This window comes from Muscardinus avellanarius (genome assembly GCF_963383645.1).
Source record: "Muscardinus avellanarius genome assembly, chromosome: 16".
In the NCBI taxonomy this organism is placed as follows: domain Eukaryota; kingdom Metazoa; phylum Chordata; class Mammalia; order Rodentia; family Gliridae; genus Muscardinus; species Muscardinus avellanarius.
The window spans coordinates 49,082,855-49,227,033 of record NC_137802.1 but is presented as its reverse complement, the minus strand read 5'-3'; the positions used below and the strand labels follow the sequence as shown (position 1 = coordinate 49,227,033).

Genomic DNA, 144,179 nt, shown 5'->3' with positions numbered 1-144,179 from the left:
TGGGAGGCAAGAGCTGAATTCTGCTGTGTGGTCCAACCATCTTCTGGTAGTGGGGTGGGAGAGAAAGGTTGGGGCTTTGAAGGTTGGCAGCACACACTTGTAATCTCAGTACTGGGGAGACTGCGACAAGAGGATCGGAGGTTCGTAGCTAGCCTCAGCAACTTGGTGAAACTAAATAAATTAAATAAATAAATAATAAAGTAAGGATAGTGTAGAACATCTCTGAGTTCTATCCACAGTACCACAGAGAGAGAGAGAGAGAGAGAGAGAGAGAGAGAGAGAGAGAGAGAGAGAGAGAGGGAGAGAGAAGTTGGTCACTGTCCCCGAGTTAATGCTTTTTCACGTTAAGTCAGGCTGACAACATCGGTCCTGAAGTATGAGCTGGACGCGGCTCATAGGACATTTCATCTGGACCACACCAATGGTTCCTTACTGGTTTTCCTGCCTCCAGCCTCACCCTGCTCCGGTCTCACCTCGATACCTGCCAGAATTCCTTTCCTAAAACTCTACCCGCTGCCAAAAATCCTCCACAGCTCCCCGCTGTCTAGCAGGACGCAGCCGCGCAATGCGTAAGGGCTCAGGCTCCCTGTGTCAGACCTGGGGTTGGAGCCTGGTTCTCTCCCTGTTTAGCTGTGTCCCCTGGGCCAACTTACTTAACACTTTTGAGCCTTGGACTACTTCTGGGAAAGTGGAATAACAGTGCCTGCTTCATGGGTATTGCAATGCAGAAAGCAGGCAATCGACATAGAGCCTTTGGCACTGTGTGGGTGATGCTAGCTATATTTACTACTACTATTATTATTGTTGTTGTTGTTATTGTGGTGCTGTGGATCAAACCCAGGGCCTTGTGCATGCTAGGCCAGTACGCTACCACAGAGACACACTCCAGCACTAAACCTATTACTAGACATCAGGATAAAGCTATGGCTTCTGAGCATGACTTGCAAAGCTCTGTAGCAGTAGAAAACAGGAAGGACTTCCCAACTTCTAAAGCACGAGTGTCAGAGCACAGCACCTGGCCTGCCCAGCCAACCTTGTTTCCTGCAGTCTTCCACACGAAGAGGGCAACAGTGCGTCAACAGCGCGTTACTCACCGGCTCCGTGCTGAGACTTCTTCCCGTGCCTGTGTGCGTGCTGTTCTCCCTGCCCAGAATGCTCCTCTCTCCTTACCCACCTGCCAAACTCCTACTCATTAGTTGAGACCTGATTCAAATCGCCCTGTGCCTCAGCATCCTTTGGGTTCAGACCCACGGGCCTTAGACAAACCAGGCTGCCTGCATTGGAATCCTAGCTCTGCGGCTCCCTAGCTGGGTGTCCTCGGTAAAGGTAGGTCACCTCTCAGAGCCTCAGTTTCCTGATATGGAAAACAGGTGTGATGGTTATAGCATCAACCTTATAAGGTTGTTGCGAGGATTAAATGAGTTACTATGTGTAAAGAATTTTCCCCCTCATTTGGCATGGTAAACCCCTGGGAAAGGTAAAGCGCCGTAATTATGTCAGCCTCTTGCTATCCAGAGCAGGACTCTGTCTCTCCCACTGGGCAGTGAGCTCCTTGGGCCAGGGCTCCACACAAGGCTGGCACAGAGGGGACACTTAGCCCTCTGCCTGGAGGGAGAGTCCTGAAAGCGTTCTTTATCAAGAGCTTCTGGGTGGGCCAGGCTCCGTGCTCAGCCCTGATGGAAACCACCTCATCTGTTCCTGGGGTAATCCTGGCAGCTGGGTTCTAATTTCCTTCCCCTTTTTTCGTTCTTCCTTTCCTTTCTTTCTTTCTTTCTTTCTTTCTTTCTTTCTCTTTTTTGTGGAACTGGGGATTGAACCCAGGAACATTCTACCTCCGAGCTAACCTCCAGCCCAATTTTTACTCTTTATTTCTTTTATTTTTGGTGATACTGGGGTTCCTGGAAACCCTTCTACTTCCGGGCTACACTCTCAGACCTATTTTTATACTTTTTTTTTTGGAAACATGGTCTCTTAAGCCAGCATGGCTGGCTTCGAACCTGCGTGATCCTCCTGTCTCCGCCTCCCAAGCACGGGGATTACAAGCGTGCGCCACCACGCCTGGCATTTTACTCTTTATTTTGAAACAGCATCTCACTAAGTTGTGGGGGGCCTCACTAAGTAGCTGACACTAGTCACTAATCTGCAATCCTCCTGTCTCAGCCTCTCAAGTACTGGTATTACAAGTGTGCGCCACCACACCCAGTTACGCCAGCCCTATTTTTTATTCTTTATTTTTTTGTGGTACTAGGGATTGAACCCAGGGGCATTCTACCTCTGAGCTATACCCCCAGCCCTATTTTTTATTCTTTTATTTATCTAGTGGTACTGGGATGGAACCAAGGGGCTTTCTACCTCTGGCCTACACTTCCAGACCTATTTTATATTTTATTTAGAAACGGGGTCTCACTAAGTAGCTGAGGCTGGCTTTGAAACTGCGTGATCCTCCTATCTCAGCCTCCCAAGTACTGGGATTACAAGCATGTATCATCACACCTGGCTTATTCTTTTATTTTGAAACAGAGTCTCACTAAATTGCTGAGGCTACCCATGAACCTACAATCCTCCTGTCTCAGTTATTCTTTATTTTGAAACAGGGTCTCGCTGAATTACGGAGGGCCTCACAAGTCACTGAGGCTGGCTTTGAACCTCAGTCTCAGCTTCCTAGGTATTGGGATTATAAGCGTGCACCACCACGCCCAGCTCTTCTCTTTCTCATTTTACAGATGGGGGAATTGAGGCCAGAGGTCACTGTCATAGGACCCTATTATGCACGTACGTAGTGGAGCCATGGTCCTGCCTGGGGGCCAGCTGACCTCAACCAACCCCTCTGAGCCTCACTTTCCTCTTGTCTAAAATGGGATGATGGCTGTTCTTCCCACCTCTCTGGTTTACTGTGTAAATTAATGTATGTAAACAGGAGCGACCTCAAGAGTGGGTTATGTGTCCCCTTTATGAACTGGGTAATGCTTTGTTTAAGATAAAAACCCCTTTTCTGGGGTGAAACTGAGGAGTAGCTGAGACTCAAATGGCCGAGTGCCCCAATTCACCTCTCTCCCTAGGGTCTGTCTGGAGCCCGGGGCCAATTCAGTAACCTTCCCGTGCCTGGGCCCAATGCCAGCCTCCACCCCTTCCCCCCACCATCACCACCGAAGACAATGGTGGGCAGGCCCGGCCTTTGTGAGAGGGGTCAGGCCAGTTAATCTCGGCCAGGCTGGGGAGAGGCATGTAGGGGGACCGGCAAGGGAGTGGGGGCTGCCTGTGGCGGAACCAGCAGCGATGGAGGGCTGGGGAGAGTCGGAGGACGTTGGAGGCAGGGGGCCTGAGAAGTAAAAGCCTGAAACAGGCTTTGGGGAGCATTTCCTCCGAATGTAGATTTGAGCTCCTATTAAACTTGCCAAAAATTTGTGTTAGCTAATGGATTCTTAATTCTGTCTAAAATGAGAGAGGGAAAATTATGCCATTCATCTTGTATTGGTTTGAAATTACATCTGACACCTAATCGATCATACTGTGGAACATTAACTCTTTGGAAGAGACCCAACTTCTTCTCTCTCCCTGGCTTTCCAGGGCTCTGGAGCCACCCCCCACTCCTGATTTCTTCTTTTGTATTTCATTAACTAAGCAAAGCTCTGGCTGTCTCTGGGGGTAAGGGGGTGGGGACTTGGTGGAAGGGTTCCTCTGAATGGAGCAAGATAATGGGGCCCCATCCAGAGCCCCCATAACCAGAGCCCCCACTTCCAACCTTCAAGTGACCTCCTCTCATCCTGCTCTTCCCATGCATTCTGAGATGTGCACACACAGAGGAGAAGGCATCGGGGTGTGGGGCGACCTCAGATCCACCTTGGGGGCACCAGGGGGAGGCGGGGAGCCAGGCGAAGCTGAGCTGGCACCTGGGGCTGGGGCAGGGGCCTTGCGGGGGGCTCACCTGCGACTTGCCTGGCAGATGGGTGAGGAGGAGGAGGGCAGATGACAATAGATTTGCCTCTGGGGATCCTGATGGGCTCTGACTGAAAACCCCAACCCCAGACCTGCTTTTCCAGGAGGAGGACGTTTTGGCAGCAGGAAGGACCCACTGGAGGCCGCCAGGCCTGGGCTGGGAGCCTGGCTTCCCTCCTGACAAGCTGTGTGACCTTGGGCAAGTTATATAATGCCTGTGAGTCTCAGTTTCCTTCTCTGTCAGAGCTGAATAACAACAGGGCAGCACAGGGCTGCGGTGAGGTCTGGATGACATAACCGAGGTGAAACTGGGACACAGCCCATCCCCGGGCACACAGTAGGTGCCCAATAGAGGTGACAGGTGAGAAGCCAGATCTCCTGCTCCCTCCTCTGCTTCCCCTTTCTAGTTCTCACTTCCAACCCCCCCAACCCGCCCCGCCCCAGGGCAGATGGAGGGCTGGCCAGTGCTTCCTCCCAGGAGGGCATTCAGAGGAGACTGGTCCTCTTCCTTCCTGGAGATCCTGTCTCCTCCCAAAATTGTAGGGGTGCTTCTTGCATGGAGAACTCTCTCAGCACCTCCTACCCCGTCTGGAAGGCGGAGTTCTTGAAGAAGGGGAGATCTTGGAGGCAGAGCCAGGAGGGGACACTCCAGGGAGAAGAGAGCTGCTTGCTTTTCCTTGGGCACCTCTGACCCCTGCCTGTGGGTTCCAAGGGGTTCTGGTCATGATTTAGGCACCTCATAACTTTACTGGGGAGGGGAGGGATGGTGGCAAGGGGATTGGGCTTGGTTCCTGGAGAGCAACGGGAGGAAAGGGGGCCTAGGACTCAGAAAGGGGGAGTGTACTAGGCTGGGACCATAGGTCAGGAGGGGGTGAGAAAGGGGAGAGGGCAGTCCATTATCTCCATTCCTATAGCCTGGGAGATACATAGCTTCTCCCCTTGGCTTGGCTTTGGACACTGCAGGAAGAGGTCCAAGGACCCTCCAGCTCCTCATAAAGAGGTAATCAATGAAGCAACTTGGGCACACAGCTGGCCTCTGGTGCAGGACAGCGCTGGGAGCTGAGGTGCCTCGTGTGTGTGTGTGTGTGTGTGTGTGTGTGTGTGTGTGTTACTGAGGATTGAACCCAGGGATGCTCTAACTCTGACTTGTACCCCTAGATCTATTTTATTTTTATTTATAGTGTGTGTGTGTGTGTGTGTGTGTGTGTGTGTGGTACTGGGGATGGAACCCAGGGGCATCCTATCTCTGAGCTACACCCCCAGCCCTATTTTTTTATTCTTTATTTTGAAACAGGGTTTGACTTTCAAAGGGCCTAAGTCACTAAGTAGGTAAGGCTGACCGTGAACCACGATCCTCCTGCCTCAGCCTCCTGAATGCTGGGATTACAAGCATGTGCCACCACACCTGGCTTTTATTTGTATTTTGAAACAAGAGCTTGCTAAATTGCTGAGCTGGCCTCAAACATGCAATCTGCCCATCTCAACCTCCCAAGTACTTGGATTACAGGTATGCACCTTCATGCCTGGCTTGAGGTGCCTCCCATGGGAATTCAAGTAACCACTGGACCTTTTTGGTATAAATGTCACTCTCAAAAAGCACCCACAAGCTGGGTGTGGGGGCACATATCTGTAATCCTAGTATTTGGGAGGCTGAGACAGAGGGATTGCAGGCTCCTGGCTAGCCACAGCAACTTAGTGAGCTCCTCCACAATTTAGTGAGACCCTATTTTGAAGTAAAAAATAGAGCTGGGATATAGCTCAGAGGTAGATGCCCCTGAGTTCAATCCCCAGTATGACAAAATCAAAACAAGCACCCGCAAATATCCAGATGGGCAAAAGGGCCCAGCTGGTTTAAGCAACCAGTCAAGGTCATACCAGGAATCATGAGCTTCTATCAGGTATCTGTCCCAAGTGCTGGGAAGGACGCCTAGAATGCCGGGATGGTATTATTGGGGCTGTGGAGGAGCCCAATTCAGGGACTAATGGTGGGAAAAATCTCACCCAGTACCCACATTTCACAAAGGAAGAACTCAGAACTCAGAAAAGGAGTCAAATAGGCCGGATCACAGGTGAGGCCAAGTCTGAGCCCAGGCCTCTTTCCTCCACACATGTCATACATCTGTAGGGACATTTTCTAGGCCACTTTCCGGTCCCAGCAAAGCCTTCGAGGGGCAGGAGCCCGGGAGCCAGTGAAGAGAGCTGTGGAGAGAGGCTTCCCCTGAGGAGACAAGAGCTCAGGGCTGGGAGGTTTCTCAGCTCCCTCCCCAATGCACAGACAAACACACAAAGGTAGGAATTTTATTTCCAAATGTCCCTTCTCCAGGGAGCTGTTTCCCAGGAGACGCCTGGTAGAGAAGCCCCTTCCTGCCAGACTCCCTGGCAGCCACTAGGCGGCTGTGGGTTCCTCTTCTGCGGGAGATGCCACAGCCAGGGTCCCACGTGACTTGTATTAATAGGACATGGAGCTGAGGGATACAGGCTCTGAGGACTGGGCAGGCCAGCCCGAACGAAGCAGGTGGGCAGGTAGGCCAGTGGGGAGACTGAGGCAGCTGCACACACGGCCACACATGTCCTGATCTGCCAGGGGGTTATCAGAGGAGAAACTCCCTGACATCTCTTTGCCCAAACTGGGAATGTTTTTATTGTTTTTTTTTTTCCCCTTGAAAAGTCATACATAAAAGCAATACATGATTGTTGTAAAAAAAAAATAGGTAATCTCGACAAAAAGGCATGAACAAAAGCTCCTCACTCAAATTTTAGGATCTTTTTTTCTATTACAAGGTAGTCAGCCTCTGGCTTAAAAGTCCAGCGCAAGAAGGCCAGATCCGGAGGAAGCATCCCGACACCGCACAATGTTCTAGAATCTAGGAGGTCCCCCTGCAGCAAAACACTCTGGTATCGGAGAGGCTGCTGTGTACATCTGGCTGCTACCCACGGGAGGTCAGTGGTGTCAGAATGGAGTTCTTCCCACGCCATCTGTGTTTGTTCCCACACTCCCACCTGCTGGGTGCACCTTGCTGCCTCAGTGTGCTCACCCAGTAAATAAAGGTTGGAAGAGCCGGGCGTGGTGGCACAGTTTGTAATCCCAGCATTTGGGAGGCTGAGACAGGAGGATCCAGGTTCATGGACAGCCTCAGCTACTTAGCGAGGCCCTTTGCAACTCAGTGAGACCCTGTTTCAAAATAAATAATAAAACTATAGGGTTGGGGGTGTAGCTCGGAGGTAGAATGCCCCTGGGTTCCAATCCCAGTACTGCACACACACACACACACACACACACACACACACACACACACACACACAAAGGTTGGAAGAATAAATGAATGGCAGGGAGCAGTGGCTCGTTCCTATAATACCAATACTTGCTGAGACAGGAGGATGGAAAGTTTAAGACCAGCCTCAGCAAATTCCTGAGATCCTCAGCCACTTAACAAGACACTGTTTCAAAAGTTAAAAAAAGGGGGAGGCTAGGAGTGTAGCTCAGGTAGAATGCCATGGGTTCAATCCCCAGTACCAAAATAAACAAACAGAAGAGGAACCATACCTAGAAATACACTTGAGTTGAAAGTGTCCTCAATCATATTCACAAACAAAAAATGCCACAGGTCTGGAAAAAATGGACTCAAATTCTCCATCAACTTCCTCTTCCCCAGGGCTGAAGGGGATTAAACTTTGGAGTTTCCTTATAAGAATTTTCTGGGTCTGGCCCTTGGACAAGATAGGACGGAGGCACTAGGTGGAGACTGGTCCCAAAGGAGAGAGGGACTGGAGTGGTGAAGAGTCTTAGATGTGAATTTAGATACCAAATCCGTGCCAAGCCAGTAAGATGGAGAAACAGTTTTACCACTCTACTCTGATAAGGGGGCAGCTTTGGCTTGAAAGTTCAAGGTCATCTTCCAGTTAAGAAGGGACTTAAGCATAGGGATGAGATGCCTCCCTCAAAGGATCCACTCAAAACAGCCCTGGGATGGGAGCCCCGCAGCTCACTTTCTTGCCAGAGAACTTAGGTAGGGTGCTGCCATCAACACATGTTATTCCAGCTAGGTGTGGTGGTGCAGGCTTGTAATCCCAGTACTTGGAAGGCTGAGACATGAGGATTGCAGGTCCCTGCCAGCCTCAGCTATTTAGTGAGGTCCTCTGAAACTCCTTGAGACCCTGTTTCCAAATAAAGAATAATAGTAAAAAAAAAAAAAAAAAAAATGGGGCTGGGGGTGTAGCTTGGAGGCAGAATGCACTAGATTCAATCCCCAGGACTGCAAAAAACAAAAAACACATTATTCCATTTAACCACTCATATGTGAGAGGTCTTAACCCCATTGTACAGATGATTAAACAAGGCTTTTAAAAAAGGTAAAGTGACTTGCCCCAAGACGCAAACCAAGTGGCAGACCTAAAAAGGCATTCCAATCCGGGCATGATCGTAATCTCAGTACTTAGGAGGCTGAGACAGGAGGATCACAGGTTCAAGAACAGTCTCCGAAATTTAGGGAGACCCTATTTCATTTTAAAAAGGGGGGTGTTTTGGATGTATCTCAGAGGTAGAATATCCTGGGTTCAATCCCCAGTACCAAAAAGAAAAGAAAAAAAGACACTCCAGTCTCAGGCCTGACTTCTGACGCTTCTACACAGGGTCTTGGCCCTTGGTCGGGGTGAGTGCCCCCACCCCCACTAGGTTCTGGGGACCGGTGCTCTCCCTCACCGAGGCCCCTGGCCTCCATCTGAGCTCAGTCAGATCCATGCCAGGTGTCCGGCGTGGTTGGGGGCAGACCTTACCCTGCCTCCCCTGGGAAGGTGTCCTGGAAGGACCGTGATAGACACGTGCCATTCAGCCTTGGCTCCGTGACAGATGCGCCACGGAGATGGCCCTCTCCCACTCTGCCAGGACTCGTCTGTCCTTCGCCGCGCTGCTGCCCGCCCGACCCCTCCACGGCCCCCGGGAGGAGGCGCCAAACCTTCGCTGCTCCGGCCCCTCGGCGGGCGCGCTCGGTCCTCCCGGGGACCCTCCCGCCACCGCGGGGCGGCCCGGGCCCTCCCTCCCGGCCGCGCCCCGGAGCCGGAGCCCGAGCCGAGCCGCGGGCCCGCAGATGCCGCTCCGCCCCTTCCTCGGCCGGGCCCCCGCGGTGTCGGCGAGCAGGAGGAATCAATCAGGATAATGAAGCCGCAGCCTGCCACGCGCGGCGGGGGCGCTCAGGCGCGGGGGCCGGTGCCAAGTCCGCCAGACGGTTCGGAGGAGCCGAGCCCGGCGCGGCCCGGCGGCGGCGGCGGCGGAAACCCGGAGCCCGCGCGCAGACCGGACGCTCCGCCGGGCCCCTGGCAACCGCGCCTGGCAACCGGACGCCCAGACGGCTCTTAAAGCGGCAGCGCCTCCTTTCCTCGCCGCTGCCGGGCGCGGCCTGGACCCCGGGGGAAAGGGCGCTCCCGAGGAGGGTGGGTGGTGGGAGTCGGGACTTGAGGGCCTGGCTCCTAACCTCCCTCCTTTATTTATCAAATGCCTATTGAGCCTGTGTGCCCAAGCACGGGCTAGACACTGGGGAGGACGACGGGCGGTGATTAAAAAATGAACAAGATCCTGCCAAGAGGAGTTCACCGTCTAGCGCGCCAGGCGGACCAGACTGGCCGAGGTGAACAGGAGCCTGTGTTATCCAGGATGAAGGGGCTTTGCCTGGGGGCTGAGGGGCTATTACAGAATATTCCTGCAGCGCCCGCCGTGCTCCCAGCCGCGGGTCAGACGTGTTTTTCCCGGGCTGTTATTCCCCCAGCGGTCCTGTGAGATGAGCACTCTCATTATCATCTTTATCCATCCTGCTTTAAAGATGAAGAATGAGAGGCCCGGGAAGGTGAGGGGAATTAGTCGAAAATCTCGTTTGGTCTTGTGGAGAATCCAGGACTAGGTCATAGGACTTCTGACTCTAGCCAGCTTTCCTCACGCATGTCCAGAAGGTTACACCTGAGGGAGGACTTCCCTGCCTTCTCCCTGAGAGGAAGGGGTGACCAAAGGAAGAGATGGCTCCTTCTCCCTCCTGCTGTCCACCAGCCTGACCCTGCCCGTCTCTGTCCTTGTGAGCAGGCCTGGATGTGGGCAGAGGGCTGGAGGTGACCTCCAGATGTCCCTCTGGTTCTGTGATTTGATAGCTCCTGCCTGAAGTCCAGGCACCGTGCCACCCTTCTGGGCAGCAGTCGTTGGCAGGGGGCTGCAAACTGTGGGGGATTCCAGGCTTCTGAAAAAAAAAAGGGGGTCAAGGTTGGCAGGGAGGATTAGAGGGGCGGGAAGGGGGCTTTGGCAAAATAAAGCTTGAATCAGTACCACTAGGAAGGCTGCACCTCATCTTCTCTTCGCTTGTCTACCTTTCTCTTTTTGCATGTCCATTCAGCCAAGAAATCTGTGCCAGGACCTGGGGTAGGCTCAGAGGCTGCTGGTGAGCCAAGAAACATGCTGTCTTTGGAGCCAAGTGCTGTCTTATACCAGCTGTGTGGTCTTGGGTACCAGGTGACTCAGTCTCCCTGAGCCTCAGTTTCCTCATCTGTATAATGGAGATATTAGCATCTACCTTTCAGGGCTATTGTGAAACTTTAGGGTGAGAAAATGTATGTACCATGTTTGGCGTATGGTAGATACTTCATAACTGGTGAGTTTTAAAATGTCCTTGTTCATTTTGATAGTCTGATCATAATCCCAAAGATTTGTCTGCATCCCAATCTCCAGAATTTGTGAATGTTACCTTATCTGGAAAAAGGGTCTTTGCAGACGTGATTAGGAATCTTGAGATGGGGAAGCTGCGAGTGCTGCCGCACACCTGTAACCCCAGTACTTGGGAGGAGAATCATAGATTCAAAACCACCCGTAGCAACTTAGTGAGACTCTCGGCAACTTAGAAAGACCCTGTTTCAAAGCAAAAAATAAGGCGGGCGTAGTGACACACACTTATAATCCTTGGGAGGCAAGGATTGCAGACAAAAGTGTTGAAGGTTCAAAGCCATCCTCAGCAGCTTAGTGAGACCCTGTCTCGAAAGTAAAAAATAAAATAGGGCTGGAGGTGAGCTTGGAGGTAGATTGTCCCTGGGTTCAATCTCCATATCACACACACACACACACACACACACACACACACACACACGAATCTTGAGATGATGAGATTATTATGGGTTATGGGGGGGCTGTAAATGCTACCACAGGTGTCCTTATAAGAGAGAGACAAAAGAACAAAGGCATATTATACACATAGAGAAGACTAAAAGATGATGTGAAGCTCGAGGCAGAAATTGGCGTGATGGGCCCACAACCAAAGGGAAGCTAGCGGCCACTGGAAGCTAAAAGAGGCAAAGGACAAATTCTCCCCTACAGACTCCAGAAAGAGCACAGTCCTGTTGACGTTTTGATGTTGGCCGAGAGAAACTGATGTTGAACCCTTGGCCTCTGGCAATGGAGAAAACAGAGTTCTGTTCTAAGTTACCAAGTTTGTAGTAAGCAGCCTCGGAAAACTGATATACTCACACTGAAGATTCAGTCTTGAACAACACCCAGGAATCCGTGGTCTGGTGGGAGAAGAGAGAAGCAAACAGCATAGAAGCAGCCAGGAGGGAGGTAACTTTCGACAAGCCAGAGAGGGGAGGAGCAGTTGGTCAGGCTGTTGGAGTTTAGCCAGGTGGGGGGCCTAGAGCAGGAAGGACACTCCAGGCCGGGGAAAGAATGTGGGAAAAGGCCTGGGCGGGGCAAACACTGCCTTCAGGAAGCTGCCTGAGTGTGCAGTGGCAGGTGCGTGGGGGCGTGGGGGGCGGCATGACAGAACGGAGGTGGGCGGCAGGGGCAAGAAAGCCAAGGGCCTTGGCTTCCACCCCAGAGTAGAATCAACCCCTCCGCCCTGCACTGGCGCTGGGCCCCAGATCAGAGAACCCCAGACTGTTAGCACTGTGAAGAAGCCTTAGACACCATCCATAGAGTCTTGCCATTTCACACTTAGGGAAACTGAGGCCCACAGAAAGTGAGCCTGTCCAGGTGATAAGCTAAAACCAGATGGCCACACTCGGGCTTCTCTCTTGAGCCTGGGTCTAGGGGTATCATACCTTGTCTAGGGGTATCAGAGATGCTACCTGGAGGCCCCTTTGCAATCCACTTCCAAAAAGCACAGGCCCTGTGGTCTCTAAACAAAGATGGTGTTATTTGCATATTATTTGCATGTTGCTAATTAGATGAGAGAGGCAGATTCATTCAGCCCTTCCCCTTCACGTCACCCCATCCTATCTCACAGGGAGTTGTTTTTCTTCGTATATTTCCTGACCTCAACAAGTTCTAGCCCAGGCCTCACCTCTCAGGTTGCCGTACCTGGCCCCAGCTCAAGCTCTTGGGTAGTAAGAGTTTGGTCCTGCCTGAAACGTTGCCTGGTGGTTTTTAGTGGATCTAGTCTGGGTGGAGATCCTTGGGGCAGCTTACAATGGGAAGGGAAGTGATAGGCTTTCTAGCTGGAAGTTTTTGCAGGGAAAGGGACTAGAGTTCTCTCTTCCTACAGCCCCGCAGCCATCTGAATGGGGCTTTGGGAGCAGGGAGGAGGGTGCTCCTTGGAGATCTGGTGGGCAGGTGCCAGCTGCATGCCCCAGGCCTGCCCCAAGCCTCTTGGCTGGCAGCCACACTAGCCCCTGGAGGAGCTAGGTCTTTCTTTGAGGGAGGAGAAATCTTGGGGAAGGTCTGGGAGCATCTCTTGGCCTGGAAGCCTAGGGTCAGGTTGAGGTCACCATGTGAGTTACCGTGGCTCCTCTAGCAGGATAGCGTCTCGAGATTCTTGAGGCTGCCATCAACCTAGGAAATTGTGAAGCATTATGCTAAAGCAACCATGGTATCTCCTGGAGAGTAAGCACTCGATAAATGTTTTCTGATAATAAGGGCCACTTGTTTCCTGGAAACAAGTGAGAGGAGATCACAGAGAGGTAAAGATTCTGCCTCTCTCACCTCCCATTAGCCTCCTCTTCCCTTTGAAACTAAGGCTGTACTCGGCGCCTCTCCCAGGTGAGATGTCTGAGCTGTCATCTGGTGGTCACCAGAGCAGGCACCACACTGTGGCCAAGACAGGTGCAAAGGATGACCTCAAGTGCCCCCTGTCCCTGTCCTGGCAGAGAAGCTGCGGGGCTCCATCACCACGGCTGACTCAAGTTAGCTGCCAGGAGCTGGGAAATTAGGATCCACAGAAAAACCCAGGGCACGGTTCAGGCTAACAATTTGCAGAAGCCAGCTTGCTCCGCATTAGGATAGTGGCCTGGAGGTGGGAGGAGAGACTGCCCCGAGTGTGAATAATTCCTCTCATGCATGAGTGATGTGTGAGCTATGTGCACACTCTGCAGGCATCCCAGCCAACCTGCACACACAGCTGTATGCACATCTGAGTGTGCATAAGTGTATGCAGTGTCTGTCTTCGTTCTACCTTCCCTCTTCTTTGCCAAGCAAGCCTTTCTCATCTAGTTTCCTGGTAAAATGGGAAGTGAGGACTCTCCTTGGTTTCACCACCCCCAGCCCTGCTCTCTGGTGAAGAGGGTCTCTGCCTCCATTTGCCATGGCAGTCAACAGTGGGTCCCTGATTGATCCTGAGTGGGGGATCCCAGGTCCTTTCTGGTCTGCATGACCCCAGTTTGCATCAATTACTCTGTCCTGGTAGTTCCCTTTCGCCTACTTTGTCTAGTGTCCAAATCAAAGGAAAGGTGGGCGGAAGTTGGGGTGATACGGTCGGTAGGTGTGGGAGAAGGAAGTGTGGGTCAGACACTGTTCCATTTTGCCTGGGTCCCCTCGGAGCACTGCTGCTCATTTAAAATTCCGATTTAAAGCTGAGCGGCTCTTTAAATTTCCACATTAGCATGCCGACCTGATGCCAGGCCAAGATGTTGGGATGGATTTGGCAGGAACGCCTCCAACAGCAGCAAGCAGCAGCATTTGCCAGCAATAAAACAACGCATGAATAAAAGAAGGCCGCTTGGCAGCAGCAGCAGCCCAGGTAGCTGGGTAAGCCCAGGAGGGGAACTCGTGTGTGGGGGCTCAGAGGCCTGAAGGCCTGTGCAGGGGCACATGTGAGTGTCGGCCCGGGTGGCTGTCTGGGCCCTTACCCCCAGTTGATGTCTGCAGTGGAATCTGGGGTGAGGGCCCAGGCAAGAAAGGGGTTTCTCCCTTGTGCCTGTCTCCCCTCCTCCCCCCAGGGTTATCTTCTTAGAGGGGACAGATGTTGCTTTTGATGAGGACACAAGGACTTGGCCTGCAGCCTGTGTTGTCCTGCTTTATTAGGGGCCCAGAGAACAGGAGGGGTCAGAGAGAGCAACATTGTCCAGAATGAGTTCCAGATCCCTGACCTCAGATACCCAGGTGCTCAGGGGGACTGGACAAGAAACTGCTGTGAGAACTGGGTAATGGCACCAAGCTGGGACAGGTGCTCTGGGCTGAGCCGTTGTGATTGTCTGACTGTCTGTAGGCTTGTACGAGGTTAGGAATGGGGAGTGGCCAAGGAGAGCAAGGAGCTACTAGACTTGACCTACCTTGAACTCCCCACAGCCTTGAGAATGCTGTTTGAGGCCAGTCAGCAAAAACAGCAAAGGAGTCAGCCGGGTGTGGTAGTGCATGCCTGTAATCCCAGTACTTGTGTGACTGGGACAAAACGATTGCAGGTTCCAGGCCATCCTCAGCAGTTTAGCGAGGCCCTCAGCAACTTAGCGAGACCCTGTTTCCAAATAAGAAATAAAATAAGCCTGATGTGGTGGCGCACGCTTGTAATCCCAGCATTTGGGAGGCTGAGACAGGAGGATCACGGTTCACGGCCAGCCTCAGCTACTTAGTGAGGCCCTCTGCAACTCAGTGAGACCCTGTTTCAAAATAAAGAACAAAAAATAGGGCTGGGGGTGTTGCTTGGAGGTAGAATGCCCCTGGGTTCCACCCCCAGTACTAAAAATAAATAAATAAAATAAAATAGGGCTGGGGGTATAGAGGTAGAGTGCCTCTGGGTTCAGTTCCCAGTAAAAAAAACTATCTCTCTCTCTCTCTCTCTCTCTCTCTCTCTCTCTCTCTCTCTCTCTCTCTCTCTCTCCTCTCTCTCTGCCTTGGCCAGAGGCTGGACACCTCCTAAAGAGCATTTGAGGTACCCCCTGTTCCCAGTCTAGAGAGTTGCCCCCAAAGGACCTGAATCTGGTGCTTCTGGGCTCCACTCTGTGCCGAGGCTCAGCACTCAACTCCCCAGGCATTTCAAGGAGCAAGCATCCTGCTCTGCTTGGGGTAAACTGGCTAGCCCTACTGCTTGATCTTCTCCTTCCCTCAAGTCCAGGAAAAGATAGAAGCAAACAGAAGGGTGGTAGCCAATGGGCTCTGCAGTCTCAGCTAAGGCAGAAAGGAGGGACTTTTTTTTTTTTTTTTTTCAGTACTGGGGATGGAACCTAGGGGCATTCTACCTCTAGGCTATACTCCCAGCCCTATTTTTTGTTCTTTATTTTAAAAGTGTCTCACTGAGTTGCAAAGGGCCTCACTAAGTAGTAGCTGAGGCTGTCCATGAACTGCGATCCTCCTGTCTCAGCCTCCTGCAGGCTAAGATTACAAGCGTGTGCCACCATGTCTGGCTAGAAAAGAGGTATTTTCTTCAGAGCACTCTTCTCTGATGGAACTCCCCTCCCTTCCAGCTCAAATGAGTGATTTCAGTTCTATGGGGAGAAATTGTTGGAACTTTGAATTCTCTCAGTCCCTAGAGAAGCTGGAAAGCAGACCGGCAGGGCTAGACCTTCCCAGAACAGGGCCCCATATCCTGGAACTAGGGCCGGTCTTGTCCTGACAGCTTTGCCCAGGGAGGACGAGATGGTCTGAACTCTCAGGTACTCTGTCTCTTGGTCCACACACTGGAGTGGGTCAGCTCTGGGGTGCCGGGTGACTGAGAAGCTGTACACTCTAGAGAGGTGTCCCTTCATCATTTACTTATTCAACCAAAATCTACCCAACAACTGCTTTATGGTAGGCACTGCTGGGCCCTGGAAGCACATGGGTGAACACAGACAGATGTGATCACTGCCCTCCTGCAACTTCCCACCCAAGCAAACAAAGACCATCTTCAAATGACAGCACAATCAAGTGTGAAATAACTGCTAAGAGCTTAGGAAGGATTGGCTGTGGTGGCACATGCCTGTAATCCCAGTACTTGGGAGGCTGAGACTGGAGGATCATAGGTTAGAAGCCAGCCTCTGGAGAAATTTAGCGAAGCTCTCAGCAACTTATGTTTTTTTTTTTTTTGTTGTTGTTGTTGTTGTTGTTTCTGGGTGGTACTTGAGTTTCTGGAAACCCTTCTGCCTTGGGCTATACTCCCAGACCTATTTTTTATACTTTTTTATTTGGAAACAGGGTCTCATAAGCCAGCACGGCTGGCTTTGAACCTGCGTGATCCTCCTGTCTCTGCCTCCCAAGCACGGGGATTACAAGCGTGTGCCACCATGCACACTTATGTTTTATTTTATTTTATTTTATTTTATTTTATTTTTGCGGGTCTGGGGATGGAACCCAGGGGCATTTGACCTCCGAACTACACCCCTTGCCCTATTTTTTATTCTTTATTTTAAAACTGGGTTTCACTAAGTTGTGGAGGGCTTCACTAAGTAGATAAGGCTGTCCGCGAACTGTGATCCTCTGATCTCAGCCTCCCAAATGCTGGGATTACAAGCGTGTGCCACCATGCCCGGCTAGCAACCTATGTTTTAAATAAAAAATAAAGTAGGGCTGGAGGTGTAACTTGAAAGCAGAAGGTCCCTGGGTTCAATCCCTGGCACCGCAAAAAAAAAAAAAAAAAAAAAAGATTACCATGGAAATATATAACGGGGGACCTGACTGAGGTTAAAGAGCAGAGGATGAGTTTGCAAAGGAGACAGAGAAGGAATGGCCTGAGGGCAGGAGGACTGGAAGTGACATCACCAATCAAAGGAGGGGGTGCTCAGCTGTTCGCCCGCCCGCCCGGCTCCTCAGACACCTTTTTGCCCTGACCTCTCAACTCTTGGTGGTGAGTACAGGTATGGAAAGGCTCTGGCATTGTGCCTGCTCACAGTTTGGTGCTCTGTAACGGTAGCTCCCTTTCTCCTCCCTCCAGGGACCCCAGATTGCTGGAACAAAAGAGCTGCCCAGACTTTGCCTCCTCTGTCAGCCCACACCCACGGGGCCCAGCCGTCCCGTCCAGTGAAGGCCCAGGCCTCTCCCTGCCTCTCCACACGTGTCACATGGAGCCCTATGTTAGTTACCTAAATTACTTCCTACTTTGCATTGCTCCTCCATGAAGAGGGCCAGGGTCTGGGTCTCGGGAAAGATGCCATTCAGGCTGGAAAGAGAGTTGGAATCCTCAGCAGCTCCCAGGGCTGCCTGGGGTGAATCTGAGTGTCTTAGGTGCGGAGAGGGAGCAGTGGGGGGGGGCTGCCCACCAAGGCGGCGTAGAGCCCAGAGCCTTTTCCATTGCAGACACCCCATCTGTCTCCCACAGAAGGCTCGGGTTGGAAGAGGTTTGGAGAAGGGGGGTGTGGTGGGTGAAACTGTACGTGTGTGAGCTAGCACAATGGCAGCGCAGGTGCTGGCCAGGGGAGGGGTAGAGGTTCGACGGGGTGGGTGGGTGGGTGGGTGGGTGTCAGCATGGCTGCTGTCTTGACTGCTGGGGACGAGAGGTTGGAACTGGGAGTGAGGAGGGTGGTGGGGACACTGCCATATAACTCTCCCGAGATAGCTTCGTGTTTGATTTGGATTTACAATGCCTAGCCCCGCCTAACAGAGGGCAAAGAGTCGCCCCCCCCCCCCACTGCCTACAAAGTGAGGGAAGCTAGGTGGGGGGACAGCTGTGGAAATGGTTGTTCCTCAATCCAGGGCTGGCTCAATTCATTAGACCTCCCCTTTTCTAGACCTCCTTTATCCTAGTGCTCTGACCCTTTTCAGATCTTAAAATTAGAGTCAAATCCAGGTGTTCAGGGTATTTGTTTTTCCTCCTTCTGTGTGTGGGTCAGTGGGGGGAGAGCACTGGGCATTGAACCCTGGGCCTGGCACATGCCAAGCAGGTGCTCTACCTCTTAGCTACATCCCCAGCCCTTTTTATGATTTTTAAAATTTTGAGACAGGGCCCTGCTAAATTGCCTAAACTGGCCTTGAACCTGTGAACTTCCCACCTCAGCCTCCCAAGTAGCTGGGATTACAGGCATGCACCACCATGCCCAGCCAGAGTATTTTCTTTCACATATTACTTTAATAGATCCTGCTAAAGTCCAGCAAAGTAAACATTATTGCTATGTTTGGTTTACAGATTTATCAACAAGGGGTCTGGAGGGTGGGTGTTATAAGATTAAGTAGAGTTGCGAATTAATTGAAGATTAAGTAGAGTCCCTAATTAGGGAGAACCCAGGAAATCAAGAACAGGGAGTCCAGACTCAGGTCTCTGCCTCAGCTTCTAGGTTCCAGGCTAACCCAAGGCCTTTTTGCTCTTCATTTTTGGTCCTATTGTACAGCCCACTGCCAAATCAGGTGAGAGCTTTTCTGATGGAGAGTTCAGAATTCCTTTCTAGTGACCAAAAATCTTTGGGAGATACCCAGGCCTTGGGGGACCTACTTGAGCTCAGCCTCCCCCTTTGTACCAAAATCCAGGCATTGCACCAGGCATGGTGGCACTTATAATCCCAGTACTTGGAGCCGCACATGGTGGCACACGCTTGTAATCCCAGCGTTGGGTAGGCTAAGACAGGAGGATCACAGTTCTCAGGCAGCCTCAGCTACTTAGGCCCTTTGCAACTCAGTGAGACCCTGTTTCAAAATAAAGAATAAGGCCGGGCGTGGTGGTGCACGCTTGTAATCCCAGCATTTGGGAGGTGGAGACCAAAGGATTGGGGTTCTTGGACAGCTTCAGCTACTTAGGCCCTTCGCAACTCAGTGAGAACCTGTTTCAATAAATAAATAAATAATAAATAAATAATTTAAAAAATAGGGCTGGGGGTGTAGCTCAGAGGTAGAATGTTCCTGGGTCCCATGCCCAGCACGTACCCACCCCCACATCACACACACACACACACACACACACACACACACACACACACACACTCCAGACACTGAGAAGTGTGAGAGAGAATGGCCTGGGAGTGGTCAGGTAGCAGGGGCAGGGGACCGTGGGCAGTGGGGAGTGCCAGGGTGAGAGGCAGATGTTAGGCTCCACTCCAGGTCCCGGACCTGCCCCAGGAGGCCCTGTGGACTCCTTCCTGCATGGCACATTCTAAACGCTTCTTTCCCCTCTCTACATCTGCTTAAGAGAATATGATCCCACAGCTTCCCGCGGACCCCCACTGACTCCAGTCATCTCCCCCTCTTCTCTCTTCAGAGGTTCTTACAGCCGGGCATCCCAGGATCTAGGAGGCTGAAGCAGGAGGATCCAAGCTTTGAAGTCAGCCTTAGCAACTTAAAGAGACCTTCTGTAACTTAGTGAGAACCTGTTTCAAAAAAGGAAGGAAGGAAGGAAGGAAGGAAGGAAGGAAGGAAGGAAGGAAGGAAAGAAAGAAAGAAAGAAAGAAAGGAAGAAAGAAAGAAAGAAATAGGGCCGGGCATGGTGGTGCACGCTTGTAATCCCGGTGCTTGGGAGGCTGAGACAGGAGGATCGCACAGGTTCGAAGCCAGCCTCAGCTACTTAGTTAAAAATAAATAAATAAATAAATAAATAGGGCTGGGAGTATAATTCAGAGGTAGAATGCCTCTGGTTTCAATCCCTAGTACTGCAAATAAATAAATAATAAGTAAGTAAACAAATAAAAAGGGCTGGCATTATAGTTCAGAGGTAGGATTTAATCTCTAGCACCAAAAAAATAAAAGTTCTTCCTTAAGTGTAACCTTTTTTCAGGCTGCAGATTAGTCCTTTTAAGAGCTCTTTATTTTATTTTATTTTACTTTTATTTTTATTTTTTTGGTGGTACTGGGGTTCCTGGAAGCCCTTCTACCTCTGGGCTACACTCCCAGACCTATTTTATATTGTTATTTGAAAACAGGGTCTCTTAAGCCAGCGCGGCTGGCTTTCACGCCTGGCGCTAAGAGCTCTTTAAAACAGGTGCCAAGACGGGCGTGGTGGCGCACGCTTGTAATCCCCACGCTTGGGAGGCTGAGACAGGAGGATCGCGCAGGTTCGAAGCCAGCCTCAGCTACTTAGTGAGGCTCTCAGCAACTTAGTGAGACCCTGTTTCCAAATAAAAGTAGGTCTGGGAGTATAGCCCGGAGCTAGAAAGCCTCTGAGTTCCACCCCTAGTACCACAAAAAAAAAAAAAAAAAAAAAAAACAAACAAACAACAAAAAAAAAAAAACGTGCCAAGGGAACCCAAGACAGGGCTTTGGTTATTAAATATAAATAGACAGAGGAAGGGAACTGAATATAAAGACAGATATTATCTCTCTCAGTCCCTGTGAGTTATTAGGAAGAAGGCACTAGTGGTTGCTAAGCAACAGGTTTCCACAGAGGCCAGGGCCCTGAGGAGAGAGCCTCCTTTGGGGTGGAAGGGTCGAGGAGGTGGGGTCAAAGGGCTCTGGGCTGGCAGGGTGGGCTCTGGAGATAGTTGTTCTCCAAGACCAGCCCCTTCCCCGGCTTCAGCAAGCTCCGCCTGTACAACCTTCAGGATTGGTGGAAGAAGGAAGGCCTCAGGCACTCCTCCCTTCCTGCCTGAGGAAACCTGGTTTCCATAGCAACCCAGAAACAATCCCGGCCTCATTTTTTGCTGAGGGCATCTTGTAGCCTCTCCTCCCCCTTGGAGCACCAGCTACCACAGACCCTCTTCTCTGACCCCCAACTTCTGATTGAAGTGGAGAGCTCATAGATTAGGGGTGGGGGTGCCACAGAGTTGGCTTCACTTGGCCCACAAGTGACCAGTTAGGACTCTAAGGGGGAGGGTGTGGTGGCTTTTAGGGGAAAGCGCTCCATGTGTCCTCTGACCTCTGCATCCCCCCTAAGCTGCTGAAGAATGCAGGGCCAAATGGGCTGCAGGCTGGGCCCGACCTGCTTTCAAGAGGTGGGTAGGAGGCCAGGTGAGAATGGGGGACAGGCTCTTTTGTGCTCCGTGGCCACCCAGAGTCCACCATCATCGAGACCCGAGAATGGAGATATAGAACATTAACGTACGTCAAGTATAAGTGAGTGGCACCGAGGGGCATAATCTGTTTTTCTAATATGACCACAAGCAGAGTGTTAGAAGAATTAGGCCGACAGCTGCTGGTTTTTCCCCCTTACTCTCCCCCCTCCTCACTCTCCCTCTCCCTTCCTCCTCGGCGTTTGCACACACCAATGGCAGCCGAGCCCTGCTCGCGATTTCTCTTAATCTTCCTCCGCCATCCTGCGCTCTTTCCGCAGGCGGTGCTGCGAAGCCGGCAGAGCCCCGCGTCACACCTTACTGCTCTCTGAGATTGCTCCACAGAGAGCTCAAGGAGATGGCAATTCGTCGCTGATGCCGGCTGGCAGCAGTTGGGAGAGGGGAAGGAGAGCGAGGGAGGAGGGGAGGGGGAAAAGTTGGCACAGATACCAAGTTTTTCCCTCGAGAGATATGGAGGGGGAGCAACAGAAGAGAGAAAATTACACAGAAAGAAGGAAAAAGAGGAAGAGAGGGAGGGAAACAGAACAAGAGATAGAGATAGAGATAGATAGATAGATAGATAGAGAGAGAGAGAGAGAATATGAATGAGAATGAAGTTCTCTCAAACATCCATCCACATGTGGGCATGCCAGTCCAAGCCCACCTGACTCATGACCCTCTAAAGATCACACCCCAGCTGGGGCTCCCACCTACCCCGCTCCGCTCCTTCACACACACACACACACACACACACACACACACACACACACACAGCCGACCTGGAAGTCACGAGCAGCCCAGGCATGTAGTGTGTATTCCTGTGTGTGTGTGTGTGTGTGTGTGTGTGTGTGTGTGCCTGTATGTTGTCTCTGTTTTGGATCGCAGTAGAATGCAGTATGTAAATGAGATGGTTATTACCGCAATGTTCATCAAGCTGAGCCGAGAAGACATTAATAGCCTGATGAATATGCATGTGAATTTGTTAATTAAGTTAATTATTCTGCTGAAAATGCATTCGTCTTCCAAGGACATTTTCCCAATGATTTTTACATGCTCTAGCCATTAGTCATGCTATATTTTATCAGGGAAATGAGTTTGCTTAAGTTGTAAAAAAAAAAAAAAAGGAGGAAAAAGAAAAGAAAAAAGATGGAGAGAAAGGAGGGAAGAAATGAAGGCAGAAAATGCACTGAAGTTGAGAGGGGGAAGGCATCTAAGGCTGGCCTGAAGTTGGAGGCCCAGCTGGGCTTTTGAAGCCTGCCCTCGATTTTTATGGGTACCTCACTCTACAATTTTTTGCCCTTTTTTTGATGACAAACTTTTTTTTTCCAGTGCCAAATTTCCAACACATTAATTAATTGTTGTAGCCAATTAACTGTAGTTGTGCAAATGAGTTTAGCACTAATTACCATGCAGTGCCTGTAATCACATAAAAAACTTGCTGAGAGAGAGAGAGAAGAGAAAGGAGGAATGGAAAGGGAGTGGTGCCAGGAGAGGAGGGGTCCTGGACTGGAGAAGTGGCCAAGAAGGGGGAACAAGAGGGGCCCCGAGAGCTTACCGTTAGGAGCCGTCCTGGCTAGTAGGAGGGGCTGCCTTTCCAGACTTCAGAAAGTCAGGATCCTCAGTGCAGAGAGGAAAGAGTGGTCTCCCTTTGTGTAGGAACTTCCACCCCAAAGACAAAGGCTCAGGGTGAGCATCTCTAGCAGTTTCAACGATGCAGTGTGATCCCTATATAGTCTCTATAATCCCCACCTCCGGTGTCAGCCTCGGCGTTTGTCCACCCCATGGCTAGAATGACTAGGTAGGGAGGGGTGCCACTGAGATCTGCTGCTCCTGATGGGCCAAAGGAGATAGAGCAGAGGGATATGTAATCTCTGCCTGGTTCTGAAGCTGTTGGGGAGTAGAGAAAACCATTACGGGTCCACAGCTACCGGAACAGGCCAAGGGAGCAAAGGTAACATCAGCTACAAAAGAGCCATCCCCAGCAGGGAGTGGGAGGTGGCAGTCTTTGGCCAGACAGAGCTCCCAGGAGAGGAGCCAAACCTCCCCTCCTGCAAGCTGGCATCTCTACCATCCATCACGTCTGGGCCAACTCTAGGCTTCCACCTGTCAGCTTCAACCTGTGCCCAGGGGCTGAGGGACAGAGCAAACAATTTCTCCAGTTTCTCTGGACCTAGGTGTCCATGATGTGAGTTGGAGGGAAAGATCAAAAGTAAAGTCAGGACTGAGTATGGGACTGACATTTCTGCTTCCCCTCCACTCATACCCAGAACTGACCTACCCGCGGTATGCTTGTGTGTGCATGTGTGTGAAGAAACTATAGCTCCATCATCGAAACCAACAGTGACGTGCTCTATCTCCCTTGCCCCTCTGGAACAGGGCCTCAGTTTCTTCAGACCTCAGAGACAACTTCATATTATTTCCAAGGAAGACTTTTATCACTCATCCTCTGACAGTCATCCAAGGGCTGGATCCTTTCCAATCCCTGTTCCAGGGCTCAGGTGTGTAGGGAGATTTATTTTATTTTATTTTTGCAGTGCTGGGGATTGAACCCAGGGACATTCCACCTTTGAGCTACATCCCCATTGACACAGGGTCTCACTAAGTTGTGGAGGGCCTCACTAAGCAGCTGAGGCTGGCCACAAACCTGCGATCCTCCTGTTTCAGCCTCCCAAGTACTAGGATTACAAGTGTGTACCACCACGCCTGGCTTTGGTAAGGAGATTTTTTTTTTTTTTTTTTTTTTTTTTTTTTTTTTTAGTGGTACTGGGGTTCCTGGAAGCCCTTCTACCTCCAGGCTACACTCCCAGACCTATTTTATTTTTGGAAACAGGGTTTTTAAAGCCAGCGTAGCCGGCTTTGAACCTGCGCCATCCTCCTGTCTCTGCCTCCCAAGCGCGGGGATTACGAGCATGTGCCACCACGCCCGGCAAGGAGATTTTTAAAATTAACTTAATTTTTTTTTTTTTTTGGTGGTACTGGAAATTGAACCCAGAGGCATTCTACCTTTGAGCTACACACCCAGCCCGATTTTATTTATGTGGAAACAGGGTCTTGCTAAGTTGATGAGTCTCCACTACTTGCTGAGGCTGTCCTCAAACCTCCCGAGTACTTGTCTCAGCCTCCCAAGTACTGGGATTACAGGTGTAAACCACCGTGTCTTGCCGTAAGGAGATTGTTTAAGGGCTGTAGTCACTTCAGCCTTGTTCTGTACCAAAGGAGAAATGATAGCAATAGCACAGACCATAATGTCTCCTGCCCTGGGACAAGTGCTGGTGAAGATTGAACCCAGGCACATTCTACCTTTGAATTACCCACCACCAGGCCTATTTTCTTTTTATTTTGAAACAGGGTCTTGCTAGGTTAATGAGAGTCTCACTACTTGCTGAGGCTGTCCTTGAATCCAGGATCCTCCTGTCTCAGCCTCCCAGTACTGGGATTATAAGCAGGTACCACCTCACCCTGCTTGCTGCTATTTATTTATGGTACTGGGGATTGGACTCAAGGGCATTCTACCTCTGAGCTACATCCCCAGCCCTATTTTTTATTCTTTATTTTTGAAACAGGTCTCACTGAGTCGCAGAGGGCTTCACTAAGTAGCTGAGGCTGGCTGCAAACCTGCAATCCTCCTATCTCAGCCTCCCAAGTACTGGAACTACGAGGGTGCACCACCACGCCTGGCTGAAAATTAGCTATTTAATTCATTGCTCCTGAGTACAAAGTGAGAGAACTTTGCCAGTGGGCAACTTGGTAATATTAGTGTCTACATTCACACAAAATCAGTACATGAATGTTCATAGTGGCTTTATTTGTAACAGTTAAAAAGTGGAATCAGCCCACATGTCCTTCAACAGGTAAATGGTTAAACAAACTGGTACATCCAAACCATGTGATAAGTGAAAGAAATGAACTGTTGACACATACAAACTCAGACAAATCTCCAGAGAATTATGATGTACGGAAAGAGCCCATCAAGTTACATACTCTATGATTCCAATTTTTCTTTTTCTTCCTTCCTTCCTTCCTTCCTTCCTTCCTTCCTTCCTTTCTTTCTTCCTTCCTTTCTTTCTTTTTTTTTTTTGTTGTTGTACTGGGGATTGAACCCAGGGGCATTCTACCTCTGAGCTACACTCCCAACCCTATTATTTTATTTTGCCAATATTTGTTTTATTTTATTTATTTATTTATTTATTTATTATTTTTGTGGTACTGGGGGTGGAACCCAGGGGCTTTTCTACCTCTGGCCTATACTCCCAGTCCTATTTTTTTTAAATACTTCATTTAGAAACAGGGTCTCACTAAGTTGCTGAGAGCCTCACTAAGTAGCTGAGGCTGGCTTCAAACCTGTGCGATCCTCCTCTCTCAGCCTCCCAAGCACGGGGATTACAAGTGTGTGCTACCACACCTAACTCCTATTTTTTATTTTGAAATAAGGTCTTATTAAGTTGCTGAGGGCCTCACTAAGTAGCTGAGGCTGGCCACAAACCTGAGATCCTCCTGTCTCAGCCTCCCAGTACTGGGGTTACAACTGTGCCACCACACTTGGCTCTGGGATTCCATGTTTGAAATGACAAAATTTTAGAAGGACAAATTAGTGATGCCAAAGGTTAAGGAGAGGGTAAGGCAGGTGGTAGGGAGGTAGGTGTGATTATAAAACAACATGAGTGCTGCACGTGGTGGTGCACGCTTGTAGTCCCAGCATTTGGGACGCTGAGACCAGAAGACGGCGGTTTGCAGATAGCCTCAGATATTTAGGCCCTCCGCAACTTAGTGTGACCTGTTTCAAAAAAATAAAGAATAAAAAATAGGGCAGAGGGTGTAGCTTGGAGGTAGAAAGCCTCTGGGTTCCACCCCCAGTACTACAAAAACAAACAAACAAACAAATAAATAAATAAAACATGAGGTGTTGAAACTGTTGAGCATCTAGACTTTAGTGGTGGATATATGTACTTATATCGGTAATAAAATTGTATAGCACTTAATATACACATGTACACACACAAGAATAAAACTAGAGAAATACAAGACTGATGGATTGTATCAATGTCAATATTCTGGTTGTGATATTATACTATGGTTTTATAAAATGTTTCTGTTCAGCCAAAGTGAACAAAATGTTCAAGGAGTCTCTTTGTATGTGTTTTCTTTTCTTTCTTGGTGCTGCGGATTGAATCCAGGACCATCTATCTAGAAGTTGTGCCCTCAGCCCTTTTTATTTTATTAATTAATTAATTTATTGATTGATTGATTTTGTGGTACTGGGGACAGAACCCAAGGACATTCTACCTCCAAGCTACACCCCAGCCCTATTTTTTATTCTTTATTTTGAAACAAGGTCTCACTAAGTAGCTGAGGCTGTCTGAGAATCCTCCAGTCTCAGGCTCTTGAATGCTGGGATTATAAGCATGAGCCACCATGCCCATTTTCCTTTTTATTTTTTATTTGAAACAGAGTCTCACTGATTTGCGGGAGGTTGGCCTAGAACCTGTGATTCCCCTGTCTCAGCTTCTCCAAAGTATTGGGATTACAGGTGTGCATTACCATGCCTGGCTCTTTGTATTCTTTCTTTTTTTTTTTTTTTTTGGTGGTACTGGGGTTCCTGGAAGCCCTTCTACCTCCGGGCTACACTCCCAGACCTATTTTTACATTTTTATTTGGAAACAGGGTCTCCTAAGCCAGCGCACGCGGCTGGCTTCGAACCTGCGCGATCCTCCTGTCTCTGCCTCCCAAGTGCGGGGATTACAAGCGTGTGCCACCACGCCCAGCCCTTTGTATTATTTCTTATGACTACATATGAATCTACAATTATCTCTTTTTTTTAGAAAGCTATGATAAATTATTAATATCTCTGTTGGATATAGGAGGCAGAAGGGGCTGCCCTTGGGTTCCCATTGTGGAATTCCAAAGAGGAAGATTACTAAATATTATTCTCATTAGGGTACATCAATAAAATGATCATAACCATGGGGGGTGGGCTATTTGTATCTGTTGACCCAGTAATTCCACTTCTTGCAATTTACTATTAAAAATGCACGAAGTGCTGGGTGTAGTGGCATATGCCTGTAATCCCAGTTCTTGGGAGGCTAAGACAAGAAGATCGTAGGTTCAAGGCTCTCAGAAACTCAGTGAGACCCTGTTTCAAAATTATAAAAAGAAAAATAGGACTGACAGTGTAGCTTAGAGGTAAAACACCCCTGAGTTCAGTTTTCAGTACCCAATAAGTAAAAACAAAAACCAAAACTGCATAAGTTTCTTGTGAGGCTGAGACAGGAGGATTCAAGTAAAGGCCATCCTTGAAAATCTAGTGAGACCCCAAATAAAATATAAAAAGTGCTGGAAGTGTAGCTCAGTGGCAGAGTGCCTCTGGTTTCAATTCCCAGTACCCCCAAAACAAACAAATGCATAAAGTTATACATGTTCAGATATTGACTTTTTTTTTTTTTTTGCGATACTGGGGATGGAACTCAGGGGCATTGTATCTCTGAGTTATACCCCCATCCCTATTTTTTTTTTATTCTTTATTTTCAAAAAGGTCTAAGTTGCAGAGGGCCTCACTAGGTAGCTGAGACTATCCGCGAACCTGCAATCCTCCTGTCTCAGCTTCTCAAGTACTGGGGTTACAAGCATGTACACCAAGCCCTGCCAGATACTGACTTTGTTTCTTTTGTTGTTTTTTTGTTTTGGTTTTGGTGGTACTGGGGATGGAACCCTTCTACCTCCAGGCTACACTCCCAGACCTATTTTATATTTTATTTGGAAACAGGGTCTCTGAGGCCAGCGAGGCTGGCTTCGAACCTGCGGGATCCTCCTGTCTCAGCCTCCCAAGCGTGGGGATTACAAGCGTGTGCCACCATGCCTGGTGTCAGATACTGACTTTGATATTATTTATCTTTTTTTTGTGGTACTAGGGATGGAACCCAGTGGTCTTCTACCTCCGAGGTACGCCCCCAGAACTATTTTATATTTAATTTGAAACAGGGTCTCACTAAGTTGCTCTGAGCCTCACTAAGCTGCTGAGGCTGGCCTAGAACCTGTGGTCCTCCTGTCTCAGTCTCCCAAGTACTGAGATTACAAGCGTGCACCACCACGCCCAGCTGACTTTGATATTATTTATAATGGTAAAAATATCTAAATGAAGCTAGGTGTGGTGGTGCATACTTGTAATCCTTGTACTTGGGAGACTGAGACAGGAGGATCAGACAGGTTCAAAGCCAACCTCAGCTACTTAGTGAGGCTCTCAGCAACTTAGTGAGACCTTGTTTCCAAATAAAATAGAAAATAGGTCTGGGAGTGTAGCCGAGAGGTAGAAAGCCCCTGGGTTCCACCCCCAGTGAGCATTATAAATCACAGCTTATGTAAGTGATAATATATTCTGTAACTTTTAAAATACTTAAAAAAAAACCCATAGTGCGGGGCATGGTGGTACGTGCTTATAATCCCAGCACTTGGGAAGCTAACACAGGAGGAGTGCAGGTTTGAGAATAGCCTCAGCCAGTAGTGAGACTCACATCAATCTAGCAAGACCCTGTTTCAACATAAAAATAAAATAGAGCTGGTGTAGCTCAGTGGTAGAATGCCCCCTAGGTTCAATCCCCAGTGCCACCCAAAACAAAACAAAACAAAACACACCCAACCAGGCATCATGGTGCAAGCTGTAATCCCAGGACTTGGGAGGCTGAGACAGGAGGATCACAGCAGGCGCTCAATAAATGGGGTTCTCGTTTCTTTTCTGGATTGTTCTGGGTATCAGAAGAGTCAATACAGGTACATGTACTTGGCAAACAGTGAACTGCCTGACAAATGCTAACTGTTGCTGTTCTTCTAAGGGTCAAGCTAAACTTCTAGGCAGAACAGTGACTAATATGTGACATGGGACAGTAGCTTCTCTTCTGACAGGAGGTGTGAGAATGGGGAAACTGATTTCTTGAGGTGTCTGAGTCAAGGAACTTTCTTTTTAGGAGAGTTCCGACCCTCCTTCACATCATGAAGAGAACTATGGACACCCTCCCAGCATATGGATAGACACACACATTCGGTGTCACCTCAGGGGAATCATGGCGCCTCTGCAGTGGGGTCAGCCCTAATGACTCACTCCATAGAGGTGACAGGTTCTCCAGCACCAAGCACTGCTCACTGAGCACCTGCTCAGTGCAAGGCACTAGGAGGGCCTAGTTGCCTTACACATATTACTTGGCGAAATTCTCAAAACAACATTAAAAAACAACATTAAGGGGTAGATGTTTACCTGCGCTTCACAGACAAGGAAATAGGGCTCAAGGAGATGAAGCAGCTTACCAAAGTAGCTGGCAAGTGGCAGAGCTGGCACTGGAACCTAAGGCTTCCTGCCTCTGAATGTGTGCTCCTCTAACCTGCACGCATACTGGCTTTCAAAGGACGGAGGAGGGGGGCACTGTGGAAATTGTGCTGTCTGGAGGAGGCCTGAAAAGAAACCATTTTCTCCCCAAATGTTCCTTGGGTAAGTAGACTTAAACTCATCACAGACAGAAGGAAAAACATCTCTGAAGAGAAACAGGCCCATCCTGAAGTCTTTCATTCTATGAGTAAGTTTTTCCATATGTTTAACCTGCTTCCTTTCTGCTGAAATCCAATCCTTTTCCTCTCTTGTTTCCAGTGAGTAAGGTGAATAGATGACATGGTGCTTCTCCATGAGAGGTCCCAGGTTAGGCAGAGATAGAGGGGTCTTCTCTCTTCTCAGCTCTGCTGAGGCCATGGCTAGGAGGCTTCGGTCTCCTTGGACTTTTGGACCTGCTCCAAGGTATCACACTAAAAGGCATGCAGGTGAAAATGGACCAGAAAGGACAAGTAGAAAGGAGCAGCCCAACCAGACCAAGAAAGCCAGCTTGGAGATGGCCCAGGAGTCTCTTGGCCCGCGTGCTGGGCTCAGGGAGAAGTTAGGGCAGGCAGTTTTCCCTCCAGGCTCAGCAGCAGGCTTCGTGCCTGACATCTACGCATGTGTGGAGGTCTGGCTGGCATCTCTCAAGCCAGGGCCTCTCGTTGGTCTTGATGTGACACCTCTACAGAGACCTTTCTCGCAGACAGAAAAGAAGGGCCTGGGGATTCTGCCACTATGTATTTCCCATCTAATTCAATACCACCTTGCTATATTTGCTCGGGTCCAGGCAACCCAACTGGAGACTTAGAGATGTCTAGGGAAGAGAACAATTTTTTAAGGAGGATGCCAGGAACCCAAGGCTAGGCCCAAAGGAGCTCTTCTAGGATCTCAAGGCCAGGTTCAAAGCTTTTTCATTTTTTTTCCCTCTACATAAGTGCCAGGAGGGCAACTGAGGCCTGAGCCTGGGCACAAAGAATGGAGGGATGTGTGCCATTCCTCCCTCTCTTCTCTGTAAGATTCTACTCTGCTGGGACCCAAGCATTCCCACTACTTACTTGGGCGTCCCTTGGCCCATCTACCCTATGGACAGGAGAGGGTTAAAGGCATGGTATGGGCAAGCTATAAATTTCCCATCAGTGTAGGGAGAGCAGGATTGTTGGCAGGGAGGGGGCTGGGCTGGGGGGGAGGGGGAGCTGGGAAAAAGCCAGGAGGTTGTCTCTAGGTAACAATAAACACTGCAAGCAAGGAGCAGCTGTTACACTTACTCTCTCTGCATCACAATGCTGAAATAACACTAATAAACCAGTGTGCCCAATGCACAGGCAGACACGCATTCAGGGCCAGGGCCCCAGTGCACTAGGCAAGGCCCTTGATGCCAGTGGACATATTGGTCTTGGCCTGGGTATACTTGTAGGAAGGATGAGGATGGATGAGTCCTTCCCATCCCAATGGTGTTCCTAGGAACAGAGGAGGGCGGCAGAGGCTGGGGATCCTGGGTTCAGATCCTGGTAGCACTCACTGGTGGAAAGAATTCAAATGCAGGAGTTCTCAGTTGAGAGCTGGGAAGAGAGGAAGAACGTAAGAGAGAAAAGTGCAGGGAACAGACAACTACTTCCTCCTCTCAGTCTGGAGGGGATGAGGTGGTCAGGAGTGGAGTTAGCTAATAGGAGGTGGAAAAAAAGGGGAAAGAGAAAGAGATTTGAGAAAGAGGAGGATCAGGCAGCATGTGGTATACAGAGTGATTCTTCTGTCTCCCCTGGGGCTGAACTCCCCACACCTGCCTACACCCCACCTGGTGCTCCCAGGCTCCCCCCTCACGTGCTGCTTTTATACCCAGGGCCAGGTGATGTGTTGGCTCCGTTCAGAACTGAGCTTTATTATGGGGTCCCTGGGTTTGTGATGCCAGAGAGGGGGAGTAGAGCTGTCCCATCTCTCTGCCCAAAGAGCAGTTAGTCTGTCTCTTTTTCCAAAGCCACCTCTGAATCACCAGGAGCAGCTGGGCAGAGAGCCATCACCCTAGCTGGAAATCAGAGCTACCAGTAATGAACAGAAACAGGCAAATGAGACCTCAAGAAGCTCGGAGCCCAAACTTTTCTGAGGTCAGAGGGATTATTACATGTCTGGGTGCACCAGCATCCAAGATCCCTAGTGTTTCCTTTTGCCAGTTCTAGTCACAGGCCCCTGGGATTATCATGAGAGGCATGGTTTCTCCTGGTCCACCTTCTGGTCTCTCTCCTAGTATGACCTCCAACACAGTATCCTATCACCCCTTCCCCATTAAGAAAGGATGCAAAAGCCGGGCGTGGTGGCGCACGCTTGTAATCCCTGCGCTTGGGAGGCAGAGACAGGAGGATCGCGCAGGTTCGAAGCCAGCCACGCGTGCTGGTTTAGGAGACCCTGTTTCCAAATAAAAACCTAAAAATAGGTCTGGGAGTGTAGCCCGGAGGTAGAAGGGCTTCCAGGAACCCCAGTACCACCAAAAAAAAAAAAAAAAAAAAAAGAAAGGATGCAAAAGATGTGTACTGCCCACCTGCCAGTGAGGGAGGAGCAACATCAGCGCTTCTAAAGGTCTGAGGTTCTATACCCACTGCCCCGCCTGTATCAAAAGCTGGTTCACCAACCTAAGACTCCTAGCTACTCCTGTCTGGTCCCACTAGGCAGGAGAGTGCTGAGAGCAGGTGGTAACCCTTGTAGGTTCTGGTCTTGTAGTGTTGCTATTTTTTAATAACCTCTAAAGATTTGTGTCAGCTGGGTATCCAGAGTTCACAAGTGAGGCAGGGGAAGTGAGAGCAGGGAAAGGTATCTGTGTCCACTTGAGAAGCCCTCTTCTGGAAGGAGCCCTGGGATACTGGGCTGCCCGGTACGCCCTGTGTAATCCATGGAGACAGAGGCAAACAGACTGGCCTCTCCCAGCCTTTCTCAGCGGACGCCTCCCCAGGACGCCCAGCCTCTCCTGCTCGCTGCTCTCCCATCTCCCTCGCTTTTCATAGCTGGGGCCTCCCAAATCTAGATGAGAGGCTTCTGTCCAAGACCTCAGAGAGGGAAGAACTGGAGCAAAATAGAGCAGGGACAGGCCCACACCCGCTTCCCTTTTTCTTTCTTTCTTTCTTTTTTTTTTTTTTGTGGTACTGGGAATGGAACCCAGGGGCATTTCACCTCTGAGGCACACCCCCAGCTGACTTTTAATTCTTTATTTTGAAATAGGGTCTCACTGAGTTGCAAAGGGCCTCACTAAGTAGCTGAGGCTGTCTGCAAACCACAATCCTCCTGTCTCAGCCTCCCAAATGCTAGGATTACAAGTGTGCACCACCATGCTTGGCTCCCTCTGTGTGTGTGTGTGTGTGTGTGTGTGTGTGTGTGTGTGTGTGTGTGTGTTACTGGAGATGGAACCTCCGAGCTACACTCCCAGACCTATTTTATACTTTATTTGGAAATAGGGTCTCACTAAGTTGCTGAGAGCCTCACTAAGTAGCTGAGGCTGGCTTCAAACCTGTGCGATCCTCCTGTCTCAGCCTCCTAAGTGCTGGGATTACAAGCGTGCGCCACCACGCTGGGCTCCTCTGTTGTTTTAATGAGCCCCATTCCCCACTGGGTGAGCCACCAGAACCTCACACACTGAGCTCCCTCTTCCTCCTCAGTGAGGCAGACACACACCCACAGCACCAGAGTGTACTGCCTTCCTACCACGGCCACAGCTCCTCTCATCCTTAGTAATGTGCAGCACAGAAACATGGAGATGAGCGAGCAAAGGAGTGTGAGCAACCCCAGCGCGTGCTCTGAGCTGGAGCAGAGAGCTGGCTGCCCACATGGTGGAGCAGGACCGCGAGCCAGAAGAGCTGGCAGCCCAGGCACACAGCCTCGTCGGCATGAGGATGGGGTGAGGATGCTGCTTAGGGCCAGGCTTCTCCTCCTGGCTTCCTCTCTGGCTTTTCCTTGGGTTCAATGGACATAGCCACCTCTGTCTACACCTTTCTCTGCCTTCCCTCTCCTCCTCCACACCATTGGAGCTACACAGAGGGGACTTTTTTTTTTTTGGTTCTGGGAATGGAACCCATGGGCATTCGACCTCTGAGCTACATCCCCAGCCCTAATTTATTCTTTATTTTGAAACAGCATCTCACTAAGTTGCAAAGGGCCTCAGTAAGTCGGTGAGGCTGTCCTAGAACCTGCGATCTTGCTGTTTCGCCCTCCCAAGTGCTGGGATTACAAGCATGTGTTCCCAAGTCCAGCTGAGGGGACTTTTATAACAGCCTTCCAGCTGTTAAGGTGAAAGGATCAGAGATCCATATTTCTCCCCAGCCAGTGGGAAAAACTGAGGGAAGGGGCCAGGGAGAAGGAGGAAAGGGGTCCCATTAGAGCCAAAGCTACACCATAGGCCAATGCAGAGCACCTTGACTAGTCCCTTTCCTCCAGAAGGCAGAAGATTCTGGATGCTATTTCTGCCTTCCACATATTTCATATATTTCATATTTTTGCCTCCTCCTTCTCTCCCTTCCTCCTCTTCCTTCTTTTTCTTTTCTTTTTTGGTATTAGGAGTTGAACCCAGGGGAATTCTACCTCTGAGCTACCATTCTATCCCTAGTCAGCCCTAATTGCTTGTTTGTTTGTTTGTTTGTTTGTTTGTTTATTTTGGTACCATGGATTAAATCTAAGGGCTTTCTACCTCTGAGCTATATTCCCAACCCCTTTTTATTTTGAAACAGGGTCTTACTAGGTTGCTGAAAGCCTTGCTACATTGCTGAGGCTATCCTTGAACCTATGATCCTCTTGTCTCAGTCTCCCAAGCACTGGGATTGCAGGCATGTGCTACTGTGCCCAGCAGCTCTGGTTTTCTTCTGCACTCCAGAGCAGGTGCTAGACTCAGACTTCAGGCTGTAGACCTGGCACCATTGGCTAAGCCCTGGGGACATGAGGCAGGCCTGGTAAGGTTAGAGGAAGAGAAGCTCCATTCCTTAGAAAAAAGCCCGGAATCTTGAGTAAATGCTTGCCCCTAGTATACCCCAAAATGTTGAAGTAGGCATGGACAAAGGGTCACCAAAGGTAAGAGAGAGGGTGGACGGCATTTTTAGAGAAAGCCAGCACTCTCTCTCCTCCTTTGTTGATGTTCTCTACATTGCTCTGCATTGCAGAGTAGAAACAAAAGCTCTATAAACAGAAGCCATCCAATAAATCCCCAAGCAATACCACAAGGGTCTTGCCTTACATTCAGCGGCCATCCCCAGCTGGGACTGCAGGTCTCAGTTCCCAAATGCCACTCGTATCTTCCCTCCGCTTGCAGGCTTCTCCTCATCTCCTGACAGGAGAACCTTCCTTCCCAGCCTTGGGATAGTCACTCCACCCAAGAGCCCCGAGGCCCTCGGAAGCAGGACCCTTGTTCCAGAACACTGTTTTCAGACTGTCTGGGGGTGGGGGGGAAGGGATATGAAGGCCTTCTTATCCTGCCCATAGTGGAGAAGGAAAAGGTCAGACAGCCAAGGGGCAGACTCAGGGTCTACAGGCAGGAGGGTGAGGCTGGGGGCACTTCAACAGCCAGATCCTACTCTTTCCCAGGACCAGAGGGTGTAGAATGGGCACTAAGATAGAGAATCTGGGTGTGGTAGTGCATGACTGTAATCCCAGTCCTTGGAAGGCTGAAACAAGAATCACAGGTTGGAGGCCAGCCCTCAGCAATTTAGCAGGACACCAACATGGTGAGACCCTGTTTCAAAAATAAACTTAACTAACTAACTAACTAAAGATATTGCTTGGAGGCAAAATGCCTCTAGGTTCAATCAATTCCCACTACCAAAAAAAAAAAAAAAAAAGACAATTCTAGGGGTGGAAGAACGATGTGGAGGCTGGAGAGTGTGACCAAGTTCCCACTGGCACTACCTTCCAGGCTCTTTCTTGTCCTTGCCCTCTAAGACTTAGCCTATGAAGCACAAAGCATGTTGAATATTTGGAGGGAAGAAAAGGGTGCCAAGAAATGCCATCTTTGGTGACCTAGTGGGAAGCCCCTTCTCGCCTTCATCCTTCCTTCCTTAGTTCATAAACAGTGAAGGGAGCAAGGGGGTGGGGGGTCCCTCTCTCAAGGGTATATCAACACTACATGAGTCCAGAGAAAACTAAGGGGCCTAGGGCCACAGCACTACATGAATTTAGGGGCATTTATTTTTTTGTGGCACTGGGGATTGAACCAGGGGCATTCTACCTCCAAGCTACACCCCCAGCTCTATTTTTTATTCTTTATTTTGAAAAAGGATCTCACCAAGTTGCGGAGGGCCTCACTAAACAGCTGAGGCTGTCCATGAACCTGCGATCCTCCTGTCTCCACCTCCCAAATACTGAGATTACAAGAGTGTACCACCATGCCTGGCTTAGAGCCTTGAATTTGAACTCTGTCTCTGTTCTACAACTTAAGACATGGGATAAGAGATATAACAACTACTCCTCACTTGGGGTGTGGTGGCATACTCCTGTAATCCCACTACTTGAGAGGCTGAGATAGGAGGATCACAGGTTTAAGGCCAGCCTCAGCAATTTAGCAAGACCTTGTTTCAAACTAAAAAATAAAATAGGAGCTGGGCATGATGGCATATGCTTGTAATCCCAGCATTCGGGAGGCTGAAACAGGAGGATTGCAGGTTCACAGCCAGCCTCAGCTACTTAGTGAGACCCTCCACAACTTAGTGAGACCCTTGTTTCAAAATAAAGAATAATAAATAGGGCTAGGGGTGTAGCTCAGAGGGAAAATGCCCCTAGGTTCAATCTCCAGTACCACTAAATAAATAAATAAATAAATAGGGCTGGGGGTGTAGCTCAGAGGTTGAATGATCCTAAGAGTTCAATCCCTAGTAAGACACACACACACACACACACACACACACACACACACACACACACACTGCACCTTTTGGCATAACTCCAGTGACTTATAACAAGGAAACTTGTGGTAAGATTTCAAAAAAAAGTTCAATATTTAGTCTTGACTGGAGGATTTATTTCTTGGTAAAGGAATTGTGGTAATTGATGCATTTCCTTCCCTGTAGACCTTAGAAGACAGGGTAAGCCAGGCATGGTGATACACACCTGTAATCCCAGTGCCTAGGAAGCTGAGACAGGAGGCTCACAGGCTCACAGCCAGCCTCAGCAACTTAACAAGACCTTGCTTCCAAATAAAAAATAAAAACAGGGCTGGGGAGCCGGGCGTGGTGGCACACACTTGTAATCCCAGTATTTGGGAGGCAGAGACAGGACCATCACACAGGTTTGAAGCTAGCCTCAGCTACTTAGTGAGGCTCTCAGCAACTTAGTGAGACCCTGTTTCCAAATAAATTATAAAATAGGGCTAGGGGTGTAGTGCAGAGGTAGAATGCCTCTGAGTTCCATCTTCAGTACAAAAAAAAAAAAAAAAAAAGGGCTGGGGGTGTAGCTCAGAGGTAGAATGCCCTGGGTTCAATTTCTAGCACCACACACACACACACACACACACACACACACACAAAAAAAAAAAAAAAAAAAAAAAAGCCAGGCATGGTGGCTTATGCTTGTAATCCCAGCATTTGGAAGGCTGAGACAGAAGTATCACGGTTCACGGACAGCCTCAGCTACTTAGTGAGGCCCTTTGCAACTCAGTGAGACCCTATTTCAAAATAAAGAATAAAAAATAGGGCTGGGGGGTTTAGGTAGAATGCCTCTGGGTTCCATCCCCAGTACTGCAAAATAAATAAATAAATAAATAAATAAATAAATAAATAAATAAATAAATACATGGTAAAACTCCGAGGAGTGGGGGCTATACAAAATCTGTCTGCTTGGAAGCAAAAAAAGGAATGAGATGACCTCCGGAACAGACTGTACACAAGATATGTTCCCCAATGATGCTCCATAGAAGACACATCTGCCTGACTCCCCTGAGTTGCTCCCAAGACTCGAGACAAAGAAATGAAGCTTCAGGCACAGGAGAATAACGTTCTGCTTTCTCTCTTCATTTGACTTTCCTCCCTCCATACCTACCTTCATTTCCTTCCCCTATCTTCCCAGAAACTCTCCAAATCCAGGAATGCAAAGTAACTCCAGGACAAGATTCAACTGAATCCCCCTCTTCATTTTCCACACCTGTAAAAGGAAGGGGCGAGGCAAGATGAGCTCCCGGTTCCCTTCCTTGCAACAGCTAGGTTCTGTGATTCAGCCCCAAAGGCACCAGATCTCATTTGCATGGCATTTTGCATGTAACCTCCATTGCACTTCTTTCTTTTTCTTTTTCTTTTTCTTTTTTTTTTTTTTGGTGGTACTGGGGGTGGAACCCAGAGGCTTTCTACCTCCGGGCTACACTCCCAGACCTATTTTATATTTTATTTGGAAACAGGGTCTCACTAAGTTGCTGAGAGCCTCACTAAGTAGCTGAGGCTGGCTTTGAACCTGTGCGATCCTCCTGTCTCAGCCTCCCAAGCGCGGGGATTACAAGCGTGCGCCACCATGCCCGGCTCCATGGCACTTATTTCAAGTCAAAACATACAGAAAGGCCAGGGCTGTTGTAGTTCAGTGGTAATGCTCTTGCCTGGCCTATGCGAGGCCCTAGGTTCAACCCCAAGGGCCACAAAACAAAACAAAATAAACCAAAACCAAAGAAGAAAATGTTTAGAAATAGAATTCTGGCCTTCTATCTCACTAATCTCTGGTTCCATGGACCCTAGCTCATGTCCTTTCTTCAGGGACCTCAAACCTCTGCCCCACATTCCTTTCACAATTTTACAGCACTCTCCAGGATAAGCCCAACTTGACAGAACCCCAAGATCAAGAAAACAGTCTTACCTACTATTCTGGCTGTAATTTTGGGCTCCAGACTTGAGACAACCAGCACAGTCCCATCCCTTTTGGAGGTCCTGGCAGTTTGGGGGAAATCCTGGCACTTCTCCCCAGTGCTTCCCCTCCTCCTCCACCTCGCTATTCTCCATGCCAGAACGCAAAGTGGCCAGTGATTGATGGGCCTGGGTTCTCGGTAACCGCACCCAGTGGCCCAATCCTCCTCCCTTACCCAATCCCTCCCCTGTCCCTATTCAGAGATCAGATTGTCTCATGTGGGTCCCTGAGGTCCCATTAATTAAAAATACATCCAATTAAATGGCAGGTGAAAACGTGCTATTGGAGCTCTACACCCCCTGCCCCAGCTTGGTCCTCCCTCCCCCCGCCCCCCGCTTTAAGGCTCAGCTGTGCTTTGAGCTAAGGAGAGAGAGAGAGAGAGAGAGAGAGAGAGAGAGAGAGAGAGAGAGGGAGAGAGAGAGAGAAGAAAAAGGGAGAGAGTAGAGGAAGACATGGGGTGGGGCATGATGGGGGGGGCACTTGAACCTCTGCCAGGGTAGCATGTGCCAGCCTGGGAGGGTGGCACTGTGCCCTGGTGTCTAATTTCTGGAGGTGTGAGTAGGTTCAGTCAGCTGGGTAGCCACCTCCTTTTCCCTTAAAGGGGCAGAGGGCAGTCGGAGGGTGTTGCTAGCTGTGCTGCCCTGTTCCTGGGCTTGGTGGGTGAGGGCAGAGAGTAAATGGTTGAGGAGCCTTCAGATGGGGTGTGTTGTTCAGAGGTTGGGAGGGTCTGAGACCTCCATTCTTGGCATATCTCTGCTCTTCCCCAAACTGGGAAGAAGATAACAAGGAGCCAGCTGGGACCCAGGTGGCAGGGCATGGTGATGCTCCCGAGCCTGGCTGTGCCTACCCCTTTCTGCAGGAAGCTGAGAGAAAGATGGAGGGAGGCAGGGAGGAAAGAGCCAGCCATAATATGAGTGGGGAAAGATGGGTCAGATAAGATAAAATACATAGAGATGGGTGTTCATGCGGGTACCATGTCCCTGAGCACTTGTATAGGAAAAAGAGCTTGAAAGGACCTCTCCTGTTTGACCTTTCTCTAGGCAAAAAGCAGCAGCAGTCCCGTGAAGTCACCTTGGCTGGATGTCAGGCGGGCTGAGGAGGCCTCTCCTTGATGAGCACTGAACGCGTTCATGCTCCGGCATACTTACAGTGCCTAGCATTTTGCCAGGTAAGGAACCTGCCCTCTGCCCCGACTAAAGCCCCGTGGCCCCAAAAGATCCCAGTGGACACTGAGCACTGTTGGAAGGAGCTAGCAAAGAAGGGGTGACTGAGAGTGGCACTCAGAATCCAGGAGTGAGGGTGCCGACCAGGGCCCCGCCTGGCCTCCTTGGCAGGCTCAGCACCTCCTCACTTCACTTTAACGCTAATTGGAGATTTTAATCTGCGCTGCTGCTCTGCTCGGGGTGCTGGGGGGAGCGCCAGCTGTGCAGTAATTCCAGCAGCACCGACTGTTTAATCAAGCTGTCCTCCTGGGGAGGGGCCCTCAGGCATGGGGGTAGGAGGAGGAGGAGGACCTCTGTCATCTCTCTGAGCTTGTTCAGTCTGGAAGAGTTTCATGGAGACTGAGGGTCAACTGTGGGGTCCTTGCTCCTGTAGAAGCTTGGTGGCCATGTGGCATCCCCAGCAGAGTTATGACACAGCATAGGGTGGGTATAAGGCTCCTGTGCCAAAGCAGAGCCACCCCCCCTTTCTGACACATTTTTTTGGCTCAGAGCCCTGGGGTGTCCGGGTGTACGCTAGCCGCTCAGGCTGCAAACATCTACTAGACTGTCCTGAGCTCTCCAGGTTTGTGCTAAGGGAGGTGATGGGGTGACTCATAGTCCTCTCCACACTTTCTCACTAACAAAGACACTTAGAACACTTGTAGGGGATTTTTCCCCCTGAAAACCACCGACGCCCCTCCCAGTGGGGTGCTTTAAAACCACTGTCATGGACACGAGCGGGCAGCGGGGTGGACAGCTGGAGTTTGCTAAGCCCCGAGGGAGAGGGCACCTGTGCACATGCTCAGAACTTGGGGCTAGGGCACGCTGAGGCGGCAAGCCACTAGAGCAGTGTTCAAGGTCTCAGGCCATTCTAAAGGAAGAACAATCGGTGCCAGTTATTTATCTGGCTTCTTGGGCACTGACTCTGGGGGAGTTTCTGACCTCTGTCAAGGGGAAAGGGTGCCCTTACCCAAACTGTCTGCTAAAGGGGATGAGTTTTAATTGGTCAGCAGTGCCCTCGTGTGGCAGACACCAAGACTGCAGCTGCCCAACAGGCGGGGCTGCTTTGAGGAATCAGACATCCTGGTTGACAGGTTTAAGTTAAAAACTTTATGCACTCAAAGTAGCCCATGCATATGTACTACTCAACTACTTCTAGGACGTTTTATACTTTTTAACATGTTTTATCCCTCCTACCCATCCTACTTCACCTGCTCCGTTTCTAACTCAAAGCACCTGTCCCAGGAGAGGCAACCCCTGCCCTCAGATCAGGCACTTATTTGGAGTCTGCTGCTGGTGCTATCTGGGCTGCAGGAGTGGGAGGAACACTGCTGAGAGAAGCCCGGGGGTCAAGAGGTGAGGTGGGGTCACCTCTAATGACCAGAGGGCAGGGAGATGCTCTGACCCCGTGAGGCCCAAAGGAGAACTGACACCTCAACTCCAGAAGGGTAACACTGAGTAGCAGATTCTGCCCTATACTTACCTATTCTCCATTCCTTGGGGGGAGTCTGGAAATGAGTAGCAACAGACAGACTCTCAGAGCCCATGGGGAATGGACACCAGGTAAAACACCTTTCCCTTAAAAGATCTAGGTGCTCTCCCAGTATGCACAACTAGGGCTTCAGATTTCTGGCTCCCCAAAAAAAGAGTGGCCTGTCATTAGACCCCTCCTCTCTAGTATCATTTGTTTACTGGTCCCTTACCATAACCATGAAAAAATGGGGAAAATGGTTCTGAAATACAGAAAAGGGTGATGGGCATTTGATAGTCGTAGGGATTCCCTGAAGAGGAGTTATCAAGACAAAAAGTTGAGTCACCAAGGCCTTCCCTTTGTTGTAGATAGTAAACAGCAGAAATACTTCCAGAGAAGCCAGGCACAGTGGTGCGTGTCTTTAGCCCAGGCCAATTGAGGGGCTGAGAAAAGAGGATCACTTGAGCCCAGGGGTTCGGGGCCAGTCTGGATAATATAGTGAGACCTAGTTAAAAAAAAAAAAAAACCTGCAGGGTGGTGGTACACACTTATAATCCCAATAATAGGGAGGCTGAGACGAGAGAAAAACAGGTTTGAGAACAGCCTCAGCAAATAGTGAGACTCTCATCAACCTAGTGAGGCTCTTTCAAAAACAAAAATAAGCTAGGTGAGGTGGCACACGCTTGTAATCCCAGCATTCCGGAGGCCTCATGAGACAGGAGGATTGAGGGTCGTGGACAGCCTCAGCTACTTAGTGAGGCCCTTTGCAACTCAGTGAGACCCTGTTTCAAAATAAAGAATATAAAATAGGGTTGGGGGTGTAGCTCAGAGGTAAGATGCCCTTGGGTTCCATCAGCAGTAGAGAGAGGGAGAAAGAGAGAGAGAGAGAAAGAGGGAGAGAGAGAGAGGGAGATGGAGAGGGAGAGGGAGAGAGAGAGAGATATCATCTCACTGCTCGGGGTTGGGGGAAGGATAGGGGGAGTAGCACACCTACCATCAGGCAAAGGAAGGTGAGGGTAGGCAATGGAGGCAGGTGACCTGCCCACTCTGGGCACTGTGGATGAAGGAAGCAGGCTGCAGGCTTTTATTTCTAGTATTTCATGAAATATTTGGACAGGTGGAATCTCCCACTGAACCTAGAAGGGAGGTAGAGAAGCTGGTTAGAGACATAAGAGAAAGACTGGCTTATCTTGACTTGAAGAAAGGGATAGACTATAGCTTTTTGGGACAGAAGTTTTTTTTGTGTGTGTGTCTGGTACTGTGAATGGAACCCAGAGGCTTTCTACCTCCGGGCTATACTCCCAGACCTATTTTTATATTTTATTTGGAAACAGGGTCTCACTAAGTTGGTGAAAACCTCACTAAGTAGCTGAGGCTCGTTTTGAAACTGCGCAATCCTCCTGTCTCAGCCTCCCAGGTATTGGGATTACAAGCGTGCGCCACCATGCCAAACAGAAGTATTTTGTATATTAATGGGGTGGTGGGTGAGTGAGGCAGCAGTCTTAGAGGAGAGGGCTGAAAGTAACTGAGTAACCAGGTCAACACCCCACCATGAAGGAACATCCATTAATGCAGCTGGCCAAGAGGAAACAACAGGAATGAGATGACTGCTCTTGCCAAGAAAGGAAGTCACCTACTCTGGTGGAAGGGAGAACCTATTAACCAGAAGTTAGGACGCCAGAATAAGGTCAAATAAAAAACAAAGGCAACCAAGCCAGGCGTGGTGGCGCACGCTTGTAATCCCCGCGCTTGGGAGGCTGAGAGAGGAGGATCGCGCAGGTTCGAAGCCAACCTCAGCTGGCTTAAGAGACCCTGTTTCCAAATAAAAAATATAAAATAGGTCTAAGAGTGTAGCCCAGAGGTAGAAGGCCTCTGGGTTCCATCCCCAGTACCAACCAACCAACTAATAAACAAAACAATATAAAACAAAACAAAACAAAAACAAAGGCAACTCCTCTGGAGATTTCTGGTAATGAAAAATTTCCCTGGGTAGCCAGGCGTGGTGGAGCACGCTTGTAATCCCAGTACTTGGGAGGCTGTGACAAGAGGATTGCAGGTTCATGGCCAACCTCAGCTATTTAGTGAGGCCCTCTGCAACTTAGTGAGACCCTGTTTCAAAATAAAGAATAAAAAAAAAGGGCTGGGGGTGTAGCTTGGAGGTAGAATGCTCCTGGGTTCAATCCTTAGTACCAAAACCAAAACCAAACCAAACCAAACTCCATCCCCCCCCCCAAAAAAAAAAAAAAAGGTCGGGCATGTTGGTGCACGCTTGTAATCCCAGTACTTGGGAAACTAAGACAGGAGTATCACACAGGTTTGAAGCCAGCCTCAGCTACTTAGTGAGGCTCTCAGCAACTTAGTGAGACCCTGTTTCCAAACAAATAGGTCTGGGAGTGTAGCCTAGAGGTAGAAGGTCCCTGGGTTCTATTCCCATTACCAATAAACAAACAAATAAAAACAAAAACTTCCCTGTGACCAGGGGTGGGTGGAGGTGGGCTTATCCCATTCAGCAGCAGGCAGTGGCTTCTGATTGGCCTTAGGTTCCTACCTGGCATTAAGTTCTGTGCAAGAGACTAAATTTGCCAGGCTCTGGATGCAAGGTGTCTGATGGACATCACCAAATTCTTCAGGGGCCATCTCTGCTACTGCCACCTGTAAAGGTAAATGAGAGGTTATGTTAAATCTGAGACAAGAGACTAGATACTGAAGAGGGCCTTTAGTCTTTCACCCAGGGAGCACAATGTCAGCAGGTGACAGCAAGAGTGATGGCTGCTATTCTTCCAGTTCTCTTGGACCTGAATTCCTCACAGGTTTCAGAAGAACCTTAGGTATGCTCCCAGAGAGTTATGACTGTTCTAGATTCCTGTCTGCAAGGAACTAGCTCCCAGACTGATAAACACAAAACCATGTTCCCTACCTTCAGAGATGTTAGGAAATTCAACGGAAATAGAAACCGTGAAACTCAGAATTATGAAGGGCAATGAAGGTTAATGGTTAATATAGAGTGAACACCAGAAGGTAACCTGGAGACCACCTAACATTAGATCGAATCACCAGATTGGATTTGAGGCTCTCTTGTCCATCACATCTTCTTCAAGAAAGATTCTAATGCACAGAAGTGTCCTGACTTTGAAATGGGAAGGTTTGCAGGACAACAGACGTGATGCAAGTAGATGTATTATACATTCCTTAGAGACAAATTTGCATGGTAAACCAACTCCACATTCTCCTTATGCTATCTATTAGGTGTCATGGACAAAATGTAAAGGCTATGTATTGGGATCTGTCATCCGCAGACGATGTTCCTTTTGCAGGTCCCCTGTCCCCCTCACCTAGATCCACTCCAAACTGCCCAGCGTGCCTCTCTTCCTTTAGCATTCTCCTCTCTGTTCATCAGTGGCTCCCAATTTCATAGGCTCAGAGAAAGCAGGCAATGGAAGGGACTATAGACACCCGGGAGAGGTTCAAAGAGGGGAAGGGGATCTCAGCACCTGTGTGAGTTGGTTTATAGAACCTGCCCAGCAGATCAGCCAACGGGTCATACTATTTGGGGTTTACTTTCCCGTGCAGCATCACTTTCCAAACAATTCAAAGTTTAAAATAAGGAAAGAAGAGGGGTAGAATTCCCACCCATCCCCAACAACTTTCCTGTAATCTTAATATTTTATTTTGCTTTGAGTTTTATAACCCACTCTCTCACTCAGAGGCCTCTTCCTGCTTTAGCAGATGAAATATGTTTTCTTCCTCCCTTCTTTTTCTTTTTAACATAGCCATACTGTAATGCAAAGGAGCCCAAGCTGAGATTTAGGGTAAATTCCTCAAACTGCCTCTGAAAATCTTTTAGAGATGGTGGCTAAGTACTCTTTAAAACTTGGAGTAACTGCCAGGCATGGTGGCGCGTGCTTGTAATCCCAGTACTTGGGAGGTTGAAACAGGAGAATCAAAATTAATTATTTCAAAATTAAAAAAAATAATAATAAGGCTAGGAGAGTAGGTCAGAGGTAGAATGCTCCTGGGTCAATCCCCAGTACGCACGCAGGGCGTGCATGTGCGCACACATAGACACAAAATTTGGAGTAACTATGAGGGCAACAGGGACTTTGGCTGCCGCTTGCTTCCCAATGAGGTAGGGCGTTTTGATTTAAATAAAAATTACTTTTACAATTTGTATGTCAATGAGTGGTTACTATTTAAGGTAAAAATATATAACCTCAGTTTTTCTACTAATAACTTTTTTTTTTTTTTTTGCAGGTTTGGGGATGGAACCAGGGGCATTTGACCTCAAGCTACACCCCCTGCCCTATTTTTTATTCTTTATTTTGAAACAGGGTCTCACTGAGTTGCAGAGGGCCTCACTAAGTAGCTGAGGCTGTCCACAAACTGTGATCCTCCAGTCTCAGCCTCCTGAATGCTGGGATTACAAACGTGCACCACCACACCCGGCTATTACTTTACCTCAAAATCTTATGGTCCTTTTTTTTTTTTGTGGTACTGGAGATTGAACCCAGGGGCATTCTATCTCCAAGCTAAACCCCAGCCCTATGTTTTATTCTTTATTTTGAAACAGAGTCTTATCGAAGAGGGCCTCACTAAGTAACTGAGGCTGGCCTTCAACCTTCGATCCTCCTGTTTCAGCCTCCCAAGTCCTGGGATTCCAAGTGTCACTACCATGCCCGGATCAGCCCTTTCTTTTCTGAGGAAGCTCGGGCCTTTTAATAATATGTGATCTTAAAGTTGGAGGTTCTAGCCAGAAGTTGTGACATATGCCTGTAATCTCAGGTACTCAGGAGGCTGAGGCAGGAGGATCCCAAGTTTGAAGCCACTCTCAGCAACTCAGTGAGAACCTGTCTCAAAATAAAAAAGGCTGGGGTGTAACTCAATGGTAGAGTGTCCTGGGTTCCACCCCAGCATCTATCTCTCTCTCTCTCCCTCTCTCTCCCTCTCTCTCCCTCTCTCTCTCTCACACACACACACACACACACACACACACACACACACACACACACACACACACACGTTGGGGACACTGTACTCACATAGGTTAAGATTCTAGCCTCTGGATCTAGTCCTGGCTGGCTGTGCTTACTCTCTGTGACACTGTAGGTGAGGCACTAGCCTTCATCAAACTTGTTTCCTGTTCTAAACTGAGAGGCTGGATATATAACCTCTTTTCTGCCTCTGGCAATCTAGGACTCTATAAGGGAGAAGCTACAAAGTGTCCTTCCATTAGGAAGGGAGATATGCCTGCCCTTCACACCTTTCTGTAGGGAGAAGCTCCTCTGTAGCTTCCTGATTTTTTCCACAGGCTTGTCTAGGGACAAGTGAATCCTAGTTAGGAGGCCCTCTTTTAAGTGCCAAATCCTTCCAGTAAGAAGAAAAAATTAAGTTAAGGAAGGGACCCAACTCTAATCCTGAATCTTATAAAGCCGGCAAGAGAATGAAGGAATGTACGGGGCAAGAAGTATGAGAAACATGCACCCCGCCCCGGACTGAGCACACACTTGGCTTTTCCTAGGGAGCCCCATGTAAATAGTGGCTGCTAACGAACACAACTGTGTGTAGATGGGAAAAAGAAGCAAGGATGTGTAAATATATCCACAACATTGACATAAATGTCCAATCAATACCCAAGCACTCACTCCCGTTTCTCCTCCTCTAGGCCTCTATGTGCTTGTTAAGAAGTCATGGTGGGAGTGGATACAACATCCATATCTTCTTCCTCCCCAAAGTCGGAAAGGAAGACAGTGAGACAGGAGCTACTTGGCTTCCTATAAATTGTTTTGTCCTTCCTCACAGCTGCAATCAGAAGCTAAGGGCTCCCGCAGGCCTTGTTCTGATCTGCTGCAGGCAATGGAGGGTTTTTGAAACGGAGAGGACTTGGCTGCAGCCCCGTTTCAGCTGCCGTTGGGGCTGGCTAATGGGCTCATTCGGGAAGACCCCCGCCTGCCGCACTAAAGAGTCCCCCGCCGACCCCCTCCCCAGTCCCAACCCAATTAATAAATGGGGGATCCCACTTTATGGCTTTAGGAACAGGAACCAGAGATACAAATGACCCCCAGGGAGGGACAGAAAAAGGCCTTCCAAGAATCAAGCCAGAGAATTGTGCATCCACAGGCACATGCTGCCACAGGCTAGTCATATCCCATTTTCAAAGCATTAAAGGGGAAGAAACTGGCAAAAAGCAAAGAAAAAAAAAAAGGAAAATAAAAAACTGACACTGTATTTTCTTTCCCAGAAGCCTCTGAGTTCTTGAAGTTGGTGGGTATGCCCCAGTAACAAAGTCTCTTGCCTGGTTCTCTGACCTGAAAAGGGCAGAGTGTAGGTCACCATCTGGACACATAGCGTCCCCACTGTTCTCCAGGGATAGGGCCCCCTCCAGACTCTGCAATACCAATCACAGGCACATTGCATCAATGGGTTAATAAACACTCCCTCCTTCTCGAGAACAAAGCGGCCACCTCTCACCAAGTTTTCATCACCATCATCAGCGCAAATGTGTCCTGAAGCATCTAGAGGCCATCTTTAGCCCTCCCCTCACATCTACAGTATGAGGCCCTTCCTTTTTTCTGATTCCTCGGTCCTACTCTAGTGCAGGACCTTATTGCCTCACGTCTGGGGGCAAGAACAACAGCATCCTAGAGAATTTCTCTCTTTCCTGGCTCAGTATGGTTGCAAAAGTCCTCAGCATCATTTTAATTTCACTGTTCGGGCCAACAAGATCGCTCCTCTAACTCTGTTTCCCAACATTCCTTTTCTGTTAGTCAGTTCACGGCCCTTGCACAAAACACACTGCATGAGTCTCCTCTGTTCACTTTCCTCTCTCTTGTGTCCCCCCATCTTGACTTTCAAAGAATCATTTCTAAAGACTGCTTTGTCTGATTATTTCTTTGCTTTGGCTTCCTCTTGTCAGAGTACTCAGCCTTAATGTGCTGACTTTTTAAATACAGATTTCCCATTCCCCACCCAAGAATAAGATACATCTCTCACTAGACCCAGAAGCTTCCTAAAAGTGGGACCCTTCCTCAATGTCCCCTGTCCCCAGAGACTGTCTCATACAATGACTCTGCTCATGATACTATGACTCCCCGCTGAAACAGCTCAATCGTTACAACTCTTGGGATGTCAAGTCAAACAACTATGAAGAATACAATCTTATTCTCAGACTTCCACCTGCCCCCAAATTGACAAGTCTTTCCAAAATCACAAATTCAGTTTCATGACTTCAAAGTTTAACAAAGCAAAAATCAGTTTAACACAATAAAACAACAAAACAAACATATCAAAGGAATTTATTTCCTTGATTCATAATATATAAACACTATTTTCTTTGAGGATACCTTAGGACAAGCAGTATTATTTTGGTCTCTGTTTCTAAGATTAATTCTATATTCTTGGGTAATGACCTGCTTTTCTAGAATGAAAATCAATCCCAGTGCCAAGAGTAATCTTGCTCCCCCACCAGACCTGGCTCTGATCACCATTTCAGGAGGTGTCTAGGAATGGACACCTTATCCACCTTCCAATTGTCTGGTGAGTACTTCCTTAGGTTAACCTTACTTTCAAGTGTTTAGGTTCAGCCCGTGTGGTTTAGGGAGGAAAAGGTGGCTTACCACTCCCATTTATCTCCTAAATATTGCTCAGTATGATAAAAGGGATTTGCCTTTTTATTTTCTCTGGCCCTTAGCCTCAAGGTGCCTAAGAATCAAGATACTAAAAGCAAGGCACTGAGTGCCTGAGACAGCTGGTACTTAATGTCCATTCCCCTTCTCTCTTCTTCCTCTAATACCATAGGTTTCTCCACCTTTGGGGCCTGTTTTTTTCACTGGTACTGAGATAAACAAACTAATGTCCTTCTGTAGCTCAAACATTTTGTGAATTCACAAATTCTGGTCTGCCCGCTTTTCTAAGCACTGCCTTCATTTGGATCTAAAACAAGGGGTAAAAGGATTAATATTAACTTCTAGGTCAAAACCACGTGCAGGAGAGATTTATTTATTTAGTTAGTTACTTTTTGGTGCTGGAGGTTGAACCCAGAGGCATTCTACTTCTGAGCTACACCTCCAGCTCTATTTTATTCTTTATTTGGAAGCAGGGTCTCACTAAGTTGCTGAGGGTATCACTAAATTGCTGAGGCTGTCATTGAACTTGCAATCCTTCTGTCTCAGTTTCCCAAGTACTGGGATTGGGATTACAAGCATGCACCATCACACCCAGCTGCAGCAGAGTTTTAAAACTTAAAAAATATGAGGCTGAGACAGGAGGATCACAGGTTTAAGGCAGGTAAGCAGTAACTTAGCAAGACCCTGTTTCAAAAACAGAAAGAAAAAAAAAAGGACTAGGGGATATAGCTCAGGGGCAGAATGTCTCTGGGTTCAAGTCCCAGCACCACAAAAACAAATAAATCAACCAAACAAAAACCCTTAAAAATAAAAAAATTAACACAATGTCATTTCCTCCTTATTCCTAAATTACTCTCTTGAACTATGATAACAGTGCTAAGCAAATATCCTGTATAAGTGTTTGCTTAATATTTTTGCTTATATTCTCTAGCTTCCATAGAGAAACTATGTCTTCATACTCTCCTCCAACTTAAGGGTTTGGGGCCCATCTTCCAACCCTAAATAAAGGTCACACTACTGTGGACCAAGGGGACTCTACTCACAGAAATGCTTTCATGGGGCATCCCTGAAATAAATCGTGAACCTCTAAGGCAGTCATTCCCTGTATTTCACTAGCCCAACCAGTTTTTCTTTCCATCCCATACCCCTATCCCTTTCTGCAGTCTAGCTTCCAGACTACTCTCGATCATCTGTTTTCCCACTCCTTAAATTCTTTCATTTTACAAGAGAACTTTGGTCTCCTAATTGAAATTGCAAATATTAATACAAAGTCAAACTTCTAAGATGCTCAATGACTTTTTGGGAACAGGCCCATACTTTTTCTAAATCTTTGAATTTAGCCTGTTTTCTCCAGGGTAGAAAGTATTCAATACTGCGTTAGCCTGTTGCAAGGGTTTTGTCTACAAGCTGATTCTAAGGGTATCCCTCATTATTGTTGAAGTTGAGATACAGAAGGAAGAATTCCTTTCAGAGAGCCATCGGATAAGCTTCTCAGATAGAAAAAAAGACGCCCTCTATGACCATGGTTCTTCACTTAGCTTTGACTGCTAAATTGTGGCCTTTTTAGGGGTTTCTTCCTAAAGGGATAGATGGTTTAGCCTGTATAAAATGTTCTTTATTGCTTTAGAACTCTCAACACTTAGTTTACAACTATGCCAGTGCAAAACATCAAAAATCCAACTACTAGTTGGGTGTGGTGACACACACGACTATAATCCTAGTACTTGGGAGGCTGAGATGGAAGAATTGCAGGTTCAAGGCCAGCCTCAGAAACTTAGCAAAGTCCTGTTTCCAAATAAAAAATAAAATAGAGCTGGGGTGTTGCTCAGAGGTAGAGAGTCCCTGGGTTCAATCTCCAGTACAAAACATTTATTTCCAGATTCTACAGAACCTCTATCTAAATGAACTTACTTCATGACTATCTCCTTTTATTCCAGAAAAGTATGCGATAGCTGAGGACTGTAATGAGAAAGCTTCATTAACAATTACCTTCTAGAAGATGTTAAAGGCTAACTTCACATTAGCCTCTTTCTAGCAACCTTGGGCTACTAATTTTTGGGATAGGATATATAATGAAAGCAATCTAGTGGCCAAAGCTTTCTGGCATCCAAGTGATTAATTACTAGGGCATCAAAGCAGCCTGTAGCTTTTTCCTGGATACCAGAACCCTCTTTTCACCAAGCTTTACTCCCACAGACACCATCTGCAGCTGAACTTAGAAATGTCACCAACAGAACCAATAATCTCAGGATAAAGAAGAGAATGATGAAGGTTGAGAGAGGAAGGAATATTGAAAGATGATCCCCTGCCTTTCTTAGAGAAAGAACCTGTTGTACCCCACATGGAATTAAAAGCTCCTTTCATTCCTCTTAGCAATAAAAAAAGTATGGTTTACTTTGCTCTTCTTCACCTCCCATCCTGTAAGTTGAAATTCCAGATAGACATTTGCTTTCTGAATTACCTCTAAAGATCCTTCAAAACTATGAGACAAGCTGGGAATGGTGGCACATTCCTATAATCTCAACAATTTAGGAGACTAAGGCAGCAAGATCTCAAGTTTGAGGCCAGCCTTAACATAGCAGAGGCCGTCTCAAAAACAAAACAAAAAATTGGGCTGGAGATATAGCTCAATGATAAAGCTTCCCTGACTTTAGTCCCCAACACCTACCACCACCAAAACAAACAAACAAACCACCAACAAAAAACTATGAGACAGCAATAACTTGAGATACCCAGCAGTGTTAAGCAATCAATACCTAAGGCAGACCTAAATTATTCTAGTCAGATGACAAGTGTGTGGGGAGGATAAGGTGATAGAGAAGATGGCTACCCAAAATGAGGAGTGGGGGAGTACCACCAGTCACTCCTTGAAGTGTTGGACTACCCCAAAGTCTTGCCACCCTGGCTGGAGCCATCTCCCCCTTATCTAGAGTGTTCTATAGAAACACTAAATGCCACACCTGGACAATAACAATAAGCGTCTCCAGGAACGCTCACCTTGCCTCTCAGGACAACCAGAAGACTTGGCAGCCTACCTCTTTCTTAGAATGGTGGAGCACTTCCTCATTGAGGAACTCCTCATCCCCCTTCCACTTAACCCTCCCAAATGACCAAGCTGTGAAAAGAAGTCATTCAATAGCTATAAAAAGGTCAAGTTATAGAGTAATCTTTAATAACAAATCCCAGTTTAACACAAGAGCATTAACTGTTTAGTTCCTTGAGGCATTAGCCTTACCAAACTAAGGATGTTTGTGTGGGAAACCAGTGCCCAAGAGATTACTGAACAGTATGGTTTCCCAGTTAGTAATGGTTTTGGGTATGATAGAGAAAAAGTCCAGGCTAGTTATTATCACCTTTAGGCCCAGAGTTGAAAAAGACAGCCAGTGCTATTATGTGGAAGAAAATTCTGTAAGTTGAATAGGCTCGCACCCCTAGTCATGAACTCAGTGAATTTCTACTGTGGAAACAATATTCTCCAATAGGTTTACACCCCTGGTCATGAACTTACAATATATACTTAAAATGAATTCCTTTTCCATGGAGACTCACTAGGAACACCTGATTCCAGGAACTGGCACATTTCTGAGCTCTCCATTCTCCCTCTAGGTAAAGAGGACATGACATAGCCCAAAGGGAAGGGAACATCAAAAACTGAAGACTCAAAAACAGGCTGGCAACCCTCATCATTAGCAGTTTTTAAACTCAACTCCCCAGTATCCCTGTTCTGGTGTACCCCTTTACCTTTGTACAACTTGCTCACCCAACTTAAAATTTCTAGACACCTACCTCCCCTCTTCTTTCCTTTCTCCTGATGTATTTTATCTGTCCTCTGCTTACTTGTTATAACTAGGAGGACTGGAACACATACTACAAGGGAAATTTATCCTCGGTGTTCTAAGCCATGAAAGGAAAGGGAAAACAGTTCTCTCCAGGTAGAGATAGAAAATATTTTAGATAAAATAGGAACTTGAACCTTTAAACTTTTATTGGCAGTGCATTAGGAAATCTCAACAAAGCACTAGTACACTAATCCCCATGCTACTCTGCTCTATAACATTGTGGGAACTGGTTGGAGGGGATGTCAGGGGGCCTGACTTAAAAGACTTTCCTTTGGATCTAAACAATTTCTTACCAAATTCCCTCGATGATTGTTGAGCTCAAACCCACTTACCTCTCCTGTCAGGAGGAGTTGGGGTACAAGAAGCTCAATTCTTTTGATGGCTTGGTACCACCATTATTTGTGTAACTGTTTTCTACTTTAAAAAAAAAAAAATCACATTTTATGGATTCCTCTAGCTCATTTTTATTTTCTAGTTTCTAGTCTAGTGTTTTCAAGCACCTCTTGAAACCCTGAGAAATTTTTGGTAGTTTGAGTCTATAGTGATTCTGCGACAGAGAACCCCTAAGAGAAAGTGGAGGAAAAATGTCCTTTATACATAATTAGATATGCTCAGAGGGTATAGAAATTAGAAGTAAATGCAATGGAGCAAAAGTGGTATAGTAACAGGAAATATTTAATTTTCCAATCTCCACTTTCCATTTTTATAAACTGAAAGAAAAAATTTAATATATTACAAAATATCTGTACATAGACAAAGTACACCCGATGGGGGGGCAAAAACAAGAGAGAGAGAGATAGGAATACAGTGTCAGTAACCTATAAATCAGGGAGAATGAGGTGGCAACTGACACTTTTTTGATGCAGCATTCTCTCTCAAAACCTGCTGGTAACCATTTTAGCACTGTTAACTATATATGCATTTTGTATATACACACACATACAAGTGGTTGGGTGGTGCCTGTGGCATAAGCTAACAGAAGTCCTACTTACAAGTTTGTGCTAACTGCCCTGCTTTATACATACAGATCTGGTGTTATTTTCAAATCCCTATGGAGAGTTGAAGAAAAAATTAAGAAAACTGGGCCAAGCAAGGCTGTTTTTGAAACCATAAAAATTATCAAGGCCAAACCAGTTTTGCCTCATTCATGAACAGAATCAGATTTCTCATCTATTCAAATTATGTATTTAATGGACTCAGTATCTCCCATGATACAAATTAAGACAAAACCAAAACCACTACTGAATGTAATTGGATTTATAATTCCAATTGTCAAGGTGAAATTCAACAAAACCTTTACTCCCATCATGTTTATGGATAACGTAAGCTGAAAAATTACCAAGTACCTTTTCTTCCTCCATAGATTCCAGGATATTTAAATGAGTTTTTTTTCCTCTCCTTTTAGAAATAGCCAAAATTACCAATTTTTTTTTTTCAATTTTAAAGGTTAGCCAAAATGGGCTTGGGGGTGAGATGGGTATCATACATACACATACACACATTCACGCACACACCCACCCCCTTCCCTAGAAGGGACAGAAAATGAAAACTTATATATTTAAAATATTTGGCATAATTAAAATAAGGGGTGGAAGAGGGGGAGGGGAAAACATTATTGGTGACTGCTAATAACCAAAATACAATGAAAATAGAATTTTATTCATATTTGATGGGAGAACAATTCTTGTTTACTGAACAGATACTTTTCAAAGTATCCCAGACTCAGTTTCTTTAATAAAAAAAAAAAGGGGGAGTTGGGGCCCAATATCTCAAATTCAAATATTCTAAAATACAAAGGCCAGTGTCTGAGGACTAAGACGTCAACAGACAAAAAGTTTAACTTTAATGCAATTTACTAATAGCATGTTGGTGTGCCTAGCCAATCTAATTTGGCACATTGGTATAAAATCCATCAAAGCCAAAATGGCTAGAATGTTCTCTTATTAATCAGTTTGGTCCTGAGGGCAAGGCCAAACCAAAACCAGAGAAAAGAAGGAAATATACACACTAGTATCTACTACCTATTTCAGTAATGGGAGAAGATAGTCTTCATGTATGTATATGAAAAAGGTTCGTTTCTTTAAATTTTTTAAATTAATGCACCTTTCTCTTAGAAGTTTTTTTTTTTTTTTAATATAAGAACTTGGCTTTGAAATGTAAAACTTGAGTTTTGAAAACTATTTTCCAGGGTCCTAAAGCATGTTTGCCTTTTCTTTGCAAAAGGGTATAACCTACATTTCACAAAGGTCTAAGTCTGTGCAGATAAATTATATGACATGTATCAAGTTTTAAAACACTCAATATGCTGGTATACTCACAAAAATGAAAGCCAGAATGAGAAGCCCCAAGTTAACCCACCTGAAAGCCTTTCTCGTTCCCATTTCCTTCCTGTTTATGATAAGGCAGTTCTTGCCAGGAAGTCATGCTTTAATCCCTTTACCAAAACCAAAACCAAATTTCTCTGGAGGAAAATCCCTAAATAATTAGCAGGATATACATGCTGAGATGTGTACATGTCAATACTGTTCTTTCTCACGATATGCTGTTTTTAAATTATTTTTTTTTAAAGGTTACCTGGTATTGATATATCTTCAAAAAAATATGCATCCTTAAACTAGGTTACATTTCCATGTATTTTTAGGATTTTTTCTTCCTTTGACAAAATCACAATGCTTTTTGAAAGTTTTTTTGTTGTTTGACATAAAAATATATGTGTAAACAATATGCTAACTGCTCTGATTGGCCCTCTAGAAATATCGAGGCATCATTTCTAACTAGAGCTCACAGCAATGTCCTAGGCTGTTCACATATACCAGTCAACTTCCCCATCAGAACATGGTTTTAAAAAAACAAAACAGTTTAGAATTGAAGAGTTACAGAGAACAATATAAGAGTTTGATTTTCCTTTCCTTTATTAAAAAAAAAAAAAAAAGGTAAAGAACTAGTTCAGGTTTTGAGGCATCTCGACGGTTAATTTTTTTCCAAACAAATGCCTCAAAAACAGAGATGGAGAAAGGGAGAGGGAGATAGGAAGAGGAGGGAAAAGGGAGAGAAGGAGGGGCCAGAGGAGAGATGGAGGGGGAGAAAATGGGCAAAAAGAAAAGACTGGGTTAAGTCTACCAACTTGCCCAAGAATGCCTTTCTACAACCTGCTTTATGTGCAGGGAGAGGGGCATATCTTTTGTCAATGAAGAGCAAATTTTAAGGATGAGTAACTTATTTGGAAAAAAAAGGTATGTTCAAGATGCTCAATAGGGGAGGGGGTGTTCACTTAAAAGCAAAAAATGTGAGATGGTGGAGAGGAAGGAAACATTTATTTAAATCAGCCAGGCCACTGTGTGTTTCCCTTCTAGCCCAAAAACCTAAGAGCAGCTCAAATTTTATGAACACTATTCTCTTTCAAAGGGGGGTGAGATCTAAATTAAAATTCAAAAGAAAGAAACCATTAAAAAAAATAAAAAACAAAACTCCAAAAACTTTAAAAACCAAAGAGAGCCTCTCCGGAGCCATCTCAAAACAGAAACTTCTTTCTTCTGCTCAAGAAGTGCAGGCAATAAGCTAATACAACATTTACTTTTCAATTTAATGACCCTCTCCATATTCTCTATTTATCTCCTAGGTAGAGTTGAAGTAAATGTTCTGGCTATAGCCCATCCAAGGGGAACTGGTGCCGACATCATTTTGTAAGTCGCCTGCTAATAGCAAGTGAGCAAGGAATACAACGGACAGCTTTGCAGTAGCCAAATGCAGATGATTACCTCGCTCTGGCAAGTGATTTCATTAAAGGTTCAGAGGACTGGATGGAAAGATGGACAGGGAAGGAATCTTTCAGGACACTGAAGTCTCTGGGTTAGTAAGGAACTCCTCTCCCTCTTCCCCCTCTTGGTGGGACTCTTGTAGGCCCCCGATAGAGTTTTCCATAAGCAGAAGTTTGAGCTGGGGCCCCCCAGTGAAGGCTTGCTCCTGAGCTGCTGGCCCCAGTGGTTCCTGGCCCGGGATCCCCATAGTTTTGCAACTTGGTCTCTGTGTGTACCACAGAGTTGCTGCTTCCCTCAGCCTTCAGGAATGGTTGCCCAACCACTGAGTGTAAAGCTACGGGAACCCTGGCAAAACGAAGATCCTGATCCCCTGGGAACTGCACTGACCCTGTGCCCTGGTAACTGCTGGACTCCCCAACGTGGCTCACAGAGCCTGAGAAGGTCCTGTTCTTCACCAGGGTCTGGACCAAGGATTCTGTCAAGGCTGGACCAGAGTTGCGCTCATCAGTGTCAGTGGCACTGAACCCTGTTTCAGGCCCATCCGTGTTTCCGTAAGTCCTGTTTGGATGGGGTCGGGTGGAGTACTCCATTGGTCTCAAGGCCTGGTGCTCATGTGGCAGGTGGCCAGGAGGCTCTGCTTCAGGCTGGGATAAAAGTTGCAGCAAGGCGGCTGTCACGGCGGGGTTCAACTCCTGGGGGGCGCTGGAAAGATCGCCTTCAACCAGAGGGGGTGGAGGTGGCGGCGGTGGAGGTCCAGGGGGCTCAGGGGGCCTCTTCTCTGGTGGAAGAATGTGAGGAGGACATGCTGTGGAAGGGTTACTTCTTTTAAACACCATCTTAAAAATCACATGTGATTATAAACACAAACATAAACACACACACACACACACACACACACACACTCTCACATACACACAAGCACGCTGCCCAACATAAACAAATATCAAAATAAGTAACCAGATACATAAAGAATAAAATCTTGGGATCAGGAAATTGCAATTTATAAATAAAATCAGGTGATTAAAACAGTTGCATGCTGGATATAACAGCTGGTATAAAAAGATAATATGTTTCAAATGACTATTCTGGTTTTTGTCTGCGATTTCCTCCATCTCCTTCCTTAAAGAACTGTTCTAATATGTAGAATGTTGGCAGCTTCCCCGGCCCTTTTTGCTGTTAGATCAAAACATTATTGAAAATATGGCAGAAAGTAAGAAGATGAAAGGGAACAATATACATGCTGTGGTCACATTTCTAAAACATAATCTTGCTGCACAACAGAGACCTTGCATGGACGTGGCCAACAATTTACAGAACATTTGATGATATAAGGTTAACCTGAAATAGAACTTAAAGAATATACAGGAGAGATGAAATAAAGTAAAAACTTATTACTATCATGTATAAAAAATACTTAGTTACCTCTCTCAATAACCATACATTTTCTGAAGGCTAGTCACAACCACACTGCCATTTAGCTTCTTATGTCATAATAAAGACTAAAAGTACTCTTCTATAATGATTTTGTTTTGTTATTTTACCTTCTACATTTCTTCCATGCTATGAAACAAAAACCACTATAGCAGTATCATGCAGAATGGGTTGCTGTTGCTGATAAACATGTTTATCCTGGAGAGTGTCAAAAACTTAGTATTTAGAAATGTACTGAACTCATACTACACACAATCTTTACAACAATCTTTGTCTTTCTCAAATCACTTGCCCAGACTTTTTCCACTGGTTTCTATATTTGCCTAAGCATAGCAATTATTTGTCTGATAATGAACTCCTGCCCAGGCAGGAGAGGAGAGATGTAAGATGGTTTGAATTTGAGGAAATACAAAGTCACTAAGACATATAATTGGGAGACACTCTGCTAAAGAAAAGGTTTAATATTTTGGATATCTTCCAAATGAATAATTTTTCTTCTCTCCATGGAAGCATATTTTAAAATATCCATAGAATTATTCTTTCATTATCAGAACTAGTGATTTAAAGTCCTTATGTAGACAAGCCAAAGTGAGTTTTTAGTCATAGAAGATATTTTGATAACATTTACCTTGATTATATTTTGCAAAAACAATTAGGAAATAAGTCTGTATTCCCTAAGTATGCAGATGAAAGCACTCTGAAAATGCTACAAAATTCTAAGGTTGTGAAGTATATGATCAGGTCCTATAATGTAACATACAAGAAGGGTGACCAAGAGTCCCAATTTCCCTGGGACTGAGATGGTTCCCACGTTGCCAACTTGAAGTTCTAAAATCAGACGGGCCGGGCATGGTGGCACATGCTTGTAATTCCAGTACTTAGGAGGCTAAGACAGGAGGATCACAGGTTCGCGACCAGCCTCGGCTACATAGTGAGTCCCTCTGCAACTTAGTGAGCCCAAAGAATAATAATAATAATAATAATAAAAAATAGGGCTGGGGTTGTAGATAGGAGGTAGAATGCCCCTCGGTCTAATCACCAGTTCTGTAAATAAATAAATAAAACCAGACAGGGTAGTCCAAGGATGAGCTAATTATCCTATATGTAGTACCTACCAAGTTATTTGTTGACTGGCTGGCTGCTTGGCTGAGTAGCAGGGGAAAGTTAATCTAAGGAAAAAAATTAGCCATGGAAAATTCACAAATTGGACAGCAGGTATCGGCTAAATGGAGTACAAGCATCTATGATTTCATAGCTTTCTGCTATGAACACAATACTACATAGCTCTATATATGAACATCAAAAAACTGTCATTTTTGGGGGGTAGTGGAGTTAAACCCAGTAGGGATCTATATCCACATCTTTTTTTGAGAGAGACTCAATAAATTGCCTTGTCTGGCCTAGAACTTCTGATTCTCCTGCCTCCAACTCCCAAGTAGTTGGAATTATAGGTGTGTGCCACCTCGCCTGGCAGTTGCAGTCTTTACATGTATGTTGGGAGGTGGGGACTGGGGGACATTCTATATTATACTCCTAACTCTTTTGTGTGTGTAACCCAGGGGCCTTCTACCTCTGAGCTTTACCTCTAGCCCTATTTTTTTACTTGGAAACAGGGTCTCATCAAGTTGCTGAGAACCTAAATTGGTGAGGTTGACTTCAAACCTGCAATCCACCTGTCTTAGCCTCCTAAATACTGGAATTACAGGCCACCATGTTCAGCTCTTTTTTTTGTTGTTGTTGTTGAAAGAGTGTCTTGCTAAGTTGCTGAGGCTGGTCTTGAATGTGCAATCCTGATTCAGCCTCCAAAGTACTAGGATTAAAAGTGTGCACCACCACGACCGGCTTTAAGCATTTTTAAAAGTATTTCGGGACTGTACAACAAATGGAACATTAGGGTTTTTTTGGTAGTACTAGGGATTGAACCCAGAGGTGTTCTACCTCTACCAGCCCTATTTGATTTTAAAATAGTAATCTCACTAAAGTTGCTGAGACTGGCCTTGAGCCTGTATTCCCATCTCAGCCTCCCGAGTACTGAGAATATAGTATGTGCCACAGTACCTAGCTGAACATTAGGTTTTCAAAGACTAAGGAGAAATAATTATAAAAAATATATAACTCCAAAAGTGGAAAAATCTAAACTTACATTCTCCCAGCTATACCACTTTTCATATTTAAACTTCTCATTTTATAAAAATGAACTAATTGTGTTTCAACAGAACTAATTCTTGGGTTCAAATTCTTTTTCATGTATAAAATGAAAATTCTTTTTCAATAAAGTTTAGTAAAGCAGATGGATTTTTTTTTTTTTTTTTTTTTTGGTGGTACTGGGGTTCCTGGAAGCCCTTCTACCTCCAGGCTACACTCCCAGACATATTTTTACATTTTCATTTTGGAAACAGGATCTCCTAAGCCAGTGCGTGCGGCTGGCTTCGAACCTGCGCGATCCTCCTGTCTCTGCCTCCCAAGCGCAGGGATTACAAGCGTGCGCCACCACGCCTGGCTAAAGCAGATGGATTGTAAAGAACCATTAAAGTTAATAAAACTTCTTAGAGGAATTAAGAATAAATTATGAATTATAAATCATACAGTTTTTTTTTTTTTTTTTTTTTTGGTAGTACTGGGGGTAGAATCCAGGAGCTACCTCTGGGCTTTACTCCAGATCTATTTTATTTTTTTATTTTTATTTTTTCTGCGGGTCTGGTGATGGAACCCAGGGGCATCTGACTTCCGAGCTACACCCCCTGCCCTATTTTTTATTATTTATTTGGAAACAGGGTCTCACTAAGTTGCCAAGAGCCTAAGTAGCTGAGGCTGGCTTCGAACCTGTGTGATCCTCCTGTCTCAGCCTCCCAAGTACTGGGATGACAAGAGTGTGCCACCACACCCGGCCTGTATTTTATATTTTATTTGGAAACAGGGTCTAAGTTGCTGAGAGCCTCACTAACTGAGGCTGGCTTTGAACCTGTGCAATCCTCCTGTCTCAGTCTCCCAAGTGTGGGGATTACAAGTGTGCACCACCACACATGGCTAAATCATAGTTTTAATGTTGCCAATCCCTAACAGTTCTATACTGAAGAGAGGTATTAAGTACATATAAAAATAACTTTTTTTTTGGTACAGGGGATTGAAACAAGGGGCATTCTACCTCTGAGCTGGTCCACTAGCTCCTTTTTTTTTATTTGAAATAAGGTCTTGCTAAGTTGCTGAAGTTGCACTCAAATTTGTGATCCTCCTGTCTCATCCTCCTAAGTACGGGGATCACAGGTATATGCCACTTCACCTGCATTTGACTTTTTTCTTTTTTTGGTGGTTGGTACTGGGGTTCCTGGAAGCCCTTCTACCTCCAGGCTACACTCCCAGATGTATTTTATATTTTAATTTGGAAACAGGGTTTCTTAAGCCAGCAAGGCTGGCTCCGAACCAGTACGATCCTCCTGTCTCTGCCTCCCAAGCGTGGGGATTACAAGCGTGTGCCACCACGTCCGGTTTGCATTTGACTTTGACTGTCACCCTTTCCTAACAAGTTCAGAATAACCAAACGTAGCCAAAATGATACAGGTTGTCACCTTCTCAGGTTTATACAGTCTGCCCTCTGGTGGAAGTCTAATGAACAGCAAAAAGGTCAAGTAAGATATCAAGGGAGAAACTGGAACAGGGGAGACATCATACAGACATCAACTGGATAATCCAGGGGTGACCACAATAATTAGTTGTGGCAATTTTATACTCCTCTCTAAAAAGCAAAAACAACAACTACTGGCCAGAGTTCAGGCTTTAATTTTAGTGTAAGTTCATCATGTAGCTGATATAGGCAGATTTATTTATTATTTTGTGGTACTAGGGATTAAACTCAGGGTTATTCTAGCTCTGAGCTACTCTCTCAGCCCTACTTTATCTTCTGCTTTGAAACAGTCTCATTAAAGTTGTGGAGAGCTTTCACTTGGTTGCTGGGGCTGGCTATGAACCTGCAATCTTCCTGTGTCAGCCTCCCAAGTACTAGGATTACAAGTGCACACCACCACACCCAGATCTAGGCAGATTTATTTAAACTCTCTTAACTATAGTAAATTCCTATGTATAAAAGGGGTTAATTTTATTGTCTCCCAGTTTGAGAAATCTCTACATATAAAAAATAGCTTATGCATTTGACCCCATACCAATGAAAATAAATCATATACTTTCTACACCATTCCATATAAAATGTGAATGCAGGACCCTAAAATTGAAGATTAGTACATCTCTTAAGACTTTGTGCCTCTTCTTAGTCCCCAATTCATGGGGTCTTCATGGACAGTGAAAATTTCCAAGGACTTGAAAACACTTCCACAGAAGATTTTGAAAACAAATTGTGAATCAGATTTGACTAGAGAATTTAAACTTCTTTTCCCTCTAATAAATTGCATTCCATGTTCATTTGAGATCAAGGTATAACATTTTCCTCCCTCCCCCCCCCCTTTTTTTTTGATAATGCTCATTTTCTGATCTGGGTTCATTTCATTGTCTCTTTCAGCAACACAGATTTAAAGGAATCACTTTATGTGCTATTATTTTTTGGAAAGAAAATGTATGGTTTTAATGATCTACTTAGAACTATTCTCAAATTGTTCTTTAGGAAATTTAAATGGTGTTATATTAGGGTTTTCTTGACTGTATCCTCCAGGTAAGACTTGAATCCAGCATCCACTCCACCAGAAGTAAAGAAGTACAATATGATAATGTTTGTCTGGAAGTCAGATTTTCTAGGAACTGCTGGCCACCACACACATTAGTTCAAGATGTATCACTAGCTATGGCTGTGTTTTCCTTGAATGAACAGAGGAGCTTTACTTACCTATATATCCCAGGAAATAGGAAAAAAATCAGTTTATGAAAGGTGCTTTGGGAAGCTTGAGAATTAAATAAAAGAAGATGAGTAAGAGATAAATTACATGATGATAATTTCTCCTGTAGATTAGGTTACAGAAAAAAAATGAAACTGAGGGTTTTGATGTGAAAAAAAAAATTGTTAAAAGAGATTTTTAAGAGGACCAACAGCACCTGAACTCAATGAGATTCATGACCGGTCTGTTTACCTGCTGCCTCCTCCTGTGGCATTGTGGGAGTTCTTCGAGGCCCCTGTGGCCCACTATTCTTGTCACTGTTGTTTTCCTCCAGGTTGCCTGTTGGCTCCTGGGTTTTCACCAGCTGACTCAAGAGAACTGCCAATACATTCTGCATGTCAGCTGGTGCACTTGAAGTTTCAGGGGTTGTCTGCTCTGCTGAAGGGAGGACTACTGGAGCAGGAGGTGCCTCCTTCACAGACTCCTCAGGGGCTACGGGTTCTGAGTCCTGTTGCTGGGAAGTGGCTTCTGTCAGGGCACTGATGGATTGGTTCAGGGCTTCCAGCTGCTGTTGCATCTCTGGGTTAGAGTGGATGTTAAGCAGCTGTGCCATTTGAGGGATGCTCAGGTCAGTTTGGCTCTGCAGCAGGTTCAGTAACACTGCTAATTCACTTTGATTCAGCTGCTGGGTGATGTCACCAAGGCCTGTGGGGAAGAGAGTGGAGCCAGTGTAAGAGGACAGGCAGGGCAAGGGCCCTTTTCCTTTCTCAACTGGCAATAGCAGCTTATAATATTCAAAGAATAAGGTTTTATTATGAATTTCTCATTTTTCATGCCTCAAATTGTCATGTCACGGTTTGTTATTCTTCACACTGCTTAAAAATACATTATCTTTGCATTTTGTGTAAAAAGTTATTTTAAGGGCTGGGAATGTGGCTGAGTGGTAGCATACTTGCCTAGCATGTGTAAGGCCCTGAGTTTAATCCCCAGTACCACCAAAATTTAAAAAAAAGAAAAAAAAGCCGGGTGTGGTGGCGCACGCTTGTAATCCCCGCGCTTGGGAGGCAGAGACAGGAGGATCGCGCAGGTTTGAAGCCAGCCGCGCGCGCTGGCTTAGGAGACCCTGTTTCCAAATAAAAATGTAAAAATAGGTCTGGGAGTGTAGCCCAGAGGTAGAAGAGCTTCCAGGAACCCCAGTACCACCACAAAAAAAAAAAAAAAAAAAAAAAAAAACCACATTTCATTTTATCTGTATTATGTTCAAGGCCAGTAATTTTCTTTTCTTTTTTGCCATACTGGGGATAGAACCCAGGGGCATTCTACCTCCAAGCTACACCCCCAGCCCTAATATTTATTCTTTTTTTGAAACAAGGTCTCACTAAGTTGTGGAGGTCCTCACATGTTGCTAAGGCTGGCCACAAACCTGCAATCCTCCTGTCTCAGCCTCTCAAGTACTGGAATTACAAGTGTGTGCCACAACACCTGGCTTATATTAGTAATTTTCAATCCAATTATACATAAGAATTACTAGCAGATAGTTTGAACCCAAAGGCAATATACCTCCAAGCTACGCCCCAGCCTGATTTTATTTCTTATTTGGAAACAGGGTCTCACTAAGAGCCTCACTAAATTTCTGAGGCTGGCGTTAAACTTGCAATCCTCCGGTCTAAGCCTTCCAAGTACTGAGATTACAAGCATGTGCCACCACGCCTGGCACTAGCAGATTCTAAAATTCAGACACCGTTCAAGAATGTTCATGAATTCTGGACTTTATACATTCATGCTTCATCCCTAGAGATCTGGCAAGTTCTATTTATTTATAAAGCTATTTATTTTTAAAGTTTCCTAGGTGGTTCTAATGGGTAGTCACTGTTGAGAATCACAGTTGTAGATGGACAGGGAAGGAAAAGTCAATCAGAAAAAGATCTATAGTTCAGGAAAAGTGGTGGTACCACAAGAGAACTATTTTGCTGTAGTAGTCCACTATGACAGTTTTAGATATATTTAGATCAAATAACAGTCTACAAAATGAAATACATCTAACAACTATAACATGATTAGATTCTAAGGTCTTAGCAAATCTAACAATAGGGCTCTAAATTATGTGTTAGAAAGCCATGGGTAAACTTTACATTAAAATTTGCATACCTAATTAACTGACTTATATCAAACAGCTAATTGAGATATAGTATTCCTTTTTTTGTTGTTGTTGTTGCAGGTCTGGGGATGAAATCCAGGGGCATTCGACCTCCAAGCTACACCCCTGCCCTATTTTTTATTCTTTATTTTGAAACAAGGTCTCACTAAGTTGTGAAGGGCCTCACTAAGTAGCTGAGGCTGGCCTGCAAACCACGATCCTCTGGTCTCGGCCTCTCAAATGCTGGGATTATAAGCTTGCACCACCATGCCTGGCTAGTATTCTTTATTTCAAGGGGAAAAACCCATCTATTGTAGACTTCCTGAACGATATGTACAAAACATGGTTCATCTTCTCCCCTAAAACGAGGACATCAGTTTCTTTTCTATTGCCTTACTGGACAAAACTAAAAGACACACACACATACTCCTTGCAGATGACCTTCAAAATTTGCCCCAATGTGCTTAATAAAAGCACAAAGATCTGATTTCAGCACTGACCTACTGCATCCCCAGCCCCAGGCTCCACTTTGCTAGGAGCAGGCTGAGGTGGTGCTGGGCTACTGTTCTTCACAGGCTCAGCACTTGTCCCTGAGGTAGTTTCTTTTCGAGAGGCTTTGGATGGAGGTGGCTCTTCTACCACAATACCACTTTGTCGTTGCCTTCGCCGCTTCTTACTCCACAGTTCATGGCAATCCTGCCAGTGAGGGAGGCTGGAAAAAGACAAAGCAAAGGGTAATGCAATAATGAATGAATAAAGAAATAAGGAATTTAAAGAGAGAAAGCAAGAAACATGGGAAATGGAAATAATAAGGAAAACATAAAAATTAGTAAATAGTATCAATATATAAGAAATCACGGCAACTGAGTATGGTGGTGCATGCCTGTAATCCTAGTACTTGGGATGCTATAGGAGATTGGAGGTTCAAGGCCAGCCGCAGCAACTTAGTGAGGCTCTTAGCAACTTAGTGAGACCCTGTTTCAAAAACTAAAATAGGTTTGGGGTATAGCTCAGAGGTAGAATGCCCCTGGGTTCAACTCCCATTACCACAGAGGCAAAAATAAAGAACCATGGCATCTGGGTACAATGGTACATGTCCATAATTCTAGTTACTTGGGGAGTGTGAGACACAAAGATCACAAGTTTGAGGCCAGTCTTGGCAATTTAATGAGATACTGTCTCAAAATAAAATTCAAAAAAAGGGCTGGGGGTGTAGCTCAGTAATAGAACAAATCTAAGTTCATTCTTCAATACCATGAAAAACTGAAAGAATATGAATGAATCATGGCAGATAATAGACTGAAGAAATAAATGCCCAAAAGGTTTATACAGTGAGAAATGAGGATTCTGCTAATATTAGGGCCATATCTGCTATATAAACTTCCATATTCTGGTCAAATTTTGTTCTTCCTTAATATAACAGAAATAAAGGAGAACTTTATTGGTCAAATTTAAGGTGGCAAAAAATAGGCAGAAGCAGAGCGTGGTGGCACATGCTTGTAATCCCAGCATTTGGGAGGCTGAGACAGGAGGATCCAGGTTCAAGGACAGCCTCAGCTACTTAGTGAGGCCCTTTGCAACTCAGTGAGACCCTGTTTACAAATAAAGAATAAAAAACAGGGCTGAGGGTGTAGCTGAGAGGTAGAATGTCTCTGGGTTTCATCTTTAGTACCGCAAAAAAAAAAAAAAGAAAGAAAAAAAAGAAAAAGAAAAAAAAAACGGCAGAGATTACTGGCTTGTTAAAAACTACAAAAAGTTGAGCCAGAGCTGGGCATGGTGGTGCACGCTTGTAATTCTAGCATTTGGGAGGCTGAGACTGGAGGATCACGGTTCACGGACAGCCTCAGCTACTTAGTAAGGCCCTTTCCAACTCAGTGAGACTGTTTCAAAATAAAGAAGAAAAAAAAGGGCTGGGGCTGTAGCTCAGAGGTAGAATGCCCCTGGGTTCCATCCCTAGTACTGCAAGAAAAAAACAAAAAAAGGAGCCAGTGTGGTGGTACACGCTTTTAATTCCAATACTTGGGAGGCTGAAACAGGAAGATCACAGGTTCAAAGCTACTTAGTGAGATCCTGTTTCAAAATAAAAAATAAAAAATAGGGCAGGGGTTATTGCTTGGAGGTAGAATGCTTCTGAGTTAAATCTCCAGTACTGGGGGGGGGGGTAAGAAAACTACAAAATGTTTAGGAAAACCTGGTGTGGAGGGCACACCTGTAACCCCAGTACTTGGGAGGCTGAGAAAGGAGGATCACAGGTTCTAGGCCAGCCTCAGCAATAAAGCGAGACCCTGTTTCAAAGTAAAAAAATAAAAATTAAAATGAGTTGGAGTTATAGCTCAGAGGTAGACTGTCTTAGGTTTAATGCCCAGTACCAGAAGAAAAAAGTAAAAAGTTGTGGGAAGACGGTGATTTAAGTCTTAGAACCAGTCTTGGGGATATAGCTCAATGGAAGAGAACTTGCCTAACATTCATAAAGCCCTGGGTTCAATCCCCAGCACCTAAATTAAAGAATTTTAAATATTGGAACCATATAAATATGTGATTAAATGACCTCAGTGAAAAATCAGTTTATGTGTTATTTGATTGATGAAGCCCGAAGACTGGTTCTTTCCTCTTTCTGCCTACTGAGTTTCCATGACTGCGTGTCAACTTTTTCATGTGTTTAATACTCTGTATTATCTGACACATTTCCAGACTTCCCCATACTCAATAATTTACAGTACAAGTAGGTCAAATATTACTACAAAATCTCTATAACAGGAATTCTCAAATTTTGGTAAAAACCTTATGCCTTTCAAGCCACATTCAGTGTATCAAAATTTTAGTGCAACAGATGATTCTGGACATTTCTTTGGAGTAGTCAGAATTAGTTACTACCTACTTATATACTAACATCCTATCCATCATTTCGTTAAAACATTCACTTTTTCTTGGGGGCTTGCAGGGGGGACAGGGGATTGATCCTAAAGCATTCTACCTCTGAGCTATACCCCCAGCCCTTTTTATTTATTTATTTTATTATATTATTATTTTTTTGGCAGGTCTGGTAATGGAACCCAGGGCATTCAACCTCCAAGCTACACCCCCTGCCCTATTTTTTATTCTTTATTTTGAAACAGGGTCTCACTAAGTTTTGGAGGGCCTCACTAAGTAGCTGAAGCTGTCCGTGAACTGCAATCCTCTGGTCTCAGCCTCCCGAATGCTAGGATTACAAGCGTGCATCACCACGCCCAGCTTTTATTTATTTTGAAATAGGGTCCTGCCTAGTTGCTGAGGCTAGCCTCGAACCTGTGATCCCTCTGTCTCAGCCTCCCAAGTACTGAGGTTGTAAGTGTATACTACCATGCTGGCCAGTCCTTACGGTAAGAAAATGCCTAAAAATATATGACAAAAAGCTAATACTGTCAATAGATAAATTCAAAGATAAAAGCCCCCTCCCCAACCCTGGTGCTAGTGAAACAAGCCAGGGCCTTGCACAGAGAAGGCAAGTTCTCTATCACAGAACTACTTCCTCAGGTTCAATAAAAGACATTTTATAGCCAGGTATGGTGGCGCACATTTGTAATCCCATTATTTAGGTGGCTGAGACAGAAGGATAGCAGGTTTGTGGCCAGCTTCAGCAGCAACTTAGTGAAATCCTGTTAAAAAAAAATAGAGCTGGGGGTATAGTTCAGAGGCCCCGAATTTAATCCCCAGGAGCATGAAAGCGCGCACGCGCGCGCGCACACACACACACACACATAGTTTATGTGCCAGAATGTGGGATATGACCATAAAACCTCTGAAGAGCCTATAGAATATAGGAAGTTCATAAGGTTATGACAAAAGAGAGAAAAACTTTTTTTGTGTGTGTGGTACTAGGGATGGAACTCAGGGGCATTTTACCTCTGAGCTACACCCCCAGCCCTATTTTTTATTCTTTATTTTGAAACAGGGTCTCACTGAGTTGGAGAGGGCCTCACTAAGTAGCTGAGGCTGGCCTCGAACTGCAATCCTCCCGTCTCAGCCTTTCAAATGCTGGGATTACAAGTGTGCGCCACCACAACCGGCCACAAAAAACTTATTTTTTATATCAAAATTCAATGGCCCAGCTGGGCATCATGTCTCAAACAAGTAATTCCATTATCTGGGAGGCTGAGACAGGAAGATAACAGATTTGAGGACAATCTCAGCAATATTGAGGCTCTCAGCAACATAGCAAGACCCTGTTTCAAAATAACAAAATAGGCTTGGGGTATAGTTCAAAGTTGGACTCAATTGCCAGTACCACAAAAAATGCTGGGCATGGTAGTGCACGCTTATAATCCAGTGTTTGGGAGGCTGAGACAGGAGATTCACAAGTTCATGACCAGCCTCAACAATTAATGAGGCCTTTCACAATAGAGTGAGACTCTGCTTCAAAATAAAGAATAAAACAGTTCTGGGGGTGTAGCTCACAGGTAGAATGCCCCTAGTTCCTAGAATCCCCAGTACCACATTAAAAAAAAAAAATTAAGCTGGGCGTGATGGCACACACTTGTAATCCCAGCATTTGGGAGGCTGACACAGGAGGATTGTGGTTCGAGGACAGCCTCAGCTACTTAGTGAGGCCCTTTGTAACTTGGTGAGACCCTGTTTCAAAATAAAGAATAAAAAATAGGGCTGAGGGTATAGCTCAGAGGTAGAATGCACAGGTTCCATCCCCAGTAGCCCCCCCTATACACACACAAACAAAAATAAAGCCAGGCATGGTGGTGCATACTTGTAATTCCAGCATTTGGAAGGTGGAGACCAGAGGATTGCGGTTCACTAACAGCCTCAGCTACTTATTGAGGCCTTTCGCAACTCAGTGAGATCCTGTTTCCCAAAAAAAAGACTAAAAATTAAGGCTGGGTGTGTAGCTCGGAGGCACAATGCCCCTGGGTTCCATCCCGGGTACCATTAAAAAAAAAAGAAAAAACAATGACCTGGCAGTGATGTACACTATTTAAAATCAGGAATGTCCTTGCAAGTGTGAGAAATATATGGTCATCACAGATTCAGGTGATTTGAACAGATGTAATGGTTAAGGGTAAAAACTAAACAAAATACTTCTTTGCTGTTGTTAGGGATCCAAGAAAAAAGAAGATTGCTTGCACTGAATTAGAACAAATATCATAGCTAAATCTATCCTACACTTAAACCAATAAAACAAACTTCTTCATTAACCATAAAACTCAAGGACACCAATCTATTTGGGGTTTATTTAGCCATATGCAGTTCTTTATCTTATTTTATTTTTATCAGTATTAAGGACTTAAACCTTAATTTGAGACATCCCAACCTGGTTGTTTTAGGGGGCCCATAAGAGATGGAACTGTGTTTAACACCCCCAGCTCTTTTTATTTTGACACAGTGTCTCACTAAATTGCTAAGGCTGTCAACAAATCTGTGATTCTCCTGCCTTAGCCTTCCCAGTGGCTGAGATTGCAGGTGTGCAACACCACATCCAGCCGCTGTTCTTCTTAACCTACTATTTTGTGTTCCTCATCTCCAGATATCTGGGGAATTTTAGGCCAAAGCTATCAGCACTTACTCTGGAGGAGCCATTTTGCTAAGTTCCACATCCTTAAGAAAGTCACTCTGTAGGGTCTGTTCAGCTGTACAACGCTTGCTAGGATCTAGTGTCAGCATATGGTCCAATAAATCAAGTGCTGCTGTAGGAATGCTGTGGAAAGGAAGAGAGAAAGGATAAGTTCACAATTATCCTACAGTTCTCAAACCTGTAACTTATGTCAAATGATCTCTAAAGTTCAAGCTTCATATGTAAAACTAAGGAAAGGAACCGGAAATTGACTAGCAAACAAGCAGAATTCCTCTCACCCAGGATTTAGGAAATGCTACAATACAGGTAAAAACCATCAAGACAATAGTTCTATTCTCTCGTTTCCTTGAAGGTCAAAAGGACTAAGAGGAAATTCATATATAGTTAAAAATAAAGTGATTTTCTATTGTCTGAAGCTCTAGAAGAAAGGATCACAAAAGGGCTATAATGAAATTCATATTCATATAGAATTCAAAAACAAAATGTTGCTATAGTAAATTAGGACAACAGTAACTCCCAGGACAGGAATGAGTCAAGTCACAACACAAACTAGACCAGATATAAGATGTACATTTTTGGCAAACTCACAAAGAGAATTCTTCTCGTAGACGCCTTCTATATTGCTTCTTCGGTTTCATAGTGTTAAAGTAGGGCAGCTTGATAACATCAGGCCACACAGCTGGACAAGGGCTTCCACAGAGACGGCTGGAAACAGAGCAAATAGCAAGAGCAAGGAATTAAGTGAGTCAGCATCATGAATGCTGAAGATTCTACAAACAGAAATTGTTATCTCCCGATGTTTGGGGAATCTTTGCTTATAATATCAGAGTATATAGAAAGGTAAAATATGACCTTACTTCTTTAAGGAAAGAAACAATAGGACAGAAAGAATTTGCTACGAGACAGCAGGAGAAAATATTGGCATAAGAAAGAACAAAAAATAGCGCCGGGCGTGGTGGCGCACGCTTGTAATCCCCACACTTGGGAGGCAGAGACAGGAGGATCACGCAGGTTCAAAGCCAGCCATACTGGCTTAAGAGACCCTATCCTGTTTCCAAATGAAAATATAAAATAGGTCTGGAAGTATAACCCGGAGATAGAAGGGTTTCCAGGAACCCCAGTACCACCAAAAAAATAAAACTAAAAATAATCCACACATTTGGTTTTATAAAACATGTTTTAAAATCACCTAAACAAGCCAGGAGTATGGCGCACTCTTGCAATCCCCGTGCTTGGGAGGCAGAGACAGGAGGATTGCGCAGGTTTGTAGTCAGCCTTGCTGGCTTAAGAGACCGTTTCCAAATAAATAAAAAATATAAAATTGGTCTGGGAGTGTAGCCTGGAGGTAGAAGGGCTTCCAGGAACCCCAGTACTACCAAAAAAACCACAAAACTTAAAGAAAAAAATCACCTATACAGGTTTTCATTACCAATTTTCTTATATTCAGTTAGTATTACTTTCAAATACTGAAAATAATAGGAGTTGGTTTTATAGAGTTCCTAGAGGGAAAAGTTACAGAAGAGAGACTGAGACTGGAAATTCTGTTAAATAATTAGGAGTTTGCTGTGCAACAAAAATGAACTATATATTACCTTTTAAAATGTCTATATTGCACCAGGCGTGGTGGCGCACGCTTGTAATACCAGCATTTGGGAGGCTGAGACAGAAGGATCGCGGTTAGAGGACAGCCTCAGTCGGCTACTACTTAGTGAGGCCCTTTGCAACTCAGTGAAGAACCTGATTCAAAATAATGAATAAGCCGGGCGTGGTGGTGCACGCTTGTAATCCCTCCCTTGGGAGGTGGAGACAGGAGGATCATGCAGGTTCGAAACCAGCCTCGCTGGCTTAAGAGACTCTGTTTTCAAATAAAAAAAATACATAAAATAGGTCTGGGAGTGTAGCCCAGAGGTAAAAGTGTTCCATCCCCAGTACCACCAAAAAAACCCCACAAAACCAAAAACAAAACGCTAGGGGTATAGCTCGGAGGTAGAATGCCCCTGGGTTCCATCCTCAGTACTACAAAAATAAATAAATAAATAAATAAATGAATACAAAAAAGTCTAAATTGGGCATGGTGGCACATGCCTATAATCCTAGTACTTGGGAGGCTCAGAAAGGAGGCTCACAGGTTCAAAGATAGCCTCAGCAAGCAGTGAGACTCTCATCGACTTAGTGAGACCTTGTTTCAAAATAAGAAATAAAAATTGGGCTAGGGGTGTAGCTTGGAGATAGAATACCTCTAGGTTCAATCCTTAGTACCAAAAAACAAACAAAACAGTCTAGCTGGGTGTGACATGCCTATAATCCTGGTACTTGGGAAGCTGAGACAAAGGATCACAGGATCAAGGCAAGCACACATCAATTTAACAAGACCCTGTTTTCTAATAAAAAATACAATAGGGCTAGAGTTGTAGCTCAGAGGTAGAATGCCCTTAGGTTCAGAAGTCCCCAGTAACACACATTCATACTGAAAAATACCACCACCACCATAAAAAAAAAAAATCTATCTATTCATACACTGTATACCTTATTAAACTGACTTTTTTTTTTTGTGTGTGTGTGTGTGTGTGTGTGTGTGTGTGTGTGTGTGTGTGTGGTGCTGGGGGTGGAACCCAGGGGCTTTTCTAGCTCCAGGCTATACTCCCAGACCTATTTTTATATTTTATTTGGAAACAGGCTCTCACTAAGCTGCTGAGAGCCTCACAAGTAGCTGAGGCTGGCTTCGAACTTGTGCGGGCCTCCTGTCTCAGCCTTCCAAGCCGGCCTCTGGTTTTTTTTGGGTAGTACTAGGGTTAAGACACACACCTCTTTTACCTCTGGGCTATATCCCCAACCCTATTTTATTTTTTAGTTGGAAACAGGGTCTTGCTAGGTTCCTGAGAACCTCACTGAGTTGCTTGGAGCTGATTTCAAACCTGTGATCCTCTTGTCACAGTCTCCTAAGTACTGGGATTACAGGAGTACACTACACCCGACCTTTTGTGTGTGTGTGCGTGTTTGTGTATAGTACTGGAGATTGAATCCAGGGGCATTCTACTTCTGAGCTACATCCCCAGCCCTATTTTATTTTTTATGTTTTGAAACAGAGTCTTAAACTGAGGAAGGCCTGAGGCTTGATGCGAACCTGCAATTCTCCTCTTAGCCTCCCAAGTACTGGGATTACGAGCGTGCACCACCACCTCCAGCTATAAATTTAATATTACTCTAACCTCAGAATGAAACAAACCTCCTGAAAACGGTATGTTCCTTTTGTTCCGTTTTGTTTGTTTGTTTGTTTTGTGGTTTTTTTTGGGTGGTACTGGGGTTCCTGGAAGCCCTTCTAACTCTGGGCTACACTCCCATGGGCGACACTCCCAGACCTATTTTATACTTTTTTATGTGGAAACAGGGTCTCTTAAGCCAGCGCGCTGGCTTCGAACCTGCGTGATCCTCCTGTTTCCGCCTCCCAAGCGCGGGGATTACAAGTGTGCGCCACCACGCCTGGCTGCGTTTTGTTTTTTGAGACAGAATCTTGTTATGTTACCCATGTTGCCTTGAACTTTTGGGGCTCAAGTGATCTTCAAATCTCAGACTGCTAACTAGCTGGAACTATATATACCTGGCTGTGGCATAATTTTATAGGAACTAATAAATATGCAATGTAAAAATTACAAAGGAAAAATTGTGTATTTTTTTTTCTGTACCTCTGAGCATTTTACCTCTGAGCAACACCCCTGACCCTCATTTTTTATTCTTTATTTTTCAAGCAGAGTCTGAGTTGCAAAGGGCCTCACTAAGTAGCTGAGGCTGTCCGTGAACAACAATCCTCTAGTCTCCACATCCTGAATGCTGAGATTACAAGCGTGTGCCACAATGCCCAGCCTGGAGTACAGTTTTTTTAATATACACAGCCTATGACAAAATATAAAGTAAGCCTGACTAAGTAAAGAGAAACTTACTTGTATAATCATTTAATAGAATGACTGAAAAGTGTTAGGAATTGAAGGATTAGATTACCCATCACACCTTGGCAATCAAGAGTACATGCACAGCTGTACCTGATCAGTTCTAGCTGAGCCAGTTCCAGATTGGCTTGAAAAATAGGCTTCTTTGTGAACAATTCCCCAAGGATGCATCTAGGAGAAATAAAATTGAAAGGTTAGAAGAGAAATCTATGGAGCCTTTTAAAAATGTGTCTCAACAAACTTTTATAGTATAGTAGGCTGCATCCAATATATTATGTTGTAAACAAGCCCAGAATTTCAGTGTCTGGGCTTAATTTCAGAAAACATTTCTTCCAGTGAAAATATATAGTATAAATTATTCAAATGTGTCAGAAAATTAAATTTTTCTACCTGTAAAGAACAGTCTATAAGCAGAGAAGGAAGTCAAGAGTCTTTCATTTCTACTAAGCTACTGTAAATTAAATATATCATGTATTATAGCCCTTTTGGCACTGTATTTGCAAAACAAAAAAAAAACAAAAAAAAACAAAAAAACTACTAGCCATGATCAGTTTCAATAGGACTCTAAATAAATTATGCTTAAACTGCTTAATCTTTGCCATTTTGAAAAGAGATTTAAAAACTATATGAACATATTTAAATAGTACCAAGGCATCTTTCCCCAAATCACTTATTAATTGCAAAAGGAAAACCAGTAAGCTTTTTTTCTTGTAGCACTGGGAATTGAAACCAGGGGTCCTCTAATACTTAGCTACATCCCCAACCCTTACAAAGTTGGTGAGGCTGGCCTTGAACCTTTCCTGTGTGTGGTAATAAGAGCGGAACCCACCAGGCAGTGCACGCTTGTAATCCTAGTACTTGGGAGGCTGAGATGGGAGAATTGCAGGTTCAAGACCAGCCTTAGCTACTTAGTGAGGCCTTCCACAACTTAATGAAATCCCGTTTCAAATAAATAAATAAATAAATAAATAAATAAATAAATAAATAAATAAATAAAGTAGGGCTGGTGTGTAGATCAGAGGTAGAATGCTAGAATGCCCTTGGTTTCCATCCCCAGTACACACACACACACACACACACACACACACACACACACACACACACACACACTTGAACCTAAGGATGTTCTTCCTATGAGCTACACTCCAGACCTATTTTATTTCTTGGTTTGAAAAGAGTCTTAATAAGTTACTGCAGGCCATGCGTGGTGGCATGTGCTTGTAAACCCAGTGCTTGGGGGCTGAGATAGGAGGCCCGCACAGGTTCGAAGCCAGCCTCAGCTATTCAGACCTTGTTTCCAAATAAAGTATAAAAATAAGTCTAGGAGTATAGCCCAGAGGTAGAAAAGCCCCTGGGTTCCACACTCAGTACCACATTAAAAAAAAAAAAAGTTTCTGCTGCTGGCCTTGAAGCTATGATTCTGTCTCAGGACTGAGCACACCTTAAACAAATGACCAAAAATAAATTAAAGGGCAAACAAAATCTATAAAAGTAATGACACAATACTCTAAGAGAAAAGCTGGGCATGGTGGCGCACGCTTGTAATCCCAGCTGAGACCAGAGGATCACGGTTCGCGGACAGCCTCAATTATTTAGTGAGGCCCTCCGCAACTTAGTGAGACCCTGTTTCAAAATAAAGAATACAAAATAGGGCAGGGGTGTAAGTCAGAGGTCAAATGCCCCTGGGTTCCATCCCCAGACCCGCAAAAAAAAAAAAAAAAAAAAAAAAAAAAAAAAAAAATCCCCTAAGGGAAGCATTACTCTGCTTATGGAATATTACAGCCCCAAATGCATATTCTAAGCTGAGCATGGTGGCACACACCTGTAATCCCAGTAATTTGGAGGCTGAGACAGAAGAAACGACAGGTTCAAAACCAGCCTCAGCAATTTAGACCTGTTTCAAAATAAAAAATAATTTAAAGCCAGCATTTGTAATCCCAGCATTTGGGAGGCTTATGAGACAGGAGGATCACAGGTTCACGGCCAGCCTCAGCTGCTTAGTGAGGCTCTTTGCAACTCAGTGAGACCCTGTTTCAAAATAAAGAATATAAAATAGGGCTGGGGATGTCGCTCAGAGGTAGAATGCCCCTGGATTCTATCCCAGTACTAAAAAAAAAAAAAAAAAAAAAAAAAAAAATTAAAAAGGGGATTAAGCCAGGCATGGTGGTGCATACTTGTAATGATAGTACTAGGGAGGCTGAGACAAGAGAATCACAGGTTCGAAGACAGCCTCAACAAGTAGTAAGACTCATCAACCTACTGAGACCTTGTTTCCATGTAAAAATAAAACAGGGCTAGGGGTGTAGCTCAGAGGAGGATGCCTTTGGGTTCACTGTCCAGTGCCAAAAAAGGGTGAGGGGCTAAGGGTATAGCTTAGAGGTAAAATGTCCTTGAGTTCAATCCCAAGTACCACATAAATAAGTAAATTTTAAAAAATGTCAAAAAAGACAAAGGCTAAAACTGTTTGCAAAGTAAAGATAAACAAAAAGTAACTATCCAGGGGTGGTGGTACAAACCTGTAGTCTTTGCTACTTGAGAAGCTAAGGTGGAAGGATCACTTGGGTCCATGTTTTTTTTTTTTTTTGGGGGGGGTGGTACTGGGGTTCCTGGAAGCCCTTCTACCTCTGGGCTACACTCCCAGACCTACCTTTATACTTTTTTATTTGGAAATAGGGTCTCTTAAGCCAGCGCGGCTGGCTTCGAACCTGCGCAATCCTGTCTCCACCTCCCAAGCACAGGGATTACAAGCGTGCGCCACCATGCCCGGCTGGGTCCATGAGTTTGAAATGAGTCTGAGCAACATAGCAAGATCCCATTAAAAAAAAAAAAAAAAAAAAAAAAAAAAGCCAGGCAAGGTGACAAGTCTATAATCCCACCACATGCAAGGCTGAGACAGGAAGATCACAAGGTCCAAATGCCAGCACATGGTAATTTAGTGGGAGCCTGGTTAAAAATAAAAGATAAAAATTGGCCAGGCATGGAGATGCACGTTTGTAACCCCAGCATTTGGAGGATGGAGGCTGAGACAGGAGGATCGCGGTTTGCGGTGAGGCCTTCTGCAACTTAGCGAGACCTTGTTTCAAAATAAAAAATAAAAAAAATAGAGCAGGGGGTGTAGCTTGGAGGTAGAATGCCCCTGGGTTCCATCCCCAGACCAGAAATTAAAAAGAAAAAGAAAAAAAGAAAAGAAAAAGATGAGATGCCTCATGGGTCAATCCATAGAAATATTCACACACACGCACGCACCCATGCGCACAAACATACCCATACCCAAGTGCAATACATGATCCTGAACTGGTATATTCCCCTCTCATTCCTCTCTATCCAGGGCTGCAAGCACTATAGGCAAATATTCTACCACCAAGCTACACTGCCAGCACTCTTGATTGGGGGCTATTGTTTCTAGGAGATGATTAAGGTAATAATAAAACTGAAATATGGATCTTGTTATATAAAAATAGTCAATGTTAAATTTCTGAATTTGATTAGTCTTGTTCTTATGGGCTATATGTTAAATATTAAGAGAGAAAGACATTATAAGCAACTACTAGAACAGTTCTGAAAAATACTGAGTATATATAAACACATTTTATGTGTATGTGTTATATATATAATATACAATACAAGCCGGGTGTGGTGGCACATGCTTATAATTCCAGTACTTGGGAGGCTGAGATAGGAGGATTGCAGGTTCATGGCCAGCCTCAGCTACTTAGTGAGGCCCTCTGCAACTTAGTGAGACCCTGTTTCAAAATAAAAAATAAAACAAAATAGGAGCCGGGTGTGGTGGCGCACACTTGTAATCTCAGCATTTGGGAGGCTGAGACAGGAGAATCATGGTTTGAGGACAGCCTCAGCTACTATTTAGTGAAGTCCTTTGCAACTCAGTGAGACCCTGTTTTAAAATAAAGAATAAAACAAAAATAGGGCTGGGGGTGTAGCTCAGAGGTAGAATGCCCTGGGTTCCATTCCCAGTACTACAAACAAAACAAAACAAATCACACACCCCCCCAAAAAAATTAGGACTAAGAATGTAGCTCAGAGGTAGAATGCCACTGCTTTCAATCCCCACCACCACTGGGGATTTTTGTGGTACAGGGGCATTCTACTTCAGAGCTACACCTCCAGCCCTATTTTATTTTTTTATTTTGAAACAGAGTTTCACTAAGTCGCTGAAGCTGGCCTTATTATCCTGTATGAGCCTCATACTGAGATTGTAGGCATGCATCACTAAGCCCAGCTCACTAATTTTAGTGACTCTAATATGGAATCCCAGCATTCAGGAGGCTGACACAGGAGATCACAGGTTCAAGACCAAGCTCAGAACTTGGTGAGACTCTCAGCAATCTAGTGAGACACTGTTATGGAAAAAAACCAAACAAACAAAAGGGCTGGGAGTATAGCTCAGAGGTAGAACACCCCTGGGTTTAATCCCTAATATTATATATATATCCTCTGAGCTATTTATATAAGATCATTTACATAAAACACTACTTTTCCCTTCTACCCCATAAAACTTTAGAAATGAAAATTAATATGTAGTAATAGAAAGCATAATAGTGGTTTGCCTGGGAACAGAATGGTGTAGGAAGAGAAAGATTACAAAGGGGTACATGGAAACTTTTAGAGATTATTATTATCTTGGTTGTAGTGATCATTATCTTGGTTTCACTGTGTGATATATTATACCAAACTTTTCAAATTATATACTTTTTTTTTGCGGGTCTGGGGATGGAACCCAGGGGCATTCGACCTCTGAGCTACACTCCCTGCCCTATTTTTTATTCTTTATTTTGAAACAGGGTTTCACTAAGTAGCTGAGGCTGTCCACAAACAGCGATCCTCCAGTCTCAGCCTCCTGAATGTTGGGATTACAAGCGTGCACCACCACGTCTGGCTTATATACTTTATTTTTAAATTTTTTTAATTTTTTGCAGTACTGGGGACAGAACCCAGGGGCATTCTACTTCCGAGTTATACCCCCAGCCCTATTTTTTATCCTTCCTTCCTTTCTTCCTTCCTTCCTTTTTCTTTTTTTCTTTCTTTCCCTCCTTTTCTTTTCTTTCTTTCTTTCTTTCTTTCTTTCTTTCTTTCTTTCTTTCTTTCTTTCTTTCTTTCTTTTTCTTGGTGTTTTTTGGTAGTACTGAGGGTGGAACCCAGGGGCTTTTCTACCTCTAGGCTATACTTCCAGACCTATTTTATATTTTATTTGGAAACAGGGTCTCACTAAGTTGCTGAGAGCCTCACTACATAGCTGAGGCTGGCTTTGAGCCTATGTGATCCTCCTGTCTCAGCCTCCAAAGCACGGGAATTACAAGCGTGTACCACCACGCCTGGCTTATTCTTTCTTTTGAACAGGGTCTGTCTCATGAATGCTGGGATTACAAAAGAGTGCCACCACACCCAGTTTATATATATGCAGTTTAGCCAGGCATGGTGGTGCATAAAATATTTAATGAAATGGGGATGTAGTTTAGTGATGGAGTGCTTGTTTAGCCTACAAGAGGCCCTGGGTTTAATACTTGGTACTGAAAAAAAAAAAAGCAATGAGATGATAGTAGCAGCGCACACTAGTAATCCCAGTACTTAGGACACTTAGACAAGAGGATCGCAGGTTTAAGACCAACCTGAGCAACTCAGTGAGATCTTGTTTCAAAACAAAAATCTAAAAAAGGGCTGGGAGTATAGCTGAAAGGCAAAATAGCTTCTGGGTTCAATTCCTGGAACCACAAAAATAAATAAATAAACAAACAGAAAAAAGAAAAGAGGTGACAAGAGGTGACTCTAGTTAAAGATTAAAGTTTTATGTACTTCTTTCAACTTTTCCTAAGTTGGAAATTATTTCAAAATCAATTTAATGAAAAAAATTGCAATCCCTAGTACCAAAAAAATAGTGTTTAAAGAAAAAATGGCAAATGAATCTCTGAGTCTCTAACTTGGGCTTTTTTAGGGAAGGCATACTGTGATTGAACCAGAGCGCATTCTACCACTAAGCTCCATATGTTTCTTTTCTTTTCTTTCTTTTTTTTTTGGGGGGGGGGTGTGAGGAGGGGCAGTGCAGAGGAAAGGACTGGAAACTGAAAGCAGAGACATTCTATCCCTCCAGCCTCAGCTATTTAGTAAGGCCCTCTGTAACTTAGTGATACCCTGTTCCAAGTTAGAGTCCTTGGGTTCCACCCTCAGTACCACCAAAAAAAAACAATAAATAAATAAATAAATAAATAAAATAACAAAACAGAAACACTTTAGGTTGATGAGTCTCAATATCTGTTGAGACTCAATATCTGATATTGAGTTTCAATATCGATGAGGCTGTCATCGAACATGTGATCCTCCTGTCTCAACCTCCCAAGTACTGGGATTATGTCTGCACCACTATACCTGACAGCTTGGCTTAATTTAAGAAAGCACATTCGACCCGACTTTTCAAAAAATTAACTCATTTTTTTTTGTGGTGGTATTAAAGATTCAACCTAGGAGTATTCTACCTCCGAGCTATACCCCCCCAAGCCCTTTTTATTTTTTGTTTTGAAACAGGGTCTTGTTGAATTGCTGAGGGTTTCACTAAATTCCTGAGGCTAACCTTGAATTTTCAATCCTCCTGTCTCAGCCTTCAAAATACTGAGATCATAGGCTAGGCATGTACAACCACACTGGGCTAGAATTAGCACCTTGTTACTAACATTTATAAATCTCGAACAAAAAGACATATTCTCACTTCTAACCTTCTCTCAAACCTTAATCAGAGATGGATAAAGTAAAATTTAATTCAACTTTCATAATTAACTACCAAATCAAGTTCCAAATACAGTGTAACAACTTGCAAAATAAAGAGGAAAAACAACCCCATTAAAAATAGCTGTTTTTCAGACTTAACATATAATTTGTTATATTAGTCTTTCTAGTTTATCTTCTGCTTTGCACACTTAACTGCTCCAGTAATTTTCTGTAAGAAACATTCTATTTAACCATCACCAGAGACACTACCTCGAATCACTAAAGTAGTAAGTTCCATCAAAAATTTAAAGAGCCGGGCGTGGTGGCGCATACTTGTAATCCCTGCGCTTGGGAGGTGGAGACAGGAGGATTGCGCTGGTTCGAAGCCTTGCTGGCTTAAGAGACCCTGTTTCCAAATAAAAATATAAAATAGGTCTGGGAGTGTAGCCTGGAGGAAGAAGGGTTTCCAGGAACCCCAGTACCCCCCCACACACACACACTAAATAATAAAAAATAAAAAAATTTAAAAGAGCCAGGTATGGTGGCACACACCTGTAATGCCAGTACTTGTGAGGCTGAGACAGGAGGACTGCAGGTTCAAAGCAAGCCTCAGCAACTTAGTGAGGCTCTCAGCAATGTAACAAGACCCTGTTTCCATATAAAATAGAGCTGGCGGTATGGTCTGGAGGTAGAAGGCCCCAGTGACCACACAAACAGAGTTAAACAAGACCTCATAAGTCTATAAACATTCAACAGCAGCTAGTCTCCTACAGTTTCAATCTCCATTTGTGTTTCTGTGTATTCTTTTATTTGGTGTCTAGCATCCTGAACTGGAAGCCATATTTGATATGACATCAACACTTTGCCCCTGGACTCAGGTGGCAGGCTGCAGAGAGTCAAATTACATCAACAGAAGAAAAGTACCAATAGAGCTATGATGTTTCCCCATGCTTAGTGGAGCGTTAACTTTAGAGTCTAGTTGTGACAATTTAAGAAGTAATACTGGCCAGGCGTGGTGGTGCAAGTCTGTAATTCCAGTATTTGGGGAAGCTAAAACAGGAGGATCGCGGTTCACGGACAGCCTCAGCTACTTAGCAATGCAATTTGCAACTCAAGTGAGACCCTGTGTCAAAAATAAAAAGCCTGAGCCGGGCGTGGTGGTGCACGCTTGTAATCCCAGCACTCAGGAGGCTGAGGCTGGAGGATCGTGGTTCGCAGACAGCCTCAGCTACTTAGTGAGGTCCTCTGCAACTCAGTGAGACCCGGTTTCAAAATAAAGAATAAAAAATAGGGCAGGGGGTGTAGCTCGGAGGTTGAATGCCCTTGGGTTCCATCCCCAGAACCAAACACACAAAAAATAATAATAATAAAAATAAAAAGCCTAAAAAATAGGGCTGAGGGTGTAACTCAGAGGTACAATAGCAGCTCCTTCATTCCATTCCCAGTACCGCAATAAATAAATAAATAAATAAATAAATATAAAAAGTTGCTTTAAACAGATGAATAAAATAAAAGCTGATATATCTCTATTTTTTTTTTTTTTGCAGTACTAGAAGTGGAAACCAAGGATATTCTACCTCTGAGCTACACCTCCAGCCCTATTTTTTATTTATTATTTTGAAACAGGGTCCCACTAAATTGTGGAGGGCCTCACTAAGTAGCTGAGGCCAGCCGCGAACCTGGATCCTCCAATCTCAGCCTTGTAATCCCAAATACTGGGATTACAAGCGTCCACCAACATGACTGTCTCCCTAATTTTTTATTCTTTAATTTGAAAGTGTCTAAGTTGCAGAGAACCTCACTAAGTATTTGAGGTTGAATGTGAACCTGCGATCTTCCCATCTCAGCCTCCCAAGCACTGGGACTACAAATGTGTACCACCATGTCCAGCTCACTAGTCATCTTTGAAAGACAGTAGGAAATTGCATCATTACTTTGAAAAGCTGCGAGGGTCTCACTAAGTAGCTGAGGCTGGCCATGAAACTGCACTCTTCCTGTCTCAGTCTCCTAAATCCTGGGATTACAAGAGTGTGTCACCATGCCCAGTTTATCATCCTAATTTTTCTAAATGGTTTGTACCTGGTATCCCAGTAAGAAATAATATAATGAAAATATTACCATTACAAAACAACCACAAATGAATTAAGGGATGTGGGCAATGATTATCAGTAGCTGATGATATCTCAAAAAGAGGTAAGCCAGTCACAGTAGCCCACACCTGTGATCCCAGTACTTGGGAAGCTGAGACTGGAGGATTGTAGGTTCAAGGCCAGCCTCACCAACTTAGCAAGATCTAGTTTCAAAATAAGAAAGGCTGGAGTGTAGCTTGTAAGGATAAATGTTTTATCTCTATAATACCATAATAAAAACCTACTCATTTGTAGTGGATTATTTTATTGTATTTAAATTCTCCACAAATAACATTCATTTACTGCCTGTACTCTGGTCAAAGGCTCCTACTACTTTCTATCCTCAAAATTTGATGTACCACTGATTACATGGTTTCTGTTACTCAAAGAAATTAGTAACATAGCTTAATGATAAACGGGAGGTTAAAAACCAACCCTGAATCTACCTACAATTTATAGAAAATAATAGGAATAAAGAACCATGATATCTCAGTACTCAGGGGCTGAGAAAGGATGATCAGAATTTCCAAGCCAGCCTCAGGAACTTAGAGAGATCAAGTTTGAAAATAAAAAATAAAGCCAGGTGTGGTAGCACAGGCCAAGACAGGAGAATTATAGGTTCAAGGGCAGACTGAGAAATTTAGCAAGGCCCTCAGTCACTTACTGCGACCTGATTAAAAATAAAATAGGGCTGGAATGTAACTCAGAGGTAGAATACCCCAGGTTCAATCCTCAGTACCACACACAAAAAAGAGAAAATGTTAAGCTGGGTATGGTGGCGCATGCTTGTAATCCCAGCATTCGAGAGGCTGAGACTGGAGGATTGCGGTTTGCAGACAGCCTCAGCTACTTAGTGAAGCTCTCTGCAACTTAGTGAGACCCTGTTTCAAAATAAAGAATAAAAAATAGGGAAGAGGATATAGCTTGGAGGTCAACTACCTCTGGGTTCCAGACCCAGACCCGCAAAGAAAAAAAAAAAAAAAAAAAGAGAAAATGTAGCTGGATATGGTAGCACACACTTGTATTCTCAGTACTTAGGAGGCTGAGACAGGAGGATCAGAGGTTTGAGGACAGCATTGGAAAGTAGTGATACTCTCAATCTAGTGAGACCCTGTTTCAAAATGAAAATGAAAATAAAATAGGGCTGGGTATAGCTCAAAGGTAGAATGGACCTATAGATTCAATTCTGGGTATCCCCCCAAAAAAGAGAAAGAAAATGTTTAAACGGTGTGTCAATATTAATATCTAGCAGAAAAAAAAAGGTTTTCCATCCTTCTGAACTTAAGAACTACAGAAAGTCAATTTAGAGAGAAATTAAGTACAAATCAATAATTTGCGAGTTACAGTCAAAAGAAAAAGGGAATCTTACCCACAGCTCCAAACATCTATAGCTGGTGTGTAACGTTCCTCTCCCAGCAGCAGTTCCGGAGGTCTGTACCACAGAGTAATGACTTTGTTTGTGTAAGGGCGACTGAAATGCAAAACATCATCATGTAAATTTACATTGTATTAATATTATTATTATTGGTAGTACTGGGGATAGAACCCAGAGGCTTTCTACTTCTGGGCTACACTCCCAGACATATTTTATATCTTATTTAGTTTTTTATTTTTTATTTATTTTTTTGGTGGTACTGGGGATGGAACCCTTCTACCTCCAGGCTACACTCCCAGACCTACATATATATATATATATATATATATATATATTCTTTTTTTTTTTTTTTTTGGAAACAGGGTCTCTTAAGTCAGCGAGGGGCTTCGAACCTGCGCCATCCTCCTGTCTCCACCTCCCAAGCTCAGGGATTACAAGTGTGCACCACCATGCCTGGCTATTTTATATCTTTAGAAATAGAGTCTCACTAAGTTGCGGGGAGCCTCTCTAAGTAGTTGAGACTGGCCTTGAACCTGCATGATCCTCCTATATCAGTCTCCCACCTTACTGGGATTACAAGTGTGCAGCACCACGCCCGGCTTACATTGTCTTTTGATGTATTTATTATTAACTCACTTAAGTAAATGCAAATAGAAAGGGCTGGCAATTGAAGATGAGATTGTTAAAACAGCTCCACAGCAACCTAACAGTGTGTGATTAAGCTGTATAGAAATGCGAGATAAAGAAATAACTTCTATTCTATTTTGGGTCCCTTTATTTCATCCAGAGGTTGAATCAAGAATTTAGACAGAATTTACCATTAAAAATCTAGGTGATAACTAACATATTTAGAAAATCAGGTAATTTTAAGAGTCAGGGCAATTTAAAGAATACTGGAATTTCCAAGAATAAAAAGGATTCTTTCCTATTTTCTGCACAGAATTTTGCTATTTTATTTTTATATTTTGAGGAAGGGTCTCATTATGTTGCTCGGGTTGGCCTTGAATTCCTGGGCTCAAGCAATCCTTCTCACATGTGTGTATGTGTGTGTGTGTGTGTGTGTGTGTGTGTGCGCGCACGCACGTGCTTTTCTTCGTGTTGAACCCAGGGGTATGCTACCTTTTTTACCTATACCCTAGCCCTTTTTCTTTTTTGTTTTGGAAACTGTCTTGCTAGGTTGCTAACCATCTCGCCACATTGCTGAGGCTATTCTTGAACATGCAATCATCCTTTCTCAATCTCCTAAGTATTGAGATACAGACATGTGCCACCACATCCAGCTTCTGCAGGTAATTCTGATGAATGCCTCACCTCTCTTCCGAGTTATAGAGCCGAGCAAGTCCAAAATCTGCTAGTTTGATTTGTCCACTGTAAAATAAACAAATATATATATATATTTTTAACAGTGTTTAAGCAGTGGTCCACAAACTATAACTGAAAAGTGCCAATTAAGGAGGTAAAAGAACTACAAACTAAATTTTAAATTCTGCTTTCTCTCTCTCTGTTTTCTTTTTTGGTACTGGGGATGAAACCCAGGGGCTTTTTACCTCCAGGCTATACTCCCAGACCTATTTTATATTTTTATTTGTAAACAGGGTATAACTAAGTTGCTGAGAGCCTCACTAACTAGTTGAGGCTGGCTTCGAACCTGTATGATCCTCCTGTCTCAGCCTCCCAAGTACTGGGATTACAAGCATGCGCCATCATGCCCAGCTCTTATTTGTATTTTTTTTTTTGGGTGGTACTGGGGATGGAACCCAGGGTCCTTCTACCTCCGGGCTATACTCCCAGACCTACTTTATGTTTTATTTGAAAACAGGGTCTCTTAAGCCAGCTGAGGCTGGCTTGAACCTGTGCGATCCTCCTGTGTCAGCCTCCCAAGTTTGGGGATTACAAGTGTGCGCCACCACACCTGGCTCTTATTTGTATTCTTCTTTTTTTTTTTTTTTGGTGGTACTGGGGTTCCTGGAAGCCCTTCTTCCTCCAGGCTACACTCCCAGACCTATTTTTTTTATTTTTGGAAACAGGGTCTCTTATGCCAGCAGGGCTGGCTTCAAACCTGCGCGATCCTCCTGTCTCCGCCTCCCAAGCGCGAGGATTACAAGCATGCGCCACCACACCCGGCGTCTTATTTGTATTCTTAATGGTCACTCTCCCCAATTAAACCTCTTTTGACTATTCTATTTTATAAAACCTCAAGTTTAAAATTATTCCTGTACTTTTGGATTTGATTTCTTACCTAAATTATCTGTTTCTTGGTAAACCACAGTGCCTAGAACCTGCTATATTAAATCCTAAATGCTGAATAAAAATCAGAATTGACAGTTGTTTTTTTTTTTTTTTTTGGTGGTACTGAGGGTGGAACCGAAGGGGTTTTCTACCTCCGGGCTATACTCCCGGACCTATTTTATACTTTATTTGGAAACAGGGTTTCACCACATAGCTGAGGCTGGCCACTTAGTGAGGCTCTCAATAAAAAATAGGGCTGGGGGTTTAGATTAGAGGTAGAATGCCCTGGGGTTCCATCCCCAGTACTGCTAAAAAAATTAAGAAACAAATATGGTAAAATATTTGTGTGTATATTTTAACTATTAACTATATTACAGTACCACTGTTTCTCTGGTTTTGGCTAAGATCAAGTATAGTAACAATACGAGAATCTAAATTTTCTCATAACTGACAATTTTCATAATAAACAGTAAGTTATAATACTGTGGCTATAACAGGTTTTTTGAAAAAAAAAAAATTCCCATTTGCTTTTTTGGTGTCAGAAGAATTAAACCCAGGACATTCTACCTCTGAGCTACAGACACTTCCAGCCCTCTTTTTTTTTTTTTTTTGGTGGTACTGGGGTTCCTGGAAGCCCTTCTATCTCCGGGCTACACTCCCAGACCTCTTTTTACATTTTATATTTGGAAACAGGGTCTCCTAAGCCAGCGCGCGCGGCTGGCTTCGAACCTGCGCGATCCTCCTGTCTCTGCCTCCCAAGCGCGGGGATTACAAGCGTGCGCCACCACGCCCGGCCTCCAGCCCTCTTTTATTCTTTATTTGAAACAGGGTCTAAGTTACAGAGGGCCTCACTAAATTGCTGAGGTTGGCTGTAAACCTATGATCCTTCTGTCTTAGCCTATCAAGTATTGGGACTACAAGCATGTGCCACCATGCCTGGCTAAAAATTCACTTTTTTTCAAACAGGGATTAGAGCTGTGACCTGAGCAAACAAAATCTTTTATTTATTTATTTTTTTGTTACTGCGGATGGAACCCAGGGGCATTCTAACTCTGAGCTATACCCCCAGCCTTATTTTTTTAATTCTTTATTTTGAAACAGGGTTTCACTGAGTTGCAAAGGACCTCACTAAGTAAATGAAGCTGTCCTCTGACCTAGATCCTCCTTCCTGTCTTAGTCTTCCAAATGCTGGGATTGCATGTGTGTACCACCATGCCTAGCAACAAACAATTTTATTTTTTCTTAATTTTTTTGGGGGAGTACTGGGAATGGAACCAATGGCATTCTACCTCTGAACTACACACCCAGCCCTATTTTTTATTTTGAAATAGGGTCTGAGTTGCAGAGGGCCTCATTAATTAGCTGAGGCTGTCTGCAAATCGAGATCCTCCTGTCTCAGCCTCCTAAATGTTGGAATGACAAGCGTGTGCCACCACACCCAGCAGCAAACAATTTTTATAATAAAGACAGGGCACCTTCTACTAATATTCTGCCATTACCTTCTATACAACAAAGATAAAGAGTATCACCTCAGAGGAATTCTTAAACATTCACCTGGAGAGCTTAGCAATAAAATTCTACATTAAATTATTATCATACCTAATGAAGATTATGGCTTTCTACCCACCTGCCCAAACATGACTGATTATTGTTGTGCTAGAGATTTAACCAAGGGGCACTCTACTTCTGAGCTAAACCCTTAGCTCTACCTTTTTCTTTTTTAATTTCAAAGTAAGGGTCTTGCTAAATTACTGTGATTTGGGCTCAAATCTGCAATCCATCTGTCTCAGCCTCTGAATATTCCTGTAGAATCTGAGTATTTCCTAGAATTCTTGTAATAAAAACCTTTATAATCCTGCCACTGTTAATTCCTTAAAAAACAGCAAGTCTGAAGACTGATCACAGTGCCCTTAACAGAAGTTGTAACATACAAACATCAAATGTGTATGAATAGGAAAAACTGCATTTCTGGGTCTATTTACCATCCAATTACTTAAGCTGAAACTCAGAAAGGAGGAGGAAAGTACTCATTTGTTTGCTAGGTTACCTGTTGTTCAGCAAAATGTTAGAACACTTAATATCCCGATGTAGGAAATTCTTTTTGTGACAGTAATCCAATCCTTCCATCAGTTGTTTCATAAATGACTTGATATGGTCCTCAGAAAAGTGTACCAAACCAGATTCTAGCAGTCCCATTAAGTCATGGTCCATATATTCAAATACAAGGTAAAAGGCACCTATGTAAAATGAAAAAAAAATTAAAAATAAGAAAAAAAAGGAGGCTGAAATAACACCTTAAATTTTAATATAATTTGAAATAACACCTTAAATTTTAATATAATTTTACAGTTGACCATAGGCTCTCTGGAACAAAACCTTGAATTTATAAATGAGCCTGGTATAATAGTACACACTTAATTCCAGTACCTGGGAGGCTGAGACAGGAGGCTCACAGGCTCAAGACTAGCCTTGGAAACTTAGCGAGACACTGTTTTAACATAAAAAATAAAATCAGGCTGGGGGTGTAGCTTTGAGGTAGAATGCTTCTGGCTATGCTTGCAGCCCTATTTTATATTTTGTTATAAAACAGGGTCATGATAGGTTACTGAGAGTCTTACTAAATTGCTGAGGCTTGTCTTTAACCTGTCATCTTCTTGTCCCAGCCTCCCAAGTACTGGGATTACAAGCATGTGCCATCATGCCTGGCTTCTTTTTGTTGTTGTTGTTGTAGGGATTGAATCCAAGGGCATTCTACCTCTGACTAAAACCCACAGCCCTAGTCGGGCGTGGTGGCACATGCTTGTAATCCTAGCATTTGGGAGACTGCAACAGGAGGATCATGGTTTGCGGACAGCCTCAGCTTCTTAGTGAGGCCCTCCGCAACTTAGTGAGACCCTGTTTCAAAATAAAAAAATAAAAAATAGAGCTGATCCCCGCGCTTGGGAGGCAGAGACAGGAGGATCGCACAGGTTCGAAGCCAGCCTCGCGGGCTGGCTTAAGAGACCCTGTTTCCAAATAAAAATATAAAAATAGGTCTGGGAGTGTAGTCCGGAGATAGAAGGGCTTCCAGGAACCCCAGTACCACCAAAAAAAAAAAAAAAAAAAAAAAAAAAAAGCTGGGCGTGGTGGTGCATGCTTGTAATCCCAGCGCTTGGGAAGCTGAGATAGGAGGATTACATAGTTCGAAGCCAGTCTCAGCTACTTAGTGAAACCCTGTTTCCAACTAAAATATAAAATAGGTCTCGGAGTATAGCCTGGAGGTAGAAACAAACCAACCAACCCTGGGTTCCACCCCCAGTACCACAAAAAGAAAAAAAAAGAATAAAAAATGAAAAATAGGGCAGAGGGTGTAGCTCGGAGGTTGAATGCCCCTGGGTTCCATTCGCAATACCGCAAAAAACAAAAAAACCCCAACAGCCCTGAGCTGGGCGTGGTGGCATATGCTTGTAATCCCAGCACTTGGGAGGCTGAGACAGGACTGTGTAGGTTCGAAGCCAGCCACAGCTACTTAGTGAGGCTCTCAGAAACTTAGTGAGACCCTGTTTCCAAATAAAAAATATAAAATAGGTCTGGGAATGTAGCCTGGGGGTAGAAAGCTTCTGGGTTCCATACCTAGTACCACAAAAAAAAAAAAAAAAAGAAAGAAAGAAAGAGAGAAAGCCCATAGCCCCATTTTATTTTTTCATTTGAAACAAGGCTTCACTAAGTTGAGGAGGGCCTCACTAAATTGTGGAGGCTAGCTACAAACCAGGGATTCACCTGTCTCAGCCTCCCAAGTACTAGGATTACAAGTGTGCACCACTATGCCCAACTAGTCTTTTGTATTTTGAAATAGGGTTTCACTGTGTAGTGTCCTTGAAACTGGTCTTCTAGCCTGAGTCTCCCAATTGTTGGGATTATAAGTATGACCACCATGCCCAGCTCCTATCTTTTCATTTTAGGCTGGGTACAAGATAGAGAAAAACATTATAACCTAAGAAACACTACTGAGCCAATCCTAGTGGCGAACTCCTATAATCCTAAGATTTGGGAGGCTAAGGCAGGAGGACCACAAGCTTAAGGCCAGCCTCAGTAATTTAGCAGATGCTGTTTCAGAATTAAAAAGGGCTGGGGAGGTGGGTGTGTTTGGTGCATGTCTGTAATCCCAATACTTCAGAGGTAGACACAGGAGTATCACAAGTTTGAGACTAGCCTCAGCAATTTAGCAAGACTCTCAGAAACCTGGTGAGAACCTGTTCCAAAACAAATAAAAAGGACTGGAAAGCTCCAAAATAGAACATTTGTTTGTTTAAAAGTAAACAAACAAATAAACAAAAGCCAGGCATGGTGGCTCACACTTGTAATCCCAGCATTCAGAGGCTGAAACCAGAGGGAGGATCCCAGTTCATGGATAGCCTCAGCTACTTAGCAGGCCCTTAGCAACTCAGTGAGACCCTGTTTCAAAAATAGAAAAAATTGGGAGAGGGCACCAAGCACAGTCTGAATGTATGCAATTTTCAATATGATCGATGTAAAAATAAAAAATAAAAAAGTAAGAATTAGCTGGGTGTGGTGGCGCACCCTTGTAATCCCCGCACTTGGGAGGCAGAGACAGGAGGATCATGCAGGTTCGAAGCCAGCCACACTGGCTTAAGAGACCCTGTTTCCAAATAAAAGTATAAAAAAAATAGGTCTGGGAGTGGAAGTGTAGCCTGGAGGTAGAAGCGTTTCAAGGAACCCCAGTACCACCAAAAAAAAAAAAAAAAAAAAAAAAGGTAAGAATTAAAAGAAATAGAAAAGACTAAAAAATAGGGCTAGGAGTGTAGCTCGGAGGTAGAAGACCTTGGATCCCATCCCCAGTACCTCAAAAGATAAACAAACAAACAAAAATAAAATACTAAATCTAGTGTCTAGGTATGGTGGCAAATAACTGTAATCCCAGTACTTGGGAGGCTGAGAAAGGTGAATCACAGTTCAAAGACAACAAAAGGGGATTCTATCTCTGAGCTACACCCCTAGCCCCATTTTATTTTTTATTTAGAAACAGGGTCTTTCTAAATCAATATGGTCCTTCCTAAATTGTTGATGCTGGTTTCAAAACTGGATCCTTCTGTCTCAGCTTCCCAAGTACTGAGATTACAAGTGTACACCATTTATGCCCCACCATTACCATCTTTCTTAAAAGTAATCTAAACATTAAATATGAAAACACTCAAAAAAAGAAAATAAAAATAAATAAGCATATGCTTAGATTATTGACGCATGTATAAATGGGCACAGTTACAAAATATAAAAACCAGGTGCTGAGCCAGGAGTGGTGATGCACACTTGTAATCCCCGCGCTTGGGAGGCTGAGACAGGAGGATAGCGCAGGTTCGAAGCCAGCCTCAAGCTGGCTTAAGAGACCCTGTCTCCAAATAAAATATAAGAAATGGGTCTGGGAGTATAGCCCGGAGGTAGAAGGCCCCTGGGTTCCATCCCAAGTACCATCAAAAAAAATAATAAAATAAAATAATAAAAAAACAAAAACCAGGTGCTGGGATTCAATCCGCAGCACCAAAAATAAAAATAAAAAACACAGCTGGGCGTGGTGGCGCATGCTTGTAATACCAGCATTAGGGAGGCTGAGACAGGAGGATCCAGATTCACAGAAAGCCTCAGCTTCGTAGTGAGGCCCTTTGCAACTCAGTGAGACCCTGTTTCAAAATAAAGAATAAAAATTAGGGCTGAGGGTATATCTTGGAGGTAGAATGCCCCTGCATTCCATCTCTAGTACCACAACAAAACAAAACAAAACAAAACAATCCACAAACAAAAGCCTGGAAAAGATGGTTGGATGATGAGTCCCTATTACTTAATTTGACTTTGTAACAGCAAAGTAGTTCTCATTTTGATAATTAGTTAGTAGTTATGTTTTTTGGTGGTACTGGGGGTGGAACCCAGAGGCTTTCTACCTCCGGGCTATACTCCCAGACCTATTTTCTATTTTATTTGGAAACAGGGTCTCATTAAGTTTCTGAGAGCCTCACTAAGTAGCTGAGGCTGGCTTCGAACCTGTATGATCTTCCTGTCTCTGGCTCCCAAGCGCAGGGATTAGAAGCATGTGCCACCACGCCCGGCTAGTAGTTATGTTTAAAAGTATAAAGAGGCCGGCCGCTTGTAATCCCTGCGCTTGGGAGGCAGAGACAGGAGGATTGCGCAGTTTTGAAGCCAGCCCTGCTGGCATAAGAGACCCTGTTTCCAAATAAAAAAAAAGTATAAAAATAGGTCTGGGAGTGTAGCCCAGAGGTAGAAGAGTTTCCAGGAACCCCAGTACCACCAAAAAAAGAGTATAAAGAGTACACTAATAAAGAATGAACATTTTAAGCTGCATGTGGTGGTGCATGCTTGTAATCCCAGCATTTGGGAGGCTTATGAGACAGGAGGATCACAGGTTCCTGGCCAGCCTCAGCTACTTAGTGAGGAGGCCCTTTGCAATCCAGTGAGACCCTGTTTCAAAATAAAGAATAAACTGGGCATGGTGGCTCACACTTGTAATCCCAGCATTCGGGAGGCAGACACCGGAGGATCGTGGTTTGCAGACAGCCTCAGTTACTTATTGAGACTCTTTGCAATTCAGTAAGACCCTGTTTCAAAAAATAAAAAAGACTAAAAAAATAGGGCTGGGGGTGTAGCTTGGAGGCAGAATGCCCCTGGGTTCCATCCCCAGTTCCGCAAAAAACAAAACCAAACAAAACAACCATTTTAGCTGGGTGTGGTGGCTCACCCTATAATCCCAGCATTTGGGAGGCTGAGACAGGAGGATCGCAGTCTTGCAGCCAGCCTCAGCTACCCTGTGATACCCTCTGCAACTCAGTGAGACTGTTTCAAAGTAAAATAATTAAAAAAAATAAAATAGAGCTGGGGGTATAGGTATAACTCAGATGCATCGCAACACACACACACACACACACACACACACACACACACACACACACTTAACTTTTTTAGAAAATCAGCACTGTTAGGCACAAAAGCAATATGACAAAATCTACATTCTGGCATGGATTATACTAAGAAGCTAGACATCAGTATAAACTGTAAAAAAAAAAAAAAACACAGGCAAACGAGCTAACAAAAAAAAAATAAAACCAATCTTATAAAAATATGATTCTTAAATAGTACCTTTGTCCTTCTTGAAATCCAGTGCATCTTGTTTATCTGTGACAATTTCCTTCATGTTAACAACACTTCTGTGGATTAACTGACGAAGAATTTTTATCTCACGAATGGCTGTGATTGGGAAACCTTCTTTCTCATTGTCCAGTCTCACTTTCTTCAGAGCTACTAGCTCTCCTGCCAAAACAAATTTTAAACTATTATCAATATCAACTGGCAATTTCAGTCACTATTTTTTTTTTTTTGAGGGTCTGGGGATGGAACCCAGGTGCATTCAACCTCCGAGCTACACCCCTGCCTTATTTTTATTCTCTATTTTGAAATAGGGTCTCACTAAGTTGCGGAGGGCCTAAGTAGCTGAGGCTGTCCGCGAAACCCAATCCTCCAGTCTCAGCCTCCAGAAAGCTGGGATTACAAGTATGTGCCACAATACCTGGCTTCAGTCACTATCTTGAACCAGCATTATATACAAAGGCCCTTGTTCTGAAAGACAGACTTAATATTAATTAAATAATTTTTTTGTGTGTGTGGTATTGGGGATGGAACCCAGGGGCATTCTACCTCTGGGCTACACCCCCAGAGTACACCTATTTTTTTTTTAATTCTTTATTTTGAAACAGGGTCTCACTGAGTTGCAAGGGGCCTCACTAAGTAATAGCTAAGGCTGGCCGCAAACCACGATCCTCCTGTCTCAGCCTCCCAAATCCTGGGATTACAAGCGTGTGCCATCACGCCCAGCTCCAGACTTAATAATTAGAGTTCTGCACATGCAAAGCACACATATGACTATTAAGCTACACCCTATATTCCCTATCTCCTCCTTCCCCTTTCCCCCATCTTCTTCTTCTGGCCCTGGGGGACTGAACCCTGGGGCATTCTACCACTGAGCTATGCCTAGCTCTTTTTGTTTTTGTTGTTACTAGGGATTGAACCCTGGGACATTCCACCCTTGAGCTATACCCCAGCCTCCCCTTTTGAAACTGAGTTGCTGAGGCTGGCTTGGAACCAGAGGCCCTCCTTTCTAAGCCACTCAAGTACCATGATGAAAGGTGTACACCACCATGCCCAATTTCCCTATGTTCCTTTCATATCACTCATTTTATTTTTTAAGACATGGACTTAAGTTTTAATTAAATATTCAGTTTTGTTTGAAAATTCTGAATTATTAAAATATATTAGCCAGACTTTGGTGATGTATCCTGTAATTCCACTGCTTGGGAGGCTGAGATAGGAGGATCAAAGGTTGGAGACCAGTCTCAGCAATTTAGTGGGACCCTATTTCAAAATAAAAGATAAACAGGGCTGGGGTGAGCCAAGCATGGTACTTGGGAGGCTGAGAAAGGAGTATAGGTTTGTGGCCAGCCTCAGTAACTTGGTGAGGCCCTTCCAATTTAGTTTCAAAATAAAGAATAAGCTGGACATGATGGCGCATGCTTGTAATCCCAGTACTTGGGAGGCTGAGACACAGGGAATCACAAAGGTTCAAAGCCAGCCTCAGCTGCTTAGTGAGGCTCTCAGCAACTTAGTGAGAACCTGTTTCCAAATAAAATATAAATTATGTCAGGGGTGTAGCCTGCAGTAGAGGCCCCTGGGTCCCATCCACAGGACAAAAAAAAAAAAAAAAAAAAAAAAAGGCTGGCATTTTTGCTCAGAGGTAGAATGCCCCTGGACTCAATTCTCAGTATCACAAAAAAATGGGGGTTTGGGTTTGATTTGGATGTAGGGCTCAATCCCCAGAAACAACAAATACATACATACATACATACATACATACATACATGACAGTAACTTAAAAAAAAAATTTTGATGGCACTGGGGATTGAACTCAGAGGCTAATAATTATACCTCCAAGCTATACTCCCACCAGTTTATATGTGGTTTTTTTGTTTTTTTTTTTTTTTTTGAAATAGGGTATAATTGCAAGCCAGGTGTTGTTACATATACCTGTAATCCTAGTATTGGGAGGCCGAGATAGCAGGATAACAGGTTCGAGGGCAGCTTTAATAAGTACTGAGACTCTCAGCAGCCTAGTAAAACCCTGTTTATTTGTTTCTGTGGTACTGGGGGTTGAATCCAGGGGCCTTCTACTTCTGTGCTATACCCCCACCTCTATTTTTTCTTAATTTTGAAACGGGGTCTCCTAAGTTATGGAAGGCCTCACTAAGTAGCTGAGCCGCAAACCTGTGATCCTCCTGTCTCAGCCTCCCAAGTACTGGAATTACAAGAGTGCAACAGGATGCTCAGCTGAGATACTGTTTCAAAATAAATATAAAAAATATAGTGCTGGGAGTATAGCTCAGAGAAAGAATGCCCCTTGGTTCCATCCCCAATAAAAATAAATAAATAGACAGGCATGGTGGCGCATGCTTGTAATCCCAGTATTTAGGAGGCCGAGACAGGAGACTTGTGCAGGTTCGAAGCCAGCCTCAGCTACTTAGTGAGGTCTTTTACAACTCAGTGAGACCCTGCTTCAAAATAAAGAATAAAGCCGGGCGTGGTGGCGCACGCTTGTAATCCCCACGCTTGGGAGGTAGAGACAGGAGGATTGCGCAGGTTCGAAGCCAGCTGCGCACGCTAGCTTAGGAGACCCTGTTTCCAAATAAAAATGTAAAAGTAGGTCTGGGAGTGTAGCCCGGAGGTAGAAGGGCTTCCAGGAACCCCAGTACCACCACCAAAAAAAAAAAAAAAAAAAAAAAGAATAAAAGCCAGGCGTGGTGGCACATGCTTGTAATCCCAGGATTCGGGAGGTGGAGACCAGCAGATTGCGGTTTACAGGACAGCCTCAGCTACTCAGTGAGGCCCTTTGTAATTTAGTGAAACCCTGTATCCAAATAAAGAATTTTTAAAAAATAGGCTGGTGGTGTCGCTCGGAAGTAGAATGCCCCTGGGTACCATCCCAAGTACGGCAACCAATCAATCAATCAATCAATAAACAAATAAATAAATAAATATAACAGGGTCTTGCTAGGTTGATAAGACTCTCACCTTTCTCTTTCTTTCTCTCTTTCTTTCTCCTTCCTTCCTTCCTTCCTTCCTTCCTTCCTTCCTTCCTTCCTTCCTTCCTTCCTTCTTTCTGTGGCACTGGGGGTGGAACCCAGGGGCTTTTCTAACTTCGGGCTATACTCCCAGACCTATTTTATACTTTATTTGAAAACAGGGTCTCACTAAATTGGGGAGAGCCTCACTAAGTAGCTGAGGCTAGCTTTGAACCTGTGTGATCCTCCTGTCTCAGCCTCCCAAGAGCTGGGATTACAAGCAAGCGCCACCATGCCTACCTAGACTCTTATTTTTCTGAGGCCATCCTCAAACCTGCAATCCTCCTATCAGCCTCCCAAGTACTGAGATTAAAGATGTGTCTCACCTCACAAATACCAGGCCTCACAAATATTCTAGGACTAAGTCATATCCCTAACCCAAAAGTTGTTAAAATAATGATAATTATATAGTCAAGCCTCTATATCCATAGGTTCCATGTACATGGGTTCAACCAAATGTGAATTGAAGCCAATGGGCAAGGGGGAATAGTGAATAGTATTAATTAGGTACAGGCTTTTTTTTCCTGGTCATTGTTCTCTAAACTCTGATTGTAACTATTTATATAATATTTAACTTCAGTTAGGTATTGTAAATATTCTAAAGATGATTTAAAGTATATAGGAAGATGTACATAGGCATAGAAACAAATATCAGGCCATTTTATTTAAGGTACTGGAGCATTTCCAGATTTTTGTGTTTTGGGGGGGGATAATGGGCACTGAATCCAGAAGTATTCTCCCTCTCACTTATACTCCATTTTTTTTTTCTTTTTGCAGCACTGGGGATGAAACCCAGGGGCATTCTACCTCTGGGCCTATTTTTTAGTCTTTATATTTTTTGAAACAGGGTTTCACTGACTTGGGAAGGGCCTCGCTAAGTAGCTGAGGCAGCCTCCCAAATGCTGAGATTACAAGCGTGCATCACCACGCCTGGCCATTTTTTTTTCATTGTGAAATGGGGTCTCACTAAGTTGCTGAGACTTACCTAGAACCTGTGATCTCCCGCCCAGGGCAGTGGTACACAATTTTAATCCCAGTACTTGGAAGGCTGAAATAGGAGTATCACGGGTTCAAAGCCAGCCTCAGTAATTTAGTGAGGTTCTCAGCAATTTAGCAAGACCGTTTCCAAAATAAGAAATAAAATAAAACTAAGGGTGTAGTAACTTAGCGAGACCCTGTTTCCAAATAAGAAGTAAAATAAGGCTGAGGGTGTAGCTCAGAGTTAGAATGCCCCTGGGTTCCATCCCCAGTACCAAAAAAAGCAGCAAAAACAAACAACAACAACAACAACAACAACACACCTGTGATTTCCCAAGTACTGGAATTGTATGCGCTATCATGCCCTGCTTGCATTTGCATTTCCAAATTTTGGCATGGAGAGGACTTGAAACCAATCCACCATGGATACTAATGGATGACTTCAGTATTCTATTTTATTCCTCTTAAGTACTAAAGATTGAACCCAAGTGCTTGCTAGGCAAATGCTCTACCAATAAACTACATTCCCAGCCCCTTTTATAAAAAAATTTTTCCTTTGGTGCTAGGGGTTGAACCCAGGGAATTCTACCCCACAGAACTACTTTATTTTGCAGGACTGGGAATGGAACCCAGGGGTATTCGACCTCTGAGCTACACACCCCCTGCCCTATTTTGTATTCTTTATTTTGAAACCGGGTCTCACTGAGTTGCAGAGGGCCTCATTAAGTAGCTGAAGCTGTCCACGAATTGCGATCCTCCGGTCTCAGCCTCCTGAATGCTGGGATTGCAAGCGTGTGCCACCACGCCCGGCTCTATTTTATTTTTTATTTGGAAACAGGGTCTAAGTTGTAGAGGGCCTCACTAAGTAGCTGAGGCTGGACCTGAACCTGTAATCCTCCTGTCTCAGCCTCACAAGTGTTGGCCCAGCCACTTTTTTTTCTTATATTTTAAGACAGTCTTACTAAGTTGCCTAGGCTGACCTTAAACCTGTAATCCTCTTGACTCAGCCTTCCAAGTAGTTGGAATTATAGGTGTGCCCCAATATTCCTGGGTGTGGTATTCTTTGGGAAAATTTTAGTCTATTTAAAACAACTTTTGAGCCAGGCATGGTGGTGCACGCTTGTAATCCTAGTATTCAGGAAGTTAAGACAAAAGGATTACAGTTCTTGGACAGCCTCAGCTACATACTGAAGCCCTTTACAACTCAGTGAGACAATTTCCAAATAAAAAAATAATAATAAAAAAAAAGGGACTGGAAGTGTTAGCTCAGAAATAGAATGTCCCTGGGTTCTATACCCAGTACCGTAAAACAAAACAACCAAACACAAAAAAATACACACACAAAAAAACAACTTTTGGAGACAAATTAAAATATAATACTTTTGCTAAAATTTTTTTTAGGAGGATTGTAGACTTGAGGAAAGCCTCAGCAAGTAGTTAGACTTTCATCAACCTATCAAGACCCTGTTTCAAAACAAAAATAAAATAAAGCCAAGGATCCGGGCATGGTGCACACTTGTAATTCCAGCATTCCGGAGGCTGGGACCAAAGGATCGGAGGTTCATGGACAACCTCAGCCACTTAGTGAGGCCCTTTGCAACTCAGTGAGACCCTGTTTCAAGACAAAAAGACTAAAAAGGAAATAGGGCTGGAGGTGTAGCTTGGAGGTAGAATACCCCTGGGTTGGTCCCATCCCCAGTACCACACACACACACAAAAAAGAGCCAGAGGATGTAGCTCAAAAGTAGAACACTCCTGGATTCATTCCCCAGTACCACCAAAATGAAAATATATATATAACACAGGTTCTTATTTCCTTAAAATAAAAAAATAGCCAGGCATGTTGGCATGCCCTTGTAATCTCAGTACTTGGAAGGCTGAGACAGAAGGATCAACCATGGTTCATAGACAGCCTTAGCTACTTAGAGCTGGAGGGAGAATGCCCCTGGGTTCCATCCCCAGTACTGCATAAATAAATAAATAAATAAATAAATAAAATAAACAAAAAGAGCTAAGGGTATATCTTAGAGGTAGATTGCCCCTGGGTTAACCTCACAGTAACATAAAAACAAATAACTTTTTGTACCAATACTCACCTGTGTCTTTGTCCTTGGCTTTATATACTTGGCCATAGGTTCCCTCTCCAATAATACCAATAATGTCAAACTTGTCCACACAGCGTTTCCCCCAGTCACTTTCTGTTTGTCGTCTTTCTCCATAACGAGGACAACAAATTCTAAAAATAAAAAAAGTAAAATGTTATTTTTTATGAAGATTTCACTAGCTCCTGTAAATATTTTGTAAAATTTTTTAAACAAAAAACAAATCGAGTCAGGTGTGTGGCACATGCTTGTAATCCCAGCATTTGGGAGGCTGAGACAGAATCATGGTTCATGGACAGCCTCAGCTACTTAGTAAGGCCCTCTGCAACTCAGTAAGACTCTATTTCAAAATAAAGAATAAAATATAGGGCTGGGGGGGTGTAGCTCATAGGTAGAACACCCCTGGGTTCCATCCCCAGTACCGCCAAAAAAAAAAAAAAAAAAAGCAGAAATTAGGTGATATAAATTAAATAGCTTAACAAAGCATAGTGGCTGACATCTGTGATAAATCGGGGCCCCTCACGGTGACCTCCTCACCCACGTGACCTCTGTGCGGGCAGGGGGCGGACCTTGGAGGCAGAAAGAGTCTGCCTCACCATAGTATCTCACGGAATTGTGTGTTCCCATGAGTAAACCCCATCCCCCCAAGATGCATACCTTAAAAGAAGGGCCCTCCCCTTCTAGCCTCAGATGGGCCCATGGGTCTCCAGGGCTGCCCAGCTCCATCCCCGGGAGAACCATACCATTAAAGCTGATACCACGCATACTGGACTTCTCTAGTGTTTTACATTGCATATGGACCTGCACTTTACAATCTGTAATTTCAGTACTTGGGAAGCCAAAACAAGAGGATTACAAGTTCAAAATCAGCCTCAGCAAGTAGTAAAACTCTCATAAACCTAGCAAGACCCTGCTTCAAAATAAAATAGGGCAGCCAGGGTGGTGACACACTCTTGTAATCCCAGCATTTGGGAGAATGAGACAGGAGGATTGTGGTTCATGGACAGCCTCAGCTACTTAGTGAGGCCCTTTGCAACTCAGTGAGACCCTGTTTCAAAATAAAGAATACAAAATAGGGTGGGGGTGTAGCTCAGAGGTAGAATGGCCCTGGGTTCCATCCCCAGTACCGTAAAACAAAACAAAACAAAACAAAAAATAAAGAAATAAAATAGGGCTAGGAGTGTTGCTCAAAGGTACAATTCCCCTAGGTTCAATCCCCAGTAACAGACACAAAGACACACACACACACACACACACACACACACACACACACACACTAGCTTAAGCTAGGCATGGTGACCCATGCCTTCAAACGTAGTACTTGAGAAACTGATTGAAGATTGCAGGTTCAAGGCCAGCCTTAGCAACCTAGCAAGACCTGTTTGAAATAAAAAATAATAATTATCTCAAGCCCAGTATCGTGGCATATGCTTGTAATCCCAGTACTTGGGAGACTGAGCAGGAGGATTGTAGGTTCAAAGCCAGCTGCGACAACTTAGTGAGGCCCTCTGCAACCTAATGAGACCCTGCTTCCAAATAAGAAATAAAATAAGATTGGAGGTTTAGCTCAAGAGGTAAAATGCCTCTGGATTCAATCCCTTGGTGCCACACATACACACAAAAATAATTCTCTCATATAGAAGCTAGGGAATAATTGGGGTAACATAGAAACTTCAGATGACGGAGAAACTCCAGTTGAGGCAAGGAGGTACGTCAGAGAAAGGGGGGAGGAGGGAGGACCAATGAAATATTCACTTCCATCGACAGTATATGCATACGTGAAAATATCACTGTCAAACGAAATACCCTGCATGTAGAAAGGGGGAGGGGAACATGGTGAGAGCCTTGAGAATGCCTACTAGTGCATGAATGTCACCATAATTATGAACTACATTATGATATAAAACTATAATGCATTAATAAAAGTATAAAAATTAATATTAAAAGCAAAATAAATAAAAGCTGGGCGTGATGGCACACCCTTGTAATCCCAGTACTTGGAAGGCTGAGACAGGAGGATAGCAGGATGGCAGCCAGCAACTTCATGAGGCCCTCTGCAATTAGCAACACTATTTCAAATTAAAAAATAAAAAATATAGCTGGGCGTGGTGGGGCACACTTGGAATCCCCGCACTTGGGAGGCAGAGACAGGAGGATCGTGCAGGTTCGAAGCCAGCCGTGCGCGCGCTGGCTTAGGAGACCCTGTTTCCAAATAAAAATGTAAAAAAAATAGGTCTGGGAGTGTAGCCGGGAGATAGAAGGGCTTCCAGGAACTCCAGTACCACGAGTAATAATAATAATAGTAATAATAATAAATAAATAAATAAAAATAAAAAATATAGCCAGGTATGGTGGCGCACGCTTGTAATCCCAGCATTCGGAGGCTGAGACCAGAGGATCGTTACTCAGCTACTTAGTGAGGCCCTCTGCAACTCAGTGAGACCCTGTTTCAAAATAAAGAATAAAAAATTGGGCAGGGGGTGTAGCTTGGAGGTCAAATGCCTCTGGGTTCCAGCCCCAGACCTGCAAATAAATAAATTAATAAATAAATAAATTAATTAATTAATTAAAAAAATAAAAAATAGGGCTGGTAGTGTAACTTTGAGGTAGAATGCCCTTGGGTTCAATATCCAATACTACAAGAAAAGAAAAAAGAACACTTAAATAGCCTAAAAAATGGCTAAGACAGCCGGGCATGGTGGCGTACACTTGTAATCCCAGGATTTAGGAGACTGAGAAGAAGAGGATCGCAGGTTTGAAGACAGCCTCAGCAAGTAGTGAAACTCTCATGAACCTAGCAAGATTCTGTTTCAAAACTAAAAATAGAGCCAGGTGTGGTGGCACATGCTTGTAATCTCAGTATTTGGAAGCTTAAGACAGAAGGATCCCAGGTTTGAGGACAGCCTGAGCTACTTAAGTCAGGCCCTTTGCAACTCAGTGAAAGCCTGTTTCAAAATAAAGAATAAGCCAGGCGTGGTGGCACATGTTTGTAATCTTCGCCCTTGGGAGGCGGGGACAGGAGGATTCTGCAAGTTTGAAGCCACCTTCCCTGGTTTAAGAGACCCTGTTTCTGCCGGGCGTGACCGTGGCATGGCTTGTAATCCCTGCACTTGGGAGGCAGAGACAGGAGGATCGATCACACTGGTTCGAAGCCAGCCTCTCTGGCTTAAGAGACCCTGTTTCCAAATAAAAATATAAAATGAAAGCCGGGCGTGGTGGCGCATGCTTGTAATCCCCGCGCTTGGGAGGCTGAGACAGGAGGATCACACGGGTTCGAAGCTAGCCTCAGCTACTTAGTGAGGCTTTCAGCAACTTAGTGAGACCCTGTTTCCAAATAAAATATAAAAAAAGGTATGGGAGTATAGCCTGAAGGTAGAAAGCCTCTGGGTTCCACCCCTAGTAGCGCGCTCGCGCGCACACACACACACTAGGGTGCCCGTGAACCGCAATTCCCTGGTCTCAGCCTCCTGAATGCTGGGATTACAAGCGAGCGCCACCACGCCTGGCTATTCTTTTATTTTGAAACAAGGTCTCACTAAGTAGCTGAGGCTGGCCTTGAACCTATGGTCCTCCTGTCTTAGCCTCCCAATACTGAGATTACAAACCTGTACCACCATGCCCAGCTCCATATTTTTTATTGTCCAATGTTTAGCAGCTATGTTGAATACTGTCAGATTTAAATAAAGCAACACAAAAAGCTAAAGATAAATAAATAAGAACCCAAAAGACAGCTGGGTGTGGTGAGACACCCCTGTAATCCCGGCATTTGGGAGGCTGAGACAGGAGGATCTGGGTTTGCAGACAGATAGCCTCAGCTACTTAGTGAGGCCCTTTGCAACTCAAAATAAAAAATAAAAAATAGGGTTGGGGTGTAGCTCTGAGTACAATGCCCCTGGGTTCCTTCCCCAATATTGCAAAGAAAAAAAAAAAAGAAAGAGAAAAAAGAAAATGTGTGAGACATAGTAGCCCATGCCTAGAAACCCGGTATTTGGGAAGCTGAGGAAGGAGGACTGCAGGATTGTGGCCAGTCTCAGCAACTTGGTGAAATCCTGTTTCCAACTAAAACAGGAATAAACCCACAGCTCAGAGGTAGAATGTCCCAGGTTCAATGCCCAGTACCCCTACCCTACATACACATAATCAAAACGACAATGTGATTAACATTTAATACATACTTGAATTTGGGAAATTTACTGCTTTTCTAAAAACACTGATAAGTCTGTGGGTACATATGAACATATCTTCTAAAGAAAGCTTTCATTCATAAAAATTAAATAAATGATATACTTTGCAGGGTGTGGTAGGTGCACACTTGCAATCCCAGTATTTGGGAGGCTGAGACAGGAGGATCACAGGTTTGAAGGCAGCTTCAGCAACTTAGTGAATGAAGCCTTCCTCTACTTAATGAGATCCAGTCTCAAAATAAAATAATAAAATAGGGCTAGGAGTGGAGCTCAGAGGTATATGTTCTGGGGTTCCATTGCCAGCACAACAACTTCTATGATCTTACAGGCATGAGCTGTGGAAGACACATAAAATTTAGGCCCAAAAGTAAGAAAGAAAATCTTATTGAAGGATAGATTCCTCTTAAAAACTCACTTTGGTCTCTTTTTATATGGTTGCTGAGGTGGTGTAATTGCCTTTGGCTCCGGTGAGTCTGGAGGAGATGGATCCCCACCAGGAAGCTCAGGAGGAAGAGGGAGATCAGTGAGTAAGTGACGTGTCCTCTGTTCTTTCTCCTTCTTTACAGGTTTTGAAGGAAGAGTTTCTTTTGGACTAAACAATAGAGGGGAAGAGAAGAAAAACATTGCAATTACTTAAAAGACATGCAAATACATAAGATCTTACAATGAAAATTATAATACCTGGTTATTAAAAGACTAAAAAGAGCTGGGCATGGTGGTGTATGCCTGTAATCCTACTACATGGTAGGCTGAGATCACAGGTTGGAGGACAGCCTCAGCAAGTAGTGGGAGTTTCATCAACATAGTAAGAGCCTGATTCAATAAGAACAAAATTGGGCTCAGGTGTGTAACTTAGAAGTAGAATACCCTGGCCGGGCGTGGTGGCGCCCGCTTGTAATCCCTGCGCTTGGGAGGCGGAGACAGGAGGATCTCACAGGTTCGAAGCCAGCCATGCTGGCTTAGGAGACCCTGTTTCCAAATAAAAATATAAAAAATAGGTCTGGGAATGTAGCCCGGAGGTAGAAGGGTTTCCAGGAACCCCAGTACCACCAAAAAAAAAAATAGTAGAATACCCTGAATTCAATCCTCAGTACCCCCCCCCCCCACACACACACACAGAGTTACAAAAATTTTACATTTATTGACTGACTGACTGTGGTTCTGGGAATTGAACCCAGGGGCATTCTACCTCTGAATTATACTCTTTGCCCTATTTATATATTGATTGTGGGGATAGAACCCAGGGACATTTGACCTCCGAGCTACACCCACTGCCCTATTTTTTATTCTTTATTTTGAAACAGGGTTTCAAACTCACTAAATTGAGGAAGGCCTCACTAAGTAACCAAAGCTGTCTGCAAACCACGATCCTCCGGTCTCAGCCTCCAGAATGCTGGGATTTACAAGTGTCCGCCACCACACCTAGCAAGCTCCCAGGGACTTTTTAACTCTGAGCTACTCTAACAGCCCTATTTTATTTTTATTTGAAATAGGATTTTGCGAAGTTGCTGAGGTTGGCTTTGAACCTGCAAATCTCTTGCCTCAGCCTCCCAAGTACTGGTTTACAGAGGAGCACCACCAGTTTAACCGGGTCTCACTGAGTTGCAGAGGCCTCAGTAAGTAGCTGAGGCTGTCCGCGAACCGTGATCCTCCAGGTCTCAGCCTCCCGAATGCTGGGATTACAAGACTGCGCCACCACGCCCAGCTCTTTTTTATTCTTTATTTTGAAACAGGGTCTCACTGAGTTGTAAAGGGCCTCACTAAGTAGCTGAGGCTGTCCACAAACCGAGATCCTCCTGTCTCAGCCTCCCAAATGCTGAGATTACAAGGGTGTGCCACCACGCCCAGCTCTTTTGGGCTATTTATTTATCTTTAGCTTTTTGTGTTGCTTTATTTAAATCTGACAGTATCCAACATAGCTGCCAAACGCTGGACAATAAAAAGTATGGAGCTGGGCCTTAATAAGTAGCTGAGGCTGTCCGTGAACCAGAATTCTCCTGTCTAAGCCTCCCAAATGCTGGATTACAAGTGTCCACCACTAGCCCTTTATATTTTGAAACAAAGTCTCACTAAATTGCTGAGGATGGACTTGAACCTGTTATCCTCCTATCTCCCACCCAAGTACTGGGATTACAGACATAAACCACCACTCTCAGCTTTATTTTTTGTGGTACTGGGTATTTAGCCTAGGGGCATCTGACCTTTGAGCTACACCCCCAGCCTTATTTTCATTTAACTACTTATTAATTTATTTTTTGTGGTACTGATGATAGAATCCAGGGGTACTCTATCTCTGAGTTATACTTCGAAACCTATTTTACATTTTATTTTGAAACAGGGTCTCACTAAATTGAGTAGGGCCATGCTAGACTGTTCAGGTTGGTGCAAATCTTCCATCCTCTAGTCACAGTTCGCTAAATACAATAATCATAGGCATGTTCCATCATGCCTGGCTAAAAGATTTCACTTAAAACAAACAAAATGTCAGCCGGACGTGGAGGTGCACGCTTGTAATACCAGCATTTGGGAGGCTGAGACAGGAGGATCACAATTCTAGGAGAGCCTCAGCTACTAAGTGAGGTCCTTTGTAACTCAGTGAGACCTGTTTCAGAAATAAAGAATAAAATAGGGCTAGGGGTGTAGTTGGGAGGTTGAAGCTATAATAAGTCGTTAAACAGGCATGGTGGTACACACTAGTAATCCCAGTACTTGGGAAACTGAGATAGGAGGATTGCAAGTTCTCAGCCAGCCTCAGCTACTCAGTGAGCCTCTTTGCAACTGAGACCCTGTTTCCAAATAAAGAATAAAAAATTGGGCTGGGTTATAGCTTGGAGGTAGAATGCCCCTGGGTTCAGAACATCCTAGTAACACACACACACATACACACACACACACACACACACACACACACACACAGAGAGAGAGAGAGAGAGAAAGAGAGAGAAAGAAAGAAGGAAGGAAGGAAGGAAGGAAGGAAGGAAGGAAGGAAGGAAGGAAGGAAAAATTAGGGCTGGGGGTATAGCTCGGAGGTCGAATGTCCCTACGTTCCATCATTAGTATCATAAACAAACAAACAAACAAAAAGAACTAATCATGTAGCTCAGAGGTAAAATGCCCCCGGGTTCAAGCCCCACTACCATAATAAAAAAGAAAAAAAATTAAAAATTGGAGCCAGGCATGCTGGCACATGCTTGTAATCCCAGTATTTGGGAAGCTGAGACAAGAAAATCCCAGGTAAACAGACAGCTTTAGCAACTTTGTGAGGCAGGCCCTTCTCAATTTGGTGAGACACTGTTTCAAATTTATAAAAACTTAAAAAAGTGGAGGTGTAGCTCGTATAATGCACCTGGGTTCCATTCCCAGTTACCACACACAAAAAAATAAAAATTGGAAATCTGGGCACAGTGGTGCATACTTGTAATCTCAGTACCTGGGAAGCTGAGACAGGAGGATCCCAGGTTCAAAGCCTACCTCCACAACTTAGTAAGGTTCTCAGCAATCTAGTGAGACCCTGTTTTCAAATAAGAAAGTAATAGCTGGGCATCATGGTACAAAAGTGTACTTCCATTTGGGAGGCTGAGGCAGGAGGATCACAGGTTCATGGCCAGCCTCAACTATTTGGTGAGGCTCTCTGCAACCTAGTAAGACCCTGTTTCAAAATAAAAAATAGGGCTGGGAGTATAGCCCAGAGGTAGAAAGCCCCTGGGTTCCATTCCCAGTACCACAAAAAAGAAAAGAAAAGAAAAGGAAATTGAATGAGCCAGCGTAGTGGCACATGCCTGTAATCTCAGTACTTAAGAGGCTGAGACAGGAAAATGGCAAGATATAGGCCAGCCTCAGCTACTTAGTGAGGCCATCAGCAGTTTAGTAAGACCTTGTTTCAAAATAAACTAGGGCTGGGGGTGTAGTTCAAAGGTGAATGGGCCAAAATAAAAACAAAAACAATAAAATGATTGGGAGTATGAGACAGGTGAATTGCAGGTTAGAGCCAATTTTAGCAAATTAGCAAGACTGTTTCAAAACAAAGCAAAAAACACTGCAGTGTAGCTCAAAAGTAGAATGCCCCTGGGTTTAATCCCCACTACTAAAAAAAAAAAAAAAAAAAAAAAAAAAGAATGAAAAATATATTATAGCCGGGCGTGATGGCACACATTTGTAACCCCAGCATTTGGGAGGCTGAGACGGGAGGATGGTGGTTCGCAAATAGCCTCAGCTACTTAGTGAGGCTCTTTGCAACTCAATAAGACCCTGTTTGAAATAAAGAATAAGAAAATAGGGCCGGGGGTATAGCTCGGAGGTAGAATGCACCCAGGGTTCCATCTCTGGCACTGCGGGGAAAAAATTAATTAAAAAAAAATATAAAATCCTAATTGTTTAGAAATAGAATACAGCCATGTCTAACTGGGCAAAATAAGTAACTCTCAAACTACAAAATCTAATGAAAAGTAGGACAAGGTGGCAAAGCCAATAATCCTAGTACTTGGGAGACTGAAACAAAGTTTTTTTTTTTTTTTTTTTTGGTGGTACTGGGGTTCCTGGAAGCCCTTCTACCTCCGGGCTACACTCCCAGACCTATTTTATATTTTTGAAACAGGGTCTCTTACGCCAGCCGGCTGGCTTCGAACCTGCGCGATCCTCCTGTCTCTGCCTCCCAAGCGCGGGGATTACAAGCGTGCGCCACCACGCCCAGCTGAAACAAAGTTTAAGGCAGCCTGAGCAAATGATCAAGAACCTGTTTCAGAATAAAAAATGATTAGGCCCTTTGTGATTTTGTTAGACCCTGTTTCAAAATAAATAATAAAAAACAGGGCAGGGGGTAAAAGCCCAGAAGTAGAATTTCCTGGGTTTAATTCCCCAATACTAAAAAAAAAAAAAAAAAAAAACAAAAACAAAACAAAACAAAAAAAAACGAAGCTAGATGCAGTGGCAGATACCTGTAATCCCAGTACTTGGAAAGCTGAGAGAGGAGGACCACAGGTTCACAGCCAGCCTCAGCTACTTAGTAAGGCCCTTTGCAACTCTGTGAGACCGTTTTAAAATAAAATAAGAGAATCAGGTGTGGTGGTGAATGCTTGTCATCTCAGCGCTTAGGAGGCTGAGACAGGAGGACTGCACAGGTTTGAAGCCAGCCTCAGCTACTTAGTGAGGCTCTCAGCAAGTTAGTGAGACCCTGTTTCCAAATAAAGTACAAAATAGGTCTGGACGTATAGCCTGGAGGTAGAAAAGCCCCTGGGTTCCACCCTCAGTCCACAAAAATAAAAAATAAAATAAATAAATAAAATAGGAGCCAGGTATGGTGTCCCATGCTTGTAATTCTAGTATTTGGGAGGCTGAGAGAGGAGGATCACAGGTTCAATGCCAGCTTTAGCTACTTAGTGAGGCCTCCAAAACTTAGTGAGACCCTGTTTCAAAATAAAGAAGAAAAAAATCGGCCTAGTTGGCATGGTAGTGCACGCTTGTAATCCCAGCATTCAGGAGGCTGAGACCAGAGGACCACAGTTCGCCAACAGCCTCAGCTACTTAGTGAGGCCCTCCACAACTAAGTGAGAACTTGTTTCAAAATAAAGAATAATCATTAAGGCTGGTGGTGTAGCTCAGAGGTAGCTCCTATTTTATTTTATTTATTTTATTTTTTATTTTTGTGGTACTGAGGGTGGAACCCAGGGGTTTTTCTACCTCCAGGCTATACTTCCAGACCTATTTTGTACTTTATTTGGAAACAAGGTCTCATTAAGTTGCTGAGTTTCATCCCCAGTACCGCAAAAATAAGTAAATAAAATAAAATAGGACTGGAAGTGTAGCTCAGAAGTAGAATGCCCCTGAGTACAATCCCCAGCACGAAAAAAAAAAAACCAAAATGATAAAATAAAAATGAAAAGCGCTGGGTCTAAGTTCAGAGGTAGAATGACCCTGGATTCAGTAAACAGTATGTATGTATGTATGTATGTATGTATGTATGTATGTATACATAAATAAAATCTAGTCCGAGAAAGAGTCAAAGCAACTTTTTTAGAACCATTTAGGAAGCTGCTGGTAAAAAAACCTCACGTGATAAATAGTACATTAGTCAGTGTGAACAAAAAAAGGACAGCTTTCAAGGAACAAATTGAAAAGTTAATTTTGGATCCATTTTTTTTTTTAATATGTGTTACTGGAATTAAACCTATTTATTCTGAAATGGTATCAGATACTGGCTGTGAACCTGTCCTCCTCCTCCTTTCTCAGCCTCCCAAGTACTGGGATTATAACTGTGAGCCACCATGTCCAGCTTGGATCTAATTTCTTTAACCATCTCAATGTATTCATAAGGATGAACTTGAACTCTGCCGCGCACAGCCTCAGAAACAACAGAAATCTACAGTAAAGCACATGAATTTATGCCTAAGAAAAAAATGGGCAACATTTTTTCTATTTTTTCAGAAGGTTGAAAAGAGATCTAAAAACACTTTATTTAAACTGAATCCAGGGATGTTTATTTTTATTCATATTAGGGATTGAATCCAGGAACATTTTACCTCCTACCGCTTTAATTTCTATTTGGTGAAGGTTGAAACCAGAGGCGTTCTACCTCAGAGCTATACTCTCAGAACTATTTTATTTTTATTTTAAAACAGGGTGTCAATAAGTTGCTGGGGCTGACCATGAACCTTCTATCTCCTGTCTCAGCCTCCCAAGTACTAAGAATACAGCTGTGCAACAACACTATGTCTGGCTAGGATCTGAAAATATAAAAACATAACTTTAAAAAATAACCGATTAATCTCTTTGATTGAAATAAAAAATAAACCGAGCGGAAACAGTTTCTTTGCCAGGTGTGGTGGTGCACACTTGTAATTCCCACGCTTAGGAAGCTAAGACAGAAGGATCACACAGGTTCGAAGCCAGCCTCAGCTACTTAGTGAGGCTCTCAGCAACTTAGTGAGACCCTGTTTCCAAATAAAATATAAAATAGGTCTGGGAGTATAGCCTGGAGATAGACAAGCCCCTGGGTTCCACCCCAGTAACACAGACACAGACACAGACGCGCACGCGCGCGCACACACACACACACACACACACACACACACACACACACACACACACACAGCTATTGCTTGCTTGCCAGGCATGGTAGCCCACACTTGTAATCCCGGTACTTGAGAGTCTGAGATAGGAGAATTGCAGGTTCACAGCTGGCCTCAGCAATTTAGTGAGGCCTTCTGAAACTTAGACCAAATGACAAATTCAAATTAAAAAAGAATAGGAGCTGGGAATGGTGGCTTCTAATTTTCATTGTTTTTATCCCTTGTAAATCGGACAGAACAGAATCTAGGTTAGTTTGCAGAACATCAACTAGAAATGGATAAGTCGGTGGAAGGTCACCTCAAACTTTCTGTTGAACTACTGGTAGGCCTAGCATAGTGGCACATACTTGTATCCCAGTATTTGGGAGGCTGAGATAGGAGAATCACAGGTTCATGGCCAGCCTCAGCAACTTGTGAAGCCCTCCCTCCACAACTTAGCAAGACCTCATTTGAAAATAAAGAATAAAAAATAGGACGGGGGCTGGGCATGGTGGCGCACACTTATAATCTCAGCATTCAGGAGGCAAAGACCAGAGGATCATGGTTCACAGACAGCCTCAGCTACTTAGGCCCTTCGCAACTCAGTGAAACCCTGTTAACATAAAAAGGACTAAAAAATAGGGCTAGGGGTGTAGCTCAGAGGTACAATGCCCCTGGGTTCCTTTCCCAGTACCTCAAAAATAGGAGTGTGTATCTTAGAGGTAGAATGCTCTTGGGTCCAATCTCTAGTACCACCAAAAACAAAAAACAAAAAAACCTACTGGTAGATAGAAACACATACAATCAGCAAACACATTTTTCTACACTGGGAACAAAGCCCATTACCTGAACTCTTAAGGCAAAATGCCAATAAAGATCTTTGAAATTTGTCCTTTTTGGTGCATGTGGTACTGGGAATGAAACCCAGAGGCAGTCTATCTCCGGACTACAATCTAGTCTTGTATTATTTCTTGTCTAGAAACAGTGTCTTGCTATGTAGATGAGAGTCTCCCTACTTGCTGAGGCTGTACACAAACCTGAAATCTTCCTATGTCCATATCCTAAGTACTAAGATTACAGGTATGTGCCACCGTGCCAGCAAATGTGTCCAGTTTTTAAGATATACAGGAATGGAAAATTGGTGATTTATCAACTACTTTCAGAATATTACTTTTTTTGTGTGCTACTAGGGATTGAACCCAGGGTTCACAAACCCATGGTGAATCTAAGCTACATCCCCAGCACTATTTTGAAACAAGGTCTCACTAGGTTAATGAGTCTCCCATTTTCACTGAGGCTACCCTCAAACTTGCAATCCTCCTAAGTACTGGGATTTCAGGTGTGCACCACCAGGCCTGGCTAAAATATTACTTTTTTTTTTTTTTCCTGGTACTAGGGATGAACCCAGAGGCATTCTACCTATGAGCCACACCATCAACCCTATTTATTTTATTTTATATTTTGCAGTACTGGGATTACAATCATGTGCCACCATACCAGCTTCTATTTTTTACTCTTTATTTTTATTTATTTATTTTTTGCCATACTGGGGATGGAACCCAGGGGCATTCTACCTCCAAGATACACCCCCACAGCCCTATTTTTTATTCTTTATTTTTGAAACAGGGTCTCACTAAGTTGCAGAGGCTGGCTGCAAACCTAGATCCTCCTGTCTCAGCCTCCCAAATACTGGCATTACAAGTATGTGCCACCATGCCCAGCATAGCTGTTTTCTTAACTTCATGCCCAGTGTCATTTCACAGAAGCCCTAAACCTAGCTCCTTTAGATGTTTTACTTACGGTTATTCAAGTAATCTTTTTTGTTTTGTTTTTTTTCAGTACTGGGAATGAAACCCAGGGGAATTCTACCTCCTAAGCTACACCCCCAGCCCTATATTCTATTCTTCATTTTGAAACAGAGTCTGAGTTGCAAAGGGCCTAAGTAGCTGAGGCTGTCCGCGTACAGCGATCCTCCTGTCTCAGTCTCCAAAATGCTGGGATTATAAGTGCGCGCCATGAAGCCTGGTTTCAAGTAATCATTATTTACTGAGTGTATCCTATGTTCTATATTTAAGGCACTGTACACAATTAAAAAAATGTGTAAGTTACATTCTTATCATTTAAGATGTTATAGTCTCAATTGAAAGGAACATACTTGAATACCTTATGTCTTTAGAAAAAGGTTTCTTCTTTGTACAGTACTGGAAAAAGAACCCAGAGGCACTCTACCACTGAACTACATACCTAGCTTTACACCCTTCCTTTTTTTTTTTTTGAGTCAAGGCTCACTAAATTGCCTAGGCTGGCCTGGAACTTGTAATCATTCTACCTTAGCCTACTAAGTAGGTGGTATTATAGGGATGTACCACCATACCTGCTGTATCAAAAACAGGACCAAAGCATACTAGAGCACCAAAGAAATATCTTGAATTAAAAACAAATTTTTTTTTGGTGGTACTGGGGTTCCTGGATGCCCTTCTACCTCTGGGCTACACTCCTGGACCTATTTTTATACTTTTTTTTTTTTTTGGAAACAGGGTCTCTTAAGCCAGTGAGGCTGGCTTCGAACCTGCGCGATCCTCCTGTCTCAGCCTCCCAAGCGCAAGGATTACAAGCATGCGCCACCACGTCCGGCTTGAATTATTTAAATTTTTTTTTTTTTTTTTTTTTTTGGTGGTACTGGGGAATGAACCCAGGAACATTTTGGATCCAAGCTACAACCCTCCACCTCCAGGCTTATTTTATATTTTTATGGTACTGGGGATTGAGTCCCAAGGGCATTCTTCCTCTGAGCAACACCTCTAGTCCTGTTTTATTTTTTATTTAAAACAGGTCTCACAATGTTGCTGAGGTTGGCCATGAACCTGTGATCCTCCTGTCTCAACCTCCAAACACTCGGATTACAGGTGTACACCATCACACTAGGCTCATTTTCTACTTTTTCTTTTTGGTACAGGGGATTAAAACTATGGGCATGCTACCTCTGAATTACACCTCCAGCCTTATTTGATGAGAGTTTCACTATTTGCTGAAGCTGCACTCAAACTTGTGATCCTCCTGTCTCAGTCTCCCAAGTATTGGGATTAGAGGCAAGTGCTACCACAAATCCGGCCTTTTTTTTTTTTTTTGCAGTACTGGGGATGGAACCCAGGGGCATTCTACCTCCAAGCTATACCCCCATCCCTATTTTTTATTCTTTATTTTTGAAACAGGGTCTAAGTAGCTGAGGCTGTTCACAAACCGTGATCCGTCAGTCTCAGTTTCCCGAATGCTGAGATTACAAGTGTGTGCCACCAGGCCTGGCTTCTCCCCCCCCCCCCCCAGCACTGGGATGGAACCCAGAGGCATTGTACCTCCGAGCTATACCCTTAGCCCTATTTTTTAGTCTTTTTATTTTTTAAACAGGGTCTCACTGAGTTGCGAAGGGCCTCGCTAAGTAGCTGAGGTTTTCCGGGAACCCTGATCCTACAGTCTCAGCTTCCTGAATGCCGGGAATACAAGTGTACACTTATTTTTTATTTGGAAACAGGTCTCAACTAAGTTTCTGGGGCTTCGCTAAGTTTCTGATGTTGGCTTTAAACCTGTGATCCTGTTTCGGTCTCCCAAGTACTGGTATTACAGGCATGTGGCATTACACCAGACTCAAAATCCTGATTTAAAGAAAAAAAGAAAAAGAAAGAAAAGAAAAAGCCTGTGGTGGTGACACATGCCTGTAATCCCAGTACTTGGAAGGTTGAAACAGGAGGATAACAGGTTTGAAACCAGTTTCAGCAACATTCTGAGGCTCTCAGCAACTTGAGACCCTGTTGCCAAAAAATAATATATGGCTGGGTTTTAGCTTGAAAAATGTCTCAGGGTTGAATCCCCAGAACCACAAAAAATAGATAAGTAAATAAATAGCTACGCATGGTGACACATTTTTGTAATCTTAGTACTTGAGAGGCCTAGTACTTGAGAAAGGAGGATAACAGATTTGAAGCTAGCTTCAGCAATGTGATGAGGTCCTATTTCAAAATAAAAAATAAAAAATAAAATTGGAGGCCAGGCGTGGTGGCACACGCTTGTAATCCCCGCGCTTGGGAGGTGAAGACAGGAGGATTGTGCAGGTTTGAAGCCAGCCATGCTGGCTTAAGAGACCCTGTTTCCAAATAAAAATGTAAAAATAGGTCTGGGAGTGTAGCCCGGAGGTAGAAGGGTTTCCAGGAACCCCAGTACCACAACCAAAAAAAAAAAATTGGGCTAGAGATGTAGGGCAGAGGTAGAATGCCCTTGCTTCAATACCCAGTACAACAACAACAACAACAAAAAGTTAACAACTGGTGTACCCAAGTGAAGAATATAGCAAAAATAATTAATTTTATTTTTATATTAAAATGTTCTCTTTTTTTGCACTACAAGGGATTGAACCTAGGGCCATTACACCTCCAAGGTACATCCCTAGACATATTTTTTAATTCTTTACTTTAAAACAGGTCTCAGTTGTGGAGGGCCTCATTAAGCTTAAATTGGCTGTGAACCTGCAATCCTCCTACCTCAGCCTCCCAAGTACTGAGATTACAAGTGTGTACTACGATGTCCGGTTCACCATTTACTAAAATTTTCAAGATAAAAATAGAAAGGAAGCTGGACATGGTGGTGCTTGTAATCCCTGTGCTTGGGAGGTGGAGACAGGAGGATCGTGCAGGTTTGAAGCCAGCCATGCTGGCTTAAGAGACCCTGTTTCCAGCTGGGTGTGGTGGCACATGCCTGTAATCCCCACGCTTGGGAGGCAGAGACAGGAGGATTGCACAGGTTCGAAGCCAGCTGTGCTGGTTTAAGAGACCCTGTTTCCAAATAAAAATATAAAAAATAGGACTGGGAGTGTAGCCCAGAAGTAGAAGGGTTTCCAAGAACCCCAGTACCACCCAAAAATAAAAAAAAGAGAGACCCTGTTTCCAAACAGAAAAAGTATATAAAAAAAAAAATAGGTCTGGGAGTGTAGCCCAGAGGTACAAGGGCTTCCAGAAACCCCAGTACCAACACACACACACACACACACACACACACACACACACACACACACACAAGAAGCCAGGTGCGGTGGTGCACACTTGTAATTCTGGTACTTGGGAGGCTGAGACGGGAGGATCAAACATTTATAGCCAGCCTCTGCTACTTAGTGAGGCCCTCTGCAATTTAGTGAGATGTTTCAAAATAAAAAATACAGCTGGGGGTGTAGCTCTGAGTTAGAATGCCCAAGTTCAATCCCCAGTATTGCCAAAAAATAAAAAATAAAAATAAAATAAAAAGGAAAAAAATGTTGATATCTTGACAAATCTGAATCCAGATTAGATCAATAAGCTTACAAAGAAGGGTTTACTAGATCTCAAATCTGAATTCTCTGTTCTCAAGTACTAATGTCACAAATGTGAACTTTCCTATTGAAAGACAAACATCAAAGATACTTCCTAGCCGGGCGTGGTGGCGCACGCTTGTAATCCCAGCATTTGGGAGGCCAGAGGATCCCGGTTCACGGACAGCCTCAGCTACTTAGTGAGGCCCTCTGCAACTCAGCGAGACCCAGTTTCAAGATAAAGAATAAAAAATAGGGCAGCGGTTGTATCTCGGAGGTTGAATGCCACTGGGTTCCATCCCCAAACACGCAAAAAAAAAAAAAAAAAAAAAAAAAAAAAGTTTGAGGCCAAGCCAGACATAGCAGCACAAACCTTAAACTGAGTGCTTGGGAGACTAACACAGGAGGATCACAGGTTCCCAGCCAGCCTTAGCAACTTACCAAGGCCCAACTTAGAGCATGTTTTGTTTTATTTATTTATTTATTTATTTTTTAGTTACTGGGGATGGAACTCAGGGGCTTCCTACCTCTGAGCTAAACCCATAGCCCTATTTTTTTTTTTAATTTTGAAACAGGGTCTCACTAAGTTGCAGAGAGCCACACTAGCTGAGGCTGGCCGTGAACCTGCGATCCTCCTGTCTCAGCTTCCCAAATACTGGGATTACAAGCATGTGCCACCACATCCAGCTTAAGACCCTATTTTAAAATAAAAACAAATAAATAAAATAAGGCTGGGGATGTAGATTAGAGGTAGAATAACCTGGGTTCAATTACCAATATCACACACATGCAAAAAGTTTGAGGGCAATCTCATTATCTTAGCAAGACCCTGTCTCAAAACAAAATAAAAAACTAGGCATGTAGCCGGGCATGATGGCGAATGCTTATAATCCCCGCGCTTGGGAGGCTGAGACAGGAGGATCGCACAGGTTCAAAGCCAGCCTCAGCTACTTAGTGAGGCTCTCAGCAACTTGGTGAGACCCTGTTTCCAAATAAAACAGAAAATAGGTCTGGGAGTATAGACCGGAGGCAGAAAGCCTCTGGGTTCCACCAAAAAAAAAAACAAAAAAAAAACTAGGCATGTAGAGCTGGATGTGGGGATACATGCTTGTAATCCCAATATTTGGGAGGCTGAGACAGGAGGATTCTGGTTCACAGACAGCCTCAGCTACTTAGTGAGGCCCTCGTAACTTAGACCCTGTTTCAAAAATGAAGAATATAAAATAGGGCAGGGGGGTATAGCTTGAAGGTCGAATGGCCCTGGGTTCCATCCCCAGACCCGCAGGAAAAAAAAAGAAAAAGAAAAAAAGAAAAACTAAGCATTTAGCTTAGTAGTAGAGCACCACTGGATTTAATTCCCAATGACAAAAAGAAATAAATAGCCTAAAAAAATTCCTTCCTGTTTGTAAGTGCATTCTGCATAGCCATGCATTAGAATAGTTTTGACAAGGCTTAAAAACAGAAAACACATTATACTTAGATCAAGATAACTACAGGACTTACCTCTCCACGTCCTCATCTCCAGGTAACAAGGGTGGGAGGGGCAGAGGAGGTAACGTTGATGTTTTCAGGTGTGGAATAGCAGCTGTTACAGACACTTGAGTCTTCACAGAAACCTGTACAGGGGGCTGAGAATTTGCCTGAGAAGATAGAGTAGATGTCCTTGGGTGAGTAGAAGAGGGCAAAGTTGATGTACTAGAAGCAGGAGCTTGACTAAATGTTGGTTGGGGAGGAGGCAGAGGTGGTTGCTGTGGAATAGCTGGTAATGGAGGCAAAGGTGGCAAAGGGGGTGTTTGAGGTGGAGGGGTAGAAGTTGGTAAAGGGGGTGGAGGAGAAGTAACTGTGGGGAGAGGTGGAGGGATCTCCTTTTCTGATGTCTCTGACTCCTTTGAAGTGACAATCTCCTCTTTCAATGCTATGGGTTTAGAGTCTTTGGTTCCCTGTGCTTTCAAATCTTTAACAACAGGATGCTTCTCAGAGTTCTCATCCAACTTTACCTTCCCTGTATCTAAAGAATTTTTAACCTCTGTGTTTGATGATGATACATTCACTGGTTCAGAGTCTGGGGCACATTTTTCCAACTTTACACCTTTGGATGACTTTTTAGATTCCAAGCCTGAATCTTTAGCATCCACTGAACTGTTCTCTTTTCTGGGTAAAAATATAGGTGAACCCTTGGATTCCTTTCCATCCATTTTTGCTGCTGCTGCAGCAGCTGCTCGTTCCTTCTTTTTTCTACTGAGTTCAGCTCCCAGGCTAGAATTCAATGGAAGCCTAACAGGTGAAATACTGGAATGACGACTGCGTGAACTGGATCTCTTCTTTTTACTATGAGAAGATGAGTGTCTTGAATATGCAGGACTTCTACTTCTGGACTTCATGGATTTTCTATTGGAAAAAAAAGGGAGGGGCAGTTTAAAATGGATAGAATATAGCAATACATGAAGGAAAATTGTAATTTTACTCATTTATCAATCTAAAAATAGATTAAATGCCATCAAAAGCAGTCTGAGAAATCAGCCCAAACAAAATCAGCATAAAGAGCCAGGTGCAGTGGTGCACACTTGTAATTCTGGTACTTGGGAGGCGGAGACAGGAGGATCGTGCTGGTTCGGAGACAGCCTTACCGGCTTAAGAGACCCTGTTTCCAAATAAAAAATATATAATAGGTCTGGGAGTGTAGCCCGGAGGTAGAAAGGTAGAAGGGCTTCCAGGAACCCCAGTACCACCAAAAAAAAAAAAAAAAAAATCAGTGTAAGGAAACATGACAAATGCACTGTAGAGCTGGGCGTGGTGGCGCACACTTGTAATCCCTGCGCTTGGGAGGCGGAGACAGGAGGATTGTGCAGGTTCGAAGCCAGCCGCTCTGGCTTAAGAGACCCTGTTTCCAAATAAAAATATAAAATAGGTCTGAGAGTGTAGTCCGGAGGTAGAAGGGTTTCCAGGAACCCCAGTACCACCAAAAAAAAAAAAAAAAAAAAAAAAAAAAAAAAAAAAAAAAAGGACTGGGGTGTAGCTTGGAGGTACAATGCTCCTGGGTTCCATTCCTAGAACTGCAATAAATAAATAAATAAATAGACTAAAAAAAATAGGGCTGGGTTTAACTCAAAGGTACAAAGTCCCTGGGTTCCATTTCCAGTACTGAAAATAAATAATTAAATAAATAAAGTTGGTTTAAGAGACTGACTTAGATATTCTACCTCTGAACTATACCTCCAGCCCTTTATATGTATTTATTTTTGGTACACTCTCAGCCCTATATTTTATTTATTTTGAAACAGGATTTCATTGAGTTGCAAAGGCCTCACTAGGTAGCTGAGGCTGTTTAAAAACCAGATCCTCCTGTCTCAGCTTCTCAAGTGTTGGGATTACAAGTGTGCATCACCAGACCCAGCTCTATTTCTTTTCTTTCTGTGGTACCAGGGACGAAACCCACAGTCACTCTACCTCTGATCTACAGCCCCAAACCTATTATATTTTTAAACAGGGTCTCACTAAGTTGCTGACAGTCACACTATTTGATGAAGATGACCTCAAACCTATTATCCTATATGAGGCTGACCTTGAGCCTGATATCCTATCTCAGATTCCCAAGAACTGGAATCGTAGGCATGTGTCACCACACATGGCTTAATTTTTATTTTGAAACAGGGTCTGACCAAGTTGCTAAGGGTCTTGCAATGGTGCTGAGGCTGGCCTAGAACTTTCAATTCTCTTGTCTCATTCTACTAAGTATGAAAATTAAAGTCGTGCACCATCACATCTGGCAAAATCTAACTTTTCAAACTAAGGAGCTACCTGGCAAATCCTAGAAAAATGTTGCTCCTTATAGCATCCATTTAGAATAGAGTTGTGCCCACAGTAAACAAACCCCAATATTCAAAGTTACTATTTACAACTAGAAAAATTAGAGAAAATCCCCCCCACACTTTGGTACTGGGGATTGAACCCAGAGACATTCTACCTCCGAGCTATACCCCCCAGATGATTTGGAAACAGGGTCCCACTAGGTAGAGGAGGTCCTCACTAAATTGCCAATGCTGACTTAGAACGTTTTCTATGCTCCTCCCTGGGTCTCCCATGTACTGGGATTACAAGCAGACACTACCATATCCATTATAGAGAAAATTTTTTTTTGTTTTGTTTTTTTGGTGGTACTGGGGGTGGAACCCAGAGGCTTTTTACCTCCGGGCTATACTCCCAGACCTTTTTTATATTTTATTTGGAAACAGGGTCTCACTAAGTTGCTGAGAGCCTCACTAAGTAGCTGAGGCTGGCTTCGAACCCGTGCGATCCTCCTGTCTCAGCCTCCCAAGTGCGGGGATTACAAGCGTGCGCCACCATGCCCGACCTGAGAAAATGTTTTACCAAAGTAACTTATTAGAAGTTTTCAAGCGAGCGGGGTGGGATGGCGCACGCTTATAATCCCAGCATTTGGGAGGCTGAGAGAGGAGGATTGTGGTTCATGGCCAGGCTCAGCTAATACTTAGTGAGACCCTGTTTCAAATAAAGAATAAAAAATAGGGCAGGAGATGTAGCTCGGAGGTCAAATGCCTCTGGGTTCCATCCCTAGACCAAAAAAAAAAAAAAAAAAAAAGAGCTGGGGGTGTAGCTTGGAGGTTGAATGCCCCTAATTCCATCCCTAGTACTGCAAAAACAAAAAAGTTTTTAAGCAAGCTGGATGTGGTGGCTTGTAATCCCAGCATTTGGAAAGCTGAGACAGGAGGACTGAAGTTTGCAGACAGCCTCAGCTACTTAGTGAGGCCCTTTGCAACAGTGAGACTCTTTCAAAATAAAGAATAAAAAATAGGGCTGGGGGGTGTAGCTCTGAGGCAGAATGCCCCTGGGTATCATCCCCTGTAATGCAAAAAAAAAAAAAAATTATTTTTTTTAAGCCAGGTGTGTGGTGGTACACACCTGTAATTACAGTACTTGGGATACTTGGGAGGCTGAAACAAGAGGATCACAGGTTTAAGAACAGGCTCGACAAATAATAGCAAGACCTTGTTTCAAAATAAAACTAAAAGCTGGGCATGGTGGCGCACACTTGTAATCCCAGCATTCAGGAGGCAGAGACCAGTGGATCGTGGTTCACAAACAGCGACAGCTACTTAGCCAAGCCCTTTGCAACTCAGTGAAACTGTTTCAAAAATAAAGCTGGGTGTGGTGGCACAGGCTTGTAATTCCAGTACTTGGGAGGCTGAGACAGGAGGATCATGCAGGCTCAAAGCCAGCCTCAGCTACTTAGTGACGCTCTCAGCAACTTAGAACCATTTCCAAATAAAATATAAAATAGGTCTGGGAGTATAGTAGAAGGCCCCAGGGTTCCACTGCCAGTACCACAAAATAAATAAATAAATAAATAAATAAATAAATAAATACTAAAAAACAGGGCTGGGGATGTAGATCGAAGGTACAATGCCCCTGGGTTCCATCCCCTAGAACCGCAAAACAAAAAACAAAAAACAAAAAACCCTAAAAATAGGGATGGGGTGTAGCTCACAGGTAGAATACCCCTGGATTAAATCCCCAGTACCATCAAAAAAAATTTTTTTTTCAAAGCCAGGCAGGGTGGCACAGGTCTGTAATCCAATAATCAGGAGGCTAAAACAGGAGAACAGCAGGTTCAAAGCTAGCCTCAGCAACACAGCAAGGCCCTGAGCAACTTAGTGAAACCCTGTTTCAAACAAAAAAATTAAATAGGGCTGGGGGTGTAGCTCAGAGGTAGAAGGCCCCTGAGTTTAAGCCCTACTACCACAAAAAGTAAAAATAAAAGTTTTCAAAAATATGATACCCTGGCTGGGTGTGGTGGCGCAAGCTTGAAATCCCAGTACTTAGGAGGCTGACACAGGAATATCCAGGTTGGCAGACAGCCTCAGCCACTTACTCCTTCTGCAACTTAGTGAGACCTTGTTTCAAATAAAAAGTTAAAAAATATGTCTGGGGGTGTAGCTTTTGCTTGGAGACAGAATGCCCCTGGGTTTAATCCTCAGTACCACACACACACACACACACACACACACACACACACACACACACACAATCCAGATGTGATGGCTCATGCTTGTAATACCAGAACTTAGAAGGCCGAGAAAGGAGAATCACAGGTTCATGGCCAGCCTCAGCTACTTAGTGCGGCCCTCTACAACTTAGTGAGACCCTGTTTCAAAATAAAGAACAAAAAAATTGGGCTGGGGATGTAGCTCAGAGGTAGAATGTCCCTGGATTCAATTCTTAGTACCACAGAAAAAGAAAAATGATAAGTCTTGGTCCTCTTAATGTAAAATAGTTTCCAAACAACTTCTTAGGAACTCTTAAAGTATTACTGTGTATTCAATTAATTTTCTTTTTCTTTTTTTTTTTTTTTTTGCGGGTCCCCAGAACCCAGAGGCATTTGACCTCCAAGCTACACCCCCTGCCCTATTTTTTATTCTTTATTTTGAAACTGGGTCTCACTGAGTTGCAGAGGGCCTCACTAAGTAGCTGAGACTGTCGGCGAACTGCGATCCTCCAGGTCTCAGCCTCCGGAATGCTGGGATTACAAGTGTGCGCCACCATGCCCGGCTTCAATTAATTTTCTTAATAAGTAAGGATTGAGAAGTAAAATCTGAAACTCTACATGGCAAATTATTCCAAGTTTCAAAAGTTGAAACTCAAGTCTCATTAATTCCTTTTGCTTTCTTACCAAAGCCTAGCCTCACTGTTGTGCAAACAACAGCAACAAAAAATAACTAGGCCAGCCATGGTGGCACACTATTGTAATTCCAGTACTTGGGAGACTGAGACAGGAGGATCCGGGTTCATGGTCAGCCTCAGCTACTTGGTGAGGCCCTCCATAGTTTAGTGAGACCCTGTTTCAAAATAATGAATAAAATTGGGTTAGGGATATAGCTCAGAGATAATATGCCCCTGGGCTCAATCTTCAGTATTGCAAAAGAAAAAAAGAAAAAAAAAAAAAAACTAGAATTCTGACTGGACCCAAAAGATAAAAAAGTAACCAGACAAATATAATTTGTCCATTTGTCTAAAAAATTGTTTCCCATTCCAAAACATCTATATCTGCCTTTATCTTGGATCACTAGTAAGACTTCATGAATCAAAATGTTTGAAAACAAGCTGGTCGTGGTGGCACATACTTGTAATCCCAGCATTTGGGAGGAGGCTCACGGTTTGCAGACAACCTGAGGTACTTAGTGAGGCCCTCTGCAACTCAGTGAGACCCGGTTTCAAAATAAAGAATAAAAAATAGGGCAGGGGGTATAGCTTGGAGGTCAAATGCCCCTGGGTTCCATCCCCAGACCCGCAAAAATAAATAAATAAATAAATAAACAAAATAATTGGAATCTGCAGCACTAAAAACAGTAACATATACATGAACACAAGCATATAAAATATGAAAAATAGCCAGGTGCAGTGGCTCACGCTTGTAATCTCAATATTTGGGAGGCTGAGACCCGTGGACTGCAGTTTGCGAACAGCCTCAGCTACGTAGCATGGCCATTCGCAACTGAGTGAAACCCTGTTTCAACAATAAAAAGGCTAAAAAAAAAAGGGCTGAGGGTGTAGCTCAGAGGTAGAATACCCTTAGTTTCCATCCCCAGTACTACAATAAATGAATAAATAAATGAATAAAATATGAAAAGTATATTTACCAAATATCTAATCACCCTTAAGAAAATGAATACCCTTGTAAAAATTTGGCTGAAAGTGTTCTGTGGTTGAATTAGAGTTGAGATAAAATATATGACCCAGGTGTGATGGCACACACCTATATTATCCCAGTGCTTGGAAGGCCAGACAGTAGAATCACAGGTTCAATGCCAGCCTCAGCAACTTAGTGAAATCCTGTTTCCAAATAAAACGTAAAATAGGGCTGCAGATATAGCTCAGAGGTAAATTGTTCCTTAGTTAAATCCGTAGCACCACACAAATCCCTTAGAAAATGTCTAAAGCCCTAAATACTAAGTAATGCTAGCTACCACGTACTACAAACTTGTTTCTTTAAACTTTCGGCATGCCTGCCTTCCTAAGGAACTTGGCTACTAACCTTTAAGCTTCTGAACAGAAGCCTACTGTTAATAGAACATTTTGAAGCCCAGGTTTGAAGACAAACTCAGCAACTCAACTAAACACGCAGCAATTTAGCAAGACCCTATTTCAAAATAAGAAATAAAATAGGAGCCAGGTGTGGTGGCACACGCTTATAATCCCAGTACTTGGTAGGCCGAGACAGGAGATCACAGATTCTCGACCAAACTCGGCAACTTAGTGAGACCCTGTTTCAAAATAAAGAATAAGAGCATGGTGGCGCACGCTTGTATTCCCAGCATTTGGGAGGCTGAGACAGGCGGACTGCGGTTCACAGAGAGCCTCAGTTACTTAGCAAGGCCCTCTCTAACTCAGTGAGATCCTGTTTCAAAATAAAGAATAAATAATTGGGTTGGAGGTATAGCTTGGAGGTAGAATGCCCCTGGGTTCAATCCCTAGCACCACAAAAATATATAGTATATACATATGGAATAAAAAACAGGGCTGAGGGTGTAGCTCGGAGGTAGACTGCCTCTGGGTTTAATACAGCACCCCCCCAAAAAAAAAAGGGGGATGAGGTATAGCTAGAATGTCCCTGAGTTCAATCCAAAGCACACACACACACAAAGAAAAAATATTTGGATGGCCATGTACTTGTGTTTTTTTGTTGTTTTTTTTGCGGGTTTGGGGATGGAACCCAGGGGCATTTGACCTCCAAGCTACACCCTCTGCCCTATTTTTTATTCTTTTTTTTTTTGCGGGTCTGGGGATGGAACCCAGGGGCATTTGACCTCCGAGCTACAGCCCCTGCCCTATTTTTTATTCTTTATTTTGAAACCGGGTCTCACTGAGTTGCAGAGGCCTCACTAAGTAGCTGAGGCTGTCCGCGAACCGCGATCCTCCAGATCTCAGCCTCCTGAATGCTGGAATTACAAGCGTGCGCCACCACACCCGGCTTTCTTTATTTTTGAAACAGGGTCTCACTAAGTTGCAAAGGGCCTCACTAAGTAGCTGAGGCTGTCCACAACCGCGATCCTCCGGTCTCATACTCCCAAATGCTGGGATTACAAGGGTGCGCCACCACGCCCGGCTTACTTGTGGTATTTTTAGTGACAGAAATGCTTAGTAGAAGCCAGGCATGGTGCTACATGACTCTAATCCCAATATTGGGAGGCTAAAATAGGAAAGATTGCAGGTTAGAGACCAACCTCAGCAACTCGGATACACCCTGAAAACTCAGTGAGAGAGCCGGGTGTGGTGGCACATGCTTGTAATCCCAGAATTTGGGATGCTGAGAGAGGAGGATCCGGGTTTGCGACCAGCCTCAGGTACGTAGTGAGGCCCTCCACAATTTAATGAGACCCTGCCTCAAAATAAAGAATAAAAAAAATAGGGCTGGGGGTATAGCTCGAAATTAGAATGTTCCTGAGTTCATTTCCAGTACTACAAAAAAAAAAAAAAAAACCTCAGTGAGACCTTGTTAAAATATATATAATAAAATAGAGTCGGGCATGGTGGTGCACACCTGTAATTCGAGTAATTGGGAGGCTAAGTCAAGAGGACAGCCTAAATAAGCAAGTAGTGAGACTCTTATCAACCTAGCAAGACCTTGTTTCAAAATAAAACTAAATAATAGGGCTGGAGGTATAGATCTGGGGTAGAAGGTCCCTGGATTCAATACCCAGTACCACAAAAAAATAAAATAGGACTGAAGGTATAGCTCAGAGGTGAAATGAATTCTTCTAGGTTTGATCCCTGGTACTATACACACACACACACACACAGAATATTAAAAATTAAAAAAATAAGTCAGGTATGGTGGCGCACGCTTGTAATCCCAGCATTCAGGAGGCTGAGACCAGAGGATCGCGGGTCATGGACAGCTACTTAGTGAGGCCCTCTGCAACGCAGTGAAACCCGGTTTCAAAATAAAGAATAAAAAATGGGGCAGGGGGTGTAGCTTGGAGGTCGAATGTCCCTGGGTTCCATCCCCAGACCGGCAAATAAATAAATAAATAAATGAACAAACAATATAGTTGAGATCCATATTTTCATAAAGAACCCTGTTTATGTTATAAAACATATAGTACCAGATCCACTAAAATAAAAAAGGGAAAGGAGATGAGAAAAAAGTAAATATAGACAGCATTAATATGTCTATAAGCCAGGTGTAGTGGCACATACATGTAATCTCAGTACTTGGTAGGCTGAGACAGGAAGATCCCAAATTCAAGGACAGCCTCAGCAACCTAATGATACCCTGTTTAAAAAAAAAAAAAAAAAAAAAAGGTCTGGGGATGTAGCTCCGAGGTAGAACTGAGTTCAATCCTCAGTACCACCTGAAGAAAAAAAAAGGCAAAAAATTTATGGCCAGGCGTGGTGGTGCAAACCTGTAATCCTAGTACTTGGGAGGGAGGCTGAGACAAGAAGATTGTAAATTCAAGGACAGCCTCAGCAAGTAGTGAGATTCTCACCAACATAGTGAGACCTTGTTTCAAAATGAAAAAAAAAGGGGGGGGGGGACCTGAAGGGTGTAGCTCAGAGGTAGAATGCCCCTGAGTTCAATGCACAGTAACCCCTCCATACACATACACACAAAAATGTCTACAAAACCAAATGTAGTTTTTTTCCCCTGAACTGTTAGACTCCATCCATTTGAAATGAAATCGATATTAACCACTGCTAATTTGGTTTATGAAAAGCTAAATTTCTGCCAAAGATTTTTTTTTTTCCTTTTTGCGGTATTGGGGATGGAACCCAGGGTCATTCTACCTCCTAGCTATAGTCCTAGCTTTCTTTTTTACTTGTGTGTGTGTGTGTGTGTGTGTGTGTGTGTGTGTGTGTGTGGTACTGGGGATGGAACCAAGGGATCTCCTACCTCCAGGCTACACTCCCAGACCTATTTTATATTTTATTTGGAAACAGGGTTTCATTAAGTTGCAGAGAGCCTTATTAAGTAGAAGAGGCAAATGGCTTTGAACCTTTGCAATCCTGTCTCAGCCTCCCAAGCGTGGGGATTACAAGAATATGCCACCACATCTGGCCCTATTTTTTATTCTTTATTTTGAAACAGGATCTTACTGAGTTGCAGAGGCTGAGGCTGTCTGCACACTGCAATACTCCTGTCTCAGCCTCCCAAATGCTGGGATTATAAGCATGTGCCACCACACCTGGCCTGCCAAAGCACTTTTAATCTTTTTAAATCATGTTTCATTCTGATTACCTCCCAAGGGAGAAAAAAAAAAACCCAGAAAGCTGAATACAGTAGAACATGCTTGTAATACCAGGATTTGGGAGGCTAAAACAAGAGGATGGAGCCAGGCATGGTGGCGCACACTCGTAACTCCAGCATTCAGGAGGCTGAGACTTGAGGATCACGGTTCATGGACAGCCTCAGCTACTTAGTGAGGCTCTTTGCAACTCAGTGAGACCCGTTTTCAAAATAAAGAATAAAAAATAGGGCAGGGGCTGTAGCTCGAAGGTCAAATGGCCCTAGGTTCCATCCCTAGACCTGCAAAAAACCCAAAAAAACAAAAAACAGGATGGCAGGTTCAAGATCAGTTTCAGCTACTTAGCAAGACTCACAGCAACCTAGAGAGATCCTGTTTCAAACACAAGAAATAAAAAGGGTTGAAGAAATATGCAGATGAGCTGGGTATGGTGGCACATGCCTGTAATCCCAATACTTGTGAGAGTAAGACAAGAGATCAGAGGTTCATGGCCATTCTCAGTTACTTAGTGAGGTCTTCTGTAACTTAGGAGACCCTGTTTCAAAATAAAAAATAAAAAATAGCAGCCGGGTGTGGTGGCGCACGCTTGTAATCTCAGCATTTGGAGGCTGAGACTGGAGGATCGTGGTTCGAGGACAGCCTCCACTACTTAGGCCCTCTGCAACTCAGTGAGATCGGTTTCAAAATAAAGAATAAAAAATTGGGTAGGGGGTGTAGCTTGGAGGTCAAATACCTCTGGGTTCCATCCCAAGACCCGCAAAAAAAAAAAAAAAAAAAAAAAAAAAGGATAAAATAAAAAATAAATAAAATAAAAAATAGGGCTGGGGTTGTAGCTCAGAGGTAGAATGTCCCTGGTTCAATCTCCAGTGCTGTTAAAAAAAAAATAAAAAAAGGAAGCCGGGCATGGTGGTGCATGTTTGTAATCCCTACATTTGGGAGGCTGAGACAGGAGGATTGCGGGTTTGTAGACAGCCTCAGCTACTGGGTGAGGCCTTCCGCAACTCAGTGAGACCCTGTCTCAAAATAAAGAATAAAAAATTGAGTTGGGCGTGGTGGTGCACGCTTGTAATCCCAGCGCTTGGGAGGTAGAGACAGAAGGATTGCACAGGTTCGAAGCCAGCCTCAGCTACTTAGTGAGACCCTGTTTCTAAATAAAATATAAAACAGGTCTGGGAGTATAGCCTGGAGGTAGAAAGCCCTTGGGTTCCACCTCTAGTACCACACACACACACAAAAAAAAATTTTTTTTTTTTTTTTTTTTTTGCGAGTATGGGGTTGGAACCCAGGGGCATTTGACCTTCAAGCTACAACCCCTTCTCTAATTTTTATTTTTTATTTTGAAACAGGGTCTCACCGAGTTGCAGAGGGCCTCACTAAGTAGCTGAGGCTGTCCGCGAACTGCGATCCTCTGGTCTCAGCCTCCTGAATGCTGGGATTACAAGCGTGCACCTCCTCGCCTGGCTGGAAAAAAAATTTTTATCCCTTGAGCTATGGGTAGTGGCATACACCTGTAATTCCAGTACTTGAGAGGCTGAGATAGGAGGATAGCAGGTTCAAAACCAGCCTCAGCAATTTAGCAAGACCCTATTTCAAAATAAAAATAAGCTGGGTGTGGTGGCACATGCTTGTAATCCCTGTGCTTGGGAGGTGGAGACAGGAGGATCACGCAGGTTCGAAGCCAGCCTCACTGGATTGAGACCCTGTTTCCAAATTTAAAAAAATACAAAATAGGTCTGGGAGTGTAGCCCAGAGGTAGAAGGGTTCCATCCCCAGTACCATCAATAAATAAATAAATAAATAAATAAATAAATAAATAATAAAAATAAGCTTTTTTGGTGGTGCATGCTTATAATCCCAGCATTTGGGAGACTGAGACAGGAGGATTGCAGTTTGTGGACAGCCTCAACTACTTAGTGATGCCCTTTGCAACTCAATGAGACCCTGTTTCCAAATAAAGAATAAAAACTAGGGCTGGAGGTGTCACTCAAAGGTAGAATGCCCCTGGGTTCCATCCCCAGTAGCACAAAAATAAATAAATAAATAAATAAATAAATAAATAAATAAAAATAAGGTATGGCTGTGGGTGTAGCTTGGAGGTAGCATGTCCCTGGGTTCAATTCCTAGTACCAGAAATTTTTTTTACCCTTCTCACTTCCCAAAAACCTGAACTCTAGCTAGGTGTGGTGGTGCACACTTGTTATTCCAACATTCAAGAGACTGAGACAGGAGGATCATGGTTCATGGCCAACCTCAGCTACTTAGTGAGACATTCCACAACTCAGTGAGAATCTGCCCTAAACTAAGGAATAAATAATAGGGCTGGGGGTGTAGGTTGGAGATAGAATGCCCTGGGTTCCATCCTCAGTACTGCAAAACAATACATAAATAAATAAAAAATAAAAACAAAGTGAAGTATACTGCTGCTTGCAACTTTTTTTTTTTTTTTCCGGGCCTGATGGAACCCAGAGGGATTTGACCTCCAAGCTACACCACCTGCTCTATTTTTTATTCTTTATTTTGAAATAGGGTCTGAGTTGCAGAGGGCCTCACTAAGTAGCTGAGGCTGTCTGTGACCCGCGATCCTCTGGACTCAGCCTCCCAAATGCTGGGATTATAAGTGTGTGCCACCACGCCCGGGTCTTGTGTGTGTGTGTGTGTGTGTGTGTGTGTGTGTGTGTCTAAGGATGGAACCCAGGGGCATTTGACCTCCATGCTACACCCCCTGCCCTATTTTTTATTCTTTATTTTGAAACAGGGTTTCACTAAGTTGCGGAGGGCCTAAGTAGCCGAGGCTGTCCGCAAACCACAATCCTCCTACCTCAGCTTCCCAAATGCTGGGATTACAAGCGTGCACCAAACCACAGGCCTCCTGTCTCAGCTTCCCAAATGCTGGGATTACAAGCATGCGCCACCACACCTGGCTTTGCAATTTACTTTGAGATGAATCAAAACAAAAGATGGTGAGATGAATAAATACATGATAAAAATATAGAGTAAATATTAAATAGAGAATCTAGGTGTTAGATATATCAATGTTTAATACAATTCTTTCAACCTGTGTTTCAATTCCCCCCCCCCCCCCCCCCGGTAATGGGGATGGAACCCAGGGGTATTCTACCTAGGAGCTACACCCCCAGCCCTATTTTTTATTTTGTGTCTGTGTGTGTGTGTGTGGTACTTGGGGTGGAACCCAGGGGATTTTCTACCTCCAGGCTTTACTCCCAGACCCATTTTATACTTTATTTGGAAACAGGATCTCACTAAGTTGCTGAGAGCCTCACTCAGTAGTAGCTGAGGCTGGCTTTGAACCTGTGCGATCCTCCTCCAAGCACTGGGATTACAAGCATGTGCCACCACACCCGGGTCCTATTTTCATTCTTTATTTTGAAACAAGTTCTCACTGAGTTGTAAAGGGCCTCTCTAAGTAGCTGAGGCTAGCTGTGAACCGCGATCCTGGCTCAGCTTCCCAAATGTTGGGATTAGAAGTGTGCACCACCACACCGGGCCTCATAATTTTTAGCAAACCAGGGAGAAATACTAAAGAATGTCATTCCTTCACACATAGAACTCTGCAGTTTGAGGAATTCATTAGTTTTTGAGTAACTACTACATTAACAACAAAAATGACACTGACATGCAAAACGCATGCATGAATTTTTCTTTTTTTGTGTGTGTGGTGCTGGGGATTGAACCCAGAGGCCTTCTACCTCCAAGCTACATCCTAGCCCTATTTTTATTTATTTATTTTTGTGTGTGTGTGTGGGGGGGGCTACTGGGGATTGAACCCAGGGGCATTCTTTCTTCAAGGTACACCCCAGCCCTATTTTTTATTCCTTTTTTATTTTGCGGTACTAGAGGTAGTATCCAGGGGCATTCTACCTCCCAGCTACACCCCCATCCCTAATATTTATTTATTTACTTACTTATTTTTGGTGGTACTGGAGGTGGAACCCAGGGGCTCTTCTACCTCTGGGCTATACTCCCAGACCTATTTTATACTCTACTTGGAAACAGGGGCTCACCAAGTTGCTGAGAGCCTCACTAGGTAGCTAAGGCTGGATCTGAACCTGTGTGATCCTCCTGTCTTAGTCTCCCAAGCACTGGGATTACCTTCTCCCAGCATGGGCCACCAAGCCCGGCTTATTCTTTATTTTGAAACAAGGTCTCACTGAGTTGCAAATGGCCTAAGTAGCTGAGGCTGTCTGCCAACCAGGACCCTCTTGCCTCAGCCTCCCAAATACTGGGATTACAACTGTGTCACCACGCCCAGATTTTTTATTCTTTATTTTGAAACAGGGTCTAAGTTACAAAAGGCCTCACTATGTAGTTGAGCCTGGCCACAAACCTGCAATTCTCCTATCTTAGTCTGCCAAGTATCAGGAACTGACATGTGCTATCACGCCTGGCTCCTACTTTTGTTTATTTATTTATTTATTTATTTATTCATTTATTTATTTTGGTGGTACTGGGGGTAGAATCCAGAGGCTTCTACCTCCGGGCTATACTCCCAGACCTTTTTTATATCTTATTTGGAAACAGGGTCTCACTATTGATGAAAGCCTCACTCAGTAGCTGAGGCTGGTTTTGAACCTGTTCGATCCTTCTGTCTCTGCCACCCAAACGTGGGGATTACAAATGTGCGCCACCACGCCCAGCTCCTACTTTTATTTTGAAACAGGTTCTAGGTAGGTTTATGAGACTACTTGCTGCAATCCTCCTGTCTCAGCCTCCCAAATACTGGGATTTGGTGTGCGCCACTATGCATAGCTGGATTTTCAAATTATCAATTTCTTTACTATTGCTCAGTATTGTCCTTACTCATAGACACAATTTACTGAGTGGTACTATGTATGCTATGCACTTGTAGGTAATTATTACTTCCATTTTACACATGAATAAAATCAGGTATGGAGAAATTAAATGACTTGCCAAAGGTCATAAAACAATATTGGGATTCCACTCAAGCTCATCATGTTCTACTTTTGTGGACTAAAGTGGGTCCCCAAAAGAGGTACATTCATTGTCTAGAAATAAGAAGTTTTCCACAGATAATTTACTCTTAGCCCTGAAATTTGAAACTAACATGCCTTTCTCATATAAATATCACAGTGAAAGCACTGTTACTATATCATTAGAGAAATATGAAAACTGCCAGTGATCACAGTTAATAGTAAAGCTATAAAGAAAACCAAGTTATCCTTGGAACCAATTTCTTCTAGGTTATATAATGTCAAACAGAAAACTACCCAATAGGATGAAACAAGAAAATCACAGGTTCAAGGCCAGCCTCAGCAACTTAGGGAGATCCTCAGCAACTCTGTAAGACCCTGTTTCAAAATAAAGAAGGAATCCAGGCATGGTGGTGCATGTCTATAATCCCAGTACTTAGAAGAATGAGACCCGAGGACAGCGTCAGCAACTTAGTGAGGCCTTCAACAAACTAGTTGGTCACTGTTTCAAAAACAAATAGTTAGCAGGGCATGGTTGCTCATGCTTGTATTCCCAGTACTTGGGAGATGGAGATAGGAGGATTGAAGGTTTGCAGCCAGGGTCACCTACTTAGTGAGGCCCTCCACAACTCAGTGAGACCCTGTTCCAAAATAAAGATTTAAAAACAGGGCTTGAGGTGTAGCTCAGAGGTAGAATGCCCCTGGGTTCCACCCCCAGTATCAAGGAAGAAAGAAAGAAAGAAAAAAAGAAAGAGAGAAAGAAAGAGAGAGAAGTCAGGCACAGGTGCATGCCTGTAACCCCATTACTTGGGAGGCTCAAAGTGGAGGATCTCAAGTTGGAGATCAGCCTCAGCAACTTAGCGAAACGGTGTCAACCTAAAAAATGAAATGAATGAAATGGCTGGGGGCACATCAAGGGGTGGGGATGGGGAGAAAGCTACCTAATCAGTTGAATTTCATTAGTTAAATGGTAGAACTTAGCCGGCCGAGATGGCAAATGCTTGTAATCCCAGCGCTTGGGAGGCTGAGGCAGTAAGGATGCTACAGGTTCGAAGCCAGCCTCTGCTACTTAGTGAGGCTCCCAAAAACTTAGTGAGACCCCTATTTCCGAATAAAATATAAAATAGGTCTGGGAGTATAGCCCGGAGGTAGAAAAGCCCCTGGGTTTCGCCCTCAGTACCACCAAAAAAAAAAAAAAAAAAAAAAAAGGTAGAACTCATTTGTAAGCTAAAATAATGTTCAATTAGGCAATGAGTACACTTACAGATTTGGAGACTCAGTAGGTAGCCAAAATGGTATAGGATGACCTAGACAAACAGCCTCAAGATAATACAAATGAAAATTGGCAATTTCTTAAGTCTCCAGTCAGGTTCAATAATGCATTAATACCAAGTAATTTTTAAAATTGAAGGCAAAGCAACAGGTAAAGCTCTAGGAACTGGTATCAAGAATATGCACTCAATTAACAGAAAGAAGCCTAAGATTTCTCACACAGAAACTTTTAACAGATGATCCTACTACTGCATATACCTACCTTAGCAGTTGGAAGCATGTGAAATCTTTTCTTCTCAAACTGAGTAAAGAGACCAGAATCACCTACTTAGATGACTAGCCAACAGCAAAATGTCCCAGCCAATCAACACTGGGATTTCAACAAAAGGTTATAATAACCAGTTGCCAGTTCCTCACAACCCACCCAAACTTAGGAAGGACAGTTAGGACAATTAAACCAACAGCTCACCTGGGGAGTGGACTACGACTCAGAGACCGCTTGCTCATAAAAGGGCTGCTGGATCTCCTTCGACTATAGGGACTGGGTGATCTCCCACTGTAAGAGCCACTCCTTTCATAGCTGGACGACCGTCTCCGGCTATAGGGACTCACAGACCTCTGTCGTCTACTGTAAGGACTGGGCGACCGGGTGCTGGACTGATAAGCAGAAGGCTCCTTGTAAGGTGGGCTGATCGACTGCCTTCTTGAGGTACTTCCAGGACTCTTCTTGTAGGAGTCATAATTGCTAGATGTGTGAGATCTTGGGGGACTAAGGTCATAATCTTGGCCATAAGAAGCTCCTGAGGGGCTATCATCTTGTTTGGAGCTGTCAGACCATTTCCTGTGGGGACTCCTGGATCTGCGTTTTGGGCTGTCCACTGTTTTGTAACTTTTGGGTGTTTCCCTTTTCCGATGACTTTTACTCCGTTCTTTGTGTCCAGACTTTAACTCACGTTCTTTTCGGGTTTTCTCCTTATGGAGTTTGGATGACCTGGATTCCTTGCTGCTGCTTTTGGATAATTGTGCCTTCCCATAGTCATCATTCTCCTCATTTGAACGCTTTGAACTTCCTGATATCCGATCCTTCATCGATCCGGTCTTGCTGGAGACTTCCTGGTTTTTTTCTTTTTCGGTCTGTTTAGCTTTTAGTAAGTCCCGAGAACGCTTGTGCTGGTGGTGACGATGTTTGTGCAGGCGGTCACTCCGATCAGTTCCACGACGTTCATCATTTTCCCTCCTGTCTAATTTGAAGGCCATGTCATCAGAGAAGGTGTCTGAATCAGAGCTGATGTCATCATACTCCACCAAAGGTTTGATAATTGTACCCAATGCTGCTTCGGGGGTTACCAACCCCATGTCTTTGGAGTGCTTGGACTTGTGCCGCTTGTGCTTCGACAGCAAGCGGTGACGCTCTCTGCTGTTGGAGCTGCCACCTCCCGATGACGGCTGCAAAGTTCCAGAAGCTCCTCCATTCCCGTCCTTCTTGCCCCCATGTCTCTCCGAATTGGGCATTCCCTTTCCCCTGGCCTGAAGAAGGGGAAAAAAGTTCCCCAGCACTCCAGAAAGTAACCCCCGCCCACCCCCCCAACCCCAACTCCACGCCCACCAAAGAGCCCCTAGCAGGGGGTGGGGAGGGAAGGGACCGTAGGCCAGGCTCCTCCTCCCTCCCGGCTCCTCAGCAACCTCCTACATGAGGTGGGGGGGGGTGAAGGAGCGAGAGAAGAAATGAGAGTTCCTCAGCAACGGAGTTGCGAGACAACGGGTAGCTGCACAAGTCTGACCCAAAGCCCCCGCCAAGCTAGTCTTCAGTTCCGGGTCCCGGAGAGGTCGAGGAAGAAGGGAGCCGAAGGTCCGGGGATGTGGGGCCGACTCCGACTCTGGGGCCCTTGAGGACGGCGCGGGCCCTTCCCCTACGCGGTAGCCCGGCTCGGGGCGGCTTCCTGTCGCCGGGGTGCCACGGGCCCGGCGCCTCACGCCCCTCTGTCCCTCGCTCCTGAGGGAGCCCCTTCCCTAGCCTCCGCCTCACCTCAGTATCTCCCTCACACACTCGCTCCCTCACACAGACTCAGTCACACACTAGATTAAACCGAAACGGCACTAGGGGGAGGGGGAGGGGCGACCTCAGAAGGTATCGCGAGAGTCCCGCAGTTCTCGCGATATTTCTCCTTCCCTTTTACCTCTCCCATTTGTTGAAACAACGCGAGAACAGTACCCTAGCAAGAGACGCTTCCCGTAGACTCTCGCGATAAGTTTTAGATTCCCCCCCCCCACCCGTTTGAGGAAAGCTTATTGAAATGGATCTACCAAAAAAAAAAAAAAATTGTTTTGAAAACTAAACTATTGGCAACTCATTAAGCTAATAAATCCAGATTCTGTTGCAAATGCATTTTAGCATACTTTATAGCAAAACTTGGAGAATTTTAACAGGGTGGGGACACTGCAAGTCAAGACCCTAAATGTTTAAACAATGCTTCCCAATTTTTTTTTTTTTTTCTTTTTGGTACTGGGGATTGAACCCAGGGGCATTCATAATCCCAGCATTTGGGAGGCTAACAGGAGTATCCAGGTTCGCGGCCAGCCTCAGCTACTTAGGCCCTTTGCAACTCAGTGAGACGCTGTTTCAAAAATGAATAAGCCGGGCTTAGTGACACATGCTTGTAACCCCAGCATTTGGGAGGCTGACACAGGAGCAACCGGGTTCGCAGCCAGCCTTAGCTACTTAGTGAAGCCCTTCACAACTTAGTGAAACCCTATTTCAAAATAAAGAGCCAGGCATGGTGGCGCACGCTTGTAATTCAATACTTGAGGCTGAGACAGGAGAATCTGGGTTTGTGGCCAGCCTCAGCTACTTAGTGAGGCCGTCCTCTGTTAAGTGAGACCCTGTTTCAAAATAAAGAATAAAATCTGGATGGGGATGTAGCTCAGAGGTAATATGCCCCTAGATTCAATCTTAAGGACCGAAAAAAAAAAAAAAAAAAGAATAGCCGGGCGTGGTGGCGCATGCTTGTAATCCCTGCGCTTGGGAGGCTGAGACAGGAGGATCACACAGGTTCAAAGCCAGCCTCGGCTACTTAGTGAGGCTCTCAGCTACTTAGTGAGACCCTGTTTCCAAATAAAATATAAAATGGATCTGGGAGTAAGACCGGAGCTAGAAAGCCTCTGGGTTCCACCCCCAGTACCACCAAAAAAAAAAAAAAAAAAAAAAAGAATAAAAAAAAGAATAAAAATAGGTATGAGGGTGTACCTTGGGGGGTGGAATGCTCCTGGGTTCCACCCCCCCAGTAGCGAAAAAAATATAATAAAGAATAAAAAATAGAGCTGGGGGTGTAGTTCAGAGGTAGGATGCCCTTGGGTTCCATCCCTAGTACTAAAATAAATAAATAAATAAATAGGACTGAGGGTGTAGGTTAGAGGCAGAATGCCTTTAGGTTCAATTGCAGTACACACACACACACACACACACACACACACACACAGCCTGGTGTGATGATGTGGTGGTTTATGCCTGTAATCCCAGTATTTATGAGACTGAGGCAAGAGTTTTCCAGTTTAAGGGCAGCCTCAACAATGTAGGGAGCCCCTTAGTAATTTAATGACACTGTATTTCAAAATAAAAAGTAAAAAAGGGCTGGAGGTGTAGCTCAGAGATAGGGTGCTCCTGGATTCACTCCCCAGTACTACAGAAAAAAATGCCTTTGTAGAATCTTCCCTCTCACCCCCAGTTTACTTCTGTAATCCCAGTATTTGTGAGGATGACACAAGAGGATCCCAGGTTTGAGGCCAGCACTTGGTAACTTAGTGACATCTTATTTGAAGATAAATAAATAAATGATCCACCCCCCAAGGTACACCCTCAGCCCTATTTTTTATTCTTTTTTTTTGTGTGTGTGTGGTACTTAAGATTGAACCCAGGGGCATATTACCTCTGAGCTACATCCCCATCCAGATTTTATTCTTTATTTTGAAACAGGGTCTCACTAAACAGAGGATGGCCTCACTAAGTAGCTGAGGCTGGCCACAAACCCAGATTCTCCTGTCTCAGCCTCCCAAGTATTGAATTACAAGCGTGTGCCACCATGCTTGGCTCTTTATTTTATTTTTGTTTCAAAATAAAGAATAAACAATAGGGCTGGGGGTGTCTCTTGGAGGTAGAATGCCCCTGGGTTACCGGGTGGGGGGGCATCAACAACTCGGGCATGATGACAATTTTTTTTTTTTTGTGTGTGTGTGTGTGGTTCTAGGGATGGAACCCAAGGGCATTTTACCTCTGATATACACCCTCAGCCCTATTTTATTTTTTATTTGGTAACAGGGTCTAAGTAACAGGTGACCTAACTAAGTTGCTGAGGCTGGCTGCGAACCTGTAATCATCCAGTCTCAGCTTCTCAAGTATTGGGTTTACAGGAGTGCATCACCACATCCAGCTAACATACTTTTAATTCCAGTACTTGGGAAGCTGAGACAAGAGGATCATAGATTCAAAGCCAGCCTTGGCAATTTAGAATCTCAGCAACCAAGTGAGACACTGTTTCCAAATAAGAAATAAAATTAGGCTGGAGGTGGAATGCCTCTAGGTTCAATCACCAGGAGCAAAAACAAACAAACAAATAAATAAAAATTAAAAATAAGAACTGGGTGTAGTGGTACTTGCCTGTAATCCCGGTACTTGGGAAGTTAAGACAGGATGATCACAGGTTCATGGCCAGCCTCAGCAATTTATGAGATGCTATTTCCAAATAAAAATAAAAAGTGCTGGGTGTGATGGTGCACGCTTGTAATCCCCGTGCTTGGGAGGCAGAGACAGGAGGATCGCACATGTTTGAAGCCAGCCTCTCTGGCTTAAGAGACCTTGTTTCCAAATAAAAGATATAAAAATGGGTCTGGGAGTGTAGCCCGGAGGTAGAAGGGATTCCAGGAACCCCAGTACCACCAATAAAATAAAATAGGCTGCCAGGTGTGGTGGCATATGCTTGTAATCCCAGTGCTTGGGAGGCTGAGACAGGAGGATCATACAGGTTCAAAGCCATCTTCTTCTACTTAGTGAGGCTCTTAGCAATTTAGTGAGACCCTGTTTCCAAATAAAATATAAAATAGGTATGGGATTATAGCCTGAAGGTTCCACCCCCCAGGATTCTACCCCCAGTACCACACACACACACACACACACACACACACACACACACAAGGGCTGAGGGGGACCTCAAAGGTAGAATGCCCCAGGGTTGAAACCCCAGTACTAAATAAATAAACAAACAAGTAAATAAATAAAAGAGCTGGGGGTCAGTGTGTATCGCAGAGGGAAAATACTCCTGGGTTCAACCACTAGGACCACACACACAATATAAAAGAAAAAGAAAAAGAAAAAAAAAGTGCATGCCTAGGATGATTAAAACCCTGCATAATTCAGTAGAATTGCACACAAAACATAAGTATAGAGAATAGGTGAGGGGGATTGTGTGGAGACGGCCTCAGCCATTAGAAAAGCCTGTTGAAGAAACTTGGTAGCGGAAGGAATGCAGGCATTTTCTGAAAGTGAGAAAAAGATAATGTGTTTAGAGATTGACAAAGGGAGAAGAGATGTATCTAACAAAATGCAGGCTCAGTAAAAAGCTTGTCCACCAGGCCTGGGTTAGTGCTATGTATCTGGAATTCATAAACAATGGACAATCTTTCCCCTCCCTTTCTTTCTTTCTTTCTTTCTTTCTTTCTTTCTTTCTTTCTTTCTTTCTTTCTTTCTTTCTTTCTTTCTTTCTTTCTTTCTTCTTTCTTCTTTCCTGAAGATGAAGACCAGGGCCTTCAACCTTATATTCCCCAGCCCTGTTTTCTTATTTTATTTTTTTAGGTACTGGGGATGGAACCCAGGGGCATTCTACCTCTGAGCTACGCCCCAAGCCCGATTTTTTAGTCCTTTAATGTTTGAAACAGCGTCTCACTGAGTTGCGAAGGGCCTCACTAAGTAGTAGCTGAGGCTGTTGGTGAACTGCGATCCTCCTGTCTCTGCCTCCCAAGTGCTGGGATTACAAGCAAGTGCCACCACACCTGGCTCTTAATTTCTCATTAGGTGATATATATATATATATATATATATATATATATATATATATATATAATTTTTTTGCAGTACTGAGGAGGATTGAACCCAGTACTCTTACCTCCAAGCTATACTGCTAGCCCCCCCCCCCCTTTTGTGGTACTGAGTCTGGAACTCAGGAGCATTCTACCTCCAAGCTACACCCCAGCCCAATTTTTTGTTCTTTTTTTTTTTTATTGTAGTACTGGGGATGGAAACCAGGGGACTTCTACCTCTGAACTACACCTCCAGACCTATTTTATATTTTATTTGAAACAGGGTAAAAGTTGCTGAGAGCCTCACTAAACTGCTGAGGCTTGCTTAGAACTTGCGATCCTCCTGTCTCAGCCTCCAAAGTACTGGGATTACACCCGCCTTATTCTATGTTTTGAAACAGTGTCTCATTGCGTACCTGGGGCTGTTTGCTAACCATGATCCTCCTGTCTCAGCCTTCCAAATACTGGGTTTACAAGCGTACACCACCACGCCCGGCTTGTTCTTTATTTTGAAGCGGGGTCTCACTGAGTTGCAAAGGGCCTCACTAAGTAAATGAGGCTGTCTCCCGACGTCGATCCTCCTGTCTCAGCCTCTCAAATGCTTGGATTACGAGCGTGCGCCACCACGCCCGGCTTTACTGACATCCTTTGAAGAGATGTTTTCTCAGTAAAGAGAGGTAGACGCTTGTATTTGCAATTATTTGCCAAAATCAAAACGCCCATTTTGGGCAGAGGAGTCGAACTCCATAAACTCGCAAGTTTAAAACCGCGGAGCTCCAGGAGGGACACAACCAAGTGCTAGAGGGATGGGGAAGTCTCGCGATGCACACACCGCTCTCCCGTGGCTCGTCGGCCCTCCTTCCGGCTCCCGGGATCGCGGACAATCTCGCGATCTTTGGGAAGTTCCGTGGGGGAAGATGGCGGCGGCCGCGCGCACCCTTCTCTTTTTGCCGCCGGGGAGTTCAGACTGAGCTTTCCCGGGAAGAGGGGACTCGCAGTGCCCTGCGTCCCGGGAACTGGACCCAACTTTGTCCCCGTGCTGGGGGTGGGGAGCGGCTTATTTTCTGGTGGCGGACCTGGGCCCTCGCCGCCGTCGGGATGAAGGCTCAGGGGGAAACCGAGGGTGAGTGATGGAGGGGAGGCGGCGGGCGCGACTGCGGGCCGGGTGCGGAGGGGGCGCGGGCCGATGCCCAGGGCCGCTCTCCGGAGAGCGGGATGGGATGTGTGCTCTAGGTTGGCACCGTGCCTCCCTTGGTGATACCGCTCCGACTTCGGGTGATGGGGGTGGGGGAGGTGTCCCAACTTGTGTGGTTTCTTGCACAACTAGGGACAATCAGTTCGACCTAAAGGCACTTTTTGCCTGACATGGTGAGAGACCAGGCAGATGGCTCTAAATAAGTTCTGTTTACACTTCTTCCAGGAGTCTGAATAGTGACATAAAAAACAATAATACAGCCCAATGTGGAATGGAGTGGAGAATGTTTTCGCTCCTGACATACTTTGCTGAGTGTGGAAGCTCAGTGGTAGAGCACTTCACTCGCTTATGCAGAGTCCTGGGTTTAGTTCTTAGTATTGCAAAAAACAAAGCAAAAAACTAGCAGTTTCTAGAATATAGCACTTGGATTCTCTGCTGCTATATACCTTTAGTATTTCTTCTTTTTTTTTTTGCTGGTCTGGGGATGGAACCCAGGGGCATTTGACCTCTGAGCTACACTCCTTGCCCTATTTTTTATTCTTTATTTTGAAACCGGGTCTCACCGAGTTGCAGAGGGCCTCATTAAGTAGCTGAGGCTGTTCGTGAACCGTCATCCTCTGGTCTCATCCTCCCAAATGCTGGGATTACAAGTGTGCCACCACGCCCGGCTATTTTTTCTTTGTAGTACTGCTTATTGAACCCAGGAATATAAGATCTCAGCCACACCCCCAGCCGTATTTTTTATTCTTGGTTTTACTCATTCATTCATTCATTCTTTTTTTTTTTTTTTTTTTTTTTTGCGGTACTGGGGATTGAACCCATTCTATCTCTGAGCTACACCTCCAGTTCTATTTTTTATTCTTTGCTTTGAAATGGGATCTCAGTGAGCTGCAAGGGGCCTCACTAAGTAATAGGTTAGGCTGTCCTCGAACCTAGATCCTCTGGTGTCAGCCCTCCCAATGCTGGAATTACAAGCGTGTGTCAACGCACCCAGCTTGTATTCTTTATTTTGAAACAAGGTCTCGCTAAGTTGTGGAGGCCTCACTAAGTAGCTGAGGCTGGCCTCACACCTGAAAAACTCCTTTCTCAGCCTTCCAAATACTGGGATTTACAAGCGTGAGTCACCATGCCCATTTTATTTCTTCCTTCCTTCTTTCCTTCACTTATTTATTTTCTGGTACTGGGGATGGAACCCAGGGTCATTCTACTGCTACACTCTTAACCTTATTTTTTGTTCTTTATTTTGAAACAGGGTCCCACTGAATTGTAGAGGGGCTCACTAAGTAGCTGAGGCTGTCTGCGAACTGCAGTCCTCCTTTCTCAGCCTCCAAAATGCTGGGATTTCAAGTGTGTGCCACCGCCTGGCTTATTCTTTATTTTTTATTTTCTTATTTTTATGTGATCCTCCAGTCTCAGTCTCCCAAGTACTGGAGTTATAAGTGTGCACCACTACATCTTTGTATTTATTATATTAATTTTGAAACAATATCTCACTAAATTACTAAGCACTAGACTTGCAATTCTCCCATCTCAGCCCCCTAAGCATTGGAATTATAAGCGTGTGCTTTCATGCCCAGCTCCTATTTTATTTTTGAAACAGGGTCTTGCTAAGTTGCTGAGGCTGGCTTCAAACTTGTACTCCTGTCTCAGCCTTCTTGTATTGGTATTACAAACATGTACCATCATACCCAACTCCAGCTTGTACATTTAAAAACTGCTGAATTTTGTCCTTTTTACAGACTAAGAACTGCTTTGTTCTTAGTCTCTCCCCTCCTCCCCCTCTTTTTTTTTTTTTTCTGTTGGGTTTGGGGGATGGACCCAGAAGCATTTGGATGGAACCCAGAAGCTACACCCCCTGACCTATTTTGTATTCTTCATTTTGAAACAAGGTCTCACTAAGTTGCAGAGGGCCTCACTAAGTAGCTGAGGCTGTCCGGAACCGCAATCCTCCCATCTCAGCCTCCCGAATGCTGGGATTATAAGCGTGCGCCACCATGCCCGGCTTTCCCCCCTCTTTTTTTTTTTTTTTTTAACAGAACTAGGGATTGAAGCCAGGGGCATTCTATCTGGACATTATACTCATCCCTATTTTATTATTTTTTTTTTTTGTGTGTGTGTGGTGCTGGAAGTTGAACCCAGGGGCGTTTTACCTCTGAGCTACACCCTCAGAAAGATTTATTTATTTATTTATTTATTTTTGCAGTACTAGTGATGGAACACAGGGGCATTCTACCTTCAAGCTATACCCCCAGCCCTATTTTTTTTTTAATTATTTTTAACATGCACCACCACACCGGACTCTTATTTATTTTGTGTGGTACAAGGGATGGAACCCAGGGGCATTCTACCTCTGAGCTACACCACCAGTTCTATTTTTTATTCTTTATTATGAAACAAGGTCTCACTGAGTTGCAAAGGGCCTCACTAAGTAGCTGAGGCTGTCCTCGAACTGCAATCCTCCTGTCTCAGCCTCCCAAATGCTGGGATTACAAGTGTGTACCACCATACCTGGTTTATTCTTTATATTGAAATAGGGTCTCTCTAAGTTGCAGAGGGCCTCACTAAGTAGCTGAGGCTGACCGTGATCCTGGATTCTCCTGTCTCAGCCTTCCATGTACTGGAATGACAAACCTGGAAGCCAGGCATGGCGGCACAGGCTTGTAATTCCAGCATTTGATTTGTGGACAGCCTCAGCTACTAAGTGAGGCCCTTTGCAACTCTGTGAGACCTTGTTTCATAATGAAGAATAAAAATAGGACTGGTGGTGTAGCTCAGAGGTAGAATGCCCCTGGTTTCCATAACCCATACCACACAAAATGGTATGTACCACACAAGACCTTGTTTTAAAATAAAGAATAAGTGGGGTCTGGTGACACACCCTTGTAATCCCTGAGCTTGGGGTACAGAGACATGAGGATCCCAAAGGTTCGAAGTCAGCCTAGCTCGCTTAAGAGACCCTGTTTCCAAATAAAAATAAAACAAAAAATAGGTCTGGGAGTGTGGCCCGGAGGTAGAAGGGTTCCATCCCCAGTACCACCAAAAAAAAAAAAAAATAAAAAAAAATAAAAATAAAAATAGGGCTAGAGGTGTAGTTCGGAGGTAGAATGCCCCTGGGTTCCATCCTTAGTACTTCAAAAATAAAAATAAAAAAAATTAAAAAAAATAAAAAAAAATAAAAAAGGAATTAGAAGCCTGGACCACCACACCTGGCTTCTTTA

General features: G+C 44.3%; 1 protein-coding gene across 2 annotated transcripts; it reads right to left on the bottom strand.

The window, feature by feature from the left end:
• Positions 1-56,160: 56,160 nt before the first annotated feature.
• On the bottom strand, positions 56,161-135,212 carry CDK12 (cyclin dependent kinase 12; the record flags this gene model as incomplete). Of its 2 annotated transcripts, none has more annotated exons than XM_080714238.1 (14): positions 56,161-56,873; positions 62,572-63,024; positions 64,957-65,168; positions 70,008-70,139; positions 70,605-70,721; positions 74,054-74,131; positions 84,176-84,277; positions 85,493-85,549; positions 88,458-88,647; positions 93,554-93,724; positions 99,657-99,796; positions 104,262-104,438; positions 117,725-118,609; positions 134,170-135,212. In XM_080714238.1, 14 exons carry the CDS (start codon positions 135,210-135,212, stop codon positions 56,161-56,163), a joined length of 4,470 nt encoding a protein of 1,489 aa, XP_080570364.1. The 2 variants fall into 2 exon arrangements, with proteins under 2 accessions (XP_080570364.1, XP_080570365.1); XM_080714239.1 differs by having other exon boundaries at positions 56,161-56,846.
• Positions 135,213-144,179: the final 8,967 nt, after the last annotated feature.